Source organism: Echeneis naucrates, chromosome 2, assembly GCF_900963305.1.
Source record: "Echeneis naucrates chromosome 2, fEcheNa1.1, whole genome shotgun sequence".
In the NCBI taxonomy this organism is placed as follows: Eukaryota; Metazoa; Chordata; class Actinopteri; order Carangiformes; family Echeneidae; genus Echeneis; species Echeneis naucrates.
Genome location: NC_042512.1, coordinates 17,784,293 through 17,913,095, shown reverse-complemented (window position 1 = coordinate 17,913,095; position 128,803 = coordinate 17,784,293). Strand labels below are relative to the sequence as shown.

General features: G+C 43.7%; 6 protein-coding genes across 17 annotated transcripts in view; 3 read left to right on the top strand and 3 right to left on the bottom strand.

Annotated features, from left to right (window-relative positions):
- Positions 1-15,665: 15,665 nt before the first annotated feature.
- On the bottom strand, positions 15,666-47,020 carry LOC115052575 (fibroblast growth factor 14-like). 2 transcript variants are annotated; one of them, XM_029516761.1, is made up of 5 exons: positions 46,695-47,020; positions 26,906-27,016; positions 24,232-24,335; positions 16,897-17,095; positions 15,666-16,808 (listed from the first exon to the last, which is right to left on the bottom strand). In XM_029516761.1, exons 1-5 carry the CDS (start codon positions 46,996-46,998, stop codon positions 16,660-16,662), a joined length of 867 nt encoding a protein of 288 aa, XP_029372621.1. In that variant the 5' UTR covers positions 46,999-47,020; the 3' UTR covers positions 15,666-16,659. The 2 variants fall into 2 exon arrangements, with proteins under 2 accessions (XP_029372621.1, XP_029372631.1); XM_029516771.1 differs by lacking the exon at positions 46,695-47,020 and adding an exon at positions 33,353-33,545.
- A 4,760-nt stretch (positions 47,021-51,780) lies between these two features.
- On the top strand, positions 51,781-57,128 carry rcbtb1 (regulator of chromosome condensation (RCC1) and BTB (POZ) domain containing protein 1). Of its 3 annotated transcripts, XM_029522873.1 has the most exons (14): positions 51,802-51,854; positions 51,959-51,988; positions 52,721-53,009; positions 53,236-53,386; positions 53,628-53,794; positions 54,405-54,563; positions 54,664-54,771; positions 54,906-55,048; positions 55,253-55,316; positions 55,485-55,611; positions 55,730-55,856; positions 56,174-56,325; positions 56,432-56,562; positions 56,967-57,128. In XM_029522873.1, exons 2-14 carry the CDS (start codon positions 51,972-51,974, stop codon positions 57,105-57,107), a joined length of 1,776 nt encoding a protein of 591 aa, XP_029378733.1. In that variant the 5' UTR covers positions 51,802-51,854; positions 51,959-51,971; the 3' UTR covers positions 57,108-57,128. The 3 variants fall into 3 exon arrangements, with proteins under 3 accessions (XP_029378741.1, XP_029378749.1, XP_029378733.1); XM_029522881.1 differs by lacking the exon at positions 51,959-51,988 and having other exon boundaries at positions 51,781-51,854; XM_029522889.1 differs by lacking the exon at positions 51,959-51,988 and having other exon boundaries at positions 51,781-51,854; positions 52,683-53,009.
- A 510-nt stretch (positions 57,129-57,638) lies between these two features.
- On the top strand, positions 57,639-63,525 carry cdadc1 (cytidine and dCMP deaminase domain containing 1). 2 transcript variants are annotated; one of them, XM_029522910.1, is made up of 12 exons: positions 57,639-57,775; positions 59,015-59,219; positions 59,413-59,513; positions 59,583-59,760; positions 60,035-60,341; positions 60,775-60,981; positions 61,086-61,198; positions 61,644-61,693; positions 61,785-61,954; positions 62,042-62,231; positions 62,488-62,536; positions 62,627-63,525. In XM_029522910.1, exons 2-12 carry the CDS (start codon positions 59,144-59,146, stop codon positions 62,722-62,724), a joined length of 1,539 nt encoding a protein of 512 aa, XP_029378770.1. In that variant the 5' UTR covers positions 57,639-57,775; positions 59,015-59,143; the 3' UTR covers positions 62,725-63,525. The 2 variants fall into 2 exon arrangements, with proteins under 2 accessions (XP_029378770.1, XP_029378762.1); XM_029522902.1 differs by having other exon boundaries at positions 59,413-59,760.
- A 1,740-nt stretch (positions 63,526-65,265) lies between these two features.
- Positions 65,266-75,195, bottom strand: cab39l (calcium binding protein 39-like). Its single transcript, XM_029522924.1, has 9 exons — positions 74,911-75,195; positions 68,841-68,967; positions 68,365-68,529; positions 68,161-68,279; positions 67,907-68,075; positions 67,568-67,627; positions 66,523-66,588; positions 66,150-66,293; positions 65,266-66,062 (listed from the first exon to the last, which is right to left on the bottom strand). The coding sequence occupies exons 2-9, from the start codon at positions 68,940-68,942 to the stop codon at positions 65,883-65,885; spliced, it is 1,005 nt and encodes a 334-aa protein (XP_029378784.1). The 5' UTR covers positions 68,943-68,967; positions 74,911-75,195; the 3' UTR covers positions 65,266-65,882.
- A 2,670-nt stretch (positions 75,196-77,865) lies between these two features.
- On the bottom strand, positions 77,866-107,492 carry mcf2la (mcf.2 cell line derived transforming sequence-like a). Of its 4 annotated transcripts, XM_029515652.1 has the most exons (33): positions 107,317-107,492; positions 94,397-94,480; positions 92,786-92,900; positions 90,766-90,856; positions 86,359-86,481; positions 86,059-86,175; positions 85,823-85,972; positions 85,588-85,712; positions 85,391-85,505; positions 85,191-85,310; positions 84,598-84,789; positions 84,315-84,506; positions 84,070-84,223; positions 83,942-83,994; positions 83,776-83,855; positions 83,553-83,619; positions 83,340-83,455; positions 83,145-83,214; positions 82,976-83,068; positions 82,792-82,884; positions 82,589-82,714; positions 82,255-82,476; positions 82,070-82,162; positions 81,904-81,982; positions 81,754-81,826; positions 81,579-81,685; positions 81,241-81,333; positions 80,581-80,655; positions 79,772-79,846; positions 79,152-79,261; positions 78,927-79,039; positions 78,689-78,792; positions 77,866-78,581 (listed from the first exon to the last, which is right to left on the bottom strand). In XM_029515652.1, the coding sequence occupies exons 1-33, from the start codon at positions 107,468-107,470 to the stop codon at positions 78,502-78,504; spliced, it is 3,654 nt and encodes a 1,217-aa protein (XP_029371512.1). In that variant the 5' UTR covers positions 107,471-107,492; the 3' UTR covers positions 77,866-78,501. The 4 variants fall into 4 exon arrangements, with proteins under 4 accessions (XP_029371512.1, XP_029371521.1, XP_029371530.1 ...); XM_029515661.1 differs by lacking the exons at positions 80,581-80,655; positions 81,241-81,333 and having other exon boundaries at positions 86,368-86,481; XM_029515670.1 differs by lacking the exons at positions 79,772-79,846; positions 80,581-80,655; positions 81,241-81,333 and having other exon boundaries at positions 86,368-86,481.
- Positions 107,493-113,566: 6,074 nt separating this feature from the next.
- The window catches only part of LOC115052009 (radixin-like), a 16,872-nt gene continuing 1,635 nt past the window's right edge, over positions 113,567-128,803 (top strand). The window contains exons 1-16 of one of the 5 annotated variants that reach the window (XM_029515894.1): positions 113,567-113,771; positions 115,470-115,563; positions 121,627-121,710; positions 121,828-121,923; positions 122,567-122,689; positions 123,039-123,190; positions 123,365-123,448; positions 123,682-123,828; positions 125,040-125,136; positions 125,231-125,394; positions 125,576-125,706; positions 126,081-126,241; positions 126,457-126,549; positions 126,651-126,887; positions 127,272-127,319; positions 127,978-128,803. The exon at positions 127,978-128,803 is cut by the window's right edge and continues 1,635 nt beyond it. In XM_029515894.1, the coding sequence (XP_029371754.1) occupies positions 115,552-115,563; positions 121,627-121,710; positions 121,828-121,923; positions 122,567-122,689; positions 123,039-123,190; positions 123,365-123,448; positions 123,682-123,828; positions 125,040-125,136; positions 125,231-125,394; positions 125,576-125,706; positions 126,081-126,241; positions 126,457-126,549; positions 126,651-126,887; positions 127,272-127,319; positions 127,978-128,142 (1,794 nt within the window). In that variant the 5' untranslated portion in view covers positions 113,567-113,771; positions 115,470-115,551 and the 3' untranslated portion in view covers positions 128,143-128,803. The other 4 variants (XM_029515886.1, XM_029515903.1, XM_029515878.1 and 1 more) reach the window with 4 other exon arrangements.

Here is a 128,803-nt window from a genome sequence, read left to right as displayed (position 1 = left end):
GATGCCAAGGAAAGGAAGTATAATGATGGAGAAATATGTAGAGAGGTGTCATTAATATTTCACCTTTAGTAGAAATCATTTCTGTCAGTGATCTGATGACTAAATAAATTTCATACAGCTCAGCACTTTAGGTGCTCTTCACTGAGCGACCACAGAGTTTGACCATGTGAGTGTCGAACCAGGATTTTTGAACTTCTGTCTGATACAGTTCAGATGGATCATCTGTTTATTTTACCAACTGAACTGTACAGCAGTTTAACCACAAGAGGGAGTAACAGCTTCTCTTTTCCACCAGCGTGGTTTATCATACATTTCCATTAAAGTGTGCTCTAATGAACTGTTCCTTGTGTCTGTCCCTTTTTGTTTTCACGGATATAAACTTGTTGGGCACGCAGGCAGGAAAGGGAGACAGTCCTGTCGACCACATAGAGCAGAAATGAGCTGTCTGCTTTCATCTGTGTCTCTCAGTGAGCTTCTCATTCAGTGCTTTGATTTTCTCCTCTTTGTGCTGTGCATTCGTGCACGTCTGTAAATACCACTTTATTTACCAGAGAGTCATCTTCTTCAGGCTTATATGTCTGCACAGCATCAGGAGACAGAGTCCTGCCGACTCCCCACCTGTTTTGTTTCCTCCTCTCAGCGTGTCTCAGGGTACAGACGTGTTCATACAAGAAATCAAACTCTTTCTGATCAAATGAAATAGCTTTGCACGACTGACTTTAATATTTGAAGCAGAATTTTTTTTTTTTTTTTTTTTGTACGTTCCTTCTGCATGTGTCAGTGATTGAAAGAGTCTCTGACATCCTTGGACTCTGAATTCAGCCTAATATTGAGACAGCACTATTTTTGTTCCTATTTACTTTTAAGTGCCGCTTACGAATAAAACACAGATTTACATAGATCACTCTCAACAGACTGACCAAGGTCCACCAAACCTCACAGAACCTCGGCAGTATTTCATAAAAGGTAGATTATTTCAGGTTTCTCTGTTTGTGCTCTGGTGCAGTGAAGCTCTATTAATCCTGGAAAAACAGATCCAGCTGGCCCAAACAGCCACATCTGCACTCTCAGTGCCTCGGGCCTTTTGGTCAGTAGGTGACAGCGAAGACGCAGAGGTCCCCTCCTCAGTTCCATACGCCCACATGTTTATGTGCAGTTTTACATCTGCTGTATTTAAGTGACAGACAGATAAATAAATTAATACACATTATCTAAAATACAGGCCATTAGTTGATGTGCATATGGACAGTCATAAAATAAATACGTTGCCAGTCTTATGGGAGGGGTTTTGGTTTTTATATGCATTTATTTTATCAGCAAAAAGAAAATATCAATATTATTCTTAAAAAAAAGCTAAAATAAAAATGGAAATTACAGATGAATGAATATAATCAGGACTGATTTATTTGTCGTTGTGTCTGTAGTTTCTATTCCAGACCAAAAGGTGGCGCCAAAGATTTCCATAAAAACCTCCGATAAATCCAGAAGAAGAAGTTTTAGAACTTCTCTCTGAAGCCTCTCCTCCTCACAAACTGGCCTTCACAGATTATCAAGGTAAACTTTATTTATGCTTTCTGCTTTCGTTCAGCTAATTAAATTCACACATGAGAGACTCATCTCAGTGAATCACACAGAGTTTGTGTTTCCTTTTGGCACAATAAAAAAGTTCAGTGTTTCCTTTCTGTGGAGGAGAAGATGGCCGCTGACCCTGATGGTGAACTTCACCTGCCAATCATCCCCCCTTTGAGCTGCAGACCCTGAGGGACTCCACGGCGGCCTACAAGGAAGGACGGCCAACTCTCTGCCAAGAGGCAAGTCTCCTGACATCTAAACGGGCGTGCTGATTCTTATTGTGTTGCACTTTGGAGGATGTGTGTCACAGTTGGATTCCAGGTCAGATCTTCTGTGCAGTTTTTTTATCTGAGCGTTCAGGTGGAACGGAAATTAATTCCTCTGCTGGTATTAAACTGATGATTTAAATGTGGCCTCTGACAGCAAAAAGACAGATATATCCCTTAACTCATTAATGTGGGCTGCTCGTCTCCTTTTCTGCCGTGTTTTAGGGTGAGGCAGAAAAAAAAGCTGTGTGTGTGTGTGTGTGTGTGTGTGTCCTTAAGCAGGAAGACACAGTTGACATTTAATGACATTTTGTGGTAGCAGGTGTACCTGAGACAATCTTATCAAAGCCTGGATTTCTCCCTCCTGCTCCCAACTGCTGGCCGGACCAGCGCTTTTGAGCAGCTCAGTTTAAGACAAAGACTTGAACGCAACGCAGCCGACCTGACAGCACTTCTGCCTGATTCTCCTTGAAGGCCACAGTTTGAAAACTTTTGGGGTGTGTTGTGAGACGTGCACCTCCCTTGTTGGTGGTTTGCTTTAACAAGAGTCTTGAGGATAAGACGTGCTGCTTTAATTGGACATTTGCATTTGTGGCATTTTAATGAAGCTAATTAGGCCAGCAGATTGTATTTACGCCAGATAGCTCAGCCCAGATACAGAGCAAGGTGTGAAAAATTCTGCTCCTGCTAAAAGCAGCGACTGTTCTTCGTCTCTGCTAAAATTTTTCTGGAGTGTCTTCCCAGCTTCCAGTTTCCTTTGTTGTGGCTGATTAATTAGACTCGGAGGCTTTCTGTTGTCATTCTTTCTCTGATTATCACACTCAATATTTCAAAGTGTAATCAGAAGAAACATTTGTTGTCCAAATCTGTACATTTCACACTTGGAGCTGCCTCTGAATTCAAGGCACAGACTGTGAGCTGTATCCTTTCAACCACATATTTATATTCTCTCTGCTGCTGACCTTCCAGTAAACAGCCCCAGAAATACTTATTCAGTTGGCCAAAGCTCCCGAAATGCCCATTTCACATTAACCCGTCGGAATCTTTCTACTCATCACTGAATACGATTATGTTGTTGTATTTAGAGGAAGATCATTTTCCAGCTGAGAACACCAGTAAACAGTTTTGAAATGGCTCATTGAAGCCCACTTTGAATATTTTCAGGGATCTAAAGGCAATCCTTTGTTACAGCTGATACTTGGTGATTTGGTCTAATTTGGGTGAAATGAGAGCCTGCAGGGCGATGTGGTTCAGACAGCTTCATGAATGCATATGTACACATGCATAGCGTGCAAACATGTCTTTATACTGCGGCAGAGAGGCTGACTGACGCTGAATAGCTCTCAGTAAAACTGCAGTGGTTGACAGTTAAAATTATGAAGGATGACATTGACGCCTTAGAGATTTGTGGATGAAACATGAACGGTTATTTCTCGTTCAAACTAATTTGAACAACTCACAACTAGAGGGTCAGGTCTTAAATCAGCACGTCTCGTCTGCATCTTCTGACTCGTCTCAGCTGCCTCCCGCCTCCAGAAACACGGACAGGTGAGCTCTCCCGCTCGGCTGGATTTCCTGATGTTGCAGCAGGCTTACTTCTTTTCTTTCCAAGCTCCTTTCTGCATTCCCCGACTCCTCCGCATTTCTCCATCATGACAGCTTTTCTCTGTACTTGCCTGCTTTGAATTTTAAGCAAGTCTGACACCTGAAGCATCCGCTTGGATGGCACTGCTGGTTTCGTTGAGACGTGCCTGTCTAGCTGTGTCTGTCACTCGGTAGAATCAGTCAGACCCAAAGTGGGCTGTGTCTAACACCAGTAAGGCCAGTGGCTGCGGATGGAGACCCCGTACGCAGATTTGTGTCCACATTTTTACTCCTAACTCTGGTGTTGATTTTGTCTCTGAGTTTAAGTACGAGCACTTTCAAGTTTTCGGCTTTCACAGTGACTGTCCCCTCCAGTTGTAATTGGTGTGAAAAAGTCAGCGCTTGGAAAGGATGGGCACCTCTCCAGACGAGGAGGGGGGGGGGGGGGAGTTATTCAACACCAGGGACAGACAACATGTCAACAGTTCCAGCTGAGCTGCCATCACTCTCTGATCAAATGATTTTCAGTCCTGTCCGGACGTTGTGTCTAATTATGGTCCAGGCTGAGGCATATCTGCGAAGTTAGGCTCGACAGCTTTAGGTGCAAAAGGCCGAGCTTGTTTTCAGGTTACATTCCCAGCTGCTGTTGGTGGATTACTCTCTCACAGTGAGTTTTTTTTAAATCCATGACACACTCGACCATGCAGAAAGAGATAGAAGTATCATGGCTTCTAATCCCAGCATCACACAGCACCACAAACCCGACATGCCAGGTTTAGATCTGGCTCTGAGAGCTTTGGAGGATTTGATGCCTTTCAATCTTTTAAGGAGCTCAAATTTGTCTGTCTTGCTTTTGTTCCTGTGATGAAGTTAGAAAGTGATTTTTATCTGGACTGCTGAATTTAGACAGGATGCTTTGTAATTCTTTGCAATGATGATAAATAAGCATATCAGCGTGTTGTTTGTTAGTTCGTTTAGAGAGCATCCACCTAATGTCTACTGCTGGCCAATCAGAGCTCCCGTTGCTTCTCTGTGGTCGGACCTAATTTCATTTGTAGGCTGCATGCTGTTTGTCTTATTTGGTGCATTTCAGAGTGGAGTTTCTAAAGTGATGGGAGAGCTGGGAGCTTTAGATCCAGATTAACAACCTTTTACTTTGGCTTTGAATTTGATTCCATCACTTTGGAATGGCAAAATGTAAAATTTTATCGATCAGATGCAGGAAAAGGGATTTTGTTTCTCCTTCTAAATCCTCTGCCCCGCCGCTGCCCTTTCCCTGCAGGTGCTCACATGCAGATGATGCAGTTTCTCCCTTGAAATATTCCAGAGTAAAATCCGCGAGACAAATGATCCTCTGAACTCAAAAAGGTCATGGAGAAGCTTGGGAGTAGAGTGTGTTTCTGTGTGTGTGCGATTCTTTTTGCACAATAAGGTCAGCTGTACATAATTTGTAACTCCAACCAAGTGACACCCCTCCAAGACGGCACCTGTTGGTTTGTCAGCTGCCGTTTTGATGCTTCGAGTTTGAAATGTGACCATCGGCCATATTTGGCCTGCTGTGTATCCGGATTGTCAGTCGTCATGTGTGCTCCAGATTATTACCTTGATGGGAGCTATTTCTGATAAATACCTTTAATTAAGAATATCCAGTGTAAAGTTTCTAAAGGAAAGGTCAGAGGTCACCAAGTTATCCACTTCACCATGAATATTTAAACCAATGGTCACTAAAGTAGTAGCACTGGAGAAGCAAAGAGCTCATTATCAGTTAAGCGTGATGTCACTTATTGAGCGTGACGTTTTTGTGGGGCAGGCCTCGGCTCTTTAAAATATATTTATTCAGCTTGGACGGTCAGATGGATTGATGGACACATTAAAGGACGAGTGCAGAATAGTTTATTAGCACGCTTGTATTCATGCACATGCACAATAGTTCTGCTGTCAGTCATGAGGCCTGATGGGAGAAGCTGTCTGCAGCCTGGAAATGCCACCGTCTTCTCTGCTGACAGACAGCAAAAACAGAGGGAGAGCCAGATTGACAGACAGAGGGATGTGGGAGGAAACGGGCGGCCTTGTTTGTTTGCGTTGCCAATGTTTGAATGAAATATTGCAGCATTTTCTGAATTTAGGTGTTGAAAACAAGTTGCTGCGTCATCGTTAGAGCTCTCCTGTCTAGTCCTGTTGAGTTTAATTATAGAGAGAAGGAAGGATAATGATTACACCCAACAGCCGACATTTAAAGAAAGGGTAATTAGCGTACTCGAAGATATTTATCCCCTGTATATTAGATGTAGTAAACATTTTAATTATCCTCCTGGAGAACAAGAGCTGTTGGGATGTCATAAAAATAACATTTTGCGTTTTGCTCCATTGTAAACACATTTATTGCCTCAGCTTTGCATTACATATCTAAAAACTCATCGTATTCAGTCCAGCGCTCAGCAGAAAAAGTTACCTTGCTGATCTAAGACAGCTGAGCATCAGTAAGTCATTGGGAGCACGTCGATATACTGATATTAGCATTCCTCCTGCACTCCTGCCGTGTCTCCCCAGCGCTGCCCTTTATTAACCATACTGATTAAGTGCTACACGTGGCTGGACTTGAGCTGCAGTGGACTTTTTTTTTTTAGATATGAAGGCAAAAATGAACGTCGTCATGTCATAAATGTTCCTCCTAATGTCTCAGCTCCCATCTGGTTTGTGCACTGATACACGCCGAAGCCCTGATTCATTTCACGGACATGACAGCAGTTTAACTGAGAGGTCTGGTTGTCATCCAGAGCAGGTTAACAAAGTTTATTTCTTTTTTCCCCACCATTTAAAGTAATTGCCATAACGGCAGCCGGCACACACCTGGGCAATTACCTGCTGCCGGTGCTGAAATGGCTAAAATGGCTGAGTGGCAGCAGCACCCGCGGGTGAAATTGCAGGAAGGCCAGACGTATCTCACGCTATGATCAACTGACAAACCTGTCTGAGTCTTCAGACGAGAAAGTTCTTTAAAAAAAAGGGTTTGTGTGATGAAACTAGCTGCTCAAATAAACGATTTTATTTTTACCTTTTAGCTGTGCATCTGTAAGTATTAAAAAAAAAACCAAACATTGATTTTCCATTTGAACATCTTGACCTCGGCTGCATGTGACCCCCCCCCCCCACCCACACACACACCAATCAGATGCTCTGCTCCATTCCCAGTTGCCAAGGTCACCAAAGCTGCACACCTACTGCTGCCTAAAAGCAAAGAAAACACTTTATTTTTCTTGCTCTTTGTGCTGCAGCCGCGCATTGATCTCTCTGTCTTTTCTCCTCTCTCTGCTTCAGTCCATTTTTTTCCCCTTCCGTACCTGCGAAGAGGCCGACTGAAATAAAGCAGCCTATTCTCAGTAATCTCCAAAGGAAGTGCTCTCTGGCTTTTTCTCAAACCACAGAGCTGTGACTTTAGAGCCACTCTCTCTACAAATGGGGGGGTAGAAACTGCTCAATATGACTCCGAGCCGGCATAGTGGGGTTGTTTTGTGAATGAACTGTCATGCTGGGTTACCTGTTGGACTCTAAATCCTGCTCCTTTTCACTCAGCTCTGTCTTATTCTCCTCTTAGTTTTTCTTTTCACACTCAGTCAAAACACGAGACAAGGTGAGCTGTTCATTTTGACTCTCGTTCTTCAGCAATGTGCCGCAGTGTTTTCTGCTTTCAGATTCAATTGATGGGCTAAAAACAGCACTGTGCCGACGCTTGCCCTTCTTCCAGCATCATCCTGTCTGCTGGCCAAACCTGGCTCTGAGGAAAATATTTGGCTTGTGAAAATACATTAGGCAGTGTCATAGTGGGGAATATTAATGTGGTCTCTGCATGATCAAACTACAAATCTACTGAGCTCCTGCACCTTTATCACCCCAAAGGGAAGAAGGAGAAGCCAGTTATCACATCATGCATAGACACATGTTCCCGATGTTATAAATGCAGGCATGAAGTGTAAAAGCTGATGAGGCAGCTCAATAATAGAATATTTGAATATCCCAGATGATATTGGGATATCGGTGTGTATGTGAGATGATAGCCAGTCGGGGAAATCATATTCATATGAAATGCAATATTTATGAATTCTGATGTTGAAGGCCTCGTTCTAATTTCAATATTAAACCATGTGAGGTGCCCTTCAGAAGCTTGTAATCATCCACTTCTCCTTTCTCTTCTCACTCCATCTGTTTGTCTAACACTGTCACGAACACAGATATTGAAAGACAAAACTGGAGCACGCTCAGTTTAGCAGTTTAAAAGAAAATTTCCTCTGTGGAGTAAATAAACACGGGATGCTGAAGACAGTCTCATAAACTCCAAACACAGTTTGCTGCAAATTCAAAAAATTTGAAGGAAGGTTAAAAACAGGGCGTCGCACGCTGGGTTTGTTTTGGTGCTCAGTTATCTGCCTTTTTGTTCACTTTGCAGAGTGGGTCAAGCTGAACACAACGCTGCTACACAAAGACGATGAGGCTGAAGTGAATGTGATTTCTATGAAAACCTCCCTGTGAGACGGGGCAGTGTGTGTTTTTTGTCGGTCTTGGTGAATCGTGGGAATTGTGTTGCTTTTTGTGGTGAATATGAAGCAGTTATGTGCTGTAATGGTAACCTCTGAATGTTCGAAATATTGTAATCTATAATCACATCGTTATCGTGCCACATTATTGTTTCATTATGTCGGCGGAGTGTGGAGAAATAATTCAGAAAATCTGAGGTCAAAGTGCGGAGAGGGACAGTGAGTTCGAAAAAACGGAAGAATAAAGCCAAGTCTCTCTGTTTCTCAGTTCACCGCGCCTCATTTGCATGACAGTTGAGAACAATATTGCCAAAGCAGCGAGACAAAGGCTGTCTCTCTTTTTAATTTTGTTCTGTTTTCTCTCTTTCACTGCCTCTCAGATAATGAAATGTCTCACAAAGTGATGCCAAATCGCTGTCCAGAGTAAAAACCAGCAGCAACAGGCATGATCACATTTAGACGGAGCCATTGATGTGGAAACATCATGGGTCCAATTAAAAGTTGCATCAGTTTTTCTTGTCTTAATACAGAATGACATGAAACAAAGTTTCTCGTTATGACGACGCCTCGGAGAATTATCGCCAAACTCCATGAAGCGTTTGAACTCATTGTTTTTGGTTTTCAGTCTCGTTTTGTAGATTTGGAGCTGGAGACAGAGAGAATAATAACAGGTGGTCATCTTCATCAGACAACCAGAGGCTTTACTCAGGATTCAGGTTTTAGATTCAGCTGAGAAACTGCGTCAGTTGTGATATTTAAGGAGTGAGGCAGGCGGTTTTTCGGTGAATCATCTGATTGGAGGAAAATGGCGTCAACTGAAAAGTGTTGCATCGACCTGACAGAACAACACAATCTTCCTCTGGTTAACGGACTAATGTAAATCCACAGTTGGTGGGAATTCTTTGTGCGATGGTCACCTTTTACATGCCACACTGTCGTTGGCTCTATAGTTTGAGTGCAGCTTTAGATTTGGCTTTTAAGACCTTTTCATCATTCAGAAATAAATATTATCCATTGTCATTTTCCTTTTTCCCAAATGGATGACACACACACAGTACATCCTCCCTCTCTTTTCAGTCATGATGCTTTTTGGTTGCTATGGCAGCCAACAAGTGTCTCTGGTGCCGGGCAGAAATGGGCTCTGATTGGTTAATCAGTATTCAGACTGGGTGCTGCTCCTTCTGCGTGTGTGTCTGTGTGTGTGTGTGTGTGTGTGTCCATCCATCAGATGTCACTTATCACCTGAGACAATTTATTCCTCTTTCATGTTCCTCTTTCTTCATCGTCCCTTTCTCGCTGTAGTGGAGAGGAGTAAGAGAGGAGGAGTGATGGAGGAGAAGGAGAAAAAGGAACGTCGAGCAGGAGACAGAGATGAGAGGACCAGAGGCAGTGACCTCTGACCTTCAGCTCTCCTGTTCAGGCAGTAGTTGGTTAAGTTGCCTGATTTTTGAATCCTAATGGGGCGTTCAGAGCAGACGGCAGACAAACACATCTCCATGACGACTCCTTTCAGCTTTTATCGTCCCGCGGTGCACTCCGTCCTGTCTCGGCCTCAGAACAAAAACCATTCCTGGCGAAACGGTCCGGCGTCGATAATGGGACATAAAAGCCGTAATTATACAATTATTAGAGTAGGAGGTTTGATCTCAACCTTTAAGGGATTGACAGCAGCTGGTTGCCGTGGTGATCCAATGAAACTGCAGACTGCCTTACATAATGCTATTTTTGTGCAAAACTTCACTTCAGGGTTCAGGTTCCTGTTTCCTGTGGCGTGTCGGTTGATGAGACTACTTCAGAAACCCCAGTGCATTCTGGGAGGAAGGCGCGACTTGATCTACAGAAGTTAGGAGATTTAAGGTTCTCAGGTGACAGTGGCGGGGGGGGGGGTGCTTAAAGTGGACGTAATGATTATAGAAGCCGTCTACAACACGTGTGTGTGCACGTGTTTGTGCAGTTGTGTGTGCACTGGAGCGCCTGTTGTCTTTGATGTTAATGAGGCAGATGGAAACTGGCTCTCAAGTGTGTGTGTGTGTGTGTGTGTGTGTGTTAGATAAGGTATCAAAAACCCCAACTCGATGCTGTTTTAATGAAATTAATCAAAAAGACAGGAAATCGAAACATTTTGTGCGACGTGATAACAAAATGTCATTTTGCTCTGCAGCTATAATTGGCTGCTTTTTAATAAGAGATTACTGTTCAGCCATTTTGCTTTGTGCATGATGGAGTTTCGGTTTAGCTCGTGGTCAAAGTGAGCGCATTGATTCAGTTCCAGCCAAACTGAAGGGGGATCAGCCATCAGAAGCTGAAGCCCTGAAAGTGTGCTTGGACGTCTTAATGACATCTGCTGAGCTTTCAGGTCAAGAGATTCATATCTGATGGCAACAGAGCGCGCTCCATCGAGTAAACGGACCTGAAGCTGGGATGGTTCTACCACAGAGATGACGGTGACGTGATCAGTTATGGGGTTGAAAATGGATGTTTATGATCTCCGTGTGATGGTGGTGATGGTGATAATGGCTCCGTAATAAGGCTCAGATATACTGTATCACACACACCAACATGGATGAACTGCAAATGAGCAGCTGAAGCTGTTCACTTCACTTTGCTCATATTAAAGTAGTCTAATTGAATTTGTTTGGAACAAATGGTGGAACAAATTACCGAAGATGACAGAGGAGGAATAACTCATAAATCACAAAGTCTATCATCTTCACTCATGAACAACTGATTAGAAAGATCTTTAGTTTGAATGAGAGGTGGAGCATGAAGTGTTTCACTGGATAGAATAAAAATCACTGAGACGCCGTGTTGCCCTTCAAAGTAAAACTCATTTATAGAGAATTTTAATGACATTCACCTAATTAGAGTATTTGCTGATTCGGCTGTCATTTAAAGGAAGCTGGGCCGTGTGTGTGTGTGTGTGTGTGTGTGTGTGTGTACGTGTGTGTGTGTACGTGTACACATATATATAGGTCATATGTTTCATCTGCATTTTTCAATCTGTCCCAATTCATGTGATAGTGCATCATGTTATCCTCTCTCTCTCTCTCTCTCTCTCTATCTCTCTCTCTCGCTCTCTCGCTCTCTCTACCTCCAAGGGGTCCCGAAGGCCCTCGTTTTATTGTGTTGCAGTTATTTGATTCATTACAAATTTGCACTGTGCTTCCCACACACCAAAGCTGTAGCTTGGTGTGAAGGGAGTTGTGCTGTTTATTCTAACATATTAAATCACAAGCGTTTTGGCACTTGTTTTAGATGGAGGTTGAAAGCAGGGGAAGTGTCACTGCGGCACACCGTAGCTAGTCGCCACCTTGTTTGGTGAATTTGAGCCATGAACAGAAATTAAAATTAGCATGATAATGAAGCTGGCTGAGGTCGCCGTCGACAGGAAGAGTCAGAAAACGGCAAATGAGCAGGAAAACAAACTACCTGATCCCCGTTAAACAGGCTGCCAACAGCTCGAATAATGAAGAGCAAAATACCATCATCATCGTCGTCTGTGCTTTAGGTGTGCTAAAAGAAAACAATAAAAATGAAAATGCATTCTTGTACGATTGCACGATTAAATGTGTGAATTTCAGAAAACCAGACCTGAGGCGTTTGTGGAATAAGGTCTGCCGGGTCAGCTTCACTTTACCTGCTTACGGCGAAAACATCCTCACACCTCACACGTAGGATGACACAGCAGTGCCGTTATACAACTCTTGTTAATTGGTTGTTTTATTCCTGTATGTTCAAGGACTCTGGTCTTCCATCCATTGACTGATCTTTACTTGGTGGTTTTGTGTTTTGTATTGAACCAGCAGCTTGAAGAGTTCATACAATCTGCCCTTCAGCCAACACCAAGGATGAATGGGCTGCGTTGAAAGGACTGAGTGTTAGCGTATGTGGGGAAAAAAGCAAAAATCAGGAATACTATTTATTCACATAGTTGATGTGAAATACAATCGACGAGAGTGGAATAAATCAGCCAGTGAGTCCAGCTGTGTCTCCTTTCTATAAATCCTTTATTCAATATTGTCATTTTCTGTGTGTATACAATGGATTGGACACAAACTGTACAGTGCAGACAAACAGTTTGCATATGTACGTAAAGGTAACTGTACATTGACTGACAGACAGAGAAATCTCCTTTAAAGTTAGCAGCAGTCACGTTTTGCTTTTGGCTCATAGCTGGAATGGCCTGACAGACTGCCCTGTGACCCCCCCCCGTCAGCATCACAGAGAAAACCTGGACGTTTCATCAGTTCCAACCGTGTAAAAGCAGAAGGTGCTTCATTTGTTCCTGGATCGAATGTCCAGCTGTCATCTTGTCCTGTCCTGTCTGACTCTGTCCTCTGAATTTTAAAAATTGCCACCCATCTGATGAAGTGATATTTTCATGGCTGTTAAGACTAACTAAGACTAACCTGCACATCCCTCCATCCAGAGTAACTTCCTGAGCTTTTATCCATTTTTTTTTTTGTCAAAGGAAGAAGAAAAGGCTAGTTAGTAATTATGTGTTAATGCTCTGCTTCCATCCAACACATGCATTACTGTCAGTGATATAAAGTCATTTTTATTCATTCCTCCTTTGAATGATGAATTATTAATAAATGTGTCGGTTTTCTCTGTTGATTGGATTGGAGTGTGTAAATGAAACAAATAAGGGAAGTCACAGGATAATCTGCGGCCGTGACAAACCAGTGAAAGAAATGAGCCACAGGCAAAGTTTTACCGGTGCTGCGCTGTAAATGTTTTTGTTTAGATAACACATTTCCTACATTACCACATGCATTAGCCCCCCTGCCATCTTTCCTCTTTTAAAAACCATGCAACAAGTGGGAGATAGTCCAAACGGAGAGTGAGAGGAGGAGGAGGAGGAGGAGATGGAGAAGAGAAAAGAGGAGGTGGGAGTAAGATCCATGGCTTCATGATTACAAAACAAGCAGAGAGCGAAAGCTGGCGTAGTTACAGTGAACAGAAGACTGTGGATGAAAAGTAAAGTCGGATGAAGAGTGTGTGTAGGGGGACGAGTGTTGAGAAGGAAAGAGCGGGGAGGGGAGCGCGTTTGCTGTGTGTTCCAGATTCAGATGTAATAAGGCAGCCTTTTGTCAGAGAAATAACAAAGAAAACCTGAGGGAGACGGGCTACATCGTGAGCGCAGTGCTCACCACGACGCCTCTCTGGCTTCGGCGCTACAGTTCACGCAGGACAAAGCTAAATGGCTACACGTGTCCCTGCTTTTGCAAGCGAAAATGGGTGCTTGCATGTGAAAACGAAGCGTGATCTACGTCGCTGTGATTGCTCCCTTGGAATGATCTCAGCCGCTCCCTCCCTGCTAACCGCCATTAAAGAGAAATCTCTCAGGGGACAGTGGCAATAATTGCGGCTCTGTTGTTTGAACCAGGAACTCTGATTAAAAGCCTGAAAGCACTATTGTGGCAGCGTCTTTGGTCAGTAGCCAGGAAACCAGGCTGTTTACGCCCGGCCTCGGCTCTGCTGTAATTAATTCTTAAGCCTGGCGAGCAGAGCTTGAATAGCTGCTTTCACAGGATTTGAACCCTGGTGCTAACCTAACAAGCCGAGGCTCTCTGGACCGAAGAGGACTTGGTTCCTATCCGTCTGCTGGCGCAGGACAAATTAGCAGCTTGATAATCATTCAGGGGAAAGCAGTTCCACTGATTTTATCCAAAAACTGTCACTAAAGCTGCTTCTGGACACGGGCAGTCGAGACAACACTGGACACATCAACAAATAAACAGAAAGTTTACAGACCTGATTGTCAGGGTTCATTTTTTTTTTTATTATTTTTTTCCTAGTACCACCACAAATAGTTGTTAAATGTTTAGTCCACATTTCTGTGATGTGAGACAAAGTACAACATCGGTCATCCCACTTTGAAATAACATTAGACAGGAGCTGAAGCTGAACGGCATGTTGTGTAAACGCTGCAGAGATCCGGGGAGGCTGAGCCTTTAGCATGAATCCACAGCCGGCCCGGATCTCACATCTTGAGTTTGGCAGGGGATGAGAGAGGCACTCACATACAGTACCCAGCAAACATATACACTTTCTGAAGGACCAACAGCGGCGACACATTTCACGTGTACGTTCAGATTTTCATTTTTAAGATCACACTTTGGAGACACACAAACTTAAAACGCTTAAAAACTCTGATCTCTCTTGAATGTGTCTTTTTATATATATATTCATATTAATAAACAGCTCCTTTGTAATTCCTCATCTGAAAACAGTGTTGAAAGGCCGGGAGGTGTCACCAGCCTGAACACATTAGAGCGGACAGGTCTGTGTAATGTAAGCCAGTCAGCTACACACATTTGAAGGGGAAGGCGAGCGGTGGCTAATTAGATCAGAGGAGAGAAAAATGTGGTGTGATGTGACGGCGGAAATCTGAGAAATGCCAATTAGAGACACTCACAGTTGTCTAGTGTTTTCACAGCCTCTGTATCTTCTGCACTGCACAGCAGGACAACATTTAACAGGTCAGTCAGGTGTTTCACCTGCAGCACACACTCACAGATCCACATCTGGACTCGTGTTTGCGTTAAGATTCATCCTACAGCTCTGATTTAGTTCAGGTTTTTTTTTCTCTAAGCTGCTGTCATTAGTGGAGGTCATTCCTCTTTAGCAAATCAGACTGTGTTTCAAGGATCTGATTATCTGGTTGTTTTGCCCAAGAGAATTGGGATTTAAAAAGGAACAGAGATTCATACTGTCTGCCTCGTTGTCACTGACACGAATATGAAGTGTGCGATCACAGTATTAATATCTCCTCAGAGATGTGTCTGACTGCTGCTGCAGGTTTTTGATGAGTTAATTGGTGTCTAGGCTAGAAAAGAGGAATAAACAGAAATCCTGGCTCCAGAACGGATTGGTGTGTGTTGACTGTTGAATCTGTTGGCTTTAATTTCATTTGATTTTCTGCCTCATAGCTTCACGTTTCACACAAAGCCATAGTGTTTTGAATTGATGCCAGCTGTTTATATGACACTGTGATCAGTGTCTGCCATTTGTTTTTCTGTGGTTTTCGTCCATTTCTACAGAAATCAGGCTGTAATACTGAAGTCACTCTATAGGCCGTTAGTTCAAAACCACCGCATGAGGCCTTTGGATGGATTAATGGATTTTTACATATGAGTCTCAGGTGCTCTTTCTTTTGGAGCGAACTATTATTACTTTTAGCTGATAATAACTTTCTTCAGTCGGATTCTAAAGGATGGACGTTTGCTGTCATGGAGAGGTTTTATACTGCTGTTAGTTCAGTCTGCAGCCACAGGGCCTCACACAGGAGTCATCCATACTGCACACACTTGTTTCCCAGGAACTAAATGGAGCAGTAAAACCCTTCGGTGCCATTTCAGTCTGTCTGCAGCGCCTTTTTGAACCTCAGAAATGTTCAAATCCTGCACACGAAACCGTTTACCCTGTTAACTCTTACCCTCATTCCAACCTTTCATTTCAAGTACTTGTCAAGGGAACGTGATTTAAAAGTACCACCACCCTCTGACCCTCTTTGAGGTTTGATCAACCTCCATCTACAATATCTGCTCCTCCATGTAAACACTGACTGCTACCATGCTGCTTGGATGCAGCATGCCCCCCCCCCCAATATTCTCCTTGTTGCTACAAACAGGGAATCTGTGAAAACCTTCCAGTTTTCAGCTACACGCTCATTTTAATGTCAAAGGCATGTTGACTGATACCCAGCCCCCCCCTCTCCTGAGCTACACTTGTGTTGGAGATGTGAAAGTCAAAGCAATCATAAAAGGGAATGGGGGGGGGGAAGCTGACAGACAGACAGGCAGACAGAGAGGTAGGAACTAAAATCCATTTTGTCTGTACAACAACGCAGCTGGATAGTCACAAGTGCTTGTGTTTGTGCAGAGTAATAAATAGATAATAAAGGAATACTGAAAAGACAAACATGCTCCAAGCTCTGTGGTCTGAAATATGACGGATATATAATATAGTGATGAAAATTAGAGACGGCTCCATGGTTTGTATGTTCGTTCACTGGAAATTGGAGGAATTGATTGATAGCTAAGAGTCCTCTGAATCATCAGTGTTGGCTGTTTTAGGTGTTCCTTCATCTGATGTTTGCTTATGTTTTTAATTTGGCTTTTGTTTACTCAAAGATTGAATCCAAGGTGTGTGTGTGTGTGTGTGTGTGTGTGTGTGTGTGTGTGTGTGTGTGTGTGTGTGTGTGTGTAAGCATACTTGGCAACAGAAAACAGGAAGGAAAAAAGGGGCCTCATTCTTACAGATTGTCACAGAAAAATACCAGTGAAGACGACATGTTTTCTTTTTTTTATATGTTTAGTTAATATTTTAAAGAAGTCATTCTGTCTCCAGTATGAGGGCATGCCACTGTCCCTGATCCAGAATATCTGGCCGAGTCCGGCCCGTCGTCTTTCTCCTCTTTCCCCCCGCCGCCACCAGCCGCAGCACTCGGCCCCCCCCGGCCCTGCCCCACAACCCCTGATCCATCCGAGGGGGAGGGAGGTGAGGCGGGATGTGCAGCCCCACTGCTGACCAGTCTGAACTGGAGCCGTTTGTTTGTTTGCTTTTGTTACCTTTTTGTCGTCGATTTGTTATTTGAGAGCGCAGCAGTGGGGGGGGGGCAAGGCGAGTCTCTGGCTTTGCCTGGCCTGTGGTCGGCCAGAGGAGGGCGAAAAGTGTGGGGGTGGGTGGGGGAGGACGTGCTATGTCTCCTCCTTGTCGGGTTTGCTGACTGGTTTGCCGCCGTTCATGACCACCGGTTCGCTGGTTGTGCTTTTGGAAGGCGGGCCCCCTGCGAGTTTGGGCACCGCCTCCCCTACATCGTGCAACGAAGGCTCTCGGTACATCGCAACTGGTGAGGTAGAGGAAGAAAAGAGGGATTTCAGAGATGACATAAAGATAAGCTCTGTTTATGTTTGTATAAATAGAACGTGCGTTACCTTCTATAGGTTTAGGCAGGAAGTGTGCAGCTGGTTTGGTCTTTTTGACCCTGTTGCCCTTCATGGCCTGCCCCTCTTTATTGAGGCCCAGGAACCAAGCTCGGCCCGACTCCTTCTGTCTGTAGAGCATAGAGCTGTAGATCACATAGTAGTTCTCAAACACCGACTCCTTAAACTTACACTCTGCTGTAAACAGTTCCTGAAGAGAAAGACACAAAAAAAACAACAAATATCCGTCATGTCATTGAACTACGTCTGCCGTCCTCGTTTATCAACGCTGTGTTGGCCTCACAGATCCAAATTTGTTCACGTCGATCCATCAAACCTGAAGACCTGCTTTTCTGGTGTAATATGAAAAATAAAGAACCCATATTGACTTGCCAGGAGGAGCAGCACTGCTCTGAATGAATGATGTACTCTGTGTGCATGCATAAGAATCATAAGAAATGAGGAGAAGAAAAAGTAGTTGACGTTTGACACGAAGGCCAGCAGATCTCAACCTCCCTCTCGTATCTGTGAACGCAGAGCATATTTCAGCACAGAAACAAGGCGTTATTCTTACTGGGAGAAAAATGGTCTCCCTCAAGTGTCCGCTTGCACTTCTGAGTCACCGCGAGTACGAAAAGTCAGCCTGACATGAAATATTGTTCCTTTAGGGAGGTCAGACAGCCAGAGACGTCAGACTGCAGCGAAAAGTTGAGGTCAAGTGTTTTGTTGCATGACGTGGGATGGCAGGCTGGAAGTGATGGCCACAGATTCATTTTGGATTAATAATCAACGAAATACTGAGAGATGGAATCTAAGTGCTGTCTGAATTCCTCCTTTGGTCCAAACAAAAGAAAATATTTAGGTGTCATAGTAGCTGTTACTGAATTTTCTGTCTCAAAAGCATAAAATTAAAAGATTTGCTGACGGGAGATTAAATCACTGTGGGTTGGTCGTTATGAGTGTGTTCATAAACATGTTGATGGAGACAACGTTAAATAACCCCGTTTTACTTTTTTCTGTAATTATTTGTGCCTTCCTGCAGTTTTCTGTTTTTCCATCAAACAGATTTTCACGAAGGAGCTCCTCTAATCTTCCGGCATACAATAACGTACACATTTCCTCATCGAGACATTTGCTGAGACAATGAGAAGCACCAGTGTTAATAAACCGTTCCTCGTATGGCTGAGGAGGCTCCTGCCAACCCAAACAATCACCCCCGCCCCCCCCCCACCAGGTCCCCAGACCCCAGATTGGGAAGTGTTTGTCTAGACCGTCTCTTATTGGTTGTTGAGGGCTTCTTGCCACAGACACATTGTCATTCAGCTCAGGTCTGTCGGTCCGAGTCTCATAGCAACATGAGGAAGAGAGGCGACACTGTAGCCGTGGCAACCAACCAGCGCTGAGAGGGAGGGGTCAGTGTGTGTGTGTGTGTGTGTGTGTGGGCAGAAGGTGCTGTAAACGCCAGAGAGAAATGCGCACACAAACATTTGTATTGCTTTTTTTAACATAACGTGCTAAATTTCATGCTGTCCCACATCCGCTCATGCTCACATAGGAAGACACCAAACAGAGGAAGACGAGGTGGCATCAAACACACAAACGCACACTTGTGGCTCCAGGGGATGAATGGAGGGAGGTACAGGAAGACTTGCTGTTATATGAAATGTGACTAAATGATTGGTTGGCAACGAAACAAGACCGGTGATAATGAATGAACGCTCTATTTATTGCAGTGTCAGGGACACATAAACAAACACAACACCACAAATCAAATCCTCTCTTTTGGGAACCACCGCTTTGATTTGTATTAACAGTCCTGTCTTCACTGTAGAGCCTCGTATTTTTTTATTCCTGGATTGCATTGATTTATAATACATATATTAAGCCTTGACCTGTACCTCACATTCATTATTCATCTGTTAAGGAGGGTGATCTTTGCTGGTGTGCAGAGGCTGCTGCCAGACGCTTACTAATGTTGGTCAGAGGGGGTCATTCATCATTCAATGCTGCCGTTAAAATAAAAGACGCTGGATGTGTCATATGAAGATGCAGCATTTCTTCTCGGGGTGAATTCAGAGGGAGAAAGTGAAGTGTGAAAGTTCCTCTGGATGAAACCCTCACAGACTCACAGGTGAGTCATTTTCACAACTCTGAATGCGTTTCTGTCGTCATTTCTAAACAGCTATGTTCAAACGCTGCCCGCAGAAAGACAATGGGGAGAAGCAATGAATGAAAGAATCGGAGAGCGGGGCAGAGGGGGCTGAAAATTGGGACATGAAGGAGAGGAGAGGATAAATCAGGACGGCGCCTCCTGATTGGAAAAGCAGCAGGGGATTCTCTTTCACTCACTCCCTCTCTGTCACTTCTTATCTTTCTGTTTCTCTCATCGCTCTGTCATTTCTCTGTTCTCTGCAGAGATTCATTGCACACATGCATGCACGTCGCGTGTCCATTGATTTGTGCATACGAGCACACTGGGCTGGCTCTGTGCTGTTTCTCAGACAAACAGGAGGCCCATTAGTTCATGAAATATCCTGCTCCAAAACAGACTGACGTGACCGAGGGGGGCACTTTGCTTCTCATCTAATGAAGACCGAAAAAATAAGCGGTGTCAAATCTTGGCACAGTGCAGTGCTGCACAAATTGACTGCTGTGCACTGGGAGCTTCCCAGTAGACGCACAACAAGAAGTACCTTAGTGAGTCATGAGGTCTTTCCACAGCCTTTATCGAAGGCGTTAATCTCCAGGCAATCAGGAGGCTGTCCTGTGGAAAGGAGCCAGCTTAGTGGCTTCATTATACGGTGAGGGAGAGCAGAGAGCTCAGACCGGTGACCCAGTCCGAAAAGACTGAGGACACATCTGCCTTTTTTTAAAAAAAATATTATTTAGGTCCCAACTCTCCTCATAAGCAGTTTTACATTTAAGGAGCCAGTCCCTGACACCGTTTATATAACAGTAAAAATCCTGAAGCTCTGAAGCTGTCACAAAGACCAAAAGGTCAGCTGTGACTGAGTTCAACTTCAGATCTGCAAAGCTTTCTGTCTTATATGGCCGTCGTCAAATCAAAGTGATATTTTAACAAGATCATCGGTGTTCCACTGTCAGACATTCTACTTTAATTCAAAGCCCTAGTTGCCCGTTTTCTATCTCTTTAAAATGACATAAAACACATTCAACTGTGTTTTATAAAATCGCTCTGATTGTAACTTTGCTTGTAACTCAGGGAGGTTGTTTTTCATTGCAGTGTGTGTGTTTCTTGGTGCGTGTCTGTTTGTGTGTACTGCTCAGCGAGTGGGTGTGTTTGTTTCCAACACCAGTTATTATCACAGCGCTAATTACCCAGGGGGATTGTGGGTAAACAAATCATCCTAAAGAAAAGATGCTCACAGAGAAGGAGGAGGACAGAAAAGTGTTTGAACATAGAAACTAAGAGTTAGGCGTGCGGTTAGAGAGGCGGCATGAAAGGATGTCCTCCGGCCGAGACACGCTCAATCAGAGCAGCGTCTGAGTGTGATCGGAGTCGCTCTCGGCTCGGTGTTCCTCTGTCACCTCAGACCTGAACACCTCATCCAATTACACTGCTCTTAATTGGATCAGGTATGTTGGAGCCGGAGCAACAGCTCACAGAGCAGGTGGACTCTGAGGACGCAGATGGCGAAACGTATGAGCAGGATGATTCAAATATTAAAACTAGACTCACATGTCTTTTTGTTGTTGCGTAATTCATGTCCACACTGAGTGTCTGACCGCGGAGGGGCTCTGTGTTAAGTTAAGCTTAACTTAAAGGGTTCGCGTGTCGGCTCACCCAGCAGAGTCACAATCAGTTTGTGATTCAAATGGAGACAATATGTTTTCCTTCAAATTGAAACTGTCTTTGTGGCTTTCATCACGCTAGTTAACCAGTAATTGTGTTTCTGTAAAGAATAAGAGCTTATCCTTAGTGCTGCGATTCAGAGTGTGGCGTCTTTGAAAAATCCCCCACAGCTCGCCAGTATTCGCTCTCTGGTCACCAGAAAGTGTGTGTGTGTGTGTGTGTGTGTGTGTGTGATGACTCACATGGCTAACATTTATTCTCTCTGCCGCTCTTCTCATCTTTCTGGATGTAGACATCACACAAGTCACTGAGTGCTGTACCGACTCTTGTGAATGGAGGCGCACGCCTACACACACAGACATGCGGTGTGCGCACACACACACACAGACACACGCATATCTGTGTCTGTTGAAAACAACCTGTTGTAAGAAGACAAGATGTAGCTCAGAAAACGACACGTTGAGAGGGTGAAGAGGGAAAAAAGCTCCGGTCCCGTTATGAAACATATATTTAACAAAGACAGAGGATGTGGAGGCGCAGGCCTGGACGTGAACTCCTGATTGTGTGAATATATTAAGATGGCATTTTAATCTTATTACCATATGCTTCTCCTCTTTTTGTGTTGTGTTTGCACTTGTGCTCTGATCATTCACGCCGACAAATTTTTACAGCGAACGGCCGGCTGTTTGCTGACCCCTACAGTATTTAAAGTTGTTTTTGTGACCTCGTAACGGGAAGGAGACGAATTAAAGGCAAACAAACAGGATGAAAGTGAGATGGATTGAGGGTGGACTCGAATTGATGGCGTTCGGGCTCCTCGGGCCTCGCCATCAGACAGTGTGAGTCACCGAAGCTGGTTTGGAAGAATACATTTCCATTTCCATCTTGGCTGCTTGACTGTCAGCACTATTCACATTTAAAACAAAACAAACAGGTTTCAGGGTGTACACAAGGCAAAGTGAAGCCTTAGAAACGATTTAATAGCATTTATTTCGCTGATTTTTGTGCCAACATAATTTCTCACCTTGTTCTTCCTGCAGCAGGAGTAACAGCAGTAGTGTTGCAGATAATAACAACTTTACAGAAAAAGTCCATTTCCTCTTTCATCTCTGAGCTGACGTGCCGACAACTACGCCTATCCAGAGCCACGCTCGTACACAACATGCCACTTCTGTAACACACTCGTCGTACACACACAGTCCTAAACTCATTAGCACTTTTTTCCCACTTTTCCCAGCATGCTCCATAATTATCACATAGCAGCTCATTGCACACTGTGCCATCTGTTAGCCGCACACACACAAACACAAACCCACACCCACACTCGCGCACGCATCGCTGTGCACACGCACAACCACGCACTGCCAGATGCTTGGGAGCTAGGATTAATAAGACAGTCCTACCATGTAAACTAAGTTTGCAGCATATCATTAACAATGTGCAATAAGAGGATAAAGAATCTCAGGGAGGGAGGGAGGGAGGGAGGCAAATTTAGGAACAAGCTCAGACTTACATTCCTACAATCCTACATTTACATTTCAGAAACTGGCTTTAAATATCACCACAAAATCAATCACAGAGTTATCTCGACAGCAACAAGTTGATATATATGAACAGAAGGATGACATTGCTCTGTCGTAGTCTGCCTACATCTTGACAGGGCATTCTCCTGCTCTGAAGCTTGACTGATGTCCTCACTGGAAGTTAAAATAACTGAATATTCATTGATTAATAATTTGAGCAGGGATAGTCGGTGATAAACAATCTGCTGCTGGCTTTTGTGTTTCATATTTGTGGCACTATTGTTTGTCTCACACTTGAAGTGAATCAGAGTGACATCGACTTTTGAAGCAATATTTCATCATGAAATATCATTTTGTCATTGTTTCATGTTTGTCCAGTAGATACTAAAGCAAAAGTGTTCAGCATATTATGTTCTGAGCAACGTATAGCAGCATGGAGACGGACTAACACCTGCTACACGACGACACGTTGCTCGGTGCGTGCTGTCCGGTTCACACCAGGATGCTCGGCCCACCTCGGTCAAACATCACGCACCGCCGTTAAGTAGACCTGTGCTGTCATTTCTACGTTTGTCATCGTGCAGCAGCCTGCACATCCATCACAAAGCTGGAACATGATCAAACATTCACGCTTTCCCTCTGGCCAGCTTTAGAGGGGATTTCTGCTGTGTGTGTGTGTGTGTGTGTTTGTGTGTGTGCGTGTGTGCAGGGGGGAACTCCCCCTCTTCAATTATTTACAGGCAGTCCTCATGCATCTGTGACTTTCAGGGACAGACTGAGAAAGCCCAGCAGAGCAGCACAGATCTCTGTGCTTTCTCTTTCTGGGTAAGATCGCATCCAGCTCTTCTCTCTATCGCTCTCGGTTTCAGTCTATTTCCTGGCTTTCTCCAGCTTTTCTTTCAGTCTACCATCCTCTTCACCATCTTCACTGCTGCCTCCATCCATTGTCTACCTCCAGCCTTTTTGTTTCGGCTCCTTTTCTATCTTTCATTTTTCTTTCTACCACCAATATTTTTTCGAGGGTTCTACACAGCCTTTTCACGTCCTCCTCCTCTCATTTCCTCTGTGTCCTATTTCTTCCTCACCTTCTTTGTTTTGCCTCCCATCCTGGTCTATCCTCTCTTCTCCACCTCCTCTTCCTGTTCTTCTTCTTCCTTTTTTTTTATTTTTCATGATATGCCCCGGTCTCACCTTTATTCTCCTCACCTCTTCCTTTCATTTCCCTGCTTTTCATCTCTTCTCTCTCCTCCCACTCCTCTCCCCCCACCTCTCATCTCTACCAAAAAAAAAAAAAGGAAATGAAGGGGAGGAGAGAGGGATGATGTCAGGTAGAGGAGACATCGGAGGACAAGCACAAACTCTCTGAAGAGTCAGAGTGGAAATAATTCATGCTCTCTCCTGCGTTTATTTTTCTCCACCTCCTTCGTTTCTCCATCCACTCTACTTGTCTTCCTTATTTTTCTGTGTTTTTGTTTTGCTTCGTTTATCTAAATCTTTTATGCTCGGGGGGGAATTTCTTCTGAGAGGCAGTTGAGGACAGAAGTAAAAATGAAAAACTGTAACTGCAACTGTCTATAATCTGAAAAATGTGTTTCGCCAGAATGAATTAAAAGCTATTTATCTGTTCTTTTTCTCATCTGTCTAACCAACCTGCCTCCAGTCTTTTGTTCCATAAAACCTCAAAGCTCTTCCCCATTTTCCTCTGACATGAAGACAGCTAACTCTGTATTATCATCTCAATGGAAAAGTTGATCCGGCTTTTAACAAGAAGTACGAAGAGACTTCATGAAGACTTCTTCGACTTTATTTTTGAATTGTATTGGTCATTTTTCTGTGCAATGTCTTTGGTGCAACAGAGATGTCTGTTGAATTAGTCCCATAAACTCTCCTTAACTCTCCTTAATGTTATTGGAAGTCCCCCGACACAACACAGCTCCCTCGCACATCAAGCATGTCAGAGACTCACATATACAGTACATGATGTGTGTGTTTGTGCGTTAGTGTGCTCACCGAAGAGTAGAGGTGCCCCTCTCCATTCATGGCGATGTAGAGGCCTGTCTTCACTGATTGGATGGCCACGACTCTCAGACCCACAGGAATTAAGTTAAACAGAGCTGAGGACGGAAACAGACAGACACACGTTTGTGTGTGCGCTCATCTGTGTCACTCAGTTAGTGAGGTGAGGAGGCAGCTCATCAGCACAGTGACCAAGTTTTACAATATGAAATGATATCACACAAACACCGCTCTGAATTTGAGGCCCACTTTTCTTCAGAAAGACGTTCATTAGCATCTCGCTTGGTGTCTGTATTTCTGTCACTGCGCAGCTCAGCAATGACACACACAGCGCTGACAGCTGTAGTAATAAATGACATTTATCCAACTGAAACAAGCAATTTACTGCTTGTTTGTGCAAAAAATGTTTCAGCAGAAGAGAAATGAAATAGTAGCCTGCTGCATATGTTGGATATTTGGACCGACCGGTAATGCAGTGGATGGCATTTTATTATCTGGCCCAGCTCAGCTCCGTCAGGTCACTGTTATTTGAAGAAGGGCATTCGGTGACGGGAAAGGAACAGACCGCTGATCACACACTCGTAGCCTTGGGCAGATATTTTAAAAGGTACTGCTGTGGTTTCTGTGAAATCGTTTAATCTAATTTATTTCTTTTTTAGATTTATTCCGGTCGTAAGATATTAAAGGCTTTTCTTTTCCCCGTCTCTGAAGGAAGTATTATTGACAGCAGAAAGTCAAGCTTCCACATTACAATTTGATTTAGAGGTGGGGGGGGGGGTTAGAGTTGTTTAACAAGCATCTCCAGCACTGTCCATCATCCAGAGAAAGAAAGTTCATGATTTGGAGGAGCTTTGGGAAACACCTGGCTGTCAGATTTGAACCTGTGATTTTTCTTGCATCTGGTTTCTCTCTGATGTGAAGATGTGAAAACATTTTGTCTGGGAGCTTTCAGGGGAGTAGAAATTATTCAGCCCCACGCTGAGGTTAATTCTGACGACCCCTCTTATACCTGCATGCCTCTCATCGTTACAAAGCCATTGATCAGGCTGCTGACGGCGCACACAGTCACGCTGTGATGACAGAAGCAATGTCAAATATTAAAAATCCCCCCCCCCCCAAATAAAATCTGCATGCACCTGTTTCCAGCCTTGACAATCACCGTGTGAGATTGGAGATGAAGTGGTTAAATGCTGAAACGATCATATGACTCCTACCTCTTCCCTACTTTGTGGAATTGGTGGTGTTACAACTCTCCCCATGTGAAAACTATACCCGGTCTCTGCTGCTGTAATCTTCTCATGTGTGCGTGACCCGACTCCTTTCCTGACTGGCTGTGGCTCCGCCACATAGATGATGTTTCATGCTGTGACTTTTCTGCCTCCACAGCAGCGCCTCTCTTAAAACAATGTCCCAGATCCTCTGTGGATCCAAACACCTCACTGTCAACGCTTTTGGTTGGAATATATATATATATATCAGCTGCTGCAGATAACATATTTGGCTCTTATTTACTCGCCTGCATGTTTTGTCCTTCTGTGTTAGTGAAGCTTGAGCAGCACTGTTATTGAGATGTTAAAAAATAACCTGGAATAGATGCCGTTAGGGTGGATTTGCTCTTTTGGACCTAAAGCTGTGCTGGTCTGATGACGGACCGGTTTATTAAAGGCCTCAGTAATCAACAGTAGGTAGATTTTTGTTCCCAATTTGTTCAGAAAAACCAGCATTTATAGCACTGAGGGTTAAAATGTATCAAAAGTAGGCTCCACCTGCAGGTAATCATCTTTGATAAATATCATACTTTTTAAAGTGCGATCACACTCGTCTGCTTCATTAACCTGCAGGTACGCCTCCAGCTGATTGGAGACAAGAACAACCGCTCACTTAAATGCTGCAGGAAATGTCAGTGATGTCTCGTCTCTGATGGGCAGACTGAAGATTGGCATCCAGCGCGAGCGGCAGTAATTTCAGTTTGATCCACAAACTGAGCGGTGGCAGAAAAACCTTTTTAAAAAATGGTGAACCGAAGACATTTGCCAAAAACTGATGAGGACATAAATAAATAAATCATAGTAAACAAGTGGGATGTCGCTGCAACAGGCTCTTGGCACAGAACGGCCAGCTCAGCCAAAGTGGAGCGGACTCTTTGGACCAGCGAGATGCCTGCCGGAGTTATTGCCGATTAGCATTTGATTTCCTCCTAGAGTGGCACATTAGAATATTGCAAAAGCAACGTTTATCAATAAGCCGTCCATCTGCAGCTCCTCCCTGAAGGCTGTGCTGGGTGCAGAGGTCCAATCAACAGGGCCTTCAAAGATAAAACCCTCCGAGCAGCCACTTGACGCTTTCAGTGGAGCAGTTGGCGTGCTCTCTGAAAACACCCAGCGTCTGACATGGAGCCATTATGAAAACGCTATTAGAGTCTTCTTGCTGCCTTGATCCTAAATCCAACGATAAAAAAGGACTCTGGGATTCATTTTCATCTTATTGACAGGCACAACATCTGCACCTGCTTTGAAAATTGAGACATTTATCGAACATGGGGCTCGTTTGTCAGGTGTTTTAAGTGAAGAGAGCATTTTAAGCAGAGCTATCTTTAAAAATTCCGCCTATGTCTTCGTAAAATTTACTTTAACGTCACCGCAGCAGCTTGTTCATGGCGTCTACTCACAGGAGTTGGTGCTGTCGTCTTTGGTCCCGTCCAGACTTCCATCCTGGCCCATCTGGAGATAGAAGCCCTGTCTGCAGAACAACCTGGTCACTATGCCCTTCAGCTGTGGTTCTACATGACAACAGACCGAGACAGAGCGAGATGAGAGGGTCAGGACAGCCAGGCCGGTCAGCAGTATTCATTATATATTTTGTACAAAAACATCCCCCTGAATTCAATTCCTTCTCTCACACACACACACACACACACACACACATCTAGGAGGCACGCTGGAGATACAATTCAGTTTGTCGGTAAAGAAACACAATACAGCCGTATGTAACCTGCTGCATCCTGAGGGATTTCCTCTGGAGAGACTAGTCGAGCACATCCAATCCATTACAGGACTAATCCTTCCTTCGCAGTCATTGTTCCACTTGAATAACGTAGATAAATTATTTCTGAACCTTTTGATACCAAAAAGAAGCCTTAGGGTGACTTTGAAGAAGCCACATCCTGTTAACTCTTTATCTGTTTATTGGTATCCTGCTTTTTGAAATTCTGTCTGCCAAAACTCAGACAATTGTGCGGATCTCCACATCTAAAGCAGCTTATCTATAATGTCAGGGCAGATATGACTTTTATTATGATGTGTTGTTGCCACAAATGATTGGATTTTGATAAATCCACAGTTATGTAATCAGAAGTCGAATATCTGCAAACAGGAAGAAATGATTGTGGTGAAAATTGTTGTAAAGCAGCTGCTCCTGGCTTTTTCATATTGCGACAGATAAACAGCTTTGGCCTCTTGCTGTTTGGTTCCTGCGTCTCGCAATCGAGCAAGAAATGACTGAAAACTAAAACGAAGGGCGGCTCTTCTGGGCGAAGGGAAAGAGCGGTAATAAAGGAGATGGGAGGCGGCTGAAAGACTGACTCATAGCAGGACTTTGGACAAAATTAAGTCTGACTAAAACAGCCGAGTGTCCTCGGCAGGTACACACAGGCTTTTTTTTTTTTTTTTTTTTTTCTCCTTTCCCCCACACAAACACATCCGACAATGTTAGTCTGTTGGTGTCTGATGATTTAATAAGGCTCCTCACGGCCACACCCATTCTCACATCAGTGACTTCGCCTCCGTCGATGCAGCTATGAGCAGGGTGGAAATCCCCTTTGATGGTGTGTGTGTGTGTGTGTGTGTGTGTGTGAGAGAGAGAGAGGGTGAATGCGTAAAGGTATACCCTAATAGATGGAGACAGGAAAAAAAACTAAGACTGACCCAGTTTATGAAGTGTGTGTGTGTGTGTGTGTGTGTGTGAGAGAGAGAGAGGCCGGGGTGTTTTCCGTCTTTGTGAGGGATCCATCTTGTGCAGCAGGGGAGCAGGAGGGAAGAGACGCTGTGAAGCTTGTAACTAGGACTCTGACTAAATTCCCTGCACACCGCTCAGCGTCTGGTGTTGTCAATAAGAAATCCCAGTTAGATTAGAAAGACAGATATTAGATCTGCTGGCAGGGATCACCCATCTCCAGGAACGCAGATCCCGTCTATCTCTTCGAGCTGATGCATTTCCACTCGGTCTTCACTGCAGCTGCATTTTTTTTTTTTTTTTTTTTTGTTAATAAATACGAAACAGCAAAGGCTTTATCGTGGTGCGTGGAGTAAATGTCATTCCGGCTGACATCTGTGGCATTTCTTGCTGCATTAAGATTCAGAATAACAGTTCACCTGCCCGGCATCTGTCTGTCAGAGCAGACGTTCACTCCACATTTTAATATTATTCACTGTCACTGTCGTCCGTCTTCATTTATGGAACATAACGTGAAATATCTCTCTGGATTTTAAGTGTTTCTGAGTCAGACGAGGAGCCGAGCGTGAACCACACATCCCGTCTTTCTGCTGGCTCGAAACTCTGTGACATGGCAGTAAATACAGGAACACTTGCTCCTTGATTGAAAATTTCAAGGCCACAAAGTTTGATTTGAAAAAGAGGAGCTTTAAAAGGCTTTATAGGAAACATTTTAATGTCGCTGATTTGTCCTGTAATATGACCTTTGATTTAAGAGTTTGATGATTTCAATAGCAAGAGGCAGAATTTATTGTGTTCGATCAACCAAATAACTCTCGTTTTAACAAATATTTTGTCTCAAACTGCTAATCAGGAGAGAGTGAGACAACACATGAAAGCCACGATTATGTATTTATTATATCTGATATGATTCACGATATAGAGAGATTGATTTTTATCCCATCATCTGTGGCCTATTATGAGCAGAAATACAGTCTCAAATGGTGTTAGTGGCGTAACAGATCGATACGTCCCCACAGGGGGGGCTCCCCTCCTCCATCAGCTCCTCTTCTATTTCTGTCCATCCGTCCGTCCAACGCGTTTTTCCGATTCCTAAAAGGCCGACCGCTAACACAGTGACATTCCCGCAGTCGTCAAGGTGATATTCCCACTCTGCATCCTGTCTGTTACTAGGGAAATTCCCATCCTTGCGTTGCCACAGCAACAGCCTTGTGATTCCAGACTGTTCCAGTGGAAGGGTATTCCCCAATCCACACACACACACAGCTATATTTTCTCCATAATGTGATCTGATTCAATCAGTCAGCTCTTCAGACGGCTGCACTGATTTGACATGTCGTATTGTCTGTTAATTCGTCCCAGTCTGAGTCTGAATACGCCGCGTAACACGCTATAAAATATCATCATGGGTGTCTCATAAAAGCAACACTTCTCCTTTTTTTCCCCACACACACACACACACACACAGACCATTTCATCCAACAAAAGCACCCGAGTGAGGAATTCACCAGCGCCAGTTAAATGCACCCATTTTCACCCTCATTTACATCCCAGTGATTACTGATTAGAGGAACACAGAGGGTGCTGAAAAGGGCAGAATTGTTGTAAAAACATAAATGTGTTCAGATCATTCTGATCTGGTTCAGCCACTTTTGCCTCATACATGAATACGGCTTCGGCTTGAAACAAAGCTGCTTCTTAATGTGCTGAGCAGAGGCCACTATTAAGTCACACATCTGTCTTACATTCATCACTGTAAAATTCAGAATTTTAGGGAATCCATTTTATAATTTCTATTCATTTTTTATTCATTTTATTCGTTTTCCGTCTGAGTTAGGTTCATGTGGAAACGGAGCAGCTCGATCTCTTTTTATCTCTCGTCGGGGGAGTCTGCTGGTCGTCACAGGCCGGCTTCATAAAATAGTTCCTGGTGCATGTTCTGAGTAAATGCTCGCTGACATTTTAATGTCATTCAAACGCTTAAATAGTTCTTTTCTCATTTTTCTGCCGCCTTTTATTCAGGCAGGTTTCTGCAGGTGCGACCTCCTTATGTCGATATATATGAAAGATCACCAACTTAACTTCCAGGTCGCCCCCACTGCTTCCCCTCAGTGATTACTCATTCTGGCGTATTCGTAATCTCACCGTCTTGGTCACTACACACAGTTCATGAGGCCAGGACGGGCTTTTTGTGGTCCAGGTCTCACCTGAGCTACAGACCAGGACCAGCAATCAGTTTCATCCTCGCAGTCACCGTCACTTAAAGTTAAGATCTAGATATGCATGAACTCCCGCCCCGCTGCCTTCTGGGAACTGACACGTACAGTAATTATGACTTGGGGTGTTGCCTCAGTGAGCTCGATTTCAGGGACACACAGTGCATGAGGAACGTGTCTGAGATTGGAGGCTGGAATCGGTAGAAGAGAAAAATACCAGGGCCTCCTCCTGTGAGTGAGACTCTGCTCAGCTCAAGAGGTGCACAGCTGCACCTGGCAACAGAGAGCAGACATGGAAAAGACCCTCGACTGTGTTATTCCATTACACGGGCAGATTTGAAGCGTTTCTCTTCGCTTCATCTTTGAGTTTTAGACTCAGTTTTAGAACAGAAACAACCTGAAGCCTAAAGAGAGAAAACAGATTCTGTTGTTCTGTGATTTTTGTTTGGGCAGCCTTGTTTTAGGTTGTAACTGGCTCAGTAGATGAGATCACTGTTTATTAAATAATTTTAGACATAAATCAGTGATGAGGAGCTGAAACTGCAATCAGCAATTTTTCACTGTCTTGTCCTTATTCGTGTGGCGCATTGTGAAGAAGCAGCTGGAAATGTTATTTGTTCTCTGGTATCTTTCTGGAGAACATGTCAAACGGGCTGTTTTCTGCTGTGGCGTGTTCATTTATAAGACATAACAAGAAATACCTCTCGGGATTTTAGATGTTTCTGCGTTCGATGAGGAGACTTAGACCTCGCAGCCTGGTTTTGCGTTAGTGTTGGCTTAAAACCTTGTGTGATTATGGATATATTTCAGCAGGGGCATCTCAGCAGCAGCATGTAGTTTATGAACACCTCGACTTGATTGTGATGCGACTCAGTCGGTGGGGGAATTTTTTTTTTTTTTTTTTTTTTTAAAGCCACAAAACCAATATTTTCCGGCAGCAGTTATCTTTTAATTTGACCATTCATCATGTCACATACAAATCCTCCACTCAAAGTCGGACTAAAGTAGCTTTAGGTGGGTTAACAGCTCTGTGGTGAGGCTGATTTCAGTGCAGGAATTAAACAGCGTTGAGTAAAATCCTCCCACTTTGGCACCACTCAGACGTTTAATTACCAATCACACCAACAGACTGAGACTGGGCGTGGACAAGAGGGCACGACCATCACATCAGAAGTGGACGGATATCACAGTTTTAATAAAACATCAGCCTCATCTCCGTGTCGGTGTCGCGCCGTCTGATTAAAGTATGCAGGTTCAAGCACACGTTTGAGCGGTAAAGGCTGCCGTTGGATCCGTTGGAGTCAGGTCTGTGTCTATCCCCTTCACAAAACCTCTGGAAGACGATAGGCGACACACACAGACAGACAGACAGACGTCAAGGTTTAACCAGCAGCTCTCACAGCTGAGAACGCAGAAGAGAGAGAGATGGAAGGAGGGAAAGGAGGCCAGAGGTAGGGAAAAGTAAAATAACGCCAGGAGAGGAGGACGCTCTTTCCAAATTCAGATGAAGAGATGGAAGAGTGAAAAGTTCGAAGGTTAGAGGAGACAAAGAGGAAAAATATAAACTGAGGCGAAGACGGAAAGATGAGTGAGAGGGGAAGGTTTGGATGGAAAAGTGTAAGGACAGAATAAACTGATGAAGAGGGGGAAATGGGTGACCGGGAGGCAAGGATGAATAAAAAGGGAAAGAGAGAGGATCCTGTTGTTGTCTCCTCCTCCCCAAGAAGAAGGTAAATGTAACATGAAGCATGAAGGAGGGATGAAAAGATTGAAAATAATGGGAAGAAGTGAAAGGACAAAGGGAGGCGAGGTAGAAAAGGGGAATAAATGCAGTGGAACTGGTGGAGAAAGGAGATGAGAAGGCTGGTGTCATCTATTCTCCACAAAATGGAAAGAAAAGAACAAAGAGGGGCCAAAAGGAGGTGGAGGAGAAACAAGACAGAGGGAGAGAAAGGAAAAAGGAGATAAGATGGAGCGAGAGGAGGAAGGTGACAAAAGACGGACGGGAGGAAAACGGAGAGGAGGGGATGATGTTTTTGAAAGATGGAGGAAAGGTTGGTTAAAAATGCAGAAAGGACGTAAGGGCAAAGTGTGGTCGGGAAAACGAGGGGCAAAAAAAAAAGAAAGGAAGTGAAGCGAAGACGGGGGAGAGGAGATCTCAGGTCCCCCACCAGACCAAACTGGGGAAAACCAATTCACATCAGCATCCTCTCCGTCTCCTCCCCTCCTCGTTTCCTGCCTCCTCCGTCCTCCATCCTCACGCCGTCACCTGCTGCTTTCCCACACAATCAATTGATTACAACAGCACTTATCACCTCGGCTATAGAACGCCCTCCATGGCACACAATCACAACAGCACTTCCCCGTCTAATCACCTCTCTGTACATCAGCAGACATTTCCACGCCGTCACTCAACCATGATGCTGATTTAGATTCGAGTGTGTGGTGAAATCTGGATGTCACAGATGTTTGACTTGGACTTTTTTTGACCTCCAAATTCAGAACTACATGAAGCAAGGTGGAATTTCAAAATAAGAGGCAGGTTGTTTGGTTGTTTTTTTTTTTTTTTTTTTTTTTGCTGTCGTTTGTGTGTCTGATGTTGAGCTGGTGATCGGGCACTTTGAATAATAGGAGCTGGAAATGAGAGAGCGAGGTAGAGATGCACACACACAGAGAGAGAGAGAGAGACTAGACAGACTAATCTGTGGCTTCAATAATGGATGTACCTGGAAACTAGTGAACCATGGGGCACAAGACATGACTGCGTGCGTGTGTGTGTGCGTGCACGTGTGAAGGTGGTCTGAACCGCGGAGTGTGGCCGCGCGTAAAAGTGCGTGCGTGCGCTTTTCTGTGTGGAAGCGCGCCCGCAATATGCATATCAATATATTTGTGTGCGCGGCTGTGTTGTCTATGTGCATGCACACGCACGCCCCCCCCCCCATGCACACCTTGTCTCCGTAGCCGCCTCTTCTTCAGGCCAAAGATCCGGACTTTGGAGAAGATGTCGACCAGGTTCCCGTTGCACAGCCCCTGCTTCTTCCCGGGGCTTTTCCGCCGCCGGTGAGCGGTCGGTCGGTGGGCGTGTTGCTCTCTCGCCTGCCGCTTCTGCCGGATCAAACCGCTGGCGATGGCCGCTGCCATGTCTCCGCCGGATCAGCCGAGGACACAAGAACAGCCCCGTCCCCGTCCCCGCCGTCCCCGGTCTCTTCAGTTGCGTCCCACCGAGGGGACGGAGCGCAGACAAACCCAGACACGAGGCTCCGGTCTCCGCTTCCCCGGCTATGAGAGCCCCATACTTCGGCTGAGAGTCCCGATAAACAGCCCCCTGTCCCCGGTCCCTGTCAGGACATCGGTTGGACACGTCCAGCCGGTTACCTGTCCGTCACGTCCCCCCCACCCCCCGCCCCCCCCCCCCACCCACCCCCGGGCTGTCTGTCAGTCAGATCTCAGCTGATCAGACTCCTCCGGCCGACCGGACCGGACCGGCTCCACCAGCTGGGGTCCCCATGGTCTACACGGACAGGCAGCCGGTGAGGGGACACGCGTGTCTCGGGGGTCTGTCCTGTCCTCCCCCCTCAAAGACCTCCGTCTGTATTCCGGAGCCAGCAGCTCCAGCTGAGTCAAAGCAGCGACAGTCAGCTGAGCAGCGCCGGAAACGGAGGGGGTTGGCCTTTCAAAGTCAAAGCCTCCCTCATGGGGAGTGGCTGCACACTGCCGCCCCCCCCCCCCCGCCCCCCCTTTTGAGTGAGGGCTGCTTATTAGTTATTATTTCTAACTGAACAGAAACGACCAACATTTCCTTTCATGCACAATGCCGAGGCTGTGAGGTTGCACAGAATGGATTTATTTCTTTGTATCTTTACTTTCCTCTTTCTGTGCAGGTCTGCTGTTATGACCTTCATCCTGGTCCTCAGCTGTGTAGGCCGACCAGACCTACGAATCAAAACCAGTGTTTCTGTCCTTCTGGACGAAAGCAGAAAGTCAAACAGGAAGTATTCCATGACGTTTTTTATTTAATTTTTTGCCCACAATGGCACAATCAGAGATGCGCTATGAACCATCATTACTTTGAAAGGAACAACCGGATGTAGGTTTTAGGGTGATTCTGGCTAAATTGACGTCAGAAAGCGCGAGCGCTGCTCTCCGGAGCCACGCGCCCGGCTACCAGTCACACACGCGCTCCCAAAAACAACCTGTCATCCTCATTAAGGGCCAGAGGCGTGCGTGCGTGTGTGTGTGTGTGCGGGTGTGGTCCCGGGATAAAAAATGAGGGCGTTTGTTGCCTGTTTGGTGCTGAATTATTCCCAAATTTATTTATTTATTTATTTATTTATTTATTCCTATTTCTATTATTATTATTATTATTATTATTATTATTATTATTATTATTATTATTATTAAACTAACACTGATTTTTACAATTTCTTGTTTTTTTCCCAGAGAAATTGTGTTTTATCAGCCTTTGTCCTAAAATTAAAAGCTTAAACTGAATGAATATCACTGGATATATGTTTAAAAACGATGAAACCGAGCTGGGAAGTAAAATTTTAATTGACGGATGTCACTGCGCGGCATTGTGCAGGATGTTCAGACAATGCAGCCTCGTCCTGTCTGCGTTCAGCTCGTGACTGTCAGATGAAACATGAAAAATGCACGAGGTGAGCTGGAGTGACAGGCTGAGAAACCTGAGGACTCGTGTTCGCACCTCTGAAACAGGTTTCCTGCTGAAAGCGTACACTGCCGGACTGAGAGCAGCCCCCACTCGTATTCCCTCCTCCATGTGGGACGGTATCGGGTGAACGCTGAGTTTTAAAGTGTCGTGGATCTATCAGAAGAGAGTCAAGCAAAGTATTCTTTTTCTTTTTTTTTTTGGAGAAGTTAATTTCACAAGCCAGCATGAACTGGTCTCTCCGGTGCGGCATGTAGGTCAGTCATCTCCGCAGAATAAAGAGCTGGGCTGGGACTCAGCTGGACACAAAGAACATTGAAAGTGATATCAAAGAAAATCCCAGAGCCCTTTCTTGTCTCTGTGTCCCTGAAATGAATAACAGCCAAGACGGCTTGAATGCCTGAATTTTTGAGAGCAGGTTAGAGCCTTTATCCAGCTCAGCAAAATATAGCTCCCCAACAGCCAGACGTATTGATTGGTGGGATGGACAATGTGCTTCGGGGTGAAGTCTCTCTGAATATATTAGGCTCTTGTGTCTTTAGCACAAATTTAATAAATCTCTAAATCTGGGAATTTTAACATTTCCGTCCCTGATAGATGAACCTCTCCCACCAGTGTCAGTCCAAAATGCCAGCTGTGCATTTAAGACATCTCACCATCAATAGATTGATTGTCATTCACTAAATATGCTGATTGCAAAGATTTTTTTTTTTGGCCCAACGGGACAAAACCTTCTGATCCCAGAATAGATTGTGGCTTCATTCGTAGTTGTTGCGATTGTTAAGCTGTGTGTCACATTAACGGGCCACTGAAGGACAAATAGACTTTTAATGAAACTAATCATCTCCCATTAAAGGGAAATGTGACATCATAGATTATTATTTGTCACGAGGCTGGGTTAGGCTCTCTGTCAAAGAAATGAAAAGGCGCATTCACTCTTTGCTGTGTGTCTCCAGATCTGAACTGGAGGGCAGAAAGTGAAGAGAAGGCCATTAGAAAATAATCAGACATCACTTTGAGCAGAGCCATCGACGGTGAAGGCCTCTGTCTGTCTGTCTGTCTGTCTACCTGTCTGCTGTCATTTTTTTAGAACCACTGGGTGGCACCAGAGCTCAGCAACAGCAGCTTTCATGGGAGGATGCATCAACAGCACAGCAGCTGTTCTGTCTGTGATACACGATGATAAAAAAAAAAAAAAAACACAGCTCTGAATGCAGACACAAGCGTATCAGATTGCAGCCTTTCAGTACTGTTAATTTTAAATAATTATCTTCAGAGCAAACATCCATCCAGACACAATCATCCTAAACCCAGAACCTTCCCCAGGATCCAGGGCGATGTGGCTGACACACAGTTATTTAAATTTCTCCCTCCCCGATAGAAGTTAGAATAAAAGAAGGGAAAAAGAAGTGGCAGTGTGTTGGTGTGTACGTGGTTTTATCCAGGTCAGACCAAGTGAAAGAGTTATGAATAAATCAAAGCTACATTTACATTAAAATTCATCTTCTCTGCTGCTTTTTATAACATCCCAGGAAGGCGGGACGCAGCGCTTCAACTTCAAAAGGGGATTTTTTTTTTTTTTCCGCCCTTCTTCCATCTACTTATTCCACCATCCACCCCCTCAGAAAAAAATAAACACATCACATGTGACTGTCTTAAATTCTGCCCTCCTCGTGGTTCACGGTTTGCAAAAGAACACGCACACATTCACACATGTGAAGGACATGCACGCTCTCATTAAGCAGTGCAGTCCCTCCTGAGAGAACACACAAACGCACACAAAGTCCTTCCTGTCCTATTTGCAGCTATTTTGCATTTGTTTGTCTGCACAATTTTCCTTTGGCCCTGCAGTCATCGGTGCCCTCTACAGGCAACAAAAGAGAACAACTTTCTTCTTTCTCCTCAATATCTGACATCTTCTAAAACTAATTTCCACCCTTTTCATCAGATTTTTCTAATACTTCTAAGGTTACTGCACTGAGTCACTTAGTCTGAGTTTTAAAATAGAATGCTGTGGCGTGTGCTGGTTTGGCTTTATATTTTATTGTTGTGATGAATTAGTGAAACAGAATAATTCCTGTGTTGACTCCCGCTGTTTTCCCGTCATGGACTCGGTGTGCTTTGAGACGTGCATGAGAGGAATCATCCAAAATGGAGTGGAGAGTTTGCTACAGGTGGTGGAAACCTTCAGCAGCGTCTGTCTTTATGTTCGTAGCCAGCAGCTGCAGGCAGGACGACAGATCGTCCTGTGTAACTGTAGCACAGGAGTTTAAGGTTGTTCCCGACTGGTGGGAACTCCTCCTTTGGCTGTTTCACTCATTTGTTGACTCCCTGAGTGTTGGATGCATATAAAGTTTCAAATTCAGTGTCCTGGGAGGAAATAGACATATACAGGTTGAAGTAGCTCTTAAACACCTTGAAGCTTGGCACTCTGGGGAAAAAGGGACAATACATAAATGGGCGTATAATTAGTTTTTGGTGAAGGCTGAATGTGAGAGAATCCAATGAACAGCTCAGATACTAATACAAAGAGTGTCTGGAGTGTTTTGATGCTTTTGTTCTCAGGAAGAACACCACACACCTCCTCCTCCCAATCTGCTCCACCACCTTCACAGAAGTATTGAACATGTTGGGCGTGGGCTGCTTGCTGCATTTAGAGAGAAGCTCCCACAGGTTTTTTAATTATCCTTGATTTGTTCACTTTATTTGCTGTTTTTATCTGACAGTGTATTTTTGGATGTTACTGATGCCTCCCCATCCACAAAACCAGCTCCAGGGAGAAGCGGTCCTCCTAGTTTGGTGAGGAATAGCTTGACTAAATTGTCCACATACTTTTGGCCACACGATGCTGTTTGTTTTTAAAATGGATGTAGCAGTGAAGCTGAATTCTTGTCGCCGTCGATCTCATGTAACACTGTTAATGTTTCTCTAAATCTTGAATTATTTGTTTGTCCTGCAGAGATCGGCCTTTGAAATCTAACATCAAAAACAAAAGATCAGATCCGGATCAATTCCCTTCAGTGATAAAGTGTCTCAGTAGGTGGCGCTCTCATCTTTGTCTGCTCAGTGTCGGTGCTCTGACAGCTCTGATTGTGTCTGTTGCAACCAAAGGAAGCAACAGGTAAACATGACATGTTGATATAAATGTTTGCAGCGTTAAAGAGAAGAAATTTGGGGGAGACGGGGATGACGGAGAAATGCAGTGAGAGGAGGAGGAGGAGGAAGAGATGTGGGTGGGTGTTCCCCAGACGGAGTGTGAGGATAGCCAGCGTTAGCTGAGCAGGATGAGTCATAATTCTCTCACACACACACACACACAGGGAAGTTCCCTGTTACCAAGGTAACGAGTGATTAGTGACGCAGGTGGGTCTCCGATAGGAGTGAGAGACACCTGCTGAATGCAGAGAGGATGACACAACACAAACACACACACACACACACACACACACACACACCCCCCCGGTCTAATCAGGCGATTAAACTTCAGGAAAAACAACACAGTTCAATTTTCTCTGCTTGTATCGACACGTCGAGCGAACGTAAGCTCAGGCTGCAGATGAGCCCTCCTGCTGAGGAGGTGATTTCAGGACTAATGATTTTAATTCATAAACTCCTTCCCGGAGGCAGACATGAATCCGTTGTCGGATGATTTCTGTCCTGAGGAGTGATTGATTGGTTGATTCAGTGAATCTTCTGATGAATACTTTACTTTGAAGGTAAAGAAAGCTGAAGAGACCCCATGCTCTGCTCTCTTTGTAACAGCAGGGAGAGAGAGAGATGGAAAGGAGGGACTAAATTATTCATCCCCCCCCCCCCCCACTCCTTCCATCTCATCTGCAGTCTCTGGTGTTTTCAATCCCCCCTCCCCTCCTTTCTCTCTCTAACACCTTTTCCTTTTCCATCCCAAATTTTCTTCTTCTTCCCTCTTGTGCTCACGGCACAAAGATCGGTGAAGAACTGTGTGTCAGAAAACTAACACAGCTATCACGGCTGAAAGAGCTTCATTATCACACATAACTTTCTAAAATGGGAGAACCAGGTTGAGTTGACACCTAGATGAGCTGGAGCATGTAACCTAGCAACCAGACTACGTTTCATGCCTCAATACAGATGTGGAGGGAGTCGCTTTTTCCGCCTGCAGCATCTAAATGGAAATCCTAGATAGGTTTGAGGTGTTATTTGTTTGAATTGATACTTTCACACTCAGCAAGAATATTGTGATAGAAAACAGAGGACAAGAAACGTAATTGTAACCAAAGAGTCCCATCAACACAACACTGGGCTGACAGTTTCGTTTAGCAAAGCTTTTTACAGAATTTACAATGAAGAGTCAAGTTATCTTGAAAGAGAGAACAACTACTCAATACGTGAGACATCACACCGACTTAAATTATGGTATAATTTAACTGTCCCTTACTTTGGTTGCCTTATAGCTGCGTAAAATACAAAAAGTGGCTTGTCTTATTCACTAAAACTCAACAAGCAGCATGTCAACAAAGTAGGAAAGCTCAAACGACAGTCAAGCAAAGTCTAAAAACAAATAACTCGGGACTCCACGCAGCAGCAGGACCTGGACTGTTTCTCTCTAAACACGTCCCCATATTACTATTGATCTTCCTTTTAAAAGCTCCCTGTCGTTAGCGTCGGGGACGTTTCAAGGGGATATTCCCCGCAGGAAGTGCGCTTCCAATATATCCAGTGTTGTTGGCTCTTTGAAGTGTGAAGTCATAACAGTGAAAGTCAATTCCTGTCAGTCATGCCTTTTCCCCCTTTAGGAGCTGTAAAGCAATCGGCTCGAACTCTGTCATTCAGTCACGCTGCCTGTTGAAGTAGCAGTTAATTCAGAGTAAATATGTCACACATCTTCACTGAGGTGAAAGCACAAAACCATATGTATTATCTAATTGTATGATGAATCCCGAGAGTTGTGTTAAAAGTGTAGCAAATAAAGTTATAGTGTGCTATTTTGGATTTGCCCAGATGTCAGAGGTCACAGAGCAGCTACAGCAGGAGGCTCAAGTCGTCAGAGCCAATTTTCTCCACAAAATGATAACAGCTGAAAATGGAAGACCTCTGCGTCACGGTGGTTACATAAGCGCTCCAGATCTTTCCCCAAAAAAGTCAGAACTACAGAGGAAGAAGGGGAGTGGGTGGAGCGGTAGAAGGAGGGGAGGGGGGCTATGTTAGGCGGAGGCTGAGAGTCAGAGCCTTAGACCTGGGGTTTGATGAACAGGGCTGAGAAATGAGCAGAATGGATGAGAAAATGCATTATTCATTTGAAGCAGCGTAGCAAAAGCACATCCTGATGAAATAAATTTCTCCACGTATGAATCGCGCAGTCTGCCACGGAACCTCTTCATCTTCTCCACTTTACGTGTACGTCGTCCTGTTCAGTGTTTGAGCTGGAGCTGAATCCTGATGACAGCTGCAGTCTCTGTTGGCAACAAGTGTCTTTTTTTTTTTTTCAGTCTACCACCCGGCACACAAACACTGAGTGTGTTGGTTCAGGAGAGCTGTGGTCACCAGCTCAGCCTCCCTCCCTGCAGCCGTTCACATTTGTTTCTGCACACTTCAGCTCACACTCCAACCACACCTCTCACACAGTAGACTCTCTTCCTGTTGCATCCCCTGGGCCAGGTTGTGACCGAAACACAAACTCTTGTCGATATTGCTGAGTCATAAGATGGATGTGGTGAGCAGCGCTGTGCGGGATAATGAAGTGCAGACACTTAAGTGCACGTTGTGCATGAGAAGGTCAGGGCTACACATGCAGCACAGCGCAGATTGGACCAGTGTCGGAGAAATCTGATGCATCTGTCAATACTAATTCATTTACTCTGCTGTAATGAGTCATCACATCAGAAGAACCAGCTGGTCTCTGTGGAACTTACAGATCAACTATCTGGTCCGTGTTTTCCAGAGCTTGGCTTGTTGCCGATGATGACGGATGTGTGATTTATTTATTTTTTTTCTGAGCAGCAGTTCTTCAGAGTGCCTTCAAAAGCCTCTGGCTGACTGAATAAAATGTAAAATTAGTTTCTGGGTAACTGGAATAGAGAGCGTGGGCAGATAATCTGACGAGAGATAAAACTTTGTCAAGCATTCCAGACTCAACAAAAGAGGATGTTTTCCGTGCCACCCACAGTCGAGCTCACAATGGTTAGAGCTTAAGCTTGTTTTTCTCCTCAGCTCGAAGCAGCCCCCAATTTGAGTAATAAAATGGGTAATTTCAGCTATTGTGCTACAGAAACTGGTGTTATTCATCACAGCTCTCTGCAGACAGAAGCTCGCAGTTGTTTGGAGGAGAATGGAGGAACAAGCAGGTGGTTGATTGTTGAACATCGATCTTTGTGATTATGATTTTTAACTTATTTATTTGAGGTGATGCAGCAAAGGTGTCCCCTTTCCTTCAGTCTTTCCTGCATTAAAACGAGTCTGTGCATGTGTGCGTGTCCGTTAGAGGATCTAACACAGCCTGTGACTGAATAATACTGTGAGCTTTCTCCATCTGTGTCCATGACTTAAAGTCGGCAGACAGTGCTAACATCTGTCAGAATTCAGTCACTGAACAAACAGACATGAAGTTGAAGCTAATTTTCTCATTTCACCAAATTTAGTTTCTAACTTTGTTAGTTTCTTAACAATTATTATTATTTTTTTTTTTAATTGATGGTATTTGTTTGGCTGTTGTCTTCAGTGTAGGATGGCATTTGCATTCCTGGGGGTGTTTGGCACCATCACAGTTATTCTCATTTCTGACTTAGAGCGATAAATGAAGCGTAGTGATTAGATGTTGAGAGTTCTGACGACCCCGTAGATGAAAGTTTTGTGTCTTAGGCTCGAACGGAAAAACGAAAACATGCCTGTGTCTGAGATAAGATGAGCAAGAGGAATAAATGAGTTTTCTTGGAAAGCAGCAATGGATAAGCATTGTGACCTCGTCTGTCCACACACACATTGCACACACACACACTACAGCATGACACCTGAGCTATCAACCACCACAGAGGGCACCTCAGTTCATGTGTGTTTTAGATCCACTCAGTCTCAAAAAAATCCTAAACCCTGACTGGGATTACACCAGATCATCATTTCAGTCACACAGTGTTCAAATCCAAAACTTTTTCTGCAGTGAAGCTGATGGAACCAGAAACAGTTTCTGTTCACCGTTCATGAATTACCTAAAAGCCTCTGTGAAAACTTCACATCTGCTCTAACGTAACCGTGCAAATAAAAGGCAGACTGATTTTCAGCTATCCAGTGACTCAGTTTACATCGTGACTGTCACAGCTGGCAACAAATTGTGTATATTTGTGCGTCTCCACAGAAGACGTTGTCACATGTTGAATAGTTTTACTGAAGCTCTTCAGAGTTAAAAGTTTACATCTCGTCTCTCTTTCTCTCTCGTGCTCTCTCAGGAGAGATATTTCCAGTGTAAAGAGCTTCTTACCTGGTTCAGCTTTGCCCAAAGCCGCCTTTATTCTCCTCTCTGCTACCTTTAGTATCATTTCAAAGTCCATGACTGACACACACCTGTGAGCTCCAGCTCGGCGAACACCTTAGAAAACAGACTTTTTACAGTATCCCCTCAGTGTGTGTCCTCAGACATGGACACACACACACACACACACACACACACACACACACTGTGGGACAGATAGGGCGATTATATCATGGCGGGCTGTCACAGAGTGAAAGGTGAACACAGACATGTGAAGATTAAAAGTCAGCTCAAGTGTGTGTGAGTGAGAGGCAGAACAAAGGAGGAGGAGAGAGGCTGAGAGCGGAGAAAGAGAGAGCAGGTGTGAAGGAAGAGAAGTGAGGAGCTGCTCAGGTTTCCCACCAATCAGCCCCACTTGTTTAGCAGTTGAATCTGAAAGTTGCATTCTGAAACAGTGAATGTGTATTTTGTGTTTCCGCCTTCGCCAATGAAACACTTTTTTATGCAGCGGCGCCGGAGAGAGGGGCTGAGTTGTTGTTAAGTGTTCCTCCGCTTCTTATCATTCAGTCGGTGAAAACCCTCCTCGGTGGAGTCTTTGATGCCCTCCTGCTTTTTCAGTGCACTTGGAAAAATAACACTCAGCACCGACTCTCTTGACAGAAACCTGGAGCGAGGGCCAAACGCACCCGTGCCTCCCCAGACACACACACGGACACATTTTCCATCCTCTACTCTTTTGCTCATTGCGTCAGTTTGATAGAATTTCAGCAGCTCCGACCTCTCAGGCAGTCAGTCTTCAACAGCAGATAGTTTAACTTCATGTTAAATATAAAAAAAAATAAAATAAAAAAAATGTTGCATCATTTCTTTCACTTTTGTCTGCAAAGTTCATTTAAGTTTTGTGTGTTTTCGCCAACATCGTAGTTTGTGCGGTTATACGAAGCGACATGTGACGGAACTGGATGTGTCGAGGGTGTGATGAGTTGACAGTTTGTGTGTGTGCGTGTGTGAAGAATGACGTACGTGATGAGTTCAGGGAAAAGCAGATCAGAGCAGCAAAGTCATAAAGTCTTTCTGCAGACTCAGTATGTTTGGACGGCGAGGCCATGAGCTAATTCACACTCACACACACACACACACACACATCTATCCACAGTAAAGGAGTATATTAAAGTACTGCACCAAAATCCTCCATGTGACCTTAGAGGACACACGTCACTGTGACTCTCACTGTTCTGTCAACTCATCATCTTTAGATGCCCTCACAGCGCACAACAGACACGCACTTCGTTGCAAGCTTCAGGAGAAATATGAAATATTCTACACAACTATTTCCACAGGTATGATTTTTGAGAACATGGCTCTTAAGTGTTGAGGGTTGAAACTGAAATGGAATAGAGACACCGTGTATTGAAATAAGTGTCTGTGTGTGTGAGGGGGCGGGCGGCGTTCATTTAGAGACAGATCTGAGTTGGCACCAACCCCAGTGTTTAAATAAAATATAAAGTACGATGGCTTAATGGCAACTCTCCAGAGGAGGTGAGTGGCTGTGCGTGGGTGCACATACCTGTGTGTGCTATAAAAGGTGAAAGTCTCTATCTGGGTCACGCCACACGGGACACAAGCCATTGAGTAACATTGTGCCTTGTTCCTTTTTTAAAAATGAATGATACGGATTCCCATTTACTCTGGAAGTCCGTTCACACAGGAAGGAGCTGCCCGACGTTGGGGCCTGACCTGATGCATGTTGTGAAAATCACTTCCTGAGTGTTCTTCTGAACGACCGGTGGAGCTTCAGGCTTTGAATCGAGTTATTTTGGACAAAAAGAAACCGAAACTTGAGCTTTGTTCTCAGTCAATCATCATACAAACCGATGCACATTCCCCTCGGACGTCGCTAAATGACCAACAAGTGCTGACTCAGCGAAACTCTCCAGCCATCTCTCCATATTTCACAGAGCAACACGAGCAAGTGTCTGTGTTTTAGGGAGGAAGTGACAGATAAATGGCGCTGGCTGCTATGAATCTGCTGGATGCGTGTTGGGACTAAACTTTCTCTCAAACATTGTGTTCAGTGTGTGCTGCTGTTACTGAGGAGCTCATCAAAATATAACAACATATCTGAGCTCAGATCATTCTGAGATACTTTTTTATTTCATGTCAACTGAGGCAGCTCCGCCTGCTGAGGAAGACCATAGCTCTCAGCTGAAACACCAGAAAACAAAGTCTAAGTTTGAGTTCAGGTTGTTTTATGAAGAGCTTTCACCTAATATGAGAGTTCCTGCTCAATCCAAATGAGCAAAGAGAGACAGCAGAAACAGCAAAGCCCAGAGGACACACAACCGGTCGTGTGAACCTTAGGAACAGGTAGTGAAATGTCGCAGTTGGAACAGCGGCTCATTCGTCAGTGATTTTATTTGGTTTGTTTAATCTTTACTCTTTCTGGTGCTGTGTTTTCCAGCAGATTACCTGTTGATGACACGAAGGAAACATTTGTCGATAAGACACGAATTTATTCCCGAGGAAAGACCCGCCAGCCTTTTCGAAACAGTTTATATGTTGGCTCGCTCTTTGTCACTGAAGTCTGAGAAAATATCCCTGATCAGGAAAATACAATGTGATGCTCTCCAAGAGAGACGTAATAACCAGCATGACTTCGGCACAGAAGTGACCTCTGCACAGAATAAAGCTAATAAAATATGTGAAACATTTGATCGGAAAGGGGACGGCAGATTGACGTGAATGTTATAAATGTGCTGTCGATGCTGTCCTTAAAACGCAGGAGCTCCGAACCGGCAGCTTTGTAAACAGCAGGGATAGAAAGTGATTGTTTAGCATTCAGGGACAAAGAGTAGATACAGCATTAATGTCTCTGACCTCGTCACGCTGTCAGAATATCCACTTTTCCTCTCAGTGCCGAATGTTTACTCCACCACTTATGTGTGTTGACGCTCTGTGTGTGCTGTTTACTGTGGACCTGTTGTGCTTGTTGTGCATCATTTGCAGTTTGTGAGCTGAGCTGAACTTTGTTGAGTGAAAAATGATGCTGATTCTGACTGCAGGAGCTGTCCTGGTTCAAATGGCATCGATGTGAAAAGCTCAACTTTTCAGTTGCGTCGTTGAATAATGATGTTTTTCTGAATGAGTGCACACTTACATCTCCGAAAGGTTTCATCTGACAGCAAACTTTTGCTGTCTCAGTTTGTTAAAGTTTGCACAAACTCCATGTCAGATTAAAAGCTAAGTCATTTTTTTTTTTTTTTCCGAAATGTCAAGCTAATTAAATGTCAAATAGTAACGAGTAATAACCATCACAATGCAACCGAGCTCCGAGTGATTAAACACCAAAAAGATTTTCAATTAAAAAGCCAAAAACTGAGTTGGCAACTTGTGATGGAGCAAAATTTTGAATGATTTATGGACTATGGATTTGTCGCCTGCTTTCGCCGTCTCGTGCAGATGAATGTGGAGGATATGAAGGCCAACTCTGATGTTAATATTCCGACAGCGTCAACAACACCCACTTCCTGTTACAGCGCCAGTGTCAGCCCCCTGGCCTGCCCTCGCCCACAACAGCAAACTGTTCAGTCCGCTCAACACTCTGAGCAAATCTGAACATGTCCTGTGCCGTTCGGAGAGCACGATGGAAAGAATGAAATGACCTGTTGGAGAGTGGAAATGACGAATTCCCTGCACTCAGGAGGCCGGGGCCTGGCGACAGAAGGGTCACAGTGTCAGTCCGAAGCGCTGAGCTTGGTGTTCACTCCTCCCTCCACGGTGGAAGTCTAAATAAGGCCATGTGCTGTTTAATCATGCAGGTTAGTGGAGCCTGAACGGGTCTGCATGCTGCATTAGACTTGGTTTTCTGCAGCATCTCTGTCACGCACGCTTTTTTTCCACGCGCACTGTCAGTGTAGTCTACCTGTGCTAATAAGTTATCACCCCTCCCTCCTCTCCTTCTGCCCCCCCCCCCCCCCCGGAGTGCACTCACTTGCTGCACAGCTGCGTTTGCAGAGAAACACCAGCAAGCAGTGGAGCAGTGCAGTCTCAGGACGCGCACACACACACACATGCGCGCGTTCACAAGCTGAGACACGCAATAAAGTCTTTCTCCATCACCTCGCACGCACGCACGCACGCACACGCAGAGACAGGAGACACACACATACAACAAACTCACCAGTTGGGTTCTTGTTTTTCTTGAGGCTCCTGCCACAAAGACACTGCAGCATATGCGATCCTTTGCTGAAAATGTTGTTCCAAATAAACCGCATGGATTTGGCCGAGACGGAGGAGGAGGAGGAGGAGGAGGAGGAGGAGGAGGAGGAGGAAGAGGAGGTGGGGGACGAGAGGCGCTCCGGATGCGGCAGCCTAAAATTCACCCACCGCATGGGGGCTGATCCGCCCCCCTGTTTGCATGCCAGCAGAGCCGGCCAGCTGTTGGGCTCAGTTCGGCGGTGCTTGCCCCCCCCGATCTGCACCATAGACAGGAATAGGAGCAGGAAGCCCGGCTCGTCGCCCGGTTCCTCCGCGAGCCCGGAGACCAGCAGCCGCACGTACTCCGCCTCGACGTCGTCCCCGTGCGGCAGGAAAAGAGCGACCGCAGCGGTGTCCGCCTCCGGCTGCCCCCGCGGCCGGAGGTCCTCAGCGGCGGCGGAGGGGGGGTCGCTGCTGCTGCTGCTGCTGCTGCTGCTGCTGCTGCTGCTGCCGCTGCCGCCGGGCCGCCGCGGCGCGGAAACCCCGCGTGCGCTCCTCTTCAGGTGTCGTCGTCTGCCGCGCGGCGCGGGGAGAGGAGCGGCAGCGGCGGACAGGCATGCGGCGGCGCTAGCGTGAAGTCGGCGGTACGCGGCAGCTGTCGGCTTCTGCACAAAAAACCATTGCATATTAGTGGGGATGGCAGGGGGGGTCGGTGTGTCCGTCCGTCCGGGGGGGGGGGGGAGGAGGAGGAGGAGTGCGGATACCCGGTGTCCGTCAGCAGGTCGGTGGCATCCCTGTACCCACACAGCAGGCAAGTACTGCAGCAGGGGGGCTCCTTTCCAAACACACACACACACACACACACACACACACACAGGCTGGATGCTGAATCCTCCTCCAGCCGGACCGGGCAGGTGAATCACTGCAGGGGATCTCTGCTCCGTCCCGCTCCGTCCAAAAGTCCTGATGAATATTTCATCCGCGTTTCGGCCTCCACTTCTCAATAACCCGTAAGCTCCAGTGCGCCAGGATCCTGTCTGTCTGCCTGCCTGTCTGTCTGTCGGTCGGTCTGTCTTCCCTCCCTCCCTTCCTCCTCTTCCTCACCTTGCTGATGAGGAGAAGCAGCAGGACCGGCGCTCCGCAGGACAAAGACCTGGTCCGGCTCCTGGTCCTCTTTGCGCCGACGCCGCCGCCGCCGCCGCTGCTGCTGCTGCTGCTGCTGCTGCTGGAGACGACCGACGGCCGGTGGGGTGCGAGGAGGTGCGCTGACTATCTATACCGGAGCGGCGGCGAAGTCCGAGCAGCGAGAGAAAGAGCACTTTCCGCTCCGCCCCTTCAAAATAAAACACGTGAACGCTCATTGAAGTTTTGCGCACGCTTGTGAGCAGATTCCGCCTGATGCCTCCCTCACTGCAGCCTTTAGGATTAATAGAGGTCTTTATTCTGCGTGTCACTAACAGCCCGAGGAGAGAAATCCACTATAAAGGACCAGAATATAGAGCAAACTTTCAAAAAGCTGCTCATACGTATATCGGAGTGATCAATGGCAGCCATGGCATCCAGGGCACTTCCACCTTCCCTCAAATCAGGTCTTTGTTTATTTCCAAACTATCTCTCCACCATCTTAGAGCTGCAGCCTCCTTTCCTTCTTGGAAATGTAATGTGCCTTGAGTTCAGCTTTTATTCTGAAGAAAAAGCAGGGTCCGGTTTTACCGTGCAGCTTGATGCAGCCCATCCAGTCAGCAGCTGTTTGGGGTTACGTAGACATGTGGTTCCCACTCCGTCAGGATGTGGACTGACTGGATATGAACCATAAACGGCAGGAGAGATGGCGTCACTGATATGCTGATTACGGCCACTGGACCATCACACAGCTGCGGTGTCATGTTGTTGGTTCATGCTGCTGGAAAATCCTGTTTGATGCCTGTCCCATCGTCTTCGGTGCACACACACACACACACACACACACCTGTTGCATGGGCTGCATGTGTGGTCAAAGGGAAAGAGTTTTGTTTTTTTCTCTGTATCCTAAAAAATAAAATAAAATCCAGTGTGGGCTGTGTAGGATGAAGATCAGGATAAAGAGGTGGACTCAGATTCAAACTGTCTCTTTCTGCTTGACAGTGAAAATGCTGCAGTGGATTCAGGCCGGAGCTCAATCCAGAACAGCTGCTCAAAGTCACACAACACACAACACACACAACCTTATCAGTGTGCAGCTTAATGAGCCTATCGACAGGCATGTCAGCTCTGTGGCCCACAACAACAGTGTCGCTGTCATTCTCCACCAAACAAAACTACAGAGCTAAATCTTTAAAGTCGCATTACGCAGAGAGAAATACTTCAGTGTTCTGCATGAGACAGAAAAAAAAATTTATTACACACAGCAAGAGCATCATTACACCTAGAAAGGCTTGACATCCATTCCCGAAGTGAGGCCAGTGGTTAATTTCCCTTTGAATCAGTGTGTTTGCAAACCCAAAGCAAAAACAGGATTACTTTAAAGAAAAGTCTTTAATGTACAAAGTGCCTTTGATGCTTTCAAGATGATAAAATGCTCTTTCTGAACTGTCACAAATGAAGGTGGAAGCTCAGGAACTCGAAGCAGCTGTTCACTGAACAGAAATGTCTTATTTCAGAGCAGTGTTGTTATTTTTAATGACCTGTATTATTGTTTCCGTTATTATGGTGTGCTGTCAAAAAGCACAAGCAACCAACCGTTTTATGAGATTTTAAGCTGAAAATACAGACTCTTGAATGTTTTTCTCAAAATTGTCAGGCTTACACTCAAATAAAGTGAAATCCTGCAGTGGCACAAATCGACAGTTACAGACAAACGCTGAACTTCCAGGAACAAATCTCACTCTTATGCATTGCAGTGTTGGCAAATCACTCCAGAATAATGACCCTCACAAATAGCCATATCTCCAGCACAACTTGATTGTGACATTTGGATTCCAACAAAGACCACACACACAAAAGAAAAACACCCACACATAGTCATTACTGCAGCGTGACTGACGGCTAGCTCTTTATTTATTTATTTTTTTCACAGTCCATTCACGACATGTACTGTTTTGAAGAGCTCAAGGCCGCAGAATGGAATTGCTGTCATCAAGGGGCAAAATATCATCTGTGAGCACAGAGAGCTGCTTCAGCTCAGTGAACAAACAGCCGCAGCTGCATGTAGCCGAGTATATGTGCGTAGTGTGTGCGTTTTATCAGCCTGAGTAAATCGTGTCGTTGGAAAAAGAAGGAGTGGAAATGGACCAGAAGAATATGATTTTTAATTCCTGCACTGAGTGATCATTTCAACCTAAAAGAGTCCAAAGCTTCTCCGCTTCTCCACTTATGTCCACCTGGTTGCGGTTTTTCAGCTGCAACACTCAGAGCCTGTTAAAACACAGAGTTTGACCTCTGCTCCTTTTGAAATGAAACCTGAGATTAAGTTTCTCCTGGGCTCTGCACTGCAGCGGGACCCCAATGGAAACTAAAAATGACTCAGAGGTGAGAGCCTTGCTGATGTCTTAACTGTGCTCTACATTCACACCGTCATCACCCAGCAGTAAAAAAGTACAATGCCATCATTTTTAGATGGTGCTGAATTCAAATGGCTGTGATGTTTTTTTTAGACGGTCCAAAGAAAGATGAGGCAGATGAGGCAGTACACCTTAATTGAAGGAGAACTGCCTCTTAGGCTCAATATGAAACTTTTTAAAAGCTGTCTTTGGGTTTAATCAATGCTGTGTTAAATCATTGTGATTTATGTGAGATGCAAAGGAGACTTCCATTGACTGTTGGACAGCACATGCTCCTGAGTGGCAGATTTGTAGACTGAGTGCTTGTACCGCTGTGTAGCAGACACCAGGCTGTTGAGAAGTGGGTTAGCATTAAGCTGGCTGATGGATCGATCTGTTGGCTGAAGTGCCAAGAGTAAAGCGCAACATGGTTTGCAACCAGGGAATATCATGTAACCTCCTGCAAAGCCACAGAGTAGACTGCAGGAGAAATGCTGCTGGAGAGCTTTGGAACCAAAAGTGCAAATGACCGTAAATGAGTCACATTCAGTCCATTATGATATGAAAACTTTTTGTAGTTTACAAAAACCAGAAAAAGAACTAATTTCTTTGAGACACATCAACCCAAGAAAAACTGAAATATTTTCAGTCTTGATTGTGATTGATCTCTCTTTCCTCTCTGGCTGTTGCAGGATATTAAGTGAAAGCTTTGACTCAGCATGTTTACCTCATCTTAACAGCAGAAAAGCTGCCACTGACGATCAATCAAAGTCCAGTGTCAATAGAATGAGAAGTTAATTTTTAGATCATTTCCAACAGTCCACAGTTTTTAAATTACCACGATAACCAGTCTAATGCTGAGCCTTAAATCATGCAAACTAAACAGAACTATTGTTGAAACCCTGAAGCCAGAAAATAATTAGTGGAATTTAAAAGAGCATCCAAACTGATGCAGCACATCCAAACAGTCAAGCATGTGGTAGTACTCCACCTGCAGGCCATCAGTGATAACCACAAATAGTTGTGCCACAAGAATCAACAAATGCAAATTCTTTTTTCAAAATGTGGTATTAATATTTAATGGTTTTAGTTGATGGGACAGTGAATATCTGAAACTGAAATTCAAATATTCCTGTTTCTTATTCTGGGACACATAAGCAAGTCATACATATAATAATAATAATAATAATAATAATAATAATAATAATAATAATAATAATAATAATAATGCATTTAAAACTGATGTCTTCTTACTTTATATGGGTCAAAGGACCCAGCAAGTGAGATGAGCACATCTAAATACTGAGACGGGTCCTCCCTCTTTTATAAGCTAAATACTTTTTTGTTGAATGATTATAAATTAAATCCACCTAAAAGGATAATTGTCTACAGCATTTAACAGACTAGAAGGCAAATTCAACATCTTTTATTCCCCCAAAACACGAAATGTTCTGGATTTGTAGTTACACCGCTGACCGGAGGTCGGCAACAGCTGGCTGGTGTGCTGGAAATGCGCAGCCGAAGAAGAAAAGGAAAAAAACAGAAGAAGAAGAAGAAGTAGTCCTCCACAGTCGGTGCAGCTCGATCCGGATCTTCTTTGTTGCCGTGAAAATAAATCCAGTCGGGTGAGTCAGGCGCCTGCTGTTTTGTGTCCAAGTGGAGTTTGTTGTGTGTGTTTTTGTAGAGATGTCGTGAATAAATGTTGTCACTGTGTGTCTCTTTTTCTCAGTCGGCTTCGCGTCATGGAGCGATGTTTTAGGTACGAAGCGCTTCGGGTCGCTGCTAGCTTCTCCATTTACCTCGATCCGCTTCAGGTCCTTCAGCTCAGACCTGGTCTCTGGCTGAAGGAGCCCCGGTTCTAAAATCTGACTCTTTCAAAGGAGTCCCGGATCAGACAGTCCAGTTTTTTAAAGCTCTGATAGGTTTTAGCTAGCTTCATTAGCTTAATTAGCTCTGAGTCCAACATAAACAACTTTAATGATTTGGTTTTATTCTAATCATAACAACAAATAAAAAAAAATTTGCCTCCAGTCTATATTGCTATAGCTTTCATTGCTTTATGAAATCACAGGAATGAATATTACCTCTGTGTTCATAATGTTTATCTAATTGGCGTATTTGGCTTTGCAAAGACACTTAACATTCTTAATTATTTAAGAAGAAAACTCGAATTTGACTAAAATATTAAAGAGCTTTGCTGTCATAGATCACTTGTGCTGCTTTAACTGCATGATGTGCTTTATTGCCACAAGCCGGTCTAAACCTGGACCAGGATTTCACCTGTTGGTTCCAGGTTAAGAACAAGAGCATTCTTGCATGTAATTCTTGAGTTTTTATATGTTCATCTGACTGTTACTGATGAATTAAGTTTTGGCAGCTCATCAAAATGTTTTTGTCTGAAAGGAAGATTTAAAACACATTTCACACTGACAAGAGAGTCCTTTCCTGTACAGTTTATTCACAGCTACCTCTCATCTTGTCCCGTCTGAAGTGTCAGCAGGGATGATTCTGCTCCTTGCACGCCACCTCCATCGACATCAAATCTTCCTCAAGTCCAGCCTTCTCCTCGTCGTCCCCCTCCTATTCCTCCCCTGTCTCCCCCGTCACCCCTGACTCCCCCGCCCCGAAAAGGAAGGCAGAGTTTTGCCGTAGCCATGGTGGACGTCAGTAAGTGGCCTCTGTTTGCTCTGCTGAGCGCTGAGGAACTGGCCATGCTCCGACAGGCCTGCGTCTTTGGAACGTCTGCTAATGAAGCCATCTACATCACACATGGAAATGAGGTGAAAAGTTTGTCATCAGCATGTTTTGTCTCATTAAGTTGTCGTCTGTCCGCATGAAGATATTCTTCTTTATTTAAAAACTGCTAAATAAACCCGATTTGCTTGTGTGTTTGTGTTGTGCGTTGTGGTGATTACTGTGGTGCTCAATGTTCGAACACTTTTCATCTTTGCTGCCGTCTCCTCCTTTATTTAAAGAGGTCTGTGTGTTGTTGTGATTATTTCTCAGGTATTTGTGATCGGAGTGAACTGCAGTGGCTGCCTTGGTACAGGGGACAGCCTCAGCACCATCGTACCAAAGAAACTCGACTTCCTAAGAGGAAAGAAGGTCATCAGCCTCAGCTATGGCAGCGGACCTCACGTCCTATTGGCTACTGAGGGTACGTTAATTCTCATGCTAGCTCTATAAATGCATTAAGTTGAATACATTTCTCCATTGTAGTCAAAAGCCATTAAATGCAGCTTGTAAGAGACGCTGAGCATGAAAATGGAAGCTGAGTTTATGTATTCATCAGAGGCTGTTGAAGTAAGTGGGATTAGCGATTGTCAAAAAACATCCAAATGAACAATTCCTCCTCTGATCTCAACTGGCTGGTTTATCTTTGTGTTGTTTCATGGCAGACGGGCAGATGTTTGCTTGGGGGCACAATGGCTACAGTCAGTTAGGGAATGGCTCGACCAACCAGGGGCTGTGCCCGGTGCTGGTCACTGCCAACCTGCAGAACAAGAAGGTGAAAGAGGTGGCGTGTGGCTCACATCACTCCATGGCTCTCACTCAGGATGGAGAGGTCAGGGCCATTTACATCACTCTGTCGTTTCATTGTTGTTTTACTGATTTCACTCATTTGAGCTTTGACTGTCTCATTTACATGCCCAGACTAATCCTCCATGAGGAATTAATGATTTGGAAGGAGAAAGGCTCTGATAACAACATATCACAGCAGGTGTTGCTGTCAGTCAACACTTTAATGTCTTGACAATTTGTATGAAATATTAAACTCTCTCAATATTGATTTATCCTAAAATGGGAACAGCATAGAATACATATACCAGTTTGTTTCCTGTTTAGTTTTTGACGGTCACTTGAAAGCTTTACCGTTGCCGCCTCCTGTCCATATAGTGTCAGACTAAGCAGCTTATTTGTAACCCTCAGGCATTAAGGCTAATTAAAGTGTGTGTCTATGTGTTGGGGCAGCGGGCAGGGAAGGCTTACTTACTCGAGCACATTTCACAGTGTTGCATGAACTGTTCTGATTGTTGTGCTATACACACGCTTGCTTGATCAGGTTTTTGAATGATGATGGTGGTCCAAGATGCGTTTGGTTGAACGTGTGTGTTTTCTTTACTGTGGTACTTTGCGACTTATTTTTCATGATGCTATTACACTTGCCCCTCCAGGTCTTTGCATGGGGTTATAATAACTGTGGCCAGATTGGTTCTGGCTCCACAGCCAACCAGCCCTACCCCAGGAAGGTCACCGGCTGTCTGCAGGGCAAGAACGCAGTAGGCATCACCTGTGGACAGACTTCCTCCATGACTCTGGTTGACAACGGAGAGGTGAAGATGGCGTCACATGAAGCCTTCAAGACCTGTGTGAGAAATCCAAACATCGTATATAGTGAGTTGATTGTGATTTTTCTGATTTCCGTTGATCCAGGTTTATGGCTGGGGCTACAATGGTAATGGACAGTTGGGTGTTGGGAACAATGGAAACCAGCTGACGCCTTGTCGGCTCACTGGACTCCAAGGGATGTGTATTCAACAGGTAATAAAACAACTCATTGCTGACTGGTGTTGTGTGTCTGTCTCTCAGTATGTCTCACTCATTATTTTCTCAAGGTTGCTAACAAGCCCTGCCTGATAGTGTGCTTGGCTGATAAACCATTCTCTGCTCTCCAGATCGTATCGGGCTACAGCCACTGCCTGGCTCTGACAGATGAAGGGCTGCTGTATGCATGGGGAGCAAACACCTACGGTCAGCTGGGAACCGGCAACAAAACCAACCAACTCAGCCCAGTACAAATCATGTCTGACAAAGAGAGGTACAGGAGATGCTTCTCCCATCCTGTTCAAACTCCGCCTTCCTGTTTCCTGCCCTAATTTCCTCCCTCTGCTCTTGGTCTTAAGTAGTTTTCTTTGAACCAAAGGAAATCGTCTCTCCCTTCGTAAACAAAGACCGAATCCTGCCACAGTCAAAACAGTTTTTTGGTCAGTGTTTTAACACTAAGCCATGTCTTATTTAAAAGGATTGTGGAGGTCGCTGCTTGCCATTCAACACATACCTCAGCAGCCAAGACACAAAGTGGGCAGGTATGCATGCAGTTAATCTTGTTTAAAATGGTTGAATGGAGGTACTTCTTGTGATTTATTTCTTTTTTTATTTATTTGGCATGGGTAACAGTTTGAATTATATAGACTGTAAACTGTGATGATTGTTGTTTTTGATGTTTGTGCTGTTGATGACTGTGTGTCCTCCAGGTGTATATGTGGGGTCAGTGTCGCGGTCAGTCCATTGTCCTGCCTCTCCTCACTCATTTCACCAACACTGACGACGTCTTTGCCTGCTTCGCCACACCCTCTGTCATGTGGAGGCTCATGTCAATGGGTGAGAGAGAGAGAGAGGGTGCTCGGACTCTGGAGGATTTTGTTGTGAACACTGTAAAAGGAAATTCGGTTTATTTAAAGAAAGTAATACATGCACACTGTGTTCTGATTTATTCCAGAGCATGATGACTTCCTGACTGTTGCTGAGGCTCTGAGGAAAGAGTTTGACAGTCCAGAAACAGCTGACCTTAAATTCAGTGTTGACGGCAAATGCATTCATGTTCACAAAGCTGTACTGAAGATCAGGTTGGTGTGTGTTCATGAATATGTTGTTATTACTGCATTGCTTTTGCCATGGACAGGTGAATAGACACGACGGCCTGAAATAATAGACGTCCTCACCAGAGGCCAGTGTAAAATTAGGTGCTCTAGACTTCAGAGGAAAAACATTTTTTTCCAGTACATGACCCAGTTCTTGTGCAGAAGGTCCATCGCTTCACAAAAGCAGCACTCTCCTGCTGACAAATAAATGGGCATGTGTGGAAAACCTACCCGGCCCGGAAGAGGTAATTTATCGACATGTAGCTCTTGTATAAAGTATTAAAGTCTTGTGTTGCAAACAGGTGTGAGCATTTCCGATCGATGTTCCGCTCCCAGTGGACGGAGGATCAGCAGGAGGTGATAGAGATCGGCCAGTTCTCTTACCCGGTCTACAGATCCTTCCTGCAGTTTCTCTACACTGACACTGTTGACCTCCCTCCTGAGGATGCCATTGGTTTGCATTCAAAACGTCTTTCAAATATTATGTTTTCTCAGTTGCATCAAATCAGTTGAGAGTTGCGTTTCTGCTGCATCTGTGTGTGTTTGTGTGTTGCCTGCAGGCCTGTTGGACCTGGCCACCTCCTACTGCGAAAACCGTCTGAAACGTTTGTGTCAGCAGATCATCAAGAGAGGAATCACTGTCGAAAATGCCTTCACCCTGCTGTCTGCTGCCATTCGATACGATGCGGAGGTATAATGTCCAGTTTCTGTGCGTATTGTACCCTTTCATCATAGCAGCCAGCAATAATGGGTCATCTTATTGTCTTACTCTTAACGGACCCAGACTCTGAATGTCAGATGTGATTTGAGAACACTACAGTCAACAAGCTGTAGTGTAGACAACAAGTGCCTTTTTTTGCAACTGCTTTATGTTGACCAAAGAATAAGGGGACACCCAGTGTACACACAGTGAACTACACAAACAATATTACACTCAGCTTTATTCTAGAAATGACTCCAACACTGTGCTGCTGCTGCTGCATTGTATCCTCCACAGGGATCGAGTCACTTTGGTCTTTTCCATTCTGTTCTCCACATTACATTATCTAATATTTTGTATGTTCTGATCTATTCTCATTATGTGTCTCTTTCCAGGACCTGGAAGAGTTTTGTTTCAGGTTTTGTGTCAACCATCTGACTCAGGTGACTCAGACTGGTGCGTTCTGGCAGGTGGATGGAGCAATGCTCAAGGAGTTCATCAGCAGAGCGAGCCGCTGTGGAGCCTTCAAGAACTGAGCGGTACTCTGACTTGTTTAAAGTGTAAATTATATTGTGACAGAGTGGATGTGGCTGTAGCAGCAGTATGGATAATTTCAGTTCTGATCACATTCCTGAAAGAAAATCAATGATCCATTTGATTTGCTTATTTCCCGGAGGCACATTGGCGGCATCATTTGTGAGCTACTGGAGTTTTGGCTGCGCTATCCACGGATCTGAAATCAGCACTTTGGCCAATTCCTGTGGAGCCTTTTCTGTCAAACTGGAGTGTATTATTTACATGCTGTATATACTTGAATTTTTGCTTCTTTTTCACAGCCAGTGCAAAAGTGGAAAAGTTAATGTTGACGACCAAAGACTTAAGGCAAATAGAAACTAGCTGAAAGAACAGTGTGACAGGAAATGCTGGTTTTCTTTTCGGAGCTTAGATGACTGACTTACACTGGCCAGGGCAAAATTACCACTGTATTAAAACACATCTCTGAGTTACGTATACTTTCCATTTCTGTATATTTCACTTGCAGGCAACACTCCCCATTAGATATGTCTGCTTGTGAATTGAGCTTCATTCTTTCTAGCAGGTGGGTTGACAGAGAAAAGTTGAGTCCCATTCAGAGGCATCAACACAGAGCTGCTTCAGATCCCGCTGGACGTTGTTACTGGACCTTTTTCTCAATTGCTTTTCTGTAAGTTTTGGAAGCTCAGTACCATTGAATTTATTAATTTAATCTATATTGAAGTCTGTTTTCTGTCATAAGTTCATTCTGCCTGACGTCAGTTTTTGTTGTGGCACGTTGAACTGCATTTCCTATATTCCTATTCAGTAAAACAAGTTTAACTCGTATAATTCTGTGGACGAGAGCATTATAAAACAAAGTGTTTTCCACTACAAATAAAACAAAAAGAACAGTAAATATTTGAGGCACTGTAACACTATAGATTCATGCAATCAATTGCTTTTTTTTTTTTTTTTTTGGGAGATGCACTGGAATGAACTTGCGATGACACTGCACGTTAAAGTAATATGAACTAGGTCATTTTTGTTTGTGTTGAATTTCTGCTCTCTACTTTATGGCTGGATGACTCAGGGTGACGTGTGGGTAGGTGACGAGGTAAGACCAGGAGAGCTGACTGCAGACTAAGTTTCAGTTTCTTCATGCACTTACATGCTTGAGAAATCACTTTTGATTTGTTTGAACATGTAATTAAAGCACAAAGATCAAGGCTTGGTTTCTGCTTGACGGAGTAGGTTTCTTTTTATATGAAATGGAAAGCAAACTGGAAAAAAATGAGATTATTTTGCTTACTGTAATAAGAAATATATTTTTGTTATGCTTTACTAGACTTTTTTTTAAAAATGCAACTCATTTATTTAAGTCATGTATAAAATTCACCGCAATGTTACATTGTTGGGATTTACATTATTGTCCTTTTGCCGATCCATATCTGACATGTTATTTGACTTTGTTTTTATATTCAGCTAAGGGATAATATGTTTTCAGTTGTTTTTTCTTTCCCCCTCAATGTATTAAAGTTATCTCACACGTTTACTGTTACTGTGTAGATATTTCTTGGTATTTTTGAATGGATTTGTTAGGAATTAATTCAAGACAGTCTAGTTGAAAGGGTTAGGGTTGGTCTTCTTATTTCACTGTTTAGTTTAGTTTTTTTCTGGGCTTATTTTCAAAACTTATCTGAAACGTATTGTTTATTATTTTACTATTTTTAATGTGCTGATATCGGTGGAAAGTTAATGACGTTTGCTGAGATACTTTCAAATAAGAGATGGACATCGCTTTGACAGATAAAATTAAGTGGTAGAAAAACACAAAACTTGCCGAAGACTTAAATTCATCGAGTCAATAAATTTTCTAAGCAGCGAACTTTTACACTGATCTTCTACCCTGCTGCTTTTATTTTGAAAGGGACAGGCGGAAGTCGGTAGATGCGTCATCACGCAGAAGACGACAATGGCGGGCGACCGTTTCTTGCCTAAGCCGTTCATATTTTGAGAGCCGTCCTCGTCCGGTTTGAGGCCGTGTTGGACAGCTTGAATGGACGGGACGGTCCGGTCCGGACCAGGTCCAGAGACCAGAGAGAGCGGGACCCAGACCGACAGCAAGACCCAAGGTTTGCACCGACGTGTCTGTTGGGGTTGTGTAATATTTCCATACATAAAAAGCGTTAGTCATCAAGACGAAGGAGACTAAAAGGTTTTCTCAGCTCTGGCTGTTATTAGACTGGACCAGGACCAGGTTTCTGTTCGCCAGTGTTGGACAGGATGGCTGTGCAGTCACTGATGTGTGTTCTCTCTGGACTCCAGGTCATGGCCCCAGGTTATCAAAGGTCAATCTGTTCACCTTACTCAGTTTGTGGATGGAGCTGTTCCCGCAGGAGCCGGCTGAAGAGGAGGACCAGGGTCAGGTTGGTGACAGCAATGAGTTCCATCACCTTTCACATGTACACAACGTGACTTACAAACCGTTCTGCCAGATCCGGAGGATGGGCCTGGTGGTGGTACGGGACGGGAAGGTGATGGGCCTTCACTGTTCGGGGGCTGAGCTCCACGCGGGACAGGCCGCCATCATCCAACATGGCCCCTGTTTGGCTGACTGTCAGCTGTACTTCTCAAGGAGACCCTGCGCCACCTGCCTCAAGATGATCATCAATGGTGACGGCTATCCTAACGCAACATTCTACACTTATACAAATACACACAACTCTTTAGGGAAATCCGAGAAACAACGTTGTTAAATAATTCAATGGATATTTTTTGTTTAATCTGTTTAATTTAAAAAGAGCAAAGTAAAATCTCTGCCCAAAGGTTTTGATTTCATTATGTCAGACACTGCAGTGATGGTTTTCCAGTTATCCTGACTTTTATCAGACTTTGATGAGCAGTGAAACTAAAATAAAGAGCGACGTTGCTGTTGTGTGTTCTCCAGCCGGAGTCGGTCAGATCTCCTTCTGGCCTGGGGATCCTGAAGTCAGCATGCAGACATTCAGCACTACAAGTCATTCCAACACCGCCGGCTTCCACAGTCCGCCTGACGGCATCACGGAGGACGCTGCGCTGGACGCCGTGGCGACAGAGAAGCTAAAGTCAAACAGCCGCCCTCACATCTGCGTGCTGCTGCAGCCGCTGGCACCCGGCTTGGCACAGTTCATCGGACAGACTTCCATGGAGTGCGATTTCATGGAGAGAGTGATGGATGACGACCCAGGGCTGAACTCAGAGGCTCTCTACAGCAGGTGCCCTGCATTCCTGCCTTTCCTGACACAGCGCTAAGACAGAAAAAAGACCAAGACCCAAGTGATGCTTGGTTTTTGTTTTTTTTTTTTAATCATTGGTGCTTGACACTGAAATCTAAGGGTGAATGTTTGATTGCCAAAGTCAGACTTATCAAATATCTGGAAGAGCAAAGCACCAAAAGCTGCTTGTAAAGTTTAAGTTTGTGATTTTACAGCAATACAGAATCAAATTGAGCATATCACCATTTTTAACAGTTGTCCATCTGGATTTTGGCAGTTAGACAATATATAGACACTGCTGATGGAAATAAATCAGACTAAAACAGCTGGAGGCCAAAAGTAAAATCTGGAAAAATAAATACAACAGTCAACAATCTGCATGCTGTTTTGTCTGTGCTGCCTATAAATGGGAGGATTTCTTCCTTCATTCCAGCCAAAGAAGGAAACACTTGAAGGATTTCTCCCAGCACTTCCTGGTCGGGACGTCTCAGCAGCACCGGGACATTTTGAGACGAATGGGTCTGGAGAACTTCTGTGTGGAGCCGTACTTCTCAAACCTGAGAGAAAACATGAGGCAGCTGGTGGAGGTTCTAGCTGCGGTGGCTGCCGGCGTCCCGCTGCAATGCCACGGTTTCTACCGGTTAGAAATTCTGATCATGACTCTTCATGTTCGTGGACGTCAGTCATCCCGGGCTGTTATTTGTTGTGTTGTGTTGTGTTGATTGTGTTGTTTTTGTGACACAGGGAACAGTGTCCAGCTTCCAAGCCATCACTGCCGCCTCCTCTTCAAGAGGGGGTATCCCAAGAAGTCGCTCGTCACTGCATCATCCAAGCCAGACTGCTGGCCTTCAGAACAGGTCTGGGTGCTCTTTGTCACACTTTCAAGTCAGGCTGAATGATAAGAAACATAATCAGCAACTGTGGAACTTGTGTTAAGATAACAAGAGAGTTGCAAATCAGTCAGGTTTTCAACAGCACAGGTGGAGATGGAAAGCTGTTTCAGACACATGAAAGAAAAATGTACTTTTCAGGTTGTCTGATCTTTCAGGATCTCTCAGAGAAGTGCCTGAGCTACATTTTTTTTAAATATACCCTTGACAGACTTTCCCACTTAACGAGACACATAAAGTAAACCAACATATTTGTGTGTCAGGAGTTAGGCAGCCAGTCTCAAGTACTCTGATTTGAAAGAGTGCCAGGTCCATGTCTGCTGGACTATTTTCTCAAGACAGGTCACAGCCATTTTAAACATTGTTCATCATCATCAGCCTCTTTCACGGAAAACTGTCCTCTTCATTTCAGAGGACCCTAAAGTGGGTGTGGGTGCTGTTATCTGGGCCAGAGGCCTGTCGGTGAGCTCTTCTTTCTTGCTTGCTTGTGAGAGTCGCATCAGTCTGGTTCAACTTTTCAAAAGTAAGGTTTTTAACCCGTTTTTCCTCGAAGGCCGGCTGTGATGGAACAGGACGTCTGTACCTGGTGGGTTGTGGTTACAATGCTTACCCAGCAGGCTCGCAGTACGCCGAGTACCCGCAGATGGACGCCAAGCAAGAGGACAGGCAGAGACGCAAATACAGATTCATTGTCCACGCAGAGCAGAACGCACTCACATTCAGGTCGCACCGTGTCCACGTACACAATGATCAACCAAATATCTGTGACAGCTCCCTCTAAACAGGCAATTTTCTTCCTGCTGCCTTCAGGACCCGAGAGTTCAAGCCAGGGGAGCCCACCATGCTGTTTGTGACGAAATGTCCGTGTGATGAGTGCGTCCCTCTGATCATCGGAGCGGGCGTCACACACATCTACACTTCAGACCAGGACAGGGACAAAGACAAGGGAGACATCTCCTACCTGAGGTTCAGCAGCCTGAAGGGCGTCAACAAGTTCATAGTGAGTGCAGAGAAGGAGCCTTTATAACCCTCTTTGTTGTTGTATGCTGATTTAAATGGAATATACATGTGAGGGATTAAGCACCATTGGTTTTAAGGTCAAAGCTTCTGAAATGATAGTGAGAGAATCTGTAGTGATGGATTATATATGCTAATTTATTCTGTTCGTCCCGACTCTCTGACTCAGTCACTTGGAGGGATGCTGGTGAATATTTAGAAGGAAAGAGATAACACCCTGACTTGTTGTGTCTTCACAGTGGCAGAGGAGCCCTTCACTTTGCTCAGTGTCCTCTCCTCATGTTGTCAGTAAGTCATTATCTTTTTCTGTTTTACAGAGTTACTGATTTGGAAATTAAACATTCTACAAATGGCCTTGTATTTCTTGTTGCGCTGCAGATGGTTACGTTGGGAAGCACAGCAGACAGTCTGAGCAGGAGAGTCACAGCAACAAGAAGCTGTGCACCAGATCCCAGGACTCCCCGTCCATCAGCTGAGCATCCCCCCGGACTGATGGACTGATTGACTGCTGGATACCTGAGTAGACTCGTGCTTCAGATTAGATATTTTACAGCTATCATCAGTGTTTGTCATCTGCTGCGCCTCATTTTCTGTGACAAGTTTGTCATTTAATCCTGCACTGTGATCAGCTGCTGCGTGTTCATGTTTTACAAAATGCTCAGATGAAGTACAATTTCCAGCAACAGTGTGACCTTCGAACGACTGGGTGCTGCCTTATAGGTGGACTGTTGGTGCAGTGTGAGGGAAGGAACTGGAAAGGAACACAAAACGGATGGATCTGGGATGGACGAGGTAAATAATGTACAAGCACTTTTTGAATGGAGGAAATCTGGGAAGAAATGAGATCACTCTTTATATTGAGAGCTTTCAGAGACCCCTCAGACTGCAGTCACTCCACAGTTTGCAACCTTTATCATTATAACCAAGTGAAAACAGCTTTATTTACACATTTACAAATGTGAAAACTTCCCTGTATCTTCAGGGTCTCATCACTTATGCCAATGTGATGTTTTTCCTTTTTTAATACATTTTAATACAATTTTAGCAAAAGTGTGCAACGTGGAGAAGGTGAAGGGCTCTGAAGATTTCCTGTGCACTGTGGTGAAAAGGATATTTAAATTGCACAAGGTGTGTGTTGAAGCGGTTGTACTTTGTGTGTGTGTTTACTGGATAATATGGCTGGTACTCCTGCAGATGTGTCATTTTGGAAATGTGTTTTTTGTTGGACGACTGCTTTGAAAATTTATGGGATGAATAACACTACTATTTAAGTGGGATTTCCATGAGATTCAGGCTTCAAAGAATCAGAGATTTTTATATCAAGTGTAGAAATACTAAAGAGGAAGCCACATCCTCGTGGTGAAAGGAATAAGGAGATTTATGAGCTATGGGATTTAGTTTAAAGCTCACTGGCAACACAGTGAAACTTATGTTGATGAAATCTGTGGAACCGCTCTGTTACCATTTATAGAGATTTTGTAGTTTAGGTGTTTGGGCTATAGAAAAAACCAACATGATCCTGGGGGGAAAAAAACCCTTCAGCATTCACTTTTAAAGGGAAACGCTGAAAGTGAAGTTCTTGGACAGCTTGTGTGTTACAAACGTTACAAATGAGCAGACACGAAACTGTTGCATTCCTGAACTTTTATTTTGCTGCAGATGTGGAACAGTAGCATCGATGTGGAAAACAAGTTGGCTGCTTTGGGAAGGGAGGGTGGAGTTTTGTTGTTTGTTGTAAAACAGGCCAGAGAAAAACAAAGTGATCATTGAATTTGGCTCAAGTGAGAAGCTCAATGTAAAACTGGTTGGTCTACATTTGCATCTCAATTTATCTTCTGATGAAGAAGCTCTGTCACACCTTTCAATTTCCTGAATAGCTGGTATAGTTTTCACATTTCAACCAAAAAAACTGATCCGTTTTCCATTCTTTTCAGTAAAATGGCACTTTAAAATTTTATGACTGCTCCTGTATTTCTGTTGAATCCACTTTATTGAACAGGACACAGCAGAAAAGTTTCCTTGGAAAACTGCTGAGTGACTCCTTTGTTAAAAGGCTGAAAAACAGTGAACTTGTTTCATAACCTTGAGGGAAGCGCAAAGTAATTAATTGTTACGGATCAAATATTGATTAGGAAATAAATGTAGAATTTTACTGACTTTCCAGGTCAAATATATAAAACCAAGAAGTGTAAGTTTGCACATTTTCTGGTACTTTAACTTTCACAGTTATATTTCACCAATGAATTCTGTTACAGATCAACTTTGGCCTCACACGATGAGTCTTTATAGCCGACACAGCTTGTAATCCACATAATGAATTAGTGCTACTATGGCGAAAAACTCCTAGTGACTTTGTACACAATGGCAACCGCTCAGCTGCAAAATATTTCAAATGCTTCTTTGACAGCATAACTCAAATATAGCGAGTTAAGAGGTTCACTGCTTAATCACAACAAATATGTTCAATCAGAGCATATTTTCTTCAACATAATTAAGCTCCCCCTAGAAAGATACTGAAAATACAAAACGAGATCAGAGAAGAAGGGAAAAAACACACCAAATCAAAAAGGCACCTCTGAATCTTCTTCCCCGTTTTTTGTTTTTCCTTCTAACACCAACATCAGATCCAAACTCCCCGGACAGCACAAAAAAGAAAAACACGAGCCACCATCTTCATGTTCTCGGGTGTACAAACCAAAAACTGTACATGAAAGGAAGGAAAGGAAAAAATAAAAAATACCATCAAGCAGTGTAAAAACAGTGATCAGCTTCAGATGAACAGAAAAATCAAAAACATTTGAATCATTATTATCATACAGAAAGTGCTATCAGCTACCAGCAAGGAGAACCAGTGATGAAAATGATTGAAGCTTTCTGTACCGACAGCAGCCCAACAACAATTAAAAGGCTCTTCACTTTAATCTGTGCACTAACATGATTTTAATTGGCATGCAGTGGCCAACTGTCTCAGTCCGTTCGTTAGGTCCATGAGGTCTGATTAATTAATTTGTTGGTGCTTTTTTTTTTTTTTTTTTTGTGAAAGAGTGAGAACTTGGCAGGACGATCACACTGAGCATCACTGTTGGATAACAAAGCTTTTTAGCAAAGACTGAGAATTTACTTCACGCTAAAGATGATCTCCACCCGACCAGACACGGTGACTGAGGCTGGGGGAAAGAAAAAAAACAAAAAACAAAAACAAGGCTTTCATTGTTTTTCTGCTTTTCAGCTAATTCGTTTAAGCAGAGTAACTTGTGTGCAGCGACGGGTGAGGGGACAAAAAAAACACAACACAAAAATGGTCACATCTGTGTGTTGGACAGACCATTTTGGCCAAAGCTTTTCAACTGCTGGTTTTCCCAACAAAACAAATCAGCTGCCTCCAACACTGTGATTTGTGGCACTACATGCTACAAATGGAAACAAACAAACAAACAAAAAAAGAAATTTTACAAAAGATCAGTGATTGAGAACTAACTTGCACAAGGTTTGAATGAACCAAAAAAAAAAAAAAAAGACAAAACATCTTGAAGATTTTTTTTTTTTTTAAATAGAATAACCATATTGTTAATGTGTTTCTTTTCTATGTGTTCTTATTGATAAAAAGTTGGGGGTGGGGATGGGGGCTGCTTCTCTAGGAGGCCGGTTTCTTCAGATCCCTGATCTGTTTGATTAGGTACGTCTTCTCGTCGTTGAACTGCTCGTCGTCGGCGCGGTCCTTCTGGAAGTTGCTCAGGAAGTCAATGAGTTTGGTCTGGTTCTTGAGCAGGATGTCGATGATGGGCTGCGTCTTGTTGGGGTTGGCTACAAACACCTAACGACAGGAGAGAGTGAAATTAGAGGCGATTCTTCACAGGATTTCTTCACATTGGTGAGTTAAATTGAAACAGGTCGATTTCACCTTAAACACGTGGAAGGCCTCAAACTGGATGTTTGGACTCTTGTCTCTGAGCAGGTTCATCATCAGCTTCAGATTCTCGGGCTTGCTGATGTAGCGCGTCATCACCGTGAAGTTGTGTCTGTCCAGTAAGAGCTCACCCAGAAGCTGGAGGAGAGATGAGGACAAGTAAAGTCCATCACGTTGTCGTCGTTTTGTGGGTAAACTGTTGGAAGCTCTGGTGAAAGGTCACCGCAGTGGTAGTTTGTAGGCTGTCATTAATAATGCTCTACTTACATAACAAATATTCAAATCCCATTTTCAGTTCAGTGTTGGGACTTATTAAGTATTTACATCAGACAAGCTGTTTAGAAATGAGGAAGAGTGGAGGCCAAACCTTTAGAGACTGCCTCTTGGTGACGTAGTTCTCGGAGTGCAGCAGCTTCTCATAGTCAGCAAACACCTGCAGTGACGGCAGAAAAACCTCCTGAAACACAACTCAGCCTGCTCGGAACAGTTGAAGTTGGCTTTTCTGAACACACACACACACACACCTCTGTCGAGATATGTCAGATATCTTAATCACAACCTTCCCTTCAGTTTTGATCCCAGTCAGGCTTTTGGATCTTTACCTCAGACCAGAACTTAGATGTTGATCCTGAAGACGAGGTGTGTTTGATGAAACGGTTCCGTCCGCAGCCTGGACTAACTCCAGCTGCTCTGAGTCTGATGAATGTGCTGTATTTACTGAGTCACACACAGACTCCTCCCACAGCACTGTCTGACAGGCTTCAGCGACGCACACACATCCGTCCACATACAACGTCCAGGTAAAAAGGCACTTTTGTGGAGTGTTTCTTCAGGCTGAGACCCTTGGGGGCCCTGTCTCTGAAAGGGGCCCCGCTGCCATAGAGGAGAGCTTTGTATGACACTGACGGGCTTTTTCGAGGATTCACTTTTCCTGGAAATTTAGGCGCATTGGTGAATACTTTATTTCTGACTTCCCACATATCTGCCCTCTTCTCCGGCTCATTGAATAGACCCACACACGGTCCTGAGGCGACCAGTGTGTGAGCACAGTGTGTTCGGCCTGACAAACCTTTTTTTGGACACATGACTGATACCTGCTCTGGTTGTACAGTGTGTGTGTGTCCGGGCTTCCTCTCTTGGGCTCTTCCTAGCCAAGCCATCATTTAGAGCTGTGCACAGTGTTTATGTTTGTGCTTCCAAATAGCACTCAGTGGTGATGGTGCGTCACCTGTACGGGAGGTGGTTGCATGTGTGTTGCGTTGTGGCTCATGATGAAAACGTCCCAGACTGAAAAGGCCCACACGGTCAACATGGAAAACTGGGATTAATAATATTACAATCTCCTTTCATGTGTGTTCCAGCCTTGTCTACATTGTCGGGTAGTCTGTTTGTGCGTGTGTTAGTCCACTCACAGCATCGTAGTTCTGTTCGAGGTATTCAGCCACAAGCACTTTGTGTCTTGTTAGAAGATCCTGCAAAGGGAGATGGAAAAAGAAATGAAGTCGAGCAGGTATGTGTCGTTCTCTGTGCTCCATCATATTCTGGAAATGGCTACTGAGTGTTTAAAAAAAGCATTAAAACTGAGGAATACCTTCTTCTAGTCCGTTCATTATGCATTTATTTGTTTCATTCAGCTTTAAGATATCAGACTGAGATTCTTGGATGCACCCAAATTTTCCACTGGAAATTTAAACGTCACAAAATATTGCCTGAGTCTGACCGATATCCAGTTCTGCCTCAAACTCAGGTACCTTGAAGGTGGCGAAGGCATCGGAGGCGATGTCGAAGGTGGACATCTCCACGTAGTTGAAGAAACTGTGGAAGTGATCGGAGTGGAGAACGACCTTGGCGAGCGGCTCGTGACGGATGCACTCCCTCAGCATGATCCCACAATTCAACGCTACCTGGGGGGTCTCGTACCTTCAAGCAGAGACAGAATATTTGTCTGGCCCGTGTGGAAGCGGTTCGACGGAACGGCAGGTGGAGTTGGTTCTGAGCGTCTCACCCTTTCAGCAGAATGAAGAGGACCTCTTGGTGGGAGCAGAAGTATTCCACGGTGGGGCTCCTCGTCCCGATCTGCCTCCTCAGGATGTTGTTGAAGATCTGACACACATCCTTCTTCCCCTGCAGACGACAAACATAAAGCACGAAGCGGTAAACCTGCTTCATCACTACGGCGCAGCTCAAAGACCCGTCTCCCCCTTCTCACCTCAAAGTCGATGACCTGCAGGTTTTCTACCAGCGCTATCAGCAGACCGCTGTTGTACAGCTCCTGGGCCAGCTGGGCCACCGTCTCAGTGTGAGGCTCCTTATCATGGCTCCCATACAGAATCTCCTTCATGGACACCAAACACTTCGACACTTCCTCAGACGCCTGCAGGACCAGAGCAAACGTTGGAGAAGACAGGAAAGGGGGGGGTGGAGTTAAACAGCTTCCTTTTGGACCAAAAGCATTCATTATAGATGAAACTGAGGTGGAAGAAGGGCGAAGCTGGGACCGACTTGGGCCACAGTTTAGCATCTATTGTGTATCTGTGTGCATTTGTGAGTGTAGCCTGTCTTGACAGTGAAGTGTCAGGAGATGACAGCGTCAGGCTGTTCCATGCTTTCATTTCACAGAGGGTTGTCACCCCCGGGCCCCCGGAGACACCCAGAGAGACAGAGACACACGCTGTCCTCCTGTACCTTGTCTGTCTTCTTATCCTGTTTGACCAGGATGGCCAGGTTTTCCTTCAGGGTTCTGACGATGTCTGCCGGACTCTTGTGGGATTTACCAAACAGCGGCATGATGGACACAAAGTCGCCTTGGGGTCTGGGAAGCACACACAAACACACAGTTTCTCTCTCTCTTCCAGACAGATTAACATTCCTAGTTTACGTTTTTAAATCTTGAATTTAATAATTTAAAATTGAGTTCATAGTTGAAAATCAAACAACAAATATAAAGTTAACGCAAAGTCAAAAATATCTGAGAAAACAGCCCCCCCCCCTTTAACGAGATGAGCAGTAATTCTTCAGGCATGATGTGCATTTGTGTTTCAGGATTCCTCCGCCACCTCGGAGACGCATTCCCAAATCATCTCCAGTCATATAATCCGAGTCATCGTCGATGAATTAGATTGTTGCATAACAGCAGAAACAAAAGAGGGGTTTGTTGGGATTGTCAGCTCCAGCAAAACCTGAATAAACTTCTGAAAAACAGACAGTTACAGAAGGCCGAGGTTACCAGGAGAGAGCGTCAGGGCTAAACGCAGCTGCAGCCACAGGACACCTTATCAGCTTCTGTTAAAACAACACGTTTAACAGGCATGCAGCGAAATACTGCACATTTTTCTTGCTGTGTCTCTGAAGTGATCCACTGCTCTGAACATCAGCTCAGCAGCAATATTTCTGGGTTATCCAGCCCTGTTAGATGGCTCCATAATATCTGCGCAGGCCTTGGGACGTATTTTGCCCTGGTGTTGTCAGAATGTCATGGACTGTTTGGACATCAACACTTAAAAAGCACCGAGTGGATGAAGGATGAAGGCTACTACAGTCTTCTGTTACGGCCACGTCACGGATTCACTGACACACAACACCAAACAGGACCTAAAGTCTGTCATTGTAGGTTTAACTGTGTGATCAACGAAGCAGCAGTGGCCTTCACAATCCAGGCAGCAAAACTTGTGACTGCTAATCCTCATCTAAGAATGTGAAAGGGCCTAAGAACTCTCCCACCCCCTTAACCCCGACTCCCCCCTTCATTCCTCTGTCCAGCTCCATCTGTTCTCCCCTACTGGTTGTGACTGATGGAGGAAGAACACTAAATCACTCCAGAGCTGTAACGGCTTCAGAACCAATCAGTGTTGCACTGCAGTCATTTGCATCTGAATTCTCGCATCATGCTTCTTCTTATTCTTGACACTTTCTGCGTGAAAATGCTTCGACAGCGAGCCTGTCATCAGTTAGCCTGCACGGTCGGGACGCTAAAGGAGGAGATGAAACAGTAACAGGAGAGAGGAGTGATTTCCCCTGATGATGATCAGACTCTGACAGCTGTACAGGGGCTTTATTCAAATCTATAACATTAAACCTGCCAGTGTGTCCAAATCAGAACTACTGAGGTAGCTGTCCTCAGGAAATCATACCAAGATGACCACTGAAAGACATGTAAGTGAATTAAAGAAAGAAGAATGAAAAATGTTCACAAGAGTCCCAGTGTTGATTTTAACAATCAAACTGTCTTCTGCTCTGTCTTCAGCTTTTACTCTGACAGAGACGATGGCATCGTTCAGAAAGGGAAGGCTGCTGATTCACATTTGGCAAATGAAGTCACATGGAAGAAGATGACTAATTGACACACGCCCCATCCGAAGGTCAGACAGAAATGTGTTTTTACTACAACAGTGAGACTTCAGGCTGTTAAGAAACACACAGTGAGGCCTTTTCCTGTTTCACTTTATCATCACGTTGCGTTAGAAGAAAAAACTGCAGTCAATATTTGTCAAAGGCTTAACAGGTAATGAGGAAATAGGCATCAGAAGGACAATTATTCCTGCTTTTTTTTTTTTTTTTTACCCGCCCATGCAGACTCCTGTGTGGGTTAAAAACCAGATATGAGACTAATGCTGTCTGGGCCTCTAAATAAATGTTTCAGGTTATTAAAAAAAACACTCAAAAGGTCTGATCCAATTATGTGAAGTATAGATATCTCCATTCTGTACTTTGGTTTGTTATTGCATTTTTATTTTATTTTATTTTTTGGCTCAATTTTGTTGTATTTTGAAGTGTTGTGTCAGGCTGCCATGAACAATTGGGCGCCTGTGTGTAGTTCACTGTGTGGACACTTGGGGCGCTGCAGCGGTCACCTGGTGAGTCCAGGTACGTTACGGTGTGACGTCACGCCGGTCACCAGGTGTTTTTGGGCCGCTCCGGATCGTGTCTGCTGGGTTTTGTGGAGTCTGAAAGGTGGCTGTAACCGACATGCTCCTTCGACGCTGGAAGAACAGAGATGCATCAGCAACGTGCCGAAGTGTCCACAGGTGATTCCGACTGGAAGCACCGGAGCACCGGAGGTATGTGCAGCGCTACATCCATGGCTGGTAAATGTGTGCACACATTACCGGGTCTAAAACCAAAACAGGCAGTCTTTGAAGGCTTCAGATGTGAGAAGCACCCACTGATGGCATGAATTGGAAAATGAAATCTGTCAGTGTGTTAAATCCAATGGAAAAGGAGTACCACCCAAATGTGGTAAATCAACACTGGTCATGACCAACCAACAGCTCAATCAGAGGATGTGCGAACAAAGGAAAATGAGCAACAGGTTAAAGCTGCAGCAACAAGAAACTGGAAACATCACAGCATTTTCAAACCCAAACAGCAACTGCTCAGCCGACGATCCGTCAAAGTCCTCATCAGCTAGGAGACAAGGTGAGAGAGCCTCTTCAATTCAGGACCTTCATTAAGACTTTTGTGCAATGAGCGGAGGAAAAGGCAAACACAGCGGATTGTTTGTATTATTTGGAGCAAGTTACGAGCACGGCCTCATGAACTGGTGCGCAGCAGCCAGCACATGGCTCCTCAGCGTGGCTACGCATTGGCAAAGGGAAACCAAGACAAAACAACAAATGCTTACATGGAAACGGCTCTGGCCTGGCAGATAACAACATGTGAGGATATGAAAGCACTCAGAGCCTCTGCTTCATTCTTGAGGCAGGAGCTCCAGGACATGCAGGACCTGGATATGCCAGTAAACATGAAAATCATCTTATCCAAGCTGGCATTAAAAATGAGGGAGCAATGGAGGACCATAGCTCATGATGTAATGGAAACAAATGAACAGTTCTGGGAGTGGCCCATATGCCAACAGGACAATATTTGGACGGGTCCGTCAATGGACCACTGAACGAAAACAGTGATACTGTGGCTCAGGATGTGACCCTGGTTATGGTGGACAGGATCTCTGTGTGCAAGCTGCAGGAACTGCTTGCTGAGCAACACAACCAGGAGTTCAGCAAAAAGGACAAGGACCAAAAAAAAACGATGCTCTTTTGGATTCAGGAAGTTCACTTTCTGCTCAGAACACCCAATACGGAACTTGGATGTCACAGAACTTGTGTTTTGAATTGTTATGTCAGGCTACCATTAACAGGCTACCCCCCCGAGCCTGCTTCTGCCCGAGGTTTCTGCCTCTTAAAGGAAGTCTTTCCTGCTCCTCAGGGGATCTGTTGGGTCTCTCATTAATTTTATAAAGGGTTTGGTCTCGACCTGCTCTAGATGTAAAGTGCCTTGATGTAACTTTGATTTGGGGCTATATAAATAAATCTGATTTGACTTGATAGAAGCTTTGCGGACTCTCATTCAACACTGGAAGAACGAAAGTAGCGTGTCAACCCGGTCAAACACCTCAGTAACGAGTAATAGACTTAGCTCCTGTAACAAGTCTGTTAAATCATCGACCAACACGTCTTTCAGCTCTGGGTTACTGTGAAGCCTTCATTTTTTCTTGTACTGTACTTAAGACTGACTAAATGTTATGTAATGGAATTAATCTGCTGCTCACTGGGCCTGAACGCAGACAGCTTCAGTCTCCACGCTTCCCTGAATATTCATTTTACAGGTTTTAAACAGAGCAGACCGAGCAAAGTTTGAATACAGACCGACAGAATACAAGTTAATGTCATTTGATTATCACCAACATTTAAAAGTATGTTTTAAAGTCATCCATTTCTGAAATCTTTGATTGACTTTGACCTAATCTACTAACCGTTTTCACCCTGTCAGGCAGAAATAAAAGAAAAGCTTTCATCAGTTTACGAATGTCGTGTTTACACGTTCAAATGACTCGCTGCTAATTCATCAATTAGTTGATTCAAAAAGTCAAAAAATGGTGAAGGTTGTTTTCCACAGTAACTGAAAAGAGGAACAGATGACTTCAAAACATGGTTCTCTCTGATCTGCAGTCGAAAAGAGCAGCAGATCATCACATCTGAGAGCTTTGAATTTTTAAAAAGGACTTAATAAGCAATCAGACTTCTCTGTGATTTTTTTTTTTCTCCCCCAGCTCCCTGAAAATCTGGTGTTACAAGACGTCAGCTGCCTGACTTATCAGAATATTCAGGGTAGACTCCTTCGGCCGGATGTGACACAGACTGATGAGATATTTCAGCTGGCAGCAGACTCCTCCTGGATTATCTGCAGCGTGACCTTTACTGCAACATATTGGCTCAACGTAAAAACACTTCAGTCTGTGTCAGACCTATTCATGCCAGCTCACCTGGTAGATCACATGCCATCGAGGGTTAGTCGTCAACGCAGCAGCCTGCGTTACTGCGTGTCTTCCCCTCCCTCCCCACCCTACTTCCTGTCTCTATCTCACTGTAATGAGCTCAAAATACGGAGTTGTGCGTCTGTTTTAATCAACATCATTCCAGTGAGGACAGATAGTGATCCAGGACAGGAGCTCACATGCCGTTCATCCAGCAGCAGGAGGAGCATCTGAAACTGAGAGTTAAAGAAGAAGGCTCCACAAACTGTGACCTCGGCGTTATCTCAATGATGCATCTGAACACATCGAACAGGAATTTAGGTATTCAAGGAGGAGCGAGGATAGTTCACCCTCAGACACGCCCTCACTCTGAGAATAAATCATTCCTGTAAAGTTTATAAAGGAAGTTAGTACATCTGAATTTAAGACCTTGAGTGTGCTCAACAACAAACACAAAAAAAGAAGCAAAACTGAGACAGTGTTTGGAGAGATGACGTCTCATCGCAGCCCTTCTCAAATTACAGAGGTTTTCTCAGAGCAGGCGTTCATGAGGAGCTTGTCCTCTCCAAGGCAACGAGGAAGGAACGCGCCCCAAAAGGACAAACATCAGCTGAGAAAGTCCACGCCGGAGATTGATAACGATGAGAAAATTCTCTGAAGTTTAACAGGGAAAGCATTCAGGTGCAGCAGTGAAACATAAATATGTCAGGATGATACTGAGACACGAGAAGTCAGCTAATATAGTAGTTCTTTATCTGCCTGTCGAAGTTGCATGTTTAGTCACTGAATGGGGAAGTCCACTGTGGCTGATCCTGGTCAACATGTAAAGGCCCAGAAACCTCGCTGACTTATTCCGATTGCTCATTTTGACTTTGACAAAGTTTTTGAGTTATGCATGTCATATAAACAATTCTTTAAATTTGAAATGCTGGTGCCAGAAAATTATTAATATCATTCCTGAGCTATTAGCCAGTTTTTATGTTTGTTGTTGTTGTTGTTGGCAGCTCATTTCATCAGATTCCAGTCCAATCTGCGGCTTAAGCGCTTTTATTTTGAAGTGTTGGGGCGGAAGCGTCGGTGTTGTCACTATGGCTGGCTTGACGTTGGTCGACTAAAGTAACGTAGCAGAGGAGGAAAAAAAAAAACAAAACAAATAAAAATAAACACCCTTTTTACCCCCCTGCTGGGGCAGGAAAGAGCCGACGGAGAGAGCTGTTTATCGGAATAAGAGCTGGAGGAGCCGCCGGCAGGAAATAAAGAGATAAGGCCGCAATAAGAGTCAGACACAATGTGATTTAACACGGCTACACCCCTCTGCCCTCCAGATCAACTCCCTTATTTCCAAAGGTGATCCCAGCTGTGTGCAGGAGAGCTGCTCTCATAATAACAATAATAATAATAATAATAATAATAATAATGGTGATGATGATGATGATGAAGAGGACAATTACAGCCTCGGTCCTGCTGAAGTTGTGCAGTAATGTGTGCCATCAGGATACTCACAGTGGGAAGATGTTTGCTGCTGCTGGTGGAGGTGGTGATGGTGCTGAGGGAGGTGGTGGTGGTGGTGGGGGGGTTTAAATGTCCTCACCGCCGCTGTCCCGGTCCACAGCGCGGCCCAGACTTCCAGGTGCGCCGGGGTTCGTTCTGTTGACAGGAAAGTCCGCTGAAAACGTCCAGGGGGCGATTTCAAACGTGGAGAGTGAGTGAAGGAGCGAAGGAGCCAGAGCTGAATGCCATCTGGTCTCCTTCCAGCCCTCCTTCTTCTCCTCCTCCTCCTCTTTGTCAAGCCAGAGTGGGGAAACCGACAAGCTTCCGGCAGGGAATTTCACATTAAAACGCGCCTCCTTTGAAATGAAGCGAATAAGGAGAGAGCGGCGGGGCTTAAGCTTCAGGCTAAAAACGACGATGCTCGTTTAACTCCTGTCTGATTTCGTCTTTTATTGAAAGTTCACGCTGCCGCGCGGTCACGCCGGCTTGAGAGAGCAAACTGCGTCACTTCCGGTTGCAGCTGATTGACGCCAACTTCTCACATCTGTATCTTTCCAGCCGAGGCTGAGTCTCGTCCACATCCTGTCGCATGAAGCCCTTTTCCCAGCTCCCCTCGAATCATCCTGAGCTCTGTCACACGAAAACAAGCACGAGTGTGACACCGTTTGACGAATTGGCCCTTTCAAATACGCAGAAAGACACAAACAGCATTTGTTTCTACTAAAGGAAAGGTGAAGTAAAGGAGAAAGGAAGCAGAGAAGGTTGGATAGGAAGCAAATTGGGATGCCACCCAGGCCATATCATGACAGTCTAAACTGGAGAGAGCCCATTGGACTTTGCAGGTCACATGATTTAATAATAATAATAATAATAATAATAAAAAAAGCAACAACAAAACATTCCCGGATCAAAATATATAATTGATAAAAGAGCCAAAGCGTAAGAAAGTAAAAATTAATAATCTGATTAAACTTTGAGATATTTTTCTCTCTTCTGTCTAAAATATTTTTTGTAGAGTCTAAACTCACTCGCTGCTTCACTGTGTTGGCAGCTAAAAATGGTAGCATTAAAAATTTAAGGGAAATAAAATAGCTTCTATCACAAACAGGCAAAGATCCGTAGAGGAAATCATGTCAGACTTTATTAAAGCTGCTTTTCATTTTACATACAATTCAGAATTACATATTTACAAATGTACACTTATATCTTTATATCAACACCATACTCAGAAGACAGTGATTGCTGCAATGTGCTGCATAAAAAGAAATGAAAAATATCACCCTTCTCATTTCTCCTGCCTCAGAGTAAAAAGTACAAATAATTCAATAAGATTCACTGTGTGATCATGAGCGAACACTGACAAGTTTAGTGCCCGTGTCAGCCTAAATCAGCGGGCAGAAAATAAACTCTCACAATATACAACAGTGCCAGTTAAAAAAAAAAAAAAAAACTTTGACAGAGTTTTCATGAAGAACATGCCACAAACAGTGATGACACACACAGAGACTCACAACGAAAAGCAGGATCCTCTTCACAATACACATGCTCTTGTGTAGGAAATACAATGTGAGGTATAGAGAGGACACATTTGTACAAGTGTAACATACATTTGTCAGTTTTACAGAACTCATGTGGACACATAATGCCAGCAACAGTTGACTCTGCTTTAGCTCACAGTTTGAGATCTGTAAACCGTTCCTTTCAACAGGGAGGACATGCAATTTGTTGGTTTGAGTTAAAAAGAAAAAAAAAATCTTATAAGTGGTTCTCAGCAAAAAAAAAAAAAAAAAAAAAAAAAAGAGCTTTTGGAAATAATTAAGAAGGCTGATCTTAGCTCGGGCTGAATTTAACCAAACCACAGTGGTGTGTTACTCATGGCTTTGTTAAACCTGCAGACAAATACAGCTCACTCTGAGTGAGAGACTGGCGCGGCTGGTTTTAGTGGAACAACTTGCTGTACTTAGTATCTTTCTGTCAGACATTCAACGTCAAGGATGGTCAGACATTGTTTGACAGTGCAGCTAGGAGAAATCCTGGGATATAAAAAGCACGTTCATCCTTGAAAAGCGAAGGATGGAGGGTGTCATTCAGTGTTAGGAGTATCATCGGGTCCCTGTGTGTGTGTTATGCCATCAACCTGTATCAACATCCTTGTCGAGCTGAAACCAAACCAATCAGGGCTTGGCTCGCTCACCAAGTCATTTTTTTTTTTTTTTCCTGCCACACTGTGGTGTCAGACAAACAAATATTGGTGTCGGCCTGGCTGGTGCGAACATGTTCAGCCGGTCTGAGCTCTAGTTAGCTCGGCTTGTGGAGAAGAGAAGTCAGCCTGCTTTTGTTGTTGTGCTGCAAACCAAAGACAGCTGAGTGGTGTTTCAAGTTACTGTATGTGCAGAATACTGAGATTTTTGTGAATCTGTATCTGGGCTCACGGGAGCCTCGGAGCACTGATTGATTTACGCTTCCTCAAAGTGTAGCCAGCAGGTGATTGCGTAACACTCACACCACGTGATCACCCCAAACAGTGTGCATAAAGCTGTTTCAACAACCTGGCTGAGGGTTTGTGACATACGTATGTTAAGTTTGCACCCAAGAACATGCGGGAGTGCACACCAACAAAGACATTTTGTCAACACAAGCAGGTATGCAGTCACACCTGCATGCCCACGCAACTTCTTGGGCTTCCTGAGAGGTAAATCCAGAGCAGCTCAGAGGCGACTTGGACAACAGCTCTTATTGAAATAAAAAGAGGCGGAGAAAGCGGTTTATAAGCTGCTGTTTCAAGCTGCCTCACACTTTAAGTGATTTGTATGTGTTCACCAATGATTCATTTGACTGTGTCTCTGAAATTGTAGTTAATCCCATAAAGAAAAAAAGCATCCTGAAAAAGCTGCTTCCCCACAAAATAAAAAAGTTGAAGACTTCCAGTGGCTCTCCCTGAATATTCGACCTGCTCAGTGATGCTCCAAGATGCACTGAGAGCTTCTTTTTTTTTTTTTTTTTTTTCTCCTGTTGCAGCCAGCTGCCAGTTTTCACAGTGTACAATTAACGTCTGGCACTAAAGCCGACGTATCATGTGAAATACCAGTCTGATGGTACCTGTGGATGTTTCACAAAAGAATCTGTCGCAATGCTGCGATGTCGGCGACTTGAAGGGTGAAGACGAGTTTGACACCAGCAGCTGGGAAAGCTGCCGACACCTCGTACTTAGTGCAGATATTAAGATTTGTCTACTTTAATGCTACATAATCACAAGGCATGACAGGAGCTGTATGCTAAGGAACCGTTTCCCCTGATATTTGAATTATCTGCAGTTTTCTGCCACAGGAACGAACTGCTGTTTTAACAAGATGTGGGAATTTTAAAGGCAAAAAAAAAAAAAATCTTCATATGAGAGAATAATCCAGATAAACTGGATTGGCTGTATTTCATTTGCAGATCAACAGAGAGGTGTCTGAAGCGTGACACGTTGTGAGGTGTGTGTCTGTTTGGACAAAAAAAGAAAAAAGAGCATTGAGATTGTATTCATCCGTCAGACTTGGCTTCGGGTTTTGTAACTCCATCTGGAAAAGGCTTGAGGTTGGAGGATGCGGTCGTCTCAGGTCAGGGTTTGATGTCAGAAAAGCTGGTGTACGTCTCACTGCAGCTGGATGAAGTGCTGAGGTTCCCAGAGACGCTGCTATCTGGAGGGACAAACAAACAAACACCTTCAATAATTAACCGCAGGCACACAGCAGCAAAGTTTCTCTCATCTTTTATTCAGGACGAGCTCTGTCCAGGTCCAGATTACCTGAGCTGCTGAGTGACTGGGAGGACTTGGACTCTGAGATGAGGCTGAGGAGGTTCGCCGCTGCCACCCAGCCCTCCTTACTGCTGCGAAGGTTCCTGACAAACCTGCACACAGTTACACAAACAGTGGCTTTTCAGCTCACATAATAATGTTACAAATACCCGATTTGTAATTTGAAAGTGCTGCATTGTGTTCTCACAGATGAGTTTCAGTGTGTTTCTTGTGTTGTACCACCTACCACTGTCCGTCCTCTCCCTCTCTGATTAGCTGGACCACGTCTCCGCTCTTTACGGACAGCTCCTGAGGTCCCGCCTTCTCACAGTCTGCGACCACAGTGTACTTTCCTGGAGCCTAAAGGAGTCAAAGGTCAGCTGACTGAGTTCGGCGCCACGTCACCGTCACAGCAGCTATTTTCAACTTTAATGTTGCGCTACATATAAATTTGCTCGGGGTTCAAACTCACCAGTTTCTTCCCCACGTCGTCCTCAGGGTCAGAGTTCATGGGGTCCTCGCCGCTGGAGTACCCATCATTCTCTTCTGAGGCATCCACGGACAGGGACGCTTTGCTCCAGCCTGCAGGTGGGTGATGGAGATGGTGGTCCGTTAATCACTCATAAAAAGCAACAAAACCACAGAATAAATTCTGTTAAATCGTACACCAGAATCCTCCACAATCAGCATGGAGGATCGACGGAGACAGACAGAACTCAGTAAAACACCCCAAGCAAAAAAAAAAAAAAAAAAAAGATAATCCAGAAATCACAGTCATGATCAGAGGAAACAGATCACCTGGATTCATTTTAAGGATGTGCTGCACACAGTGGAATTTTCCTAAAGCCTCATTATTTTCCATGCCACATGAAACTGATTAACGCCCAACAGGAGGAGAGAGAGAGTGATGTGTACAACATTTAGACCAGAGCTGAGACTTCAAATCTTATATTTGGAACTAAATATAAGACAATTAGTCTCAATTCAAAGCTAAATGAATGCAACACTTTACCTCAACTATAAAAATGAATCATGAGCACCACAAACCACAGCAAACACTCATAGTGGCTGGTCCTCAGAGCAGCTCTGTACCTCGACGCTTGCTCAGTAACAGATTAGAGGCACTCATCCATTTGACTCTGGTCAGAGTGACATTGGGGGGCGGCTCTGGACGGGAAGAAACAGCCAGCAAATCAATGAGACAGCCGTTCAGTCACGTCGAGAGACGGGTGGCCTCGCCACTCAGTCACGTTTCAGAGCATTTCTGTGCATCACTAGAAGTGAAACTAGACTTTACATCTGTGAGCGATTCCCATTAATTCTTCACTCCAACTGGGAGAAAAGGTCAATGCAATAATCAGTCGGTCAGTTAGTACATCAGACATTCATGAAGCGTTCCACACTGAGTATGGATACGAATTAAAAACACGATTAGCATTCGTGGACATGATGATGATGATGATGATGATTATGACCTGTAGATGGAGGTTAAAAAATTACAATACAAAGTATTTGCATTTTTAAGAATGGAGGAAAAGATGTGTGTGAACTTTGTGTTTTCTGAACCGGCAAACAAAACAATCTATTATAAAGAAAACAGAATTGGATTTAGTATATGAGAACAATTTAAGTTTTTAAATAACAGAAGACCGAAGACCTGCAGATGGTTTACATGAATATTTTCCTTTTCAGACATGGTGAATTTAAGATGACAGGATGAAGAGCAGATTCTGCTGTTGTTTTAAACCTTCAAATCCAGTTTCATCTTTCTACGTGGGAAACAAGGCAAATCTACAGGACAAAAATACACAAGACGGCCGCACACTCTGACCACAAGGGATGGGAAGGTGAGAAGTACATGTCGAGAGTCAGATGTTGCCGAAAACAGATCACAAATATACCTTTGAACCCAAACGGCGTGGGGTCACTCTTGACCGAGTGGCGTTTGGAGCCGTGTTCGGGGCTCAGGGCGGAGCCTGGCCACATGGGCAGGAGAAAAGTGAAGAGAAGGAAGAAGAGGAAGAGTAAAGTGAAGAAAAGAGACAATCAAATATTTCAGCCACTGTTGTGCAGCTAAGTAAATACTGTAATTTTTATTTCATTTTTTTATTTTTTATATTGACTATATATATATTTATAAAAAGGGGGTTTTATTTGGGAAACAGTTTACAGTAAAATGTTTTCTTGGTGTGTAGATGTAATATGAGGAGTAGCAGACTTTGGCCACCAGGTGGAAGTGTTTCTCTGCCTCACTGTGAACGCTGAGGTGAATTTATCTGCCTCTAAATCAGGTTTAGTAGGATAATGCTGTTTTCTTTGACCTGGCAGGACTTATCTGAGTGTCCTGTCCGAGGAAAATGGTTTAACCAAATAGATGTAAGGAAAAATTGGTGAAAATATTTCTAAATATGTAATATGGCTGCAAGTAATTTCTCAGAAAAAAACATTTCACTTTAACTTTAATGTGTTGCTTTATCTCACTTTAACAATTTAAATACTAATCAAACTAAATAGGTCTGAGCGTCGTGCCTCTTCCTGACTTCCTGTGTTGTTCATGTTACCTTTTGGACTCTTCAGATTGCTGAAGCCCTGCAAAGTAAAACGCTTTTTAGCCACAGAGGATCTGTCAGTGGTCGGACTGGTCACTGGTTCATCTGAAAGCAGTGATTTGAAATGGAAGGGAGGAGACAGTGTTTGGTAATCATGGAAAAAAAAAAAAGATGGATACAGCCCGAGGAGGGAGAGAAAGAGGGACCAGGAAGATGATGAGGAGAAGAGAAGTCAGATTAATAAGCGTTTACAGTGAAGCTCTGAGGAGGAGAAAATGCAAAACTGTTGAGCCAAATTTCTCAATTTCTGTGTGTGTGAGAGAGGATGCAGCACTAATTCACACACTCACCTTTATGTTTGGGTGAGGAAGAGGAGTTGGCGTCTGGTGTTGGGCTTGGCTCTGCCTTCCTCTCATCTTGTTTCTTCTGGTTTTTCTGAGCATTGCTACGGAAGGGACTGGAAAGATAGATAGATTAAAAAAAAAGTGTTTGTGTAACATGTTTATGCTCAGAAGTGAAACCAACCTGAGGGAGATGGAGCTGCTGTTGCTGGTGGGACTCGGGGAGACAGAGTCTGAGTTCTTCTGTTGACTAGCATCTAAGACAGACAGACAACAGTTTCCCACAGATTTGTGCAAAAGAGAGAAATGTGTATTTGTGTGTGTGTGTGTGTACCTCTACAAGCTTTAAGCTGTTGTGTCAGGACTTTGCGGATCTCGTTCACCCACGCCGTTTTAATCTCAGGTGTTGGAGCCTTGGTCAGAAACATTATAAAGATGATTCAGAATGAACATTGTCCATATTCTTGATTTTAAGGTCGAAGCTGACTGACTGAGCTCACCTGAACTATGAAAACTTCTTCTCTGGAGTTGCACCAAATCTCAAATTTCTTGTTGTCTCCTTTTGCGTTCTCTGTTATTCCCACTGCGCTCATCTACGTAGGAAAGAGAAGGAAAACGTTTAAAGATTAATGTCCTGCAGCTTCTCAGTCAGAAAGTGTTTCATGTGTGAACGCTGTGAACTCACATTGAGGGAGTGTTTGAAGCTGTAAGAGGGCGCCTTCTCGTAGCCCTCGCCGTTCTCCTCCCTCCTCTTACAGAAGAGCAGGGCCTTCTCGTGCAGGAACAGGTGCCTCTGCATGGGCTTGAAGCGGGCCAGGTCCTTGACCTTGGCGTGGCCTTTTTTATGCTCAGTCCAAACGCTGAAGGAGCCTTGCATCAGCAGACGGCCCAGCTCTGACAGATTACCCTGAAGGGCAGTCATATTCAAAAATGTAATCTATCTGTCTATCTATCTATCTGCAGGGCCTGAAGCAAGCAAGAAAATGCTATTCAAAATGATCCAAACACTGTGTCCCGACCTCGTAGCCTGTGATAGCGATGAGGTGCATGGAGTCATTAACAGCTTTCAGGATCCCCAGAATGGAGGAGAGCGCTTCCTGCAGGTCGTCACAGCCATCACAGCCTTTACTGTACTTCAGCAACTCCTGCGAAAACAACGTGGACAATCCGGTGAGTCGCTGCTGTGTTAGATAAAGCACACACCTGCGTGAACACAGCTCACCTTAAGCAGTAGCTGGTACTTGGTGATCCTCTGGACAGGTTTGAGGAGGTAGGAGTCCAAACCAAGTTTATGTTCCAGCTTCTTCTGGCACTCCTGAGTCGCACAACACAAACAAGGTAAGAAACCCAGAGGTAATTGTGGGGGATTGGGAGCCGCACAAAGGGTGAAGGGTGAGGAATCAAACCTGAAAGAAGGCACAGTCTGAGCACTGTCTCCACAAGCTCTCGGAGCGAGGTTTATTCTGGCAGTAAGCCTCGTAGATCTGCAGGTCCTTCATCTACACAGAGAGGAGAATAACCTTTAACAAGCTGCTCCAATTTCACTCCATCGCCTCTCCTTTGTGAAGCTCTTACCCGTTCTAAAAAACAGCGGCCCACTAGTTCTGGGCAGTCAGTGTGCGCTTCCAGTTCCTTTAGAAACGTCCTGGAGACAGACGGGACACCACACACACTTACATCGTGAAATTCAACTGAACTAATTTGCAAACACAATCACCACAAACTGTCCAGACTGAGTGTGTTAAAAACAACAACAACAAAAAAGCAAACCTCTTGTGAAACTGGTAGATTTCTGGCATGTTCCCAAACAGGATGTCTTTCTTGCCGAGTAGGGAGCTGGGAATGAGGTGAGCCACGGCGGGGTTGTCCATCTCTGCTGCATAGCCCTGATGTTTAAAGTCACACACACCCATACTTTTAGCTTCCTGGTTGCTGATTTGAAGGCACGAGCATCATGTGTGTTTTCTCTGAAACAACACCCACCTCCAAAACACACAGCAGTTCCTCCACATATGCCCTCTCTGTCTCCAGCAGTTCATTCATCACATGACTAGAACATACGCAAACCAATACACACACTGCAGTTTATCACAGTTACCATAAACATATTTCAGCATTACATCTGTAACTGGCTTATTCAACGATGATATCATTTATACCTTAAAGTGACATAAGAGAAATCAGACTTTTCTGGTCTACCCCTTACCGCCGGAGCACTGCCAGGTTTTCTTCTTCCTCTGAGAGTGAAGCATGTCTGGTGCCACTGTTGTGTGTGGGAGATTCCTCCTGGAAACACACGGGCTACATGTTCAGTATCGCTCCTTTTGAAGTATGTGATTTAACATTCAGAGTAATCTTTGCTCATGCTTTACCTTTTTGCAGATGTTATTATCTGCAGAGTATCTTCTGTCTTTCCTCTGTTGGCCTGAAGGACAAAGAGAAAACTGTGTGATGAAGTCTTTCTTCTTGTCTTTCTTTATATCACCTTTTCCAGCCTTACTGGGAGAAGACTGCGGAGACTTCACTTCTGGTCTTGGAGCTACTGGCTGGACTGGTCTGGTCTGTTTGGCAGCGAGTTTCTTCAGGCTGACACGTCTCCTCTCGAACATCTCCTGGACAGAGCTCTGCTTCTGGAAAACCCTCTCTATCTGGTCCTGGTGGAGCCCGAACAACAGTCGAATGAAGTTCAAGCTTCAGCCCAGAAACGTCACATATGAATGTCTGTTCCAGGCACTTGGTACTGACCCTGAGCTGAGTGTTGAGCACCACGTCGTACTGGCAGCAGATGGCAGCGCGGTCGTTGAGGGTGTGTAGCGGCGCCGTGTCCAGGTATCGTTCCAGTTCTTGCAGAGCTGCCTCAGCGCCATCCTGAGACTGACAGCGATCCACCGGCTGGCTGGCCAACAGGAAGATGCCGTCCTCACACCACCGTGATGCCTGGAGGGGAACGGTTTTGTCCAGGTAAGGGATCTGTCGGCCGTGAGTTGGTGGCACTAAAGGAAAGTTCTGGAGTATTTGTAAGTCCTACCTTCTCCAGAGCGTGGTGGAGCTCCATCGCTCGGAGCAGCAGGTTCTTCTTGCTCCGTAATGTGGAGCTGATCTCCTCGCACACTCCTCTCAGCTCGCCACACTTCGGCCTGATGGAGTCCTCGGCGTAGTGCGAGTTTTCTATCAGCCTGTCGCCTTCGCAGGCCAGGGACAGGGCCCGGTCCAGTACGTCCTGCAGAGGCATGTTGGGAGATTTCAAACCAAGTCACTTACAGCATCCTGGCTCAGCAGCAATCAATCTCTCTCTCTGTTTTCCTGCACCTCCACAGGAACCTCCATTAGTTAATGCAAATGGAGTGGGAACATCAAACCTTCAGTCAGTCTTTGAGATTTTAATCCAAACAAGTAAACAGAGGTGCTCTTCAAATCCGTCTTTCTATCTGTGTGTGTCTCTCATCCATCTCCATTCAGATCTTAGTGAGTGGGGGGATGGACCAGGATATAACATTGATTATATCATCAGCCATACAGCTTCAAGGATGCAGCAAAGGTCAGAGTGTTGAGTGTGTGTTTTCTGTGCCACGTGAGCTGCAGGATGAATCAGGAATGCATGTGTGTGCGATTTTGTCTTACACAAGCCTTGTCCTCATGGCTGCTGAGCTCTCGGAGGACGTGCTCGGCATGGGCGGGGCTCACGCTGACCTCGGAGAAACCTGACAGCCTCTCTGCTGTAGTATCAAGCTGGGCCCGCACCTGAAAACACACGTAATGTTCACCTCGTGTGGCGCAGTTAGGGTGGAAAAATATACTTCCTCTTCTTCAGCTCAACTCACTTCACGAAAGTGAAGCTCAAAGTGGCGCAGCTGCAAACACTGTTCCAGTTTAGTGCGGTGACGCTCCCAGAAATCATCGAATGCTGCCTCCGTTTCATCCAGCTGACCCAGCAGCCTGAGAGCGTGGATGAAAAATAATCATGTTTTCAGAGGAAACGTCTTGAATCAACAGTGTTACCACTTATCCCATCATCTACCTCTGCACAGTAGCTAAATTCTCCAGTTCATCGTGGGTCATGTTGTATTCAGGGTCTGTCTTCAGAGGCTCATTGATACAGTCCAGCAGGCGTCCCCCCTGGGACAACGCAACCTGCAGGTCTTCCTGGAAATGGAACAAATCAGTTTGTTGGTTATTAAAGTTCTTTCGGCGAAATACCAACACTTCTGTTCAGCCTCAGTGTGTGTAAGAAAAGACAGAAGAGCATCTCTGACCTTCATTTTGTCCTTCTTCAGTGCGTGTGTGTGCAGCAGGGTTGTGGTGGCCTCGGCGTCGTTAGGCAACTCCGTCTCTGCAAGCTCCGTGCCGAACGCCTGCAGAGTCTGAGCCGTGGTCTTCACCATGAGGGCGAAGGCCTCGATTGCCTGAAGAGGATTTACACACAGAGCCGTGAAACAAATGCGGGGTGAATATGCTGACATGTGCGCTTGTGTGTGTTTGTTGCACATACAGTGCGGTGTGAGATCCAGCTCTCATGGCAGTACTCCTGTGTGCCTCCCAGCTCTGTGGTCAGTTGTCCTGGGTCGATATAAGCATGGAGCTCAGTCACCGAACTCAGCATCACCACCTGACACAAACACACACACTCTGTGACACTGAAATATTTTTATTTAGGATTATTAAGTGAGAAAAAGTGAGCCCGTGCTGTTCATAGCTCCACAGAGTTACAATGATCGAAATAATTCACTGACTGAGTCACAAAAATACACGCAATATGTAGAACAAGGCCGAGCAGACGCGTGCGCTGTACAAGGTATACCTTCATTTTGAACTCATCCTTGTTGTACTTGAACAGGAAGTCTGACAGAGTCCGCTGGAACAAAGCAGTAGGACGCAACACCAGAACCAAGTGTAAGTTCCCTGGAAATGAGCCCTGAGGGGAAAAAGCACAAGTCTGTCAGGTGTGGAAATAGTTCCAGACCAAAACTGACCTCCCTGTGTCCTGTTAATAGGTCACCGAAGGGGTCAGAGGCATGACAGCTGAGAGGGGTCACTGACTGATTGATTAATCCAAATGCATGTGTTTATTCTGTTAATGCATCAAAATCCTGCTTTAAAGGGGGACGTGTGCAACACCGAGGCCACCCCTGTACTGAAATCCTGAACCAGCTTGGATTTCATGCCTCCTATTTCATCTCAGCTGTTCCCTGGTTGCTGTTTCCATTTCACGAGTTGTGACTAGATTTTATCGGCCCTTTTTTTGAAGAAGCCATAGTTTTTGTTTGGTTAAAAGCGTAGAATGGCTTTTCCACCGATGAAAAGAGCCCAGGAGGCCACTCAGTCAAAGGCCTAGATTGGTCCTGGCGTCCTGTAAAACCGTGAGTGAATTGCTTCACCCCGTTAGACGTCATAAATCGATGCATTGCGACATGCACACGCACACAAGAGGCCAGAGGGAGGCTTGGAGATGTGTGACAAGCTAATAAAATCTTTAATGCTGCCATAAATACAGTCTGAGTAGAGCTCATGATAGCAAAGACTTTTGAAATAGCAGGAGAATGAGGGCAGAGAGAAAAAGCTTGTTGCCTATTCTTGGATTTTCTGAGGGTGAAATTCAAGCATCCGTGTGTCAACGGAGCAATGCCAGCTGTATTCAAACAGACAAAAGAGACTCAACAATTATCACAACTGAGAGTGACTGAGTCTGGAAATGTGTCGCAGTGAAAGGTGGACTAAATTTAGCCGTTTAAAAGACGCACGGTGTCCACAACAAAACACACTTCAAACAAAACACAAATCGTCTCTGGCTGACTTCATCAGTCAGGCTAAACGTCCCATAAAAACGCACTCACACGCTGCCAGCGCGATGATAAAGTGGAGTGCTAATTCAGTCTACATGGAGACACGCGCTCACGCACGCGTGCATACATCATAGTCATGAAATGCCTGCATGGGGTTGCTATGGAAACCATTCTCCTTGGACAATGCATAAAGGGAGCGAGGGCATGGAGAGATGTGGAGGAAGGATTGCACTGTGTGTGTTTGTGTGCTCGTGCCGTAAATGAATAGAGAATAAGATTGAGGTCGTGTGGAGGAATCTGTAAAAGTGTGGACGGTGCTTCCACTCATTTATTTTTGGCTCAAAGATACCTGCTGTGATGCTGATGGAAAAAACACACAGCATTCAGCAATGAATTTTAAACAACACTGCATGCTCCCTGACACCGTCAGGCTTCCTGTTCCAATTTAAGCAGTTCGATTTTTTTTTTTTTTTTCTTCCACCAATAGAAACGGCGCACAAAACATACACATTTAATTGGAATCCATTAAATTCAATAAACCCTGAGAGGTCTTGCTTTAATTTGTAGCTGTGAATTAACATGACAATACACATGCTGCTCGGTACGTCCCCCTGACAGATGATTATGCACACACACATCTCTGGAAACGCACTTACATTTGAGACACACACACACGTCTCACTGATGAAAATAAAAAAAACATGCATTAATAAATGATAGGATTAGAATATCATTTTCTGTTGAGCAGGCTGATTTATATTCTTTTCTGCAGGATGCGGGGAGGAAAGGCACTCCAGTCATGTCCTCTAATGACATCCACATGGTCCTCTTGGGAACTGAATAGCCACCACATGAGATCGCCTCCCTCCTTTTCCTATATCAGTGCTTTTGCTTTTGGTCGTGCCAAGTGTCCCAATTATGACAAAGAGATTGGCTATGGATCTTGATGGAGGCTGATGTCCTTTACATGCTTTTGAGCTGTTAAAAATAGATTTTTCTTAATAATAAATGTTTGCAGCAGGTGACAGAGCTGTCTGCACCTTCACCCTGCAGCCATGCTCCCGTAGCATGCATGAACGACTGAATATTTATTACCCTAAATCACAGAGATGAAGGTGCCCCATCATGACTCTAATGCACATGGATTAGTCCTGTTCACACTAATTAAATTCTCTTTCTTTGAGTGTTGGATTTGCAGCAAGATTTTGGAGGAAGTAGGACCAAATGATGTTTTAATTCTTCAAGCTGTTAAAGTAAAATAGCATTCCCAAATTCACCTGAATGCATTCATTTAACCATTTTTCTGCAAAGTTCCTCCTTTTTTTTATGTAATGGCGCAGTACAACATTTTACAGCAACAAACAAGGTCGTGTGAAAGCATCAGAACAATAATATCAGGCTTTACATGAATATGCTGTCCGTCTCCTCATTTCCTTTTTTTTCTCTTCCAGTCACAAAACCAGCAAATGGCAGCAGGCGACCTTTACCAGCCTTGAACGTCTCACAGGAAGATGAACGTCCTTCTTTCTCCAGTAAGACTCTGTGTCATTGGCTGGTGGACGTTGCGGCCCTGTGTAAAGTGCCGAGGGGGCCTGAGGACGAGGGCACCGGAGACACTCGGCTGCTCCTCCTCCTCATCTTACCACCTGCTTTTTATGCCTCCAGGTCAGGTTATAATCCACACACTCTGCCTTTATGTACCCTGCTCTCCTTTTACCAAAGCAAAAAAGGATTTAAAGCTCTAACACCTAATTTTGCTTTGTGAATGCAGTGATCCTGTAGCAGACTAAATCCTTTCCCCACCTGAATAAGCTGATTAAGTATTTGGAATTAGATTTTTCTGCATTGATGTGAGTGTATTTTTTTATTTTTCATCCATTATTGATGAAAAATATGATTTTTAATACGAACACGCAAAAAGGAGCTAAAAGGAAACCACACATGAATGTTTGAGTTATTTTCAATGTTACTCTTCAGGGTGCATTGAAGGAGGGGAAGCAGGACAACTGCAGGAGGCGGAGAGATGGAAAGGACACAAAAGCAGAAGCAGATGGAAGCAAAAGAAGAAGATATGATCAACAAGAGAGGTAAAGGGAGGAGGGGAGATGGTGCCACGGTGCTGATAAACCCCAGTATGACTAGTTTTCTGAATCATGGGGTTACTGCTGGGAACGACGGAGGCGTGAGACTCAATTTACCTTCTTTCTGTGTGATTGTTGTCGATGAGAGACAAAAACAGCCCCAAAAAAAAGACCCTGCTGTATTTTGTCTCTGTTCTGGCTCACATTTTGCTGCTCCCTCTGCTGCTATCAGTAAAAAACCCATATCATCAACATCCATCAAAGTCCTCTTCAAGGACATGGCCTCGAAGGAAATAACAGACCCTGGATGGTCCATTGTGACGAGTGGGGCGATGCCAAGAGTGTGCAGATGTTTATATTTGTGCAGGTTAAATTATTGCCACAGTGGGGATTGTTTCTTAGAAACACCATAGAAAGACCATTAGGAGTCATTATAATCAGTGTCCAATTAGCATATATTAGCATATATCTGCATATATTCAACATGCTAAATGGTGTAATACAGGATGAGCATCTTAACAGCAGCTGTCGTGAGGCTTCGTCCACATGTTGGCAGACTGAGTAGAGGTTAGGCAGTGCCAAATATCTGCACCAAGTGTGAAAATGAAAAATGATTCGGTATCATTTCAGAGAGAGAGTGAGGAAAACCTTTTAAAATACTCAACTATAGTCGTAGTAGGATATCCGACCTCCCTTTATCATCTCTTCCTTCTTCATGTTATCATCTTAGAAAAGTTTTGTTCTGTCCAAGAAGTAGGCTACTAGGCTAATAACAGACTGACACAAGACTGATGGTTCTTTTCTTTTTTTTGGGGGGTAAAAAGAACAGTTGCAGAATGAAACTCAAAGCTTTCACAGCTTGGAGTATCTATTTCTGCTCCAACAAGACAGGCTCATTGCTCGCACACAAATTACACACGCTACGTTCACACGTTGTGAGACTCCAACCACCCACTCCAGCATAATTTGCTATTTTTAACTCCCATCCTAACCCGTTCCAACACCCAGAAAGAAAAATACAGTTGCCTTATTGCCACTGCACGTCCTCTCTGTACACAGCAGAGGAAAACAGAGCTGAACTATAAGCCAACAAACAGACACAAGACCAAAACATATATTACTCTTAAGTGGTGCCAAAGCAAATTATACACACACGCAGCTGACACCAGCAACTACAACCACAGATCTACGGTTAAGCAAGCATGATCACACGTAGAGCGATGTGCACACACCAAAATAGCTGATTATAAGTACTTCATCAGCAAATGTGCGCACAAACACACTGATCCAGGGCACAACCAGGACAGTTTGTTTGTCACACACACACACACTTACTGCGATGCGGAGCAGGGTAGCCCTGACGGCGGCCCATCGGTCCAGTCGTCTGTCAATGACCAGGATGAAACCCACTTTAGATGCTGCAACGCTGCAGAAGAGAGGCGCACACAGTTAGCCAGAAGGTCTACACATTACAGATGTCCACACAACAGGTCAAAGTACTGAACATTGTGTTATTAGGTCTGTGTGGAGCAGGAGTGCTGAGGACGAGGTTCATGTTCCATCAGCTCCATCAGTGTGTTTCTGCGGCTGTAATTCCCAGAGATCACTGGTCTCTCCGGCAGTGTTGCATGTTGCTGTGGAAATTTAAAATGCATCATTGCCAGCTGACTTTCCTGTGACTGTCATCAGCTGGCAGGTTTGAAATTACATTTCATCATGTTTGTGGCAGGAAAAGATAACAATTATGGGTTCAAACCTGAGGCTGTGAATGGTTAAAGTCTGGTGCCAGCTCTGTATGTCTGTAGTCATCATTTGTCATCAGTGATGATTTTGAGAGACCCTTGTGATTGCCATGGCAACCTTGGCTCTATGAGTGTGTGTGTGTGTGTGGGGGGTATGCATGTGAAAATCTTGCCATTCATTCCAAAGGCAGTGTCATATGTAGCAGGCTCATTAAGCTAATGTGTTTGTGTGTGTGTGCGCGTGTGTGTGTGTGAATTCAGCGATGTAAGCAAAGGTCCTGCATCCTGACACCTGAACACACACCTAAAAGCAGTGAGGACGAAGATTACAGCACAACACACACAAACACGCACACTGTGGGGCCAACATATGAATGCTGCTGAGCTGGTCCATCTGGATGTCATCATTAGCCAAATTTCACCATTGCACAATCACATATTAAGAAAATTAACACACTACGCTAACCTGTAAATGCTTCAACAGCAAATCCTCAATCCATCTCTAGCAGGTAAAATATTCAAACCACATGAAGGAAGCCAGATGAATTGATCAAATCTGATAATCCAGGTAAAAAGAAAAAGGACAAAAATCAATATTCCATTATCATCATCCAAAAATAAGTCCAACGTCCTTCAGTTTTCCTTTTCCCGTTGTTGTCAGTGTTCAGCTCCTGCAACCACAATCATCTGTTCGTAGCTCGCAGACAGAGAGAGGTGAGCGTTTACATCCTTAAAGAGCATCGCCCTCCTCCTCCTTCTCCCTCTTCTGCTCCTCTACCACCCTCCTCTCACCGTCGCCCAATTAAAGCTGAGCTCTGCATCTTGCTGTTTCACAGCAGCCATTCAGAGCTCAGAGTGCAGCCGATTGGCAGCCGGGTGCAAATAACTTATGGAGGAAAAGGGAGGGGACTCAGAGGTGGAGGGGAAGGGGACGGGGAAGGACAGGGGGGGTTATATGAAAGGTGATGAGCAGCAAAAAAAATAAAAAAGGAAAACCTGATACAGAAACGCCGCCATGACATGCACATACATGCAAGAGCAGCACAGATTAATACAACTCCTTTAATTATGTGCATGTGAGAATACATACGTGTGTGTGTGTGTGTGTGTGTGTGTGATGTGGGGGAGCAGAAATACAAACAGAAGGGAGAAAGGAGGTGTGGGTTATGATTTAATTAGCAAAACAAATTGTGTCACACTAAAGCTCAGGCCGCACCCAAAAACCTTCAGTTTTTTTTTTCAGTTATTTGAGAAATATTTTAAATGAAAATGGAATTTTGATACCAACATTTAGCACATATCTAGATGATTCTCTGAGTAGGAAGGAAGTCTTAAGGTTTTATTTCCTTTCCCTCCATGGAAGCATTTGATTCTCTATTCTTTATGAATATTTTCTATCATCTTTCGTTCTGCAGAATCTGTTTCTTCATGTCCTTTGTGGCGCGTTCCATGTGGCTTCCCTTTGGTATCATGCTGACATCTGCTGGCTCCATATGGTATTGTCTGGCCAGAGTCGCTTCACAGTTTGTTTGTTGATGCTCCAGAATGTTTGGTACACGCGTCTGTGTGTGTGTGTGTGTGTGTGTGTGTGTGTGTGTGTGTGAGATGCTGACCTGGGCACGCTGGTGAGGTAGCTGAGGACATTTTGGACTTCCTCCTCGTCCAGCTCGCTGAAAGATGGAAATTCTGGGAAGATGATGATGGGGTTGCCGTTCATCCCCTGGCCCCCTGGAGACACAGAGGTCAGAGAGGAGGTCACAGAAAAGGTCGGAGTGATGTCGAGGCAGCAGCAGTCTCAGGATGGGGTGTGTTTCTTCATTTATGACGGGTGAAAAATAGAGGTGTTTGTAGCTGTAATTTTAATCACTAAAGTAAGATGACAAAGAGAAACTCTTTCATCCTTTTTTGATTGATGGACATTATATCTTGAGAAATTTTCATTGTGTTTTAACAAATTTTCAAAAGTGAAATCTACATAATGTGAAAGCTCATTTTAATTCCAGGTGGGGCAATACAACAATTTTTATTTAATTCAAATACAACACATCAGAAAAACAGCCCCAACCTCCAAAGGGACCGAGCAACAACTTCTCACAAATGCATGAAATCAAAAAGGCCTCACACACACAGCCTCCTCTGTCTTTCATTGGCAGGTCAAGTTGCAAAGCACATAATCATGGAGATAAATTATTCACATCACCGTCACTAGACAAGAATTATTGTCATGGTAACTAAGCGCAGGGCCCCGAGTGCGTGTGTTTGTTTCCTGGTTTGTGCACCTTTTCATTCAAAATTGTGTCTGTTTGTGTGTGTGTGTGTGTGTGTGTGTGTGTGTGTGTGTGTGTGTGTCTCCAGTGTGGGTAAGCCTGTCATCGGTAACGGACGAGAGTGAAACTGTCCCTGCGGGGCCTTCTGTGGCCGACTGAAGCCTGAGAGCAGAGCTCTTTCGAAGGTTCACAGTTCACGTCATCATTGGCCTTAAATTGGCCCCTCCGTGACGTTGGGGCTCTGTGAGGCTGGTACCATGTGATGGATGGTGCTATGGCTTGTGGCTGCTGTGCGCTTGGCCTCCGCTGCCGGCTATTTTTGCCTTCACCGTGACAAATTATATGTAATAGAAATGGTGGGCACAAAACATACAACAAACAGAGAATTCAGATGTAAGTTAAAGTCAGAATGGATGAACCAGAGGAAAATCCAAATATATAATCCAGAGTTGCCTCATTTATGTCCAATTTACTTGGAGACTGATGTATTCCTCCCACCGCAGTTTGTTTCAGACTCTTCAAAGTATGCAAATATGGAGCCATTTCTGGAATCTTAAAAATCTGCGTTAGCATCGACATAACACTCTTTTCACAGTTTGACAAAAGAGAAAAAACTATCAAGAATGCAGACTATGAGTAGCAGCTCTAGTTCAAGGTGGCACGAAGATTATTCTAAAAAACACAAGGACAAATATTTAGATATATTACTGCATTGCACTGATAAATTTATCCCCATTGAATTTACTTGAATCATTTCTCTGCACAATAATTTAACTGTGTTACTTTGTTCCGTGTAAATCTATTTGTTAAGCACTTTTACTGTTTACTTTTAAGGATGTTAATTCGAGCTGTTGAGTTTGGTTTAAAGCCTGCAAAAGAGTCCTGTTGTTCCCATTGTGTGTGTTTGTGTGTGTGTGTTTGTGTTAGATATTCAGGAGAAAAAGAAATCAGACCAACCTGGCAGGATGGCAAACTTTTTTTGGAGTTCAGAGCCAATTTCTGCTGCACACATAGGTCCATCCTCCCTCTGCAGGATGCCATCTGGAGAGAAAGAGAGAGGCTTTAATGTCTTCATGTTGGTTTTTCTGTTTGTAATTGAATCATGAAGAGCGCTGCAGCTCACTGGCCAATAATCCAATCTGATCAATGTTGATCGTCACAGGAAACATCTAAAATCACGTGTGTAATGAAGTGAACATGTTAACTACCGACTGATCTCCAGTGATCCAACAGTCGATCTCTTGGCAACATAAAGTGGAAAATATGCTGATACTGCGATAGAAACAAAGAGCGGAGTGAAGGAGCAGTTAGAGAGGAGGAGAAAGTGAGGTGGAGGCACTAACGGGGGACGAAGTAAACTGCGTTTGGATTTCCTTTTCTCTCTGGTCAGGATGGATTATAGTAATCTCATTTAGCCCACTGAGACATGTAGACACAGAGAAAGATGGATACAGAGAAAAAGGATTGTCCCCCGCTCTGTGTTTCCCATCCAAACGCCACAAAGATGACTGTTAACTGCGTGTATTTAAATGTGTACATCTGGGAATGAAAACTGAGAGTTTGTGTGTGTGTGTGTGTGTGTGTGTGTGTGTGTGTGTGTGTATAGGCCGGCCTGGCGCTGAAGCTGTTGTGAGAAAAGTGTGGCAAGGTTTCTGCGCAGTATGGTGGGACTGGCAGTGAGCAGCATTAATTATCATCCCATCGCAAACCGCACAAATTGTTCACACTTGGAAAGGAGCCCTCCACCCAAAGCACCCCAGTGGGAGCAGGGTGAGGAGGGTATGTGGAGGGCTCATCTCTGGCCCATGTCCTCATCAGTGCAGTAGTTGTTGCATTAGCCTGCTGACAAACAAACACACAAATGAAAATGTAACCTGATAGAAGAGCTATCTGGGTTCAGTCTACTCCCCATCCGACTTGTGACCCGGTGTACTGTGAGCGTCAGTCGACCAGAGTTGAGGGTTTAAGACTTGAAACTTCTTGTTTAAGTCTGACTTGAAAGCGACAACATCGCGGCGCTCTGTGACCTCAAAGTCTGAAGATTTTCCACCTTGACTATAGGCAGCTTACGGCTTCCCACACACGTGACTACCTGAACAGTAAAGACTGTCGCCATCACGTTATCCTTTGCCTCCAAAAATTTAAGAACCCAAAGCCGTATTAAACCACTGCAGGTGGTCGCACAATTATCAATCTCTATCATAGATAACTTTGAATTATGGGGCTTTGAGTTCTGTAACCTGCAGCAGCTCCATATGATGAAGACAGCCGACAGATTAAGGGCTTAGATTCAAACTAATGCTACATACAGTGTGTCAGCATGCCACTGGCTAGACAGTGACTCACACCGCACACTGTAGGTCCCACTTCTCCGATGTAACCCACACTTAACGCCGAGCAGCATGTTCGACAGTGTCAGCAGCTGTTTACAGGATGTTTGGGATGTGTTTGGATCATTAAATTGGTAGCGCAGAGCCCTTGTAGCTGCGGTCAGGCGGGACTCTATTACACTGGAGGTTTACTACTCTGACTGGCACACAGTCATAATGCCAGTAAGTCACTGGGCACGGCTCCAGATATCAGAGGATTACATGAAGATGTCACAGCAGTGACTCAGGAGCCATTCACACAGCCTGAGCCAGAGTCATGATACACATGCATGTTTATTTCATAGAAAATGGAGGAGCGTGAAGGATTCGGCTCATGGCACTAATGCAGGTCACCTTTAATAAACTAAAACGGACTGCAGAGCCTCCAGCGAAGTCGGGCAGCCTGTATTTTAACAAAAAGCAGCGTCACTGCTATAATTAGCTTCTAATGCAGCACAGGCCAGAGAGGAAGAGCAAGAGGAGAAGACATTTCTGTTCACAGCAAAGCAGCGAAATATTTTTAAGGTGACCGTTCAGATGATCGGCGAGAGAGCAAGTGTTTGGAGTGCGGGTGTGCGTTTCAGTGTGTTGTGGGCTCACTGGGCCAGCTGTCAGTTCAGTTCGTCAGGCATTAAAGCTGCGCCTCTGGAATTCAGCCAGACATGTGCAGCACTATCTGTGTGTGTCTGAGACCTCCGTGCATGAAGCCAGATTCTTTGTGTATCTGTTATATTTCATTTTGAGTAATAAACAGATATTGCTTAATTTACTTTAAACAGTTTGCAGAAGCCTTGAACAGGTAGCATGTTTATGATGGATGAACATCACTTTCCCCAAGTGAAGTGCAGCGGCATTCAGCTGTGGGATTTAAACACAGGTCAGTCGAGGACCTGCGATGGCGTCAGCGGGCGATCAGACAAGCTAGATTGTTTTTGTGGGGTTTCTTTTTCCGCCCAGGAAAATAACTGGGTGGGTTTGAATAACAGCTGCTTCACACTGTATTTTTGCTGTTATCATTCAGATGGAAAATGCAGGTTGGCAGCAGTTTCAGCGGTTTGAAGGTTACCTGCTACTGTTTTCAAACGAGAGAAGAGAAAAGTGTTATCTCATACGTTTAGCTGTAGCTCAGTGGCTGCTGCATGTTTGGTACCAGTTCACATATTAGAAACAGAAAGATTTCATCAAGTTGAAACACGCTGTGCGTACGGCTTTGAGCTGCAGGGGTGAATGGTGCAGATATATCAGACATTCAGGCGTCGGGCTGCTTTTCACTGCTGCTGAAACTCTAAAACTCCCGGCTTTGTCCTCAGTGGAATGAATGAAATTAAACTATAGTGGCTCGGCTGTGAGCGGACCTCTTTACCCGTCTCACACAGACACACACACACAGTCAAAGTGGGGCAATGCAGCAAAACACAAATAGTGATTATGGGGGGCTTAGAAAGAATGTCCCCCCCGCCTGCTTGCACCCTTCCCCCAAACCCTGACACCCCCAATTCATTCATCTTTTTTTCCACTGGCTGAGTTGAGGGGTGGAAAGACAGATAATCCAACAAGCTTCCCATTAAATCTAAATTATTCCCTATGAACTCTTTCACCAGGTTCAGATCAGTTCAGTAGACTTTTCTGGATACCTAAGGAGCAGTTAAATTAACTTCACGCTGATGTCCTAATATTTTTAATATGGCAGAAACATTTGTAATAGGCTGCACTGCATGCATCATCCGAGGATTTAAATACAGTAGCAGAGGATTTTACACATCACATCGCAGTGAAATGAGCTGCAAATCTTGCAGCTGAAGGGCTGTTTGTGCGTCTGTGTATGTGAAAGAATAAGCCCTGGATTTAAAGGGGTGAAAAGATAGCGAGGGGGAGGAGGGAGTGAAAAAAAGAACGCAGAGGTGTTCGTGTCCCAGTGGGATGAAATGGAGGACAGGGTTTCTTTACACATGCCTACATATTTAATGTGTTGGCCTGGTGCTAGCTGATAGGGTGGATGTGTTTTCTGTGTGGTCGGAGGCTCAGGAGAACTACCTGACCTGTCGTTCATTTGATAAGCTTTTTAATTATAAGCCATTTCAAATATCTTTGTGTGTTTTGGCAGCAACCAAATCAATTAAGTTTTGTTTCATTTTTTTTTTTTTTTAATTTGTTCACTGGCAACTGGCATCTCACAAATGTGGAGTTGCAAATTAAGGATGTCACCTCAGGCAGTCTGGAATTATTTGAGACACCAAGCAATTCATTTTGAAAATAATCTCTTTAGTTGCGTTGCCATTTTTGTTTTTTGTTTTTTCTTCTGCAAATGTGTATGTTTTCTCTGTCAACCTGTGAGGATATTTTAGATATTTCTGTAGTTTTAACTTCATTCTTATATATTATAGCAGCTTGTGTGATGCCTGATGATGAGCCGGAGTGTTGGCCTTTAAATAATTGTGTGACTGATTACAATAATACTGATCGCACTCTTTGTTTAGTTTTTTTTTATCAGTGTTGACTCCCTTACAATGTAATTTGTAAAAGGAGACACACTTTAGTCCGTTTTTTGGTCAGAGAGGTGGGAGAGGATGAAGGTACAGTCCGTTGCACATAGTCAAAGTAACAGGTGAGGACGATTACTGCCTCGCTCACAAAACACACACTTCCTCCTCTTTTGTTCTTCAGACGTGCTCCTACAGGTTTCCATTGCTAAACACACACTGTCAGTTCAAAGCCGGCAGCCAGCTGTTTTCTGCTTGTTAGTGGCTGCCAGCGCTGGCGACCGGTCAAAGTTCAAAGCCACAGGAAGCTGGAGGACTGTGTGATGTTCACCACACACACGGGAGCCTGGCTGAGGACTACGCAAACAAAAACAAGCATGACATGGTTGGACACAGAGGTGCAACAACACACAGACATGACCTCAGACATAAATACAGAAAAACAGGAGAGATGACAATACATGTTCTATAAGATCGGCTGCTGCATTTTCACGTGTTATAGCTTTATGTATGACAGGAAAAAGTCATCGATAGTACACCCCGTCTGCTTCAACGCTGGGAGGGGCGCATTTTTTACAAACTGAGCCCCATCTCTCAGGCGTCAGTTCTTCTCTGGTATGCACCAAATGGGAAAGACGGACTTGGAATGTAGACTGTAAGGCACGAGGCCGGAGAAGTGTGTGTGTGTGTGTGTGTGTGTGTGTGTGTGTGTGTGTGTGTGTGTGTGTGTGTGTGTGTGTGTGTGTGTGTGTGTGTGTGTGTGTGTGTGTGTGTGTGTGTGTGTGTGTGTGTGTGTGTGTGTGTGTGTGTGAGAGATGGTGGGTTAAAAGTTCCTGTGCTGGTATCAAATGCCAGCAGAGAGATGGCCAGTCGCGCCCATGTGTGTTTGCAGATAGAAAAGCAAGGATTTGCCAGCCGCTCTGCAGCTGTGTGTGTGTGTGTGTGTGGGGGAATCTGAGCTCTATTATCTGGCATTACAGTTCGGGTTTACCAGAGTCCCATCTGTCACTGCTGTGGGACAACCGACGCACACACACGTGCATATAGGACAGCCTGGCTGGTGCGCACACACACCATGCCAAACAACAACTGGGTCACACGGCCAACAGTGGCCTTGGATATTTGTGTGTGTGTGTGTGTGTGTGTGTGTGTTGTATGCCCATCCCCAAACACAAAGCTACAATTACAGTGGATAAGAGAAACCAGCAGCAACCAGCCAAATATTAAAATATTACAGAATTTACATCAATTCAAATCAGACTGTCTGTCTGGGCTCTTCAGCTCTGGTCACTGAGGACAATCCACAATAATATCGCCTCATTTGCACTAAATCTTCTGGAATGTATCATAAGGCCTGCGCTTCCACTGGATTCAGTTGAGAGGCTTTTGTGTGATCCAACGGAGGTAAAAACAAAAAGTGTCCGCTCTGATGTGTGCCAGTTCAAACTTCCAACCAAGACTTCCACAATACAAACCCCTTGATAGATTATGATACATGGATTTAATTATTTTCCGTTCATTAAGGCCAAAGAAGGTACAAAGTGATATGATAAGGAAAATTGGCTGCACGCTCCACGCTGTCACTGTCAGAAAGCCCTGATCTACTGATTAGATGAGCGTCATCATCATCTCCGTAAAACAACGCACTGCCGTCACAACACACACACAACCAGAGGCTGAGTGCCTGTTTAGTCTGCCGAGAAACTCCATTCAGGTTTGTTTTGCTATTCGGCACGTTTTTCTTTTAATGCCAATGATAATCTCAACTTGAACTTATTCTCAGAGTGAGACTCTGAAAGTTAACGGATATGTCTCAGAAGGTTTAAAATATGGCCTGTGGCAGGTGTGTTGTAAAGAATTGTGACATGTAGACCAAACATAACACCCACAGACTACACGCTCCACACTGTCTGAATGGACACCGCAGCATCTTGCTGTGCTGTGAGTATCTGATATCAGACCGGCCTGGTAGCTGGTCTGACCTTTCTGCAGGCAGGAGGTCAGACTTTTTACACTCAACCTCCAGCCGACAACCGCAACAAATGCAGAGAACAGAGCTGCTCCCTGTTCGCAGTCGGGAGGTCTGCAGCGTGCTCACTCAACTACAAAGCATGTACTCGAAGTCTTGTGGGTTTAAATCCACGTCCTCCTCCCTTCCTCTCTCTGCACCATTACCGAGGAAAAGAGCCGACAATAAAAGCTCAGCGGAGAGTAAGACCAGCAGATTTAACTACTGCAACCTTGTTTTTTTTGTGCCCCTGGCCGTAGTTACCAGTAAACTTTAGAGAACAAGGAACATGAAAACTGAGAAAATGGAGCAGGGAGAGAAAAAGGAAAATGACAGAGACCGAAAAAGAGGCAGCCAGTCAAGAATCGAGGAGGACTGGGTTTTTACTTGCCCTAAAAGAAACTCGCAGCTGTAGGAAAAAACAGACAAGACTCTTTGACACGGTGACATCATGCTTTTATCTCTTACAAAGTCTAACATTTTGAGTAGCCTGAGGCTGTTTGTATGGAGGGTGAGCACATTGTGCACATGTTTAAGTGAATCACACCACAGAACTTCCCCATGGAAGAAAATAAACTTCGAATAAAAGCTTACAGAAACTTCACACATGAATTTGGTTTTTGAGCTATAAACTGCTATAACTGAGATGAAGTTCAGTAAGTGATCTCTCTTTTCAAACCCTCACCAGGACCAAGCTGAAAAGAGAAGCATGATTTTTCCCAGGACAAGAAATACAGCTTTTTGGATTTGCTGTCATTAATTTAATCTAAATTTTATAGTTAATCAAACGTAAGCTTATTTCGTCTAACATAGTAATTATGCAGCAATATTTCATAGAAAAGCTTTCAGGTTGTTTACAGAAGTCCTGATAACAGAGCTGTGTATTTGTGTTTGGTTTGTTGTGTCTTGTTGTTGCCTTTGGGGATCATCAAATATTCATCCCAAACAATTCATCCAATTTAGCTTTGTATTGACTTTATTAATGATATTCTCTTGGTTGCAGTGTTTTGCTGTGTTGATATACCGATGCGCATCTGTAACTAGTAGCTATTAGTTGTTAAGGGCTTCGGGGATAAAATAAATCGACCAAAGTTCTTCCTTGGTGAAACACACCGACTTGCCTCTGCATAGATCCGTGTGCCAGTTTTCCTTATGGGAGCTTAGCAGAGACTTGTTGACTTCTAATCTTGATTTGGCAAGAAACAATGCAATGGAAGGTTGACACCTAGGTGGTGTGTGTGTGTGTGTGTGTCATTGTTGACCTCAGTCCATCTGCTAGCAGAGCAAACACAGTGACACAAAGCCAAACGCAACCACATCGTACACACAGCTAAAAAGCCCACAGAGAGCCACGAACAGGAAGATAAAATCTGCATGGATCACTGTCAACATACATCCACGTACTGTATACACAATGCTACTGGACACAGGAGCAAATATAAAAACTGAACAAATGAGACGGAGTCAGCAATGAACACACACACACACAGCAGAGAGTCGGAGCAGGTGGAGGAGATGTTGACATTCAAAGCCTTCAAAAGGGTTTTTGTTTTCATGTTGGTTCCAACCGACAAGCGGTGACGCGCTCCCAACGGGACAAACGTGATTAACGTGCTGTCGACGTGTGCGAGTGTGCGATGATGTGTACTGTGCTGGGTGAGGAAGGCTAAAACCTCAGTTGAAAACACACTTAGGAACCTCAGGGGTTAAAAACACGCACACACTCCACTTTAGATTGGCTTATGTAACAGTCTGATGGATGTTAATGCTTTCAGCAGGAGAAGCATCATTGTGCAATGAGACAAAATCAATGTCATGTTCATTCATTTAGACTGTTCATAAAGAGGTTTACACTCTATTATAAGCTGCTTCTTACACGTATTCATAAAGTGCTATCCACAGCGGAGTTTGACACTGATGACAACAAGTTTGTACTGCGTCCGTCCAACTATGGTGCAGATTGCAGTACTTCCTATTTAATTTGTCATCAAAACTTTTATCAACCCTGTTAAATTCATTTCCTTTCCCCAAAATATCCAAGCTTCTGCACTTTATTGCTACAAACTGCACGGCACTGTGCTACCTAAAGTGGATCTGACTGTAGACCTGTTTCACAAAGGCATCGATTGCATATCTAATTCACATTTTGCATCGTTGCATTGTAAGCGTATTCAGAGTTACAGGCTGAACAAATATAAAACACTTATTCTGCTTAACCGCCTGGTTTACATGTGATGCTGCAGCACTCGAATGACTGACACCAGATAAGTCTGCACAAAATAAATAGGGAGGAAGAAAGTGTGTACACATACACACCTGCAGAGTTCCCATAGCTTCGCCTTCCTTTATAAAGCTTAACAAACACATTTATGTTAAATTCGAGTCTTGCACGTCTGTCATTCACCCCACACACGCTGTACCTGTCATCATCTTCAGCTGCAGCCACAGCCTGGTGATATCGTGGCAGAGTTGAGACACCCGGTTCAGAGCCATTGCATTACGGGTACATTTATGTCCCCCCTAGTTGCACACGCATGCACACACACACACACACATACAGTGACAACACATTCACACACACCCACATATCCTGTCAGAGGACATCATGGTGAAAGTTGAAGCAGTCCATTCTGCCACAGCGGAAGACTTCAGCAGCTTACTGGGCTGTCACTGCACAGCGCAGCCCACACACACTCACACACCCCCCCCTCCTCCTCATTTGTGCCAGCCACTGAGGCGGAGTTTCGGATGGCCCACCCCCAGTTTCACATTTCTCACCGTTTTCATGGATAGAGGAAAACTACGTTTGACACATACAACAGGAACAGACAATAAAACAGTTTCAAGTCTCAGTTCAATGTAATTATGACAGAAACGAGAGTAACTGAAACTGAAAACCACATCCAGATAGATTTCTGGAAGATTGAACACGGCCCATTAGAATACTGCAGGAAGAGCTTGTGATAAATTAACTAATTATAAATTAGATTACTATATTAATGTCCAGGAAATCAAGGAAATATTGTCATCAGCCTCTGAGTTCACTTGCTCAAAGCTAATTTTGATGATGGATTTGTTTTCAGCCTCTTGAAAGAAGCCAGGAAATAAACCTGATGCGTATTGTTGCTGAATTACGTGGAAAGGAAAGTTAACTTATCTTAGAAGTAAAATATGTGTTAGATTTGCTCATCACCAACTGTAGAGCCTTTTTTTTGTTTTGGTCAAAGACAGAGGTGGATGTGTTATCTCGATTATGTCTTTCAGTTGTTATGAAGAAATTACTTGGAAGTCAATTTAATTGAAATAAATGTAAGACTTTTTTTTTGTGAATGTCCTGACTGATGCAGCCAGTAATGTATCACATTAAATGGTAGATTATTAAACTAATCTACATTAGTATTTTTTAATCTACACGGATTCTGCACTTAATATGCTTCATTTGTTTATAGTTATTATTATATCTTCTAGGTACTGTGAATGAGCTCTTGAATGCAAAGACTTGTACCAATATGAACACTTCAAACTAGCACAATAATCAAATAAAAATTAGACTCCAAAAAAGAGGCTTATGTAACCTAAACATGGTTTCTGATCTGTGGACTGTAACTAGTCCAAATACAAGACTGCTGTTAGTGCCAGAGGGAACAGAGCTATTTTCCTCAGCTTTTCTCACACTCCCTTCCCAATAGACATCCATGCCCGTGCACAGACACACACAGACACACAAAGCCAGCTAAGACAGCAGGGGGACTCAGTGTGCCACACACACACAGAAGCAGAGCGAAGCCGGACTGGTGAACATGTGAATCGACCCCTCAGGAGGTCGTTTTATAAAATGTTGCCCTGCTGAGCAAAACAAACATTTTGAACTGTTATTCCGTTGCTTCTGTTTCTTCACCAGCATGTTCACCCTCTTTCACATCAACAAGCAATGCAATAACTACACACGCCCCCTTTTCTCACCATAAACACACATAGTCGCACAAGCAAATTCTTCCAGACAAAGTAACCTCAAACGGCGGAGTGTGAAGTGCTAACAGGTGGAAGAGTGCTTAAAAAGCTTGGCTGGTATGCTTTAAAATTAGTGACTTGCTTAAAAGTAATTAAAGGTTTAAAATGCTTCAAGCTGCACTTTGTATTCCACAAAATTAAAGGAGCAGTAATTTTACTTTGTCCTTTGTGATTTCAGTGGGGTTATTTGGCATGGACCTTCATCGAAACAACAACATTCACAGAAGGCCTGCGTTGCATATCGACACCATGAAGTTAGCAGACTGTGTTTCAAAAAACTGAAGAGCATGATGGGATTTTTGTATCAGCATCTCTCAGCCTCTTGTGTTATGTGTTACTAATATTTCCTTCTTCTTTTTTCCCCTCAGCTACAGAGATTTGGTGCAAGAACTTAAAAAAAAAAACAAGGCACGTGTGAGTTAAGAGTGACATCACGGCTAAATTCAAGATAAATCTCTCAGCCCTGTTTGGGATCAGCTTATCGATAAAAGGATTCAGTGTGAAACAGTGGAGGTCGTTTGAAATCACCATACATGATGAGAGCTGCCTTTTACTGTGTGTGCGTATTTCACAAATGTCAGATTTAGATGATAGAGCAATTTGGCTGTAGAACAGGAAAAGGCAGAGAGTTCATTTCCTGTCTCTAGAGATTTATTCTCCCCTGCTCTACATTTTTCATTTCTTTACAACACTTCGATCTATTCTCCAAACTCAGATCTCAAAGTGAATATATGAGATTCCAGGTGTATTGTTCTGTTCACTCAAGAATGAAATGAAGTAATTTGTAATATTTGAGAGTGATTCTGATTTATAACTGTCTGGATCTTTCATTCAAAACGACCTAGATGCATCAAATCACAGTGACTGTCCATTTTTTCAGCATACACCTGATAAAGTACGAGGGAGGAAAAGGCAGATTTTAACACAACAAAAGGTAAAATGATTTAAAAATATTAATGGTGTGTGAATGTGCTTTGGCGTGTGTCTACAGGGGATGCAGAGCAGACTTCAGAGTGTATACGGGATGTAAAGGAGACCTGTTGATGCCAGTAAGTGGGATGTGATGCAGACTGCAGCCAGAATAACTCTCAGATAAATTATTTATTTTGAGGCCTTCCCCCCATGTTCACCCTAACCCTAACACTATTGACTCCTTCCTTTTCAGCATCAAACACGATTGGCTGGCTGGAGGGTAAACAGGAAGATACCTGCTGAGTGGTGACTCACGGGACAAAACAAGAAGCAGAGGTAGGAGGATGAAAAACGCGTGAACAAGTAGCACAAAACATTTTAAAAATTATATTCATCCAGACCCGTGTGTCCTAACGCCGAAAACAAGAGCAATAAATGTCGGAGGGAAATAAAACATACCATCATCCTTTTATAAACATTAGCCTCTAGACAGAGAAAATTATATTTACTCTGCAGAGGATTATTTGAATTGTTTAATCGAGGAAAATTCAACTTGTGTTTGGGACATCATTCATTGAGCGTATTGATTTAGTCAGCAGCTGCCGTTATAAAATTTTTTAACAGGATGTTGGCCAAAGGCAGCTCTTCATCGACTCAGAAGATACAATGGAACTGAACTAGTGCGATCATGCTCAAGACAACAAACATTAGGAGACTAATTAATTGAATAGTGTTACATAATCTGAGTAATTTCATAGTAAGTGTCTCAGTGTTGCTGTATGAAGACAATGCAAAACAAAATGAGTCAGAAAAAAATCCAGAATTACAGGATTATGACAATGAAATGAATAATTTAAGGATCTGTTGACAGATTTCTCTCCTAATGTCAGACAACTTTGTGTTTTCAATGAAAGGAAGCTCAATATGAAAATAGTGTGCTATAAACAACGCTTTGACAAAGGTCACAAGCTTGTACGCTGAAGTTTGCACCTGATTTGACGACCTCTGTCAAATTAAATTGAGCCAATTAAAACACTGAAATATTCAAAGTAAAATTCATAGAAAATACTGAAAATTTTTTAGGGTTTTTTTTTTTCCTCCCTTGACACACGTGTCAGAATGACCACACTTGTGAAACTTGTGAAAATCATGGATTTTAACATGAGACGTCACCTGGTGCCAAACAGGTAGAAAAACCAAAAGTAACAGTTTCAGAATATGAAAGAAAGTCATGAGATTGGCTGTGAAAGAGGAAGTTCTGCAGGTCATGAGTGGGAAATAGCCCAGTAAAATAAAACTGCTGACCTTCATGTGATTTAAAGCAAAATGAATCTTAAGTCCAAACCCTACAAGTAAAAATTTATCAACTCTTATACTTTTATGACTCCAATTATGGTTTTTATTACAAAATCTTTTAAGGCTGATGTGACAATGAATGGATGACTTCAAATTTATTTAGTGTAGCGACAGCAAGGAGGAAAATAAAATCACGAGCAAAAAAAGCTGCCTGTGCTTGTAACTACATTTCTAGAATCGCTCCTGCTAAAAATACACGTCGCCTCTAAGAACAGACCAAAGCTCAGAGGAAAACAGACCAGAATAGACCTGAGCCGTCACAGACAGGTAGCAACATCTTCATATCATACGGCACAACAATACGAAGAGACACACAGTCTTTGAGCAATAATGTGTAACACACACAGACACAGATGACCTCCTGTCTCCAGTCTGTCAGGTAATTATTGCAGGTCTTATTTAACCACCTTGAGTCAATAAGGATCTAGGGGTATATTGCATTACTCTTTTCCGACATTGGTCACCTATGATATGATATGCACAGACATTACTGATCATACATTTCTCTTGCTTCACTGTAACAAGATTGTGTGTAATGTTTGCAAGCATGATAAATTTCTCTCTTAATCCACATCCAGCTGCAATCAACGTGCTTCAAGAGGAGAGATGTGGCAGCAGAGGAGGTTTGTAAAATATGATTTGATGCTTTCTAGATGTTCTGATTGTTGCAGCTGCCGGTAATGGTCCTAAATATAATTCATAGGTAGATGGAAAACTGCAATGTAGCAATGCAAAACTCACTATGTAGCTGATGACAACACTGGGTGTATCTGTAGTACTGCTCCATTTCCTCCAGGGAGATGCAGACAAACCTCTCTCCTCCATATTGCTTTTCTCCAGAACATTCCTTCATCCCGTCCTGTCTACTTTCCTCGTCCTCCCGGATCGTCTTCATCTCCACAGGTAGAGAAAAGAGTATCACCTACATCATCCCGCTGTCCCTAAACACTTCCTGTCTGTTTCTCGAATAAAAAATACACACACCTGTCAAAGTTTCGTGAGTAATCATACCACACCTCTTTTCGCTGCCCCTCCTTACTGCTAAGGAAATCTTCATATCGCTATCTGAGAGAACTTCGTTCAGGATATAAATAATTCCTGCTCTCCACTGAAGCAGGCGTACACACACGTGTGCCTGCTTCCAAAATTTCACTTAATGTGGTACTAAGTGTGAGTATAGACAGACTAAAGCAGGTGCTAAATGTTATGGAGTGAAATCATTTCATGATAAAGATAAAATTTGTCTAAATGTTAGAAAAGTCAGTCAGGTGAGACTCGGCACAGATCTGAGCTGCTGCTTTGTGTCCACCATCCTGCCTTCAACTAAGAAAAGCTTTTCATTTATAGCATCCACACAACTACACAAACACTCGCAGCTGCCTCTATTCCAATGATCACTGTGCAGAAGAGACCACAGGCCGTGCTGCTTCAGCCAGAGCTATAAAAATCTGAGGCAACCTCTCCGTGCCGTTACAAGTGCAAATAACTCGGCTGCATTTTCAATTCAGAGGTCACAAACAGCCTGAAAGGAGTACACAAAATTGGCTCAGACATAAACTCAGCCTCTCATGTCGACAAAGATGAATCCTCTGTGAAATGTCCAAACTTGTGACATTAAATGTCCCCCAAATTGTTTTTGTTTTTTTTTCCCAGATCTGCATGTCAACACAACTCAACAGGTTCCCAGTAGAAGTTAAATCAGTACTTCACCTGTGAAGACAGCACTCACCTTGGCTGTAAGTTTGGGTGCAGTTATGGATTGATTTCCTTTCTGCTGATTTTCGGCAACAGCAAAGGCTGGCAGACATGATGAGGGCAAACAGCAGTCGAGCAGTGTGCTTGTCTTTCTAATCAGTTCCTTTGACTTGGTGTTTGTCTGTTTCCCAACGATATCTGAAATCTGCCCCTTGATAGTCCAACCGGGGAACAGACATTTCTACTTCTACTTCTGGTTTATTGAGACATAGCACAAGTTATCAATTAGCCACTCACGAGGGCTATTTCACATAATCAGTTACCAAAGTGTGCTGCGTTCAAGGTTTTAGATTGTGGAGAAACCACCTTAAAGTGACAGCTTGTGCGAACATCTACATGAATGCACAGTGTAAATTCACAGCTCTACTCATATATGAAGTAGTGAATGCACAGCAGATGATTTGGTTCCGCTAAAAAGCTCAATCCCAGATTGGTCTGGTTTAAAAGACCATAAATCTTTGTATTTTTCTCTTCAGGTAGAACGCCAGGGGTAGTTTTATGGCTGCAAGTTCTTATGATGTCAGTGCAATGTAAATGTTCTAATGCAGCCGTTCATTTCGCAGTGTGTTCCCTACAGTCGGGTGCCAAGTCATCAAAACAGCTGAAGATATACTGTAGCGTCAGCAACTAAAAAGTCACCCAAGTTCTTCTACTTTGTTGGAATAATGAGGGGGAAACACAAAGGGAATCTCCCGGTGCCCATAGGAAATCCTGTCCTGTCATCCTGTCACTTTGATTTGAAAAACAGACGCTAGAGACTCGGACTATACTAACCTCTTCTGCACGTGGGTCGATCCCTGTAGTGAGTGTGTCGGGTCAACAGATGGATAGATGCGGACAGATTCTGAAGCTGTTGACTAAACGCCTCTTGGCCCTCTTGAACTAAGTCCAGCACAGACATCGTTATATTGTGCATTTCATGCTGCCTCTCTGAGCTTGTTCACAGAATTTCTTTCAACTGCCAGCTTCTCCCCTCCCTCATTAGGCTGCTGTGTTTACTCTTGTCGATGCCTGATTGTTTATCTCACATATGTGTGTTCTGTGTTTATCACAGGAAGAGAGGGGTGGAGAGTTGGCTATGGCATAATCCCCATACAGATAATTTCACTAATATGGCAAACGTGAGTATGTGCACTTGTCCCAGACAACACTGCCTGGAGAGTTTGTTTTCAGTCTAATATGACAGAAACGTGTCTGAATGTAACCTGATGTTACGACTCTGTGTGGGAAGAGAGAGTTTAACCATCCTGTTTTACACCTACAGAAGTGATGAATAGCGGAGTTGGCAACACAGCTATTTCCAAGAAAACTGACACCTCCATGATCATATTTTATTTTACTTCACAAAGAGTTTTCTGGAGAATTTGACTCACTGAAGGAAATCAAACATGTGATCCTAAGGTCTGAAAATAGACCCTCTAAACTCCAAATTATGGAGAAATGAAACAGTTGCCTACTTCCTCCAGCCTGGCTTCCCTGGAGTGTCATGACTGAGCAGCCTGTGCATCAGGCTGCGCTCAAGTACGTCATATGATCTAATTTCACAATGTTTGGATTTTGCTCATATGAGAATTAATAAACCCGATACTAGACCAGCAAAAATCCCCAAGTGTTCAGGGTGAATGCCATCCTGCAAAACTAGTATCGTTTGCTGCTATTAATTTCCACATTTTTTGTGTTAAATTGAGACAATAATATCAATGGAAGTAGCTGAAACAGTAGGACTGTTTAGCCGCAGCATCAGTGGGTTTGATGCTGCGGAGCCACGTGTAACAGTTTCCTCCTTACTTAGGCTGTCACATTAACTTTATTTTAGCTCATTCATCATCACACAATCGCATAGTTTCCATTTTAACTCCAGGCATGCTGGTCATGCTCTTTTCATTAAATGGCAGTCTTTACTATTAGATTAATATGGTGCAGATTAAAACCTGTGCACCACCTCTTGTAAATGGCTTCAAAACTAATCACAGTGATGACAAATTGAATTATTTCATCTTTTTCTGGATTAAGGGGGAAAAAAGAGACACAACAAAGGAATAAAACGGCCTTAACCTGTCAGTACTGCTTGAGTCACCCTGTAAAGTAACTGGCTTCTGTGAGATTCTGTGATATTCATGACCATTATGTAAAAAAATAAATAATAAAAAAGATTCAGACCAGAGAATGACAGCACAAATCCTGACGATGCAGCTTCTGGTCTCAATTGTCAGATTAATGTCTGAGAGAAGCAACTCCTTGTCACTGCAGCGGTGACTCTTACAGTGACGGGAGCTACACCAGGCATGGTGAGGCAGAGGAATAGCTGGAATCTGTCCAGATTATGACAAGGAAACTAATGAAAAAATGTAATCTTCCCACATTTTACTTGTGTTTCCAACTCCTACAACAGACATAGTTTTCTGCCACAGAGCATATTGGCATAGTGATAAACTCTCTCATTGTCTCACTGGGTCAAGTTACATCTCACTTTGCTGGAAACTTCTGAAAGGCACCTGGGGTGAAATCCCATTTCACAAATCCACGGGCTCGTCAGAACAAATTTGCGATGCACACGCTGTGACTTGCAACGTAATTTCAACAACATCTTCACAATTAACCAATCAAATGAAACGTCGTGCTCGCAACCCATGCATGAACATGTGAGAGTCCTGGCGAGGGACAGTCATCTGTGAAACAGGACACCTGAGCTGCTTGGGATCTACGCATATGCTGTTCTTAGGTGAAACAGGGCCCGGCAGACTAACTCAAACACTTGCTGTCAAGGAATGTTAATGACTATACAACAAAAGACAGCCTCATAACAACAGTTCTTTAAGTTACCGCAGACTGTAGACAGCACCTCCAGCGAATCCTCTGTTTGTTGCGACATTGATTGCTGGTCACCCATCCTTACTCCAGGACACCGAATACCTTTAGACTTTCCTCTTCACATGTAAGGCACAGATGCAAAATGCTACTAAAATGACAATGATTCCAGTCAATGAGTGACTAAAAACAAAACTTAAACCACGAGCGCACTTTGCAGTAGACTCAGGTCAAAGGACACAGCAGGAATAATGAGATCTGAAAAAGACTGATGCACTCTTCATTTAATTTGGTCAGCAGGGAGGGAGGGGAGGAAGGAAGACTCACAGACACTCACGCCTTCACACAGGACAGCACTGATGGCACTTTTGCTATTACACAACACAAAACAACATTGATGCCTCTTTGCATGCAACACACACATCTGTCCTCACTGGTGTTCACATAATTGCTGACGGCCCAGTTTCATTCAATTCAGCACTGAAACAATTCTTCTTGGCATTTTGGACATGCATGGTTATCTTAGATCTGTGTATTTATGATAACAGTCTCATAATATGGTCCCCAGAGCACCATCTCCTGAAATACTTATTCTATAAATAAATATAAATACTTACAATATGCACACATCCCCCTGCCTGTGCATTAACATCCAATCACACACACGCACACAATTTTTTGTTGTTGTTTTTAGTCACCTGATGACATCTTTCAGAACAATAAAAGCAAATTTGTCCAATTCCCCCATCCAATTTCCAGTTCTCCTCACAGTGGCTTCTTTCATTGCTTTTGACAACAGAGCAGCATGCCCTTAGTCATATGGCCTGAGATCTTGTGAAGTGGTGATATGTGGTGCTAAATAAAGACTAAAGCAGCCAACAGCCAATGGCCAAGCTCACAAACATGGCCTCTGGGATGCCCAGATCACATGGAAATAGAGAAGTTGACAGATTTCATGTGCACATTTGTTTTCCAAACTCTTAAAATCATATATTTGCCCAAATACTAAATGTGGAAAGTACAAATTTTTGCCGCCTCTGTGTGTAATGTTAGGAGATTATAGTGATCCCAAAAAGGACAGTTGATGGCGAGGATTGACAATTTGGTACTTTGCTGTACAAGTGCAAGTAACTTCTGAGTGCAATATATCGCTAGCCCAGGAATCCAATCACCTGGACCCATCTGCATCGTCGTCCTCTTTAAACCTGGCATTTGGCATGTGAGCATATTTTAGATTATTATATATCATGTATACATAGTCAATGAAGACTTGAAAACCCACATTATTTTTGGAATTGTTAAATTCCCAGGTGAGAGGGCTGGAAGTTGCTGTACAGTATGTGTGCTGGCAGATGTGTTCATGAGGCCAGCGGTTGTTGCATTTGTATTTACAGTTATTTTAAAAGATCTCTCATTCTTAAATGGGCTGAGGTTAAAGAATACACCTGAAAAATCAAATACATCCAACTGCTCAATCGAAGGGACACCATGACATCTGCTGGTGAAAGACATAAGCACAGAAAACACAGAAAACCTTGGTTAGATCCTCTGAGTGGAATACTGCATTTGGCTTATTGAGATTTTTTATTATATTTTTGATGAATTGTGCAGCCCTGCTTCAAAGTTATTGAGAATATGGGTATTTTCATGAATTGATCACTGCCGTTCATCTTGGAAGAACAAGGTTTTCGGTCTGTTGTTATATTTCACCCTTTGCATTGAATATTTTCCAGTACAATTATGATCATTACTATCAAATGCAATGCACTGAGCAGAGAGGAAATGAGGGTGATAATGCGTGCTGTGTGTTTTTGATGCATGGACGATTTCCAAATGCTTCTGCAACAGTCATAGTTATTATAGTGTGATCACAACTTAAATTCACCCGTTGATGCTGCATGAATCCCTATCTGCTTAAAAATACAAACAGTTGATGATGCAAATGCAATCTGCTCTCACTTTTTGTGGGAACTCACATGTTTAGGTTTAGCACTGGCATCATTCACCCCCCATATATGATCTGCCACGATGCATGCCTCATACATCCTTGCATGCATCCACTTCTCTGCTGGTGACAGCCATATTGCACATCTCTGCAATTAACCGTCAAGTTAACAACACACACAGGCGTATAAAACCCGGAAGTACTGCATTTTCCCTTCACAATAATGAATAACACTTTGTCTTGAATTTGACTTTTGTTGATAAAGTCTTGTAAACGGCTGCAGGGAGCAGTAAATCTCGCATTGCATTACTTTATAATGCAATAATTAGCACTTTTTCCTTCGTAATGTGCATGTTTTTGTGTATGTAATTTTTCTTTTCTTTGCAAAAGACACAACATATTCTCAATGGGGCTTTTATTCTCGGAGTCGTATCCGGATGCTGGTGCGGTTTTATTTCCTCTGACTCGACTTTAGCAGCCAAATCGCCTTATGGTTGTTTGGACTTCATCGGGGTGTGTGTTGTCTGTGTGTGGGGGGGAATTTGTGTTATCTGAGGCACGAAGAAACTGCAACGGGCGTCTCATCTGGACTGGATATTTTTGCTGCAACTGAACCTTACACGGCTTTTACACCAATTTCAAAGCACACTTCTTCCCCCCCTCCCCTCTCCCCTTCACCCCCACACTGGTGAGTTGCCTCTCCTTAAAAAAAAAAAAAGATGAGTGTCTGCAAAAGTTTGATGCTATCGCGGATTTCCTCGTGTTCGGCCGAGAATTGTTTTATACGACGCGGTTTATACCTACGAAGTTGTATTCGTGAACGCATCACGACTTGCGGAGCGTCGCTGCAACTCACAGTTTCGTCCATTTTTAAAATTACCTTTCAGCGTTTAATGTTAATATAAGGTGGCTAACGTTGGTTTAATGTACTTTGAAAACTTAACATGTGTGAGCAGGGCGAGTCCCGGCCGGGCTGGTCCCGTTATGTAGACTACACCCACTATCTGAAAAATGTCAGTCCGTGAACGTCCCACCTTTTTTTTTTTTAACTTTAGGAAGAGCCGTTTTTTTTTTTCCTCCGCCGGCTAACATCGTGTTCACCAGAAAAACTCAAGGTAAAAAAAAAAACAAAACGACAAGAAAAGAAAGAAAAAAGCAATTTTAACACTTAAAAAATGAACAGAAATATCTAAATACCTTCGTTTTAATCTTCGGCTTAGTCAAATGCGTGTGTTATTTATCACAGTTGTTGGTTAAATGGAGGTAAATCGATGTAACGGTCGGCGGTTAAACATGTTAGCTAGTTGCTGACAAACTACATGTGGGCATGTCTTCGTCTTCATACGACTTCAATATCCACCAGATGTTTTTATTTATTTATTTTTTTAAGTTACTGAAATATAATTTCCCCCAAATATCTCATCACTACAGTGTGCTTTGTAATACTCACTTTTTTTTTTCTTCCTGTACCGATTTTCATTGCGGCTCAAAATGGAGTACACTTGTTTGAAAGTTTTGTTTTGCTTCGACGCTCTTCAAAAATAATCAGTGTTGTGTAGGTTTAAAAGAGTGGAAAAACAACATCAGGTGATGGAGTATCGTTGCTTTTCACTTAGAAGTGCTTTGTAAAATGTAAAGATTGTCTCGTTATGTAGGACAGATCAAACTTTAAGGTGAAATATATGTAGTACTGTTAAAGTAAATGACAAACCCAAACCCCTGCTAGATAAGTAAATCAAGAAATAATAATAACTATATCATGGAAGGGATACCAAAAAAGATAACAACTTTGTCAAACTTTTAGATATGACTGATGGTCATTACAGTTATCTCCAGCTTACTGGCTTTCAGTTTTCACTTCCATGGAAATTATATTTAAAGCAGTCCCCCCCCCCCCCCCCCCTCAAATTCATAATTGTTACCATATGTACAATAAGTGGTGAGGCTTGTTGTGATTGAATGGAAAACCACTTCTCTGTGCTCCTGGCTGTTTGGGGTTTCTGTGACATGAAGTAATTAACAAATTTAGGGATGGGACTCATTACAATTTATTTATTTATTTCTTCTGTCTTGGTTTTCTCACGGCTAACTACTTTCTAAGTACTCTAACTTTCTCTGTGTCACCTGAATGAGTTTTCTTTTAGTTTCTGCGAGTCCACAACCCTGAATTCATGGCTTTACTGACTGATGCCTACAGAAGAGTGGTATGGTTTTCTTAATTTAAAGGTCAGGCATTGAAATTAAAGGAGTTGTCTCTGGCCAGATCACTCAGTTAAAAGTTAAATACTAAAAACACAAGAGAATTATCTTGTACTCAGGCTGCTGCTCAAACTGGTTCAGTCATGTGTACTGTGTGTCTAATGAAAAAAACTGTGTTGTGTTTCAGGCCCCGTAATACAAGCGTTATTGTCATTCTGTGACGGATTTATCCTCTCAGCTGTTGGGTGCAAGGAGGGGAGGAAGCAAAGATGCCGAAACCGGTAAGAAGCATAAAGCAAGATGAGTTAACATGGAAGTGTCAGCTGCTTTTATCATACAGTGTTTTACAGAGATATAAAACATTGCACTGCTAAGGGGAATATGTATGGTTTATACACATTCCCTGCTACTTCAATGAGATTGTTCGAAGGAAAAAAGGTAAAGTCAGAGTCTTGTTATTAAGCTGACGCTCAGGATATGTGATATGAATCCCAAACATGAAAGCTGGTTGTTTCTTCCTGCCTAAACTGATTGTATAAACTTACTCTTGAGAAGTACTCTCTAGTTGTCATAATAGTTAGCATGCAAGACTGCTCAAAGCTACGTTTGAGCATTCTGGAAAGTGGCAGTTTCACCCCCTCGGTTGCTCCCACTCTTCTTCCAAGTAAACAACAGCCTGAGTGTCAAGTGTACTGCCTGGCCCACAGGCCATGCAACTGCAACACTACAGCCATTGTTGCTTAAAGGGTGGAGAGAATGCCAGAGTCCTGGGATGTGAACAACACCAAATCAAAACCAATTTGATGCAGCCCCTTCATGGCTGTTTGATTACCACCCTTAGCATGCTGATTTTTCATCCCAAACAGATTTGGTAAGATGGATATTGCATGTTGCACACTTAGTTTTCACTTTACAGTAGGATGCTGTCTAGCCCACTTGTTACTTTGCTGAAACAAAATATGACACAGCTGTTCTGCATGCTTGGAGTTCTGAGTTGACCAGCTTTGGTTTGCTTGATGAATTTGAAACAAAGTGCTGGAAAGATGTCAGGGTTAAGTTGGTAAAGTATACAGAGACAGAAACTTTCATAGGGACTGGGAAACAAAGGTTTAAGGCTTGGCCACAAATGAAGCAGATCTCCTATCTTTAGGTAGTGGGTGTTTTGTCTGTCAAGGGGGGGCAGCTAGGCACTGATGTCATTCTCCACTTCCTCCTCTTGTCCTCTGAGTCACCAGGGCACCGTCCCAAAAACAGCACCCAGGACAGCAGAGTGCTGGTGAGTCTGCTGAGAGGGACATCTCTGTCGCAGACAATAACTGCCAGTGTCTCCCTGTCTCAGGGACACTGACATAAAACACAGAGGAAGCAAGATGAGAGTGTATCAGATGTGACCTTTTCTGGGATCAGTGCCAGACCTCAGAAGTTTTGGAATAGGCCTCTTACATCTCAGTGTCATTACTCATCTTACTCATCAGACAGTTACATATAACAGGAGTTTGTTGAACAAGCACAGGGAGTACTGACTTAGTTTTTCACTGTTGCTTTTGTATAACAATTACAACTTTGTGAATTTGTATAGTTACATTTTGGTTATGAATTGAAAATTTCACCTGTAGTATATTATTTTGTGACAGCTAATCATCCAGTAATTTGCCTTTTTTTTCCCCCCAAAGTTGCTTCTCTTCTTCTTACTTTGTTGTTTTGCACATGAAACAGTGCAAAATTAGTGAATTCATTGTGCAACTGAAAATAAAGTAATTAGACAGACAGATGCATCATGACACATACAACAACGTGTCAAGAAAGCTATGCAGACTGGACAATAGACCATAGCCTCATACATTTTTAAGATGTGACAGTGGAGGTCTAAAGGGGGACCAGAAACTTAAACAGATTAAACCAGTCTCCTGAAGATGCATTCATTACTTTTTTGCACATTGCTGACTGTGGCATTGGTGGCTTCTGTAACACTTATATTCCATCCTTGTGACAGAAATTCAGAGGTAGGGAGTGTTTGGTAGTGTTGAAAACAGAAAGATGAAGGATAGTTGCATGCCTCTTTGAAGGCAACCAGATTAACAATCCATTTCAGGGAGTCTGTGAAACAATTGTACAATTATGTGGATTAATCTGCTGTTTTTCTCTCTCGATATCACATCCTATACCCACTTGACCCCACCCTTTCTGTTTGGTGCTCTGTTTGGTGCACTCTTTGGGCTGCAGGGCAGGGAAATTATGAGGTGACAGCACCCCACAGGAAGAGGGCCCTCACTGGTTTCCTAGCTTGCGGCTGTTTTCCTGTTTGGAGCAAAGGGGGTCTTCTGTGTATATCGGGGCCCAGGCTGTGTCAACATCCTGTGGAAGCATGGACAAGAGTGAGAATTATCACCAGCTGGCTTGGGAGGCTGTCAGGGAAAGTCGGAGTTAGAAATATGAGCACAAAGTTGAGGGATACTGGGAAATTGAGACAGAAGAAAGACAGGTAAGGGTTATGGGTCGGCAGGGTTTACATTGTTGATCTGAGGGATAGCAAAGCTCATGTTATCCAGTTATCTAATTTCACCTCATTAGCCATATGAAAGCTAGATCCACAATCAAGAAGCATCAATGTGGCCCTCAGTTTCTCTTCCATTGTCCTTTGAGTGTAGCTTCACTCAAAGCATTTAAATTCCTTTCTATGCATCCGTAAACTGGGGGTGGTTATTTTGGATGTGTGTCCTCCCCAAAGGATGAATGTTAGTGTTTGGTGATAGGGGTGATTCCTCCTCTGCACACACTCCTCTTCCGTTCCTCTCTTGCTCTGAGGCCAGCCTCACCCTGCAGGGGGGGTTAATCAGAGGGACAGACAGCTGCTCAGAGCCCAGCAGGCCAGATTAGCAGTTCTACTGATTGAAGTGTGTGTCTTTCTCTTAAGGGCTCTTTCAGCAAAGCTCCTCTAAACAGCTTACAGCAACTAAACAGCTGCACATTTAACAAGGGGCCTGTCTGAGGGAGAACTTGTCGTCACAACTGAAATGGAGAGGGGGATTTAGGAACACCTCAAAATGACACTCAGAAATAAGAGAAACCCAAATAAAGTAAAGGATACAGTCACTGTATCACACTCACAACACATTGATAAAAGTCTTTGTTCTTCTGTCAAAAAATGTTTGTTACTGAGAAAGGGGAGGCATTGATGTTTTGTTGATGTGAAAATAGCAAGACCTCTAACCCATATAAAAGACACTTTGAACCATGGATGCTCTGATTAGTGTCTTTGGGGCTGCTTACTCATCAATGAACTCAATCACAGGAAGGGAATCCTCATTTTAACTGTCAAAGCATCCGTACTTTAAACTTGTCTTCACTCTTATGTTTGATGGAAGATGTCTCTGTATGTTGAAAGTTGCTCTCTGCCTTGTCTACACTGATTATTTTTTGCCACTGGCTATAAAGTGATTGGAGGTTGATATAAAGTTGGGCAGAATATCTACCAGATGCTGCTGTGTGATGTTTTGATGACTGATACCACAAGTTCACCCATTCTGCCAGCATCAACTGGATGAAGCAAAGCAGTGCTATCGAATTGTGTTGCCTCAGTATTTTTTGTCTGAGCAGCTTGTCTGTCTAAATGCTGTTGATTAACTAACCTCAAACTGAGTGTAGCATCTAAGTTGTTGTTGTACTTTGAAGACAGATATTTCTCCTGCTAATATATACTTTATAGGAAATACTCAATACAGTCTGATGTGGGGTAGCAGAATAATTAACCTATCCCAAATTTGGCTGCTGAGAAACAGGCCTCTTTATATTGTCTGCTTCTATAATGTTCGTGGACAGAGAAATTGAGATGAGATGCAATGGGCAGGTGACGCATTCACAGTAAGTGTTAGGCATGTTATCATTACATCACAATTCTCAACATGCTTTGACCTCCAAAAAGTCTTGATAACTTGGGAAGTCTCTGTTTGAACTAATCTTGTGGTCTAACCTCTGATTTCGAAAGTGTTCTGATTCACTCCTCATAACAACCGTCATGTTGCCAACTCAAATGTGTCCAGTGTCATCAGATGGACAGTGCCGCATAAGGACAGGCTTGCAGAAGTCGCTCATTTGCAACTTCTTGGTTGTCTGTGTGTGTGATTAGCTGTGTCAGTTCCTCAGCATGTTGTTGTCCCTACTCTCCTCCCCCCACTGTGGGAGAGAGGATTAACTGACCGTCTGGTTCATACAGGATTCCACCTCTCTCCGTGCTGAGGGTTGGCTATGTTTTGGCATGGTCACAGACACACATGCAGCACAAAGGCTAGCTCTTTCACAGCTGATTGCTGATGGCAGGCGGGCCCCACACAAGCACAGGGGAATAGACATTCAAGGCCGGTCACTTGGAAACCCCAGCTTAGCACTACATTCTCCATAACCACTCCTGTCTGAGAAAATTAGTGAGGCCTCTACACTTGAAACCAACACAAGTTGTAATTCATCCGTCAGTGAACCATGGACAGGTTACTTTGCTGATGTATCTTGTGACGGTGGTTAATTTTGTGACGTTTAAGGCGTAGTTTGAGATATTACCATCGTATACATAGCTGATAAAGCACACAGTAATGATCAGGAGGTCAGGGAAATCTAGACCAGGACTGCACAGTGCTATAAAACCAGCACAAATAATGTGTATTTTTGGGGGGGACTTGTTAGTTTACTTAGTTATAATTGTCAATGCATTAGGCTTGTCATTTTCAAATAAATGTTTTTATCAGCTCATATCCTAGTTTTGTGTGTGTGGAAGTCCTCTGTTATTGTAGACTTCCTCACAGACCTAATATCTATAATCCTTAAACACTTTCAGGTCTTCAGAGTGACTCACTGTTTCACTTCACTATTGCAGGGCCAAATGATGCACGAAGGGAGCTTTCGAAAGAAGTGCATCTTAATTTTCATTCTTCTTAAGCTACTCATGTTGTAGGAATTAACTGTGATGGTAGACTCGTCATCTGGTTCTTGTATTCATTCTGTTGCTTGCTTGTCCAGTAGCACCATAAAACTTTAGCAGTTCTCATCTGTTTTATTTCAAAGGAGCAGATGGACATTGTCTATGTTAAACTCCTGCCAGAGACCCACAGAGAGGGGAGTAAAGTCACAGTTACTCCTTGTGGTCAACATTTCAAAGATAAAGATTTTTGAAGAGCTCGTCTTTATCAATCATTCAACATTTCCTCATCTCTTTGAATGTGTGTATATGTCCTTCCTCTTAATTCCCATGTAGCTCTGACTTTAGTTGTACTTGGAAAGTTATTAGGCAGACATGGATTAAGCCTTTGCCTTGATAATGACAAAAAAATAAAAAATCCTCTCTGTCTTGAATTACAGTAATATTGTAGGACATGCTGGAGTGTTGATGCAAGTTTCCTTTAGTGTAGAGAAAGTGCTACAACTTTTTATTGATAATTTATGAGGGGGGCAGAGGCAGATACATTGTGGTTAGACCTCCATGTGGCAGGGGAGTCCAGCTATATGCTCCATAGACACACGTTTCATGGATTATTCATTGCATCATGAGATGGAGAAGGATGAAAGCAGGGAGAGATGAGGAAAGAAAGAAGGGAGAGAAATGCAAAGGAAGCATTACTGAGGTTTTGTGTATAATTGGAAAAGGAAGGTTTCATTGCCTCTGTTTCTTCTCTGTGTCCCTTTTTCCTTTCCTTTCTTTTTTTTTTTTTTTTAAAGTTGGCTCATCGACAGCAACCTCACTGTAACTTAATCTCAAAAGGAGCACACCCTAGATCATCCCTCTTGCTTCCTGTTGCACTCTATCTCTCACATGCTTTTTTTCACTCTTCTCGTGTTCCTGCTCAACTTAATTTGGTTCTTTATCATGCGAGTTTTCGCTCTCTTTCTTGCATTGTTAACCACTACTGAGGCAGTGCACAGCACAGCGTTTATGCAGATGTGGGAGGATGTGAGATGTGTCAGAGGTCAACCCTCTTCTGTTCTGTGCTATCAACAACTGCGAGGCCTATTGCCAGTGCTGTCAAATGGGACACAGCCAATGAGTTTCGTCCTCTGCTCCACCCCAAGAAAGGTCCCCGAGTAATAGGCTGCCTAGAAAGGTGGAGCTTGCGATTCCTGGCGATGCAGCATGGAAAGAGAAATAGACAAAAATTTACACAGGATCTTTACTAAACAGACTCTTTAGTTAACTTGTGCTTTGTCAGTTGTTAGTACATGCATGCTGTGGCCACTTTCTACAGTATAATGTTTTAATAATAGCTCCAAACTGTTTCATAAAAATAGTCATGGTTGGCAGTGGCAAATTCCAGTCTTTTCCTGAGTTAATGTGACAAACACTGAACTTTTTTCTCCAGATCAACGTCCGTGTTACCACCATGGATGCAGAATTGGAGTTTGCCATCCAACCAAATACCACAGGGAAACAGCTTTTTGACCAGGTGAGGACAAACATTTCCTCTCTGTCCACACTGTGAACTGCAAAATGAAGGCATAAGGTGAATGCAGATGTGAATTAAAGCTATAAGAATTCAGATTTCATTTTGATTTGCACTCAGGTGGTGAAGACAGTAGGTTTGCGAGAAGTCTGGTTCTTTGGCCTACAGTATGTGGACAGTAAAGGCTATATCACTTGGCTCAAACTCAACAAGAAGGTGAGTCTCATTTCACTGAAGTCTTTTACTTTGTCATCACAATCTAAATGCACGTAGCTGTTTTCTCCATTGAAACACTTAGTGACTTCTGTTTTCTATTCTCTACCTCATTTTCTTTTAAATTTGTCTGTGGGGATCTGGTGTCCGTGTCTGTCGTTTGTCTAGAAAGAGCAGAGGAACTCTGCTGTGGTTTGGTGCTTCATATGTGCCTTTCTTACAGGCTCCCTCTTCTGCTCAGGCCCACATGCCCTCCAGCATCAACCCCCACTATTAGTGTGTCTCTGCATGTGACAGTAAACTGTGTGTGAGAGAGAGAAAGAGAGGCAGAGCAAATAAAATGTTTTAAGAAATTGGGTGTTTCAGGGCTCAGATGTGTGTTTAGGCAGCCCAGACTCTGGATCACTGCAGAGCTCTATTTGAAACAGGATTTTTATGTGTATGCAAGAGAGCATGCACAACTCAGCCCACTAACATGTCCCCAGATGTCAAGAGGTCTGTTATATCTGATGTTGAACACCACATGAAAGAAGTTTTATGTGATGTTTTTATATTCCAATGCAGTAGTCACTTACTGGCTGTGTTACAAAAATTATGATCTGCTAACTAATGGATGGATGAGTAATGATATTGTTGTCTGTTCTAGGTGACGCAGCAGGATGTGAAGAAAGAGAATCCTCTGCAGTTTAAGTTCAGAGCCAAGTTCTTCCCTGAGGACGTCTCAGAGGAGCTAATCCAGGAAATAACTCAGAGACTCTTCTTCCTCCAAGTAATAAGCCACATTACTGACATTTCAGTGCAAAGTGTTCGAGAATTTGCAGACAATCACGTGACGGAAATATGTGCTTTGCCATCCACTACTGTTTTTCAAGTAGGAGGCGTTTGGCACATGGTACTGGAACTTCTAATTCTCTAGTCAGCTGCCAAAAAAACATGAATTAATGCATGCACGCAGTTTTGGTGTCTCTGAGTAGTCGTATGAGGGCTTACTGTCATTTACACTGCATTCATGTTGTGATGTAATTATTTAGTTTTTCACAAAAGGTTTGCAAGCAGCCAAATGGAAATTGCACTTCGACAATAAATGCATTAACTCCATTTCTCCCTCATTCCTTCAGGTGAAGGAAGCCATCCTGAATGATGAGAACTATTGTCCTCCAGAGACAGCTGTCTTACTTGCCTCATACGCTGTCCAGGCCAAGTATGGAGACTACAACAAGGACGTCCACAAGCCCGGCTACCTGACCCATGACAGACTGCTGCCTCAGAGGTGCACATGCGCTGCATATCTAACTGCCATCTGCTGTATTCCCTCAGTTTTCAAATCTCTCTACAACTGGAATATGTCAGATGAAATATAGATTTCTACTAGAGGAAACTGTTCTGTGTCCACTGACATTCCTCTTTTTTAAAGTCACATCATTGTGGGTTTGTTTGTGTGCAGAGTCCTGGAGCAACACAAGCTCACCAAGGAGCAGTGGGAGGACAGGATACAGACTTGGCATGAAGAACACAGAGGAATGCTCAGGTGGGTCAGACCTTTCCATCTGAAACCACCTTGGACAGATCACCAGTGCATCACAGGGCAAACACAGAGACAGAGGAACCAAACCCGTAACCTTCTTGTTGTGGGGCAACAGCACTAACCATGATGCTGCCGTGCTGCTTTGTTGTAGCCATTTGTATTAAACATCAAAATTTCACAGATAATTTAAAAATGTATTTAATATTCTATCTGATTCTGCATTTACTCCTTTTCAGAGAGGACTCGATGATGGAGTATCTTAAAATTGCCCAGGATTTGGAAATGTACGGCGTCAACTATTTTGAGATCAAAAACAAGAAGGGCACACAGCTGTGGCTGGGTGTGGATGCCCTTGGCCTCAACATCTATGAACATGAAGACAAGTAAGGCTCAGACACACAAACAGATTTGTTGAATTTGGTCACAAAATAAACCACATAATAGATTATTCTGACAAAAAAATGTAATTTAAAAATTTTTTGAAATAATGCATCCTGTGTGGAGTCAGCCTGGGGAAAAGACATTCAGGATGAATTTTGATTTAAATTCAGGAAAAGGTCTTTGAAGCAGAAATCCCATCACATGCAGATTCATTTTTATTTTTTTTTTTTTGCGAGGGGCTCAGAAGTGGTTTGTAGATGAATACGAACAGTAGCAGACTGGAGGACAAGTCAGTGGTTGAAGCCTCGGGATCCTGCATGTCACAATCAGAGCTACTGCTACATGTGTGTCAACGCATGTCGTCATAACGATGTCTGTTACAGCTGCCGCTACACACGATCAAAGCAAACCCTTTTGTGTTGGTAACGTCCATATTACATGAAAAAAAATGAGCTGTTAACTCAGAACAAGGGTCAAAGTTAACATGGTCCAGGTGTAATGATTGAATTTGAGCATAAATTAATTGAAGGTCATGGGAAATCCCTGATGAAATGCCTCTCTCTGCTTTTGACTCTGATTGTAACATTTCATATATTTCAAACATTTATTTTCTACTGCATTTGATGATGAATTCACATTGAAATCGATATTTCATTTACAAGTCAGACTGGGGAGGTCATGAAAGGAAGACCATTGAAGGAGAGTCTTTCCTGGTCAGAGATTTTTTTTTTTTTTTTTTTCTGTGGCAGAGAGGTGGGATTTAACCACAGTTGCCTCTCAATCTCCCTCTGCTATGTTCTTCCTTTCTGTTATCTTGGGTCATCACAACTGCTGTCTCTCTTTGTTCCTCCACCATGTTTAGGTGACAGGAGAAAAGAATATTACAGGAGAGGAAATAGTTTTCTTGTGTCTCTGTTGTCTGTGTTCATCATTGAGTCATATATATCACTCTATGAAACTTGTCTTCTCCTTAATGTTTCTTTGCTCCTGTCTGAGCCGAAAACAACAGCTATCCTGTCAAACCTTTACTTCCTTCTGTTTCCTATCCTGATGAAAAAAAATTTTGTGCAAGTTACTTTACTAGCTGTTTTGGGCTCCATCTGCTGGTTAAATCTTATAAGATTTCCTAAGAGATCCTGCTCTGTGTGTCCTTATCCAAGTGAAAGGCATGTTCACGTGTTCCCACCATTAACCAAACTTTTATGATTCCCAGGTTGACACCAAAGATTGGCTTTCCCTGGAGTGAGATTCGAAACATCTCTTTCAATGACAAAAAGTTTGTCATTAAACCTATTGACAAGAAAGCACCTGTGAGTTTCAGATTCATCTAAACTTTAGTCTTTCTACTGCTTTCTTTTTTGTAATTATGTCTGGCTTCACATCTCCTGCTGCTCCCATTTTTAGGACTTTGTTTTTTATGCCCCACGACTCCGCATCAACAAGCGTATCTTGGCATTGTGTATGGGCAACCATGAGTTGTACATGAGGAGGAGAAAGCCTGACACAATAGAGGTGCAGCAGATGAAGGCTCAGGCACGGGAGGAGAAGCACCATAAACAGATGGAGAGGTATTTCAGATAACCATTCACAGCCACATCATTCTATATTTATAAAATTAAAATCCTCCTGTTGAAGGTAAAGCTTTACTTAAAATGACTGTACATTCTGTGTTTCCAACAACTTACAACTTTGACATTGTAAACTTGTTACTTGAGTAATCTGAAATATGTAATTGCAAAACCTTTTCAGAGCTCAACTGGAGAATGAGAAAAAGAAGCGAGAGCTTGCAGAGAAAGAGAAGGAAAGGATAGAGCGTGAGAAAGAAGAGTTAATGGAAAGACTAAGGCAGATTGAAGAGCAAACAATGAGAGCTCAGAAAGGTACCTGTTTTTCTTGCTATCCATCTGTCTGTTCCCTGTCCTCAATTACCTCCTTTCTCCCCTTTGTACATCAAATTATAGCAACTCTCTGTAGCTGTAAAGCAAAGCCTCTGGTTGTTTTGGCTATGACTTTGTTGGCACAGTCAACAAAGAAAACAACAGCTCACTCATGCCATAAAAGTCTATCACCCAAGTCTCTTTTTAAGCATAACTGTACAACAATTTAAAAAAAAAGTCACTCAATTCAGAGTAATTTACTTTCATAAACAATATTGATGTGACTTGAACAGATATCATAGGTTTGAATTTGAAATACGTAGAAAATTAAGAGTAGAAATTTTCAGGAAGGTGTTTGTGTCTTTGCCTTTCTACAGAGCTTGAAGAACAGACACGCAAGGCGATGGAGTTGGACCAAGAAAGAAAGAGAGCAAGGGAAGAGGCTGAGAAGCTGGAGAGAGAGAGGCAAATGGCTGAGGAGGCCAAGGCAGAGCTGGCCAAACAGGCTGCAGACCAGCAAAAGAACCAGGAGCAACTGGTCTGTGTGTTTTTGTTTGTTTCTCTAACTGATGATGTGAGCTATTCCAGGCTGTGCATGTTAAATTAATTGAAAAGCACACAAGCCTTTGAACTCTGCTTGATTGCTTAAGGGGATTGTGTAAAGGAAATGAACTTTATTCACTTTCTCTGTAATGTTATTTTAGTTTTTGATTGTTTAGGTAACAGATGATGCGATGGTTTTTTTCATGCCAGGCTGCTGAACTGGCTGAATTCACAGCCAAAATTGCTCTCCTGGAAGATGCCAAAAGGAAGAAGGAAGATGAAGCCACAGAATGGCAGCACAAAGTACAGCGCTCATCTCTTCGCAATCCTTCATACTCAAATGTTGTTGTTATTGTGCAATCTTTAAACAATGTTATAATCTTATGACAAATCCCATCCTGCAGGCTCTGTCAGCCCAAGAGGACTTGGAGAAGACCAAGGAGGAGTTGAAGAATGCAATGACTGTGGTGCCCGCACCTCCAGGCGGCCATGCTGAGAGTGAGCATGACGAACAGGACGAGAACCATGCAGAGGCTAGTGCAGAGCTGTCCAATGAGGGGGTCAGCCAGTTTGATCTCCGCAGCGAAGAGGAGCGCATCACTGAAGCCCAGAAGAATGAGAGGGTCAAGCAACAGCTGCAGGTGAGTGTGAGGGGCAGGAACTGATGGAAAACGATGGCCCGGGGGCCTGCTGGTTCCCGAATGTTTTCAGATATTTTCAGGTGAGGGACTACCCAGAACTCTAGACTTAGAAATGAATGAATGATATAAAACAAAAGACCTTGGAGCTACTTATCCCCTAAGTCAAACACTCAAAATGCATGAGAATTACATGAATGGATATCAAATAATTTATAACTTCCCAGATGAATTAAAACTTCCAAATATAACCACCTATATTTAAAATTACCTCAAACAAAATTACTACAAAAGTTTACATATCAAACACACGCACGTCAGTTTTCACCAAAAGAGTCAAAGGTCTCACAAACACAATAACAATGAGAATATATTATTTTCTAACAGCAGTATTGTTGCAAAGAAGAAAGACCAGCCAGGCTATGGCAAGTAAGGGTAAGATAAGGCATACATGTCTGTCCCTTCTTCTTTGAACTCCTGCTTTTAACAGGAGTAGATGTGCTGGCTTAGACTGTAGCCTGGCTTGAAAGCAGACCTACCTGTAATTGACTAATCGAACCGATAGCAGCAAATCAATTCGCATCGTTCACAACATTCAGAATGTTACAAAGGCTGTCGAGCTAAGCCCGGCTACTGTGTATGCCAGGACTGTACTGAAGCTATGGCAAATAGAATTCAATCACCAACCAAATAGTTTTATCCAAAAAACAGAGAGACAGAGAAATTTAAATGCTGGTCTGTGTCTCGTCTGCACCTGTAAACCAACACAGACAAGTAATGCTGGAAATAAATACATAAATAGTAACAATAATAATAATAATAATAATAATAATACTGGCACCTTGCCAAACTGGACATTTTGTCAAAAGATGCTGTCATATAGTGGCTTTGCGTCAATCAAATGTTTACATTGAAAATAATTGAGGAGTATTTTTGCGTATTTTCTCTTTCTTGCCTATGTTCTTTGTTTTTTGTTTTTTCACTCCTCATCAATCCCACTGTTTTTCCTTTTCTTTGCTTCTTTTCTCTGTTTTTTCATTTCCTTTCCCCCTTCCTTTAAAACTTTTATCATTTCCTTTCTCTGATCACTCAGACATTAAGTTCAGAGTTGGCCCAGGCCAGAGATGAAACCAAGAAGACACAGAACGACGTTCTACATGCAGAGAATGTGAAAGCAGGCCGGGACAAATACAAAACGCTGCGTCAGATTCGACAGGGAAACACAAAGCAGCGCATTGATGAATTTGAGTCCATGTGAAAAGAGCAGCTCTCCCTCAACCGCTTTCCCTCAGGAGGACACATTTCTGAACCTTTCTGTCAGCGGATTCTCCTTTTTTCTTGGACAACAAATGCTGCCGTCCATGTTATCCCAGCGAGTGCCCATCTACACACCCCGAGCAATCTTGAGAAATTTTCTTGTCAAACTTTGCCAAAGTCCTATCCCACAACTCTACTTTGAAATTGAAAAAAAAAAAAATCTCCCTGACACGGAGCTGCTAATAACACCACTTTGAAGAAGAAAATATTTTTGAACTACAGAAGTCATCTTAAATCACAGGAAAAGAGAAACTGTAAAACCAAAATGGAAGCAATTAGATTTTTTTTTATGTGCAGACACGGCCATAGAGAACAACTACTGTTGTGGGTTTTTGTCTTTTATTTTTTTGGTTTGTTTTTGGTTTAACAACTTGTATGCAAAGCTTTAGCATGATACTATGTCTTCAGTTTAAGATAACTTGTCCTCTCCTTGTTCATAAGCTGTTTTCCTCTGCTTTTGTTTGACTCGTTTTATTGATGATGCCCTTCGTTTTGGTTGTCTGTCAAACACAATGAGGAGTTTGGGAACGAATGAGGTCACGATTTTCATTCAGTGTCAAAGCGCTGCTATGTTGTATCATGTCTCAACATTTCACAAGTGA

What these genes read in the sequence shown, in the direction of transcription:
- LOC115052575 (XM_029516761.1), bottom strand. Translation starts at nt 46,998, where the DNA reads ATGGTGCAGATCGGGGGGGGCAAGCACCGCCGAACTGAGCCCAACAGC. An exon ending in AGACGACAGCACCAACTCCT is followed by an intron (nt 24,336 to 26,905) that starts GTGAGTAGACGC and finishes TTCCGTCCTCAG; the next exon opens with CTCTGTTTAACTTAATTCCT. An exon ending in CCTGCCTAAACCTATAGAAG is followed by an intron (nt 16,809 to 16,896) that starts GTAACGCACGTT and finishes CTACCTCACCAG; the next exon opens with TTGCGATGTACCGAGAGCCT.
- rcbtb1 (XM_029522873.1), top strand. An exon ending in CTCTGGTTGACAACGGAGAG is followed by an intron (nt 54,564 to 54,663) that starts GTGAAGATGGCG and finishes CCGTTGATCCAG; the next exon opens with GTTTATGGCTGGGGCTACAA. An exon ending in CCAAGACACAAAGTGGGCAG is followed by an intron (nt 55,317 to 55,484) that starts GTATGCATGCAG and finishes TGTGTCCTCCAG; the next exon opens with GTGTATATGTGGGGTCAGTG.
- cdadc1 (XM_029522902.1), top strand. Translation starts at nt 59,144, where the DNA reads ATGGACGGGACGGTCCGGTCCGGACCAGGTCCAGAGACCAGAGAGAGC. An exon ending in TCTGGGCCAGAGGCCTGTCG is followed by an intron (nt 61,694 to 61,784) that starts GTGAGCTCTTCT and finishes TTTTCCTCGAAG; the next exon opens with GCCGGCTGTGATGGAACAGG. An exon ending in CAGAACGCACTCACATTCAG is followed by an intron (nt 61,955 to 62,041) that starts GTCGCACCGTGT and finishes TGCTGCCTTCAG; the next exon opens with GACCCGAGAGTTCAAGCCAG.
- cab39l (XM_029522924.1), bottom strand. Translation starts at nt 68,942, where the DNA reads ATGCCGCTGTTTGGTAAATCCCACAAGAGTCCGGCAGACATCGTCAGA. An exon ending in TGCAGGTCATCGACTTTGAG is followed by an intron (nt 68,280 to 68,364) that starts GTGAGAAGGGGG and finishes TGTCGTCTGCAG; the next exon opens with GGGAAGAAGGATGTGTGTCA. An exon ending in AGGCCTTCCACGTGTTTAAG is followed by an intron (nt 66,063 to 66,149) that starts GTGAAATCGACC and finishes TCCTGTCGTTAG; the next exon opens with GTGTTTGTAGCCAACCCCAA.
- mcf2la (XM_029515652.1), bottom strand. Translation starts at nt 107,470, where the DNA reads ATGAAGACGATCCGGGAGGACGAGGAAAGTAGACAGGACGGGATGAAG. An exon ending in TCCACCACGCTCTGGAGAAG is followed by an intron (nt 84,507 to 84,597) that starts GTAGGACTTACA and finishes GTTCCCCTCCAG; the next exon opens with GCATCACGGTGGTGTGAGGA. An exon ending in ATAATAACATCTGCAAAAAG is followed by an intron (nt 83,856 to 83,941) that starts GTAAAGCATGAG and finishes GTGTGTTTCCAG; the next exon opens with GAGGAATCTCCCACACACAA.